The sequence below is a fragment of the Hibiscus syriacus genome, unplaced genomic scaffold, assembly GCF_006381635.1.
Source record: "Hibiscus syriacus cultivar Baekdansim isolate YM2019G1 unplaced genomic scaffold, ASM638163v2 tig00110469_pilon, whole genome shotgun sequence".
In the NCBI taxonomy this organism is placed as follows: domain Eukaryota; kingdom Viridiplantae; phylum Streptophyta; class Magnoliopsida; order Malvales; family Malvaceae; genus Hibiscus; species Hibiscus syriacus.
In genome coordinates, this window is record NW_024062751.1 from 582,549 (window position 1) to 726,727 (window position 144,179).

General features: G+C 33.5%; 4 protein-coding genes and 3 pseudogenes across 8 annotated transcripts; 3 read left to right on the plus strand and 4 right to left on the minus strand.

The window, feature by feature from the left end:
* Window positions 1–12,173: 12,173 nt before the first annotated feature.
* LOC120127579 (protein CYCLOPS-like) lies at window positions 12,174–14,832 on the minus strand. Its single transcript, XM_039145437.1, has 11 exons — window positions 14,379–14,832; window positions 14,235–14,290; window positions 13,999–14,142; window positions 13,858–13,906; window positions 13,725–13,777; window positions 12,982–13,640; window positions 12,853–12,896; window positions 12,722–12,767; window positions 12,597–12,645; window positions 12,387–12,515; window positions 12,174–12,312 (listed from the first exon to the last, which is right to left on the minus strand). Exons 1-11 carry the CDS (start codon window positions 14,667–14,669, stop codon window positions 12,189–12,191), a joined length of 1,644 nt encoding a protein of 547 aa, XP_039001368.1. The 5' UTR covers window positions 14,670–14,832; the 3' UTR covers window positions 12,174–12,188.
* A 31,453-nt stretch (window positions 14,833–46,285) lies between these two features.
* LOC120127561 lies at window positions 46,286–49,870 on the plus strand. Of its 2 annotated transcripts, XM_039145427.1 has the most exons (9): window positions 46,286–46,851; window positions 47,055–47,199; window positions 47,340–47,417; window positions 47,501–47,864; window positions 48,007–48,119; window positions 48,328–48,492; window positions 48,624–48,763; window positions 49,220–49,312; window positions 49,401–49,870. In XM_039145427.1, exons 1-9 carry the CDS (start codon window positions 46,778–46,780, stop codon window positions 49,558–49,560), a joined length of 1,332 nt encoding a protein of 443 aa, XP_039001358.1. In that variant the 5' UTR covers window positions 46,286–46,777; the 3' UTR covers window positions 49,561–49,870. The 2 variants fall into 2 exon arrangements, with proteins under 2 accessions (XP_039001358.1, XP_039001359.1); XM_039145428.1 differs by lacking the exon at window positions 47,055–47,199 and having other exon boundaries at window positions 46,289–46,851.
* An 8,339-nt stretch (window positions 49,871–58,209) lies between these two features.
* On the minus strand, window positions 58,210–62,415 carry LOC120127560 (annotated as a pseudogene).
* A 1,393-nt stretch (window positions 62,416–63,808) lies between these two features.
* LOC120127527 lies at window positions 63,809–76,914 on the plus strand (annotated as a pseudogene).
* Window positions 76,915–86,126: 9,212 nt separating this feature from the next.
* LOC120127616 (probable apyrase 7) lies at window positions 86,127–90,311 on the minus strand. Of its 4 annotated transcripts, none has more exons than XM_039145478.1 (4): window positions 90,103–90,311; window positions 89,702–89,859; window positions 87,621–89,606; window positions 86,555–86,986 (listed from the first exon to the last, which is right to left on the minus strand). In XM_039145478.1, the coding sequence occupies exons 3-4, from the start codon at window positions 89,545–89,547 to the stop codon at window positions 86,685–86,687; spliced, it is 2,229 nt and encodes a 742-aa protein (XP_039001409.1). In that variant the 5' UTR covers window positions 89,548–89,606; window positions 89,702–89,859; window positions 90,103–90,311; the 3' UTR covers window positions 86,555–86,684. The 4 variants fall into 4 exon arrangements, with proteins under 4 accessions (XP_039001408.1, XP_039001409.1, XP_039001410.1 ...); XM_039145479.1 differs by having other exon boundaries at window positions 87,621–89,614; XM_039145477.1 differs by lacking the exons at window positions 89,702–89,859; window positions 90,103–90,311 and adding an exon at window positions 86,127–86,332 and having other exon boundaries at window positions 86,663–86,986; window positions 87,621–89,628.
* Window positions 90,312–91,711: 1,400 nt separating this feature from the next.
* LOC120127617 (WAT1-related protein At4g19185-like) lies at window positions 91,712–94,514 on the minus strand. The gene is made up of 7 exons (XM_039145480.1): window positions 94,199–94,514; window positions 93,798–93,860; window positions 93,602–93,718; window positions 93,240–93,525; window positions 92,504–92,659; window positions 92,181–92,332; window positions 91,712–92,064 (listed from the first exon to the last, which is right to left on the minus strand). Exons 1-7 carry the CDS (start codon window positions 94,396–94,398, stop codon window positions 91,902–91,904), a joined length of 1,137 nt encoding a protein of 378 aa, XP_039001411.1. The 5' UTR covers window positions 94,399–94,514; the 3' UTR covers window positions 91,712–91,901.
* Window positions 94,515–96,576: 2,062 nt separating this feature from the next.
* On the plus strand, window positions 96,577–114,476 carry LOC120127528 (annotated as a pseudogene).
* The last annotated feature ends 29,703 nt before the right edge of the window (window positions 114,477–144,179 follow it).

Here is a 144,179-nt window from a genome sequence, read left to right on the forward strand (position 1 = left end):
ATTGCATAATAACATATATAATCATATCATTCATGTACAAGAGTTACCTTCTTGTACCACTTTCATTTTACTTTGTATTTCAATGGCCCATGTATATTATTGAGAATAGAGGTATGTGAGTGCATTGAGGTTGTGCACTAATGCTGTCACCACAGCTCGTATCAATTCCCTCATGGAGCACCGAACCTTAGTTCAGTATTCGTCCCGAATGACTGTCATATATACCCCGTAGGACCCCTATGTCCCGTAGGACCACTACATCCCGAAGGACTACATCCCGAATGACTATTATACCCTCGACTCTTGGCATGTCAATTACACCTATAGCTCTCATATCGTATACTATGGGCATTATTCTTATATTTCATATGTTCATGTACTCATGTCATTTCTCTTATGATCATGTAGTGCATGTCATTTCTCTTGTGATCATGTAGCTCATGTCATTTCTCTTGTGATCATGTAGCTCATGTCATGTTCTCATATCACATATCATATCACATGTGTATTTGAATCTATTCATATATATACATCATTTATCCATCACATGAACATATATATGCCTTATGCATGTATTACAATAATTATCATGTATGCATGTTCACAACTATTATACTATGAAATCATATAGAAATTAGACTTATCACAAGTCTTATTCCTTATACTATAGTATGCACTCACCTTAGCTTTGCTTTGATTCGATTTTAATCATTTGATCGTTCCGGAATAAGCTTACTTTTAGTATCTACATAATCACACATGGATCTATATCAGTATCATAGATAATATACTCTAATGGTTCACTCTTTAGATTAAGATAAATGTCAATTTTCTCTTTTAATGAAGGTATGCATCGATGCACTACTTGTGCATCGGTGCATAAAATGCATTCGATGTTTTATTATTAATAGGATGCATCGATGCATGCCTTATGCATCGATGCACTAATTGCATTCGATCTTTTTATTTTAAAAGAGTGCATCGATGCACTACCAGTGCATCGATACACTTTCAAACACTTTCTGGGTTTTAACCTTGATGCATCGATGCACTATGAATATGCATCGATGCACTCTGCCCAGAATCCTCTTTTTGAACCCGAAAATTCATTCATTTTGGATTAAATCCTTCATGTTTAATCCTCTTTTTCATTCTTAACTATAGTACACATCCTTAAACCAATTTATACTCATTTATTTCATCTTAAACCTCCAATTCTATCCTTCATATGAAATTCAAGAATTACATCAATAATTCAACATGTTTGAATTCCACTTTTAACACTTCGTATATCTTAACTAGATTGATGACAAGTAAAATTTAACTTTCAATTCTAGTTATGAACTCTATTCCAAGATTTCATTTAAGAACTTCCAATCTTAAATCTCTCCTAACTCCATCATCCTTTGATGTTAAGATAACTTAAGCTTTCTTTAAGCTTAGTTATCATCTAATAATCAAAACCCAATATTAAATTTAACAAGAAACTCAATAATCAGAAATCCTACCTTTGCTTTGGTTCACACGCACAAGGAAGAAAGGAGAAGAGAACTTTGGAAGTCTTGGGTGTTTTCTCCCCTTCCACCCACGTGTATCCTTATATACATACTTATCCCTTCTTTAATTATTTTTCCTTGCAATTACTATTGTCCTTTCATTCCTTCTTCCTTTCAATTCCATCCTACACAATAATTTACATATAAATCTTTATACTATTCATTCATTTTATTCTAACCACCAAATTCTGAGACTTTACAATTTAGTCACTAACTCGGTATTGAGAATGTTACAAAGTACATATAAATATAGTATTAAAATATAATATTATTAAAATTATATTATAATAATATTAAATATTTTAATAATTAATATTTTTATTAAAATGATATTAAAATGATATTAAAATATTAAATAAATATTAAATAAATAAAATAATATATATTTTGAGTTCTTATACTCTAAAGTGAAAAGTCAAGAAAATGTTTTACAGAAAATACAAAAAAAAACTAGGAAAATGAATTACATTAGAAAAATCAATTAAAACTATCAAACATTGGAAATTATTTTTCATAAAACCAATTACAACTATCAAACACCAAAAAATATTTCCGAAAAATATTTACTAGCTATCAAACACAGAAAAATGGGAAAAACATTTTTCAAAAAATGTTTTCTACCTATCAAACACACCCTAATTTCAAGATTTTTATACTTGTTTTTATAATTTTATATTTATTTTTAAAAATATAAATATGAAAAAAATACTGAGTTTAGTTTATAAATATAAAAATAATAAATTTAAAGAAAAATATTAAATTTAATTTAAAAATATAAAACTAATAAATATATTTTAAATTTTAAATCTTATATTAAATACGCTTTATAATAATGTTATTTACTTAATTATACAAATTTTATATTTGTTTAACTAATTTAAGTCCTCTCATATTTTATAATTGGTTTAGGTTTGAATTCTCATCTAAATGATTTTATTTCTTTTTTTTTTACCAATAACAATATTATAAGATAAATATAATTTGTTACAAATCCCCAATCTCAACTTATCTTTGATTTATATTCAGATGTGACACTCATGATCATATATTGATACATGTTACCTCCCAATTGGATGGTTAACTTATTAAATAAAATTAAATTAAAACCAAATTGATTAAACATACAAGTATTGAAGTACCGAAGATCTAATATGTAATTATTCTACCACATATTAACTGTTCAACACCACCACATTAGGCAAACTGACTTTATTTATCAAACCAAAGGTCAAAGAGACACCAAACTAGTCTCTAGATTGTAACAACACAGAAAAGTATTATGAAAACACAAACTAAAAAGCATTATTATTACATCTCAATCATCACATGCCACTTCTTTTCCTGCTGATCCAAGTATCACATGGGTCCGTATAAGAAGCATGTCATTAGGCTCCGCTGTCCACTGAGCCCCAACCTCTATAAATAGAGTGCCTTAACGGCGGAACATAGGGCCGCCCTTTCCAATTGTCATATTTCCCAACTTATCCGCTACATCAACAGCTCCAATGGCATTCCAATCCTTGTTGATGGATGCGCAGCAACTGGACAAAAGTTATATTTTCATGTCAATGCTGTCGGGATAAAAAAAAAACGCAGCGACAATTCAATATATGGTGGGCACGACCTTATGTGTCATATTCGGGATTGTACTTAAGGATACCTAGTACAGATGGTGGACACGACCTTATGTGTCATACTCGGATTGCACTACGGTGCAGGTATTGACTCGTGTACCCAAGGTCTTCAGGGTTGTATATGGTTATTGTCTATGGTATATGGTTTATGGAATAATGACAAGTGTATTGGTAAAATAAACTTACGAGCTTATGGAATAAATGGTAAGTATATGGGTAAAATAAGCTTACGAGCTTATGTGATTAAATGATAAGTATTTTGGTAAAATAAGCTTACGAGCTTATGGGATAAATGGTAAGAAATTTTATATTATTTTGATCATGGTAAAATATTGAATATGTTGGTAACATGAATTTATGTCATTTTGAATTTGACATTGAAATTCATGCATGAATTGTGTTGCACTGTTTACTGTTTTAAATTGCCTCACTAAGTATATATTTAGCGTGTGATAATTTTCTCGCATAGGTAAAAAGTCAATAGTGAAATAAAGAGTTCAAAGTGACATCAAGCATCGAGGAGTATATTTCAATATCAGTAAGACATCCTATGATGGAATTTGATTTAGATAGTGACATGTAATTTGATAATGTTAAATTTGTTTTGTTTAATTAATTTGGAAACCAATTGGTAACTTGATAGTGATGAAAGATTAATTTTTATGAGTTTTATATGTAATTTTCGACAGTTACTGTAGCAGTGAATAGTAATGAACAGTAACCATGTTTATTAAAAAAATCAGTATGTTAAAGGGAATCGATTCCCTGCTACAGGGGAATCGATATCCGACTGTTCACGGGGCACTGTTCACTGCTGCTATTCACTATTCATAATAAAAAAATCTTTTGTTTTAAATTTGTTATAACGAAACACAATTCATATGATATGTTATTTTTATAATATCATTTACTATTTTAAGAAAATAAATTTTAAATCGCTTTTGAAATTGGAAATGGTTTTCGAAAATTCGTGTGACATCTATAATTTGTATAGGTATAATTATATGGGTTATGGGTGTTACAATACTGAAGTGAGGACCGTCTTTTAGTACTTCCAACATGAATCTTTCTTGGAATTTTAGTGATCAGCTTCTAAAGAGTGATGTTTCTCTTGAAGGATATTCATACAGAATGATTTGATGCGAAGACAACGCCGATTTCATCTTCCCGAATTTCTCCATCATTGTAAACAATAGCTGAAATACGCGTCATTTTGAGAGTTTGAAAGATTAAAAGTCTTATATCTACAAAAATAATAGCTAAAATACACTTAATTAAATAAATAGTATATAAATTAAAATATAAACTAATCCAAAAAAATTTAAAAAAATTTCACAATAATTTAAATAACACAATTTCATATTGTTACCTTATCGGCAAAATATCTCGAGGTATGATTCTGCCTTCTAATTTTACAATCGCAAAAAAATACAAAATAATTAGTATAATAAAATTGGTTCAAATAATTAAATATAAAATAAATATAATATAATAAAAAATAGTTTTACCTTATAAAAACAATAACAAAATCTAATTAACTTGATAGAAGGAATTGATAGAAGTGAGAATAAGCAAATAATTTTTGTCTGGTGATGTTTACATTGAGAAGGGTTATTTATAGGGGAGGAGTGTTATTAAAAAATTAAGTTTTCAGGCTCGATTAATAATGGAATACCTAATAATTCAACGTGTATAATGGAAGTTGTAGATCATGATCTGCACCTTCTGTATATGTCAAACATTCAATGAAGGTGTGGATAACCATCTACTCCTTTCCTTACGTGACGCCAGCTCAGACATAATTTTATAAAAACTCAGTTGACGATCTACATTTTATTATCATCGTATTAAAAAATATATTAAATCAACAATAGTATGAAAGTGAATGACTGAGAGATAATTATTGGACGTAAGAGTGATTTTTTCGATAAAAATGCCGAAATTGAAGGGTTGTAGGGGTGGGGACGAAAAATCTAGGGAAAAAGATTTTGAAGCCACACTTTACTTGGCCAGTTTACTGACAGGTATAAAGGCGCCAAGTCTCGAGTTTCGGAAATTTTGGTTCCAATTCGTGGGAATTAATTTTTGAAATGACTTAAAACATAATTTTTTAAAATGCCTAACGTGTCCCTACACCCACGGTAGTGCACTGTGGAGTGTGGCGCAAGTTGTTAAGAAATGGCTTTATGCAATGATGATCCTTGAACTATACCCTAATGCTCAACTGATTCTCAATTTGAGCATATAATTTACTTTGTAAAATATCATGAAAAAGAATATAAAACTACAATTTTATGATTCAAATCTCGACATTTACCTATTAAAAATAGGCCTCAAAGTTTTCAAAATATCAATTTTTCTCATTTTTTTGTTGCAAAGGGACCGAGACATGTACCAAGATGCCCACTGTTGGCAAAATAAATAATTCTACATGTCGAGACAGACAAAACTCACGATATAATACTTTCAAAATAAATAATTCACGAGATAATGCACTCCCCATATTATTTGTTGAAATAGGGTGAAATCCACAGTTGGCCATAGGTCGCCATGCCTTCCCGGCGACCTACTACGTTGCCATGGCTTCCCAGCGACCTACTACGTCGCCATGGCTTCCCGGCGAGCTGCATAGAGATAATGGACGTCTGCATGTGCCATGCACGTCCCCAACACCCCCAACACAGGTCGCCATGCACTCCCAGCGACCTTGTAGGTCGCCATGCACGCCCGACGACCAACGTGGCGACCAACGTTGTGATTCCAGCTGCTCTGCTTTGGTGCTTTGCATGGGCCATGCGTGGCATGGGATAGGTCGCCATGCATGTCTATGGTCTGCTCTCGCTGAGCCTCTGCTCCCATCAGTGTGAATTCAGCTGCATTATTGCAGCACTTATTGCTGCATTATTGCAGCCCTTATTGCTGCATTATTGCAGTCCTTCAGCTCACGTGAATGACAATTTGAGGGTGAATAATTGAAGCAGATGAGGTGGGTGGTTGTATTATATATTGGATAGGGGGTTAATGAGTGAAACATAAAAGAAAGAAAGTGAGAAGAGAGCAAGGGAAAAGAGGAAGAAGAATAAAGGGAAAAGAGGAATAAGAAGAAAGGGATAGCACAACATCGAGGTAAGTTTTTTAATTATTTAAATTAGTTTATTATTTTAAATTATTAGTTTGTTAGTTTATGGTTTAAGGTAAAACAAAATTTTAGTTAATTAGCTAGTTAGTTTAAGGTAAAACAAAATTTTAGTTAATTAGTTTGTCAGTTTAAGTTTTATTATTGTTAGTTTAAGTTATCATATAAATATAAAATTATTTAATTAGTTTGTTTGATGGTTATATATTAAAAAATAATTAATTAGTGTGTTAGTTAGTCTAATATTTAATTAGTTTGTAGTTAGTTAAATAGTTAAGTTATATATATATTTTGGTTGTTGAATTTATATTATATAAAAAAATTAGTTAATTAGTTTATTAGTAGTTTAAGTTTTATTATAATAAAATAGTTTATTAGTTTAAGTTATATAAAGAATAATTATTTAAATTAGTTTATTGTTATAAATTATTAGTTTATTAGTTTATTATTATAAATTAGGGTAAAACAAAAAATTAGATAATGAGTTTGTTAGTTTAAATTATATTATTGTTAGTTTAAGTTATATCATATAGAAATAGAAAATTATTTAATTAGTATGTTTGATAGTTACATATTAATAAAAATAATTAGTTAGTTTGTTAGTCGTTAGTTATATATAAAAATATGTAATTAGTTTGTGTTAGTTAAATAGTTAAGTTATATTTGTTTGTTGAATTTATATTATATAAAAATTAGTTAATTTTTTTAGTAGTAAATTATAATTAAAAATCGTTTATTAGTTTAAGTTATATTAAAGAATAGTTTATTAGTTAAAGTTATATTAAAGAATAGTTAAAGTTATATTAAAGAATAGTTTATTAGTTGTTTAAGGGAAAATTTACATTTAACTTATATTTTAAAAAGTTTAGTTTGTTAGTTTATTAGTTTAATATATTATAAGTTATTATATTAAATTTTTTTTGTTGTGTTGTAAATTAGTTAGTTAGTTAGTTAGATTATATTATATTAAATTATTTTTTAAATATTGTTGTTTAATTTTTTTTACATATTCATTCCAATGGCTTACTAAATTCCACTGCTGAGACTTGACAATGAACATATTTCAAGTCATTTGGGAATAATGGTGAATAAAATATTTGTTTAATGAATTATAATTAATAAATATTTGAATATTATTTTATGATTGTGATAAATTTTTTGAAATATTTAATTGCAAGAGGACGAGCAGCGAGTCCATCGTCTTCGGCTACATAAAGTGCCCAAGCCACACCCATTGATCGAAGAAAACTTGCAAGAGGCTGAATTTTGGTATGTAACATTTGTGCGAGATTATAAGTTGGTCCCAGGTTTGATCAGTGCTTTGATTGAACGTTGGAGACCAGAAACGCACACGTTTCATTTGTCGTGTGGTGAATGTATGATAATTTTTGAGGATGTGGCAATGCAACTCGGGGTACAAACAAATGGGATGCTTGTGGTAATGTCACATGAGTTTAATAATGTGGCACAACTTTGCAGCTTGTTTCTTGGGAAAGCGTCCATACCACCAGAGTGTAGAGGGTGGCGTGTGAGGTTGTCATGGTTGAAGAATGAATTTCAGCTTCAACCAAATAGTACGGAGCACGAAATTATATATGCAACACGAGCATATATATTATAGCTGGGGATCGGCGATATTAGCGTTCTTGTACCGTGAGATGTGCAAGGTGTCATTAGTCGTGAATGATAATAATACAGTAGAAATCGATGGATGTCTGTTACTGCTACAATCATGGGCTTGTCATAGACTTCTGTTTTTGACACCGATTAGTCGGACTGCGGTTGACTTTCCACTTGTCGGAAGGTAATATGGATCCTCTTTTTTAATATAAAATATTAATTATAAAATATTTATTTTGATTAAAATCATCGTAAAATACCTTCAAATTCTCCAATCTCTTGTCAAAATTTGGTCGACGTAGTTCGTATCCTGTTTCATAATATATTGTGTTAAACAGAAATTAAAAAAACCACGTACAAAATGCACAAATATTGAAAATAAAACTTACCCATGCTGACTATCTCGCTACGAATGTGTGCGTTATGAAATTGGTCGATACTATTCTTGCCAATATGACAGATACAAAATGTCGGATATGCATATAGAGGTATCCAACGACTTCCTATTCGTTCAATTGCCGCCAAAATACCCGTTCCTCTATCGGATATCAAGTAAACTCAATCTTCACGAACGACATATTGACGTAGATTGGTCAGAAAGAAATCCCAAACCTCTGTTGTCTCTCCCTCAACAATAGCGAATGTAATTGGGAAGATATTCCGCTCATCATCTAGAGCAACTGCCATTAAAAGTACATGTCTATATTGACCATACATCCACGTACCATCTACTTGGACGTTTGCAAAATGGAAATCCTTCAATACATGCCTTGAATGCCCAAAATAGTCTATGAAATATTTTCTTCCCTGCCAGAAGTTGACCTTCTTCATCATATGCGACCATGGTTTGAGACTTCATTATGGTTCCTGGGATAAATCGCTTCATTGCTTGTAGCAAATGTGGTAGCTCATTGTATGATGTATCCCAAGCTCCATACATCAGCTTCATTGCCTTCATCTTCGCATTCCACACCTTGTCATATTTTACTTGATATCCAAATTGGCTTCGAATAGATGCAGCTAACACTGAATAAGATATCATTGGATCCTTTTCAACCATCGCCTTCACGTATTCGCATATTACATCGGAGTCCAATAGTCGATGGTCTAGTTCGATGGAGTTTCGCAAACATGTGAGCTGACCATTGTACCTTGTGATGACCCAAACATCGTGCCTTTGATTTTTCGACACTCTGATCTTCCACTTGCACTATGGGTCATATTTTACACACTTCGCGTATAGGGTTTTCTGTTTGGACTCTACAACATGGACATCAACATGGCATTTGATGCAGTACTCTTTAATCGACAGGGTAGTTTCATTTTTTCCTCTGAATTGCACCCCAACTGAAAATTCACCAGAATTATCGAATGATTCAGTCATTTGGTATGGAGGTAAATGTGGCATGTCTGGAATTCAGGTGCCCTCATCGCATCATAGTCTATATCGTACATGTGAGGAGTAGCTTCATACAATGCCAGAACTTCATCGATTGCACCTCCACCGAAAATATTTTCATCGTCGCCCAAAACGGGTTCTTCGGTTTCTTCATCTTCGCATGAATCATCATGAATTTCTCCCCATCGATTTTCAGCATCAATATCAACAACCAATTCTGGTATGTTTCTCGTCTCATACTCTGCTGCTGCAGATGTCCCTCCGACTTCATTTACACTTTCCAATAGTGCCATAAAACTGTTCGGGAACCTGTATGTCGACTCCTCAAACTGACTATATAAAGCCATTTCATATGGATTTTGAGCCACACCTCTTGATGACCCAGGAACATCACATATATTACGCACATCAACAAATAACTCAATAACTGTTATATTGGTTAACTCATGTAATCCAACTATGGTTCCAATATCATCATCTTCTTTAAGTGGAACTGCAGCATATCTGACTGGGTTGAGGCATATCATAAACCTATACCTCAAACCATCAACTACAGCTCAAATTTTTCTTTCTATCTTATGCTTCATTTCTATAAATGTGATGTCTTTTTTGAACATCATATTTATTGGTTTTTCAGACTGAAAAACTACTCCGACCTCATTTTCTATAATATGTCCATTATAATGGACAATTGTAAAAAAAGTTGTTGCTCATTTTCTCTACAAATAAAAAAATCAATAAATTTAGATTAAAAATTATATAAGATAATTTCATAAATCATTAAATAATTAAATATAATATAATATACTATTATATTAACGATCAAATAAAATTTGTTATTTAACTTAATTGTTTGATTACTAATATTACTAATAATGATTTAATAATTATTATTAATCTAATGATTTGATATTTAATGATTTAATAATAATATGATTTAGTCATGATTACTAATAATTATTTATTATAAATATTTAATGTTTTATATTTAATACTAATCATTTAATAATGATTACTAATAATAATAATATTAGTTTGATAATATTTTTTTATTTTTTAAAAATATCAAACACATTTGTTAGACAAAACTGTCGAGATAATGTTTTCAAAAAAATTATTTCACGAGATAATGCGTTGGCCGGATTATTTCATTCAATTAATTTTTATTCCTTACTAATTTACACATATAATATAAATTAAACAAAATATTTTTTTTTTAAAAACACTAAATATTTTTAAACACAATATTTTTTTAAACGGAATTTATCTCGCACAAATTATCTAATATAAACTTACTAACTAACTAATTTACACATACACAACAACTAAAAATGGACAACAAAAAATAATAAATTACCCGCGTATTTGTGCATTCTTCCTTTCCTTTCTTTTCCTTTCTTGTTCAAGTCTTCGAATCAATCTGTACGTAGGCAAATGTTGTGGAATAATGCACTGTATGTGTAAACAAAATATTTCTTTAAACAATAATAAATTAAATTAATTAATTTTATATAATCTAATATATTATAATATAACTTAAACTAATAAATTATTTATTTATTATAATATAACTTAGTTAAAATAACAAACTAACAAACTAATTAAGCACTAATTAATTTTTTCTGTAATATAACTTCAACAAACAACCTAATATACGTTTAAAGATAATAACAAATTAATTAATTTTTTTTATATTTAATAACTTAAACTAAGAAACTAATTAACTAATTTTTTATATAATATAATATATAACTTAAACTAACAAACTAATATAATATAACTTAAACTAACAAACTAATAATTTATACTAACAAACTAATTAACTAAATTTTAGTTTTACCCTAAACCCTAAGCTAACAAACTAATAATTTCATATAATAAACTAAATTAAACAATAAAAAATTATCTCAAAAAAGAATGTTTGAGCCTTTATCTTATTTTCTTCTTCTTTCTTTTCTTTCTCTCGGTAAAGTTTCTATATGTGATGCTTCTGCTTTTACCCTAAACCCCTATATCCTCTATATAAAGAAAATGTGCGTTAGAGAGCGTCATTAAATTTGACTGTTGAAGCAAATAATATTGAGCATTGAATCGTGTAACTATTGAGCGTTGAAAGGCTGCAATTCAACAGCAATATTTGTTGCATTTAGCAGCTAAATTAACGCTTATAGATGCATGAATCTCCCAGCTATGGATGCAACGCATGCATGAGGGAACAGAGGGTTAAAGCTTGGTTGTAATCTCCCAGCTATGGATGCAACGCATGCACGAGGGAGCAGGGTTAAGTTTGGTCGCCGGGACTGCTTGGCAACCTACAAGGTCGCTGGGAGTGCATGGCGACCTTGTAGGTCGCTGGGAGTGCATGGCGACCTGTGTTGGGGGTGTTGGGGACGTGCATGGCACATGCAGACGTCCATTATCTCTGTGCAGCTCGCCGGGAAGCCATGACGACGTAGTAGGTCGCCCGGAAGGCATGACGACCTATGGCCACACTGTGGATTTCACCTTATTTCAGCAAATAATATGGAGAGTGCATTATCTCGTGAATTATTTATTTTGAAAGTATTATATCGTGAGTTTTGCCTGTCGAGACCATTGTTTTTGTTTGGTAGCGACGGATCATCATCGGTTTGCTTATTATCTATATTGAGTTTAATGGTTAAAAAAAATTGTAACAAATTTGATGATTTACGCTAAAATTAAACCGAGGGTTGGAGGACGAGATAAATAATGGCCATACGGCTGTGCTTGGATTGTATGTATTCATAGTATATAGAAAGAGTAACCTTAACATTATTTTCATCAGACATTATAAATACTGATGCAACTGAAGTATATATAGTTTACATGTTGTCCGAATCCGAAACGATCCTTTCAATCTCTTCCAAGAGTCGTTCTTTCTCGTACGACAACTCCTCATTTTGCTTCTGTAGTTCTTCAATCTGCTTCGTTTGTTCCGAATCCTTTCTACAATTATACGTCTCTAATGGATTAATAATGACATTATACGTTACATGATAACATTGATCTGAATAAGTTACCTGTTCATGAAAGACAGATTAAGCTTGAGTGAACGCACTTCCTTCTCAAGAGTCTCACAACGCTTTAACACTGCTTGCATATCAGATGGGATTGGTGGGGTTGAATTCCTTTCTTTAGCCTCTGCCATCCTTAATCATCAAACGCAAACATCTAATTACACAACTACAGAGCTCACTGCCAAGAGGGCTTGTTCGGATCGTTTTACTTACTTTCTCGACCGTTCCACTCTTCGTTTCTTCGTCGGGTCCGCCTTGTCCACTGCATTATCTTTTTGGTTAGGTTAGTGTCTTGGTGAAGATAATAAACCCTTTTCTATAGGAGAAGAGATGAGTACCTGAATCTGCCGATGTTACCGATCCATATCGAACAAGGCCTCCCCTCTGCTAATGAATCCAGGGTAAGGTTCACAGTTTACACCATAGTTTGGGAAGAAAATTAAATTCATATAGAGTAAAATAATTGTACCTTCCGGTCATCTTTCAAGTTGTCAATTATAATTTCTCTGAAATCTGTTGTTGAACAGAGAAACTTCATGTCAATTATGAGTGCCAGAAAGTCTTTGTATAATGTTGAGCTGCAGTGCATGGTGCATACCTTTAGATTTAGAGCCATTCTCTGTGTTCCAATTTTTTCCTACTTGTTTCTTTGAACTTTCACATACGCTCAAGGCTTGACTTGAATTGCTTGGTCCATCACATGCATCGAAGCCGAATGAAATGACCGGTGCAGCAGCCGAGGATTCACTTTGAGAAGCTTCTCGCGAAACTGTGCTTGTCGGAATTGCATTTGTGGGATTTGCGAAACCTTCCAAGTCGAGATCCATAGGCCCCTGAACAGCTTGTAGAACCCCATTCGTTAGGGGTACATCCCCGAAAACAGCCGGGATTTCATGAAAATGATTCTCTTGCCCTTGGTTGAAGGTGCCATTAGGCACACTAGAACTATCTTGGACAGCTTCTTTGTCAATTTGGTTGCTGAGCTTTTTACGTTCTAGCGTACCCTTTAGCATGCTCACAACAGAAGAAACTTTATCTGCATTTCCGGTTTGGAGTGCATCGAATGCAGACGAGGACGAATTCGACAGCGACATGAATGTTCCCAGCTGATTAGGAATCCCAGACATGGGAATGTCATTGAAACCATTTGGATCAGATAACTCTGCTTTCATTTGACCGACACCATTTCCATAAACATTGAGTCCGGCCTCCATACCGATCGATGTTTGAGCATTTTGCATGGCGGAATATCTCTTCCTATGAAACAGAGTCATCACTGAACTTCCATGGATCGATGATGGATAAGAACTCTTATAAACATAAACTAGAAATCACTAATACCTTAATTCAGAAGATCTACTTCTGGTCATGGGCTGTGAACTATGAAACCAAGCCTGCAGTAAGAAATATGATAACATCAGAAGGTCAAATACCCTAATTGAAGTGTAAAAAATCTGCATGAAAACTAACCAACCTTGGCTAAATACAAATTACTAGCCTGAAATCCCCTTTCCGCTGCAGTTCTGGAAAGTAATGAACCCGAAGTAAATCATATTTCTAAACAACAATGTAAAAGAATGCAGATTTCTAAATGATAACATCAGTTACCGCTTACCTCAAAGAAATTTGATTGAATTCCCCTGAAGTTTCTCCCCCGATGGGATTATTCTGCAAAAGTAACACATCACTGCTCTTCTTCTTTTGAACCGAAGTGCTGGGCTGCTGCTGACCGAACAAACCGGCCATCTCGGTCGATAATCTGCAGTCCAATCCAAGTAAATTGTATGTCAAGTGTAAGTTGGCACGAGAAATCGGAATAAAGACTTGACGGAAATTCGAAGTACTATATACCTCCGGGATGTTTGTCGAGTCCGATGTGCAATATTCGAAGAATTGTGACCCTGGTTCTGTAAACACACAATCAGATCATAAAAGAATAAACTACATCAGCATGCAAAACCAAAGAATCAAGGTGACAACATGAAAGTTTCTTGCCTCTCCATTGGTGAGCCAGCTTCTGAAAAGCTCCTCACTATCGGCACGAAAATTCTGGGAAAGATTCTTGAACCCCAACATCTCCATAGTTGGTACCGGCATCCCCATTGAAGTCTCCATTAATGATTTAATAAACATCTCCTCGCTTGAGTTTCTGTAAAAATCAGAGAATTGTCTCCCTTCAGTCTCCATGGCACTCTTTCCACTTCGATGAACCGGAGGCAATTGGTATGAATCAAAACTCTGCTTACTATTCCCCGGCTTTAGCAGAGAATCACCATCATTGACCATATCCTTCAATCATTTGAGACTGCTATATTTTTTTATCTCTCGATTCAAAAAAAAAAGAAGGTTTCTTCCTCTAAAATAGCCGAATTCATCCAACTCTTGAAGCAAATGATGCTTTAGTTTCGTCAACTCTGAGCTGGAAACGAGGCCAAACTAGGAAAAGGTCTAATGGAAGTAGATTACACGGCATGGCTATGCATACAAATGTTGCAGGTTAGGGGTTAGCATAAACAAATGCTAAAAACATGGGAATCTTGGAATTTTGATTTTGTTAAGATTCTAACATGGTATGAATTGTCTTTTTCTCAACTATTTTTAATCATATAGATCTATTAAATTTTCAATACCAAATTAAATTTTAACGGACTTTTATTAAACTTAAATTAATCTAACTAAAAAATTTACAAAAGAATTCAGTTATTTGACACCGACCGTATTAATCGAACTTTATTCAATTCAAATAATAATTTTCAAACAAAATCAATCATTAATTTTGTAAAAAAAATCAATCTAAAATCTGTTAATTTAATTTTGATTAATTTAATTCGATTGATTGATGACTGAATTAACATTTTAAACAACCCTAGTTCTTACCTCAGTCGGTAGTTCGGGTACCTTTGGATGGTGAAAACAGTGAGGACATTAACATCATGAATTTTGTCAAAATTTACAGCCTACGTTGAGACAAGTTGAATATTACAGCTACATTTGCTATTAATATATTAGCCAGTATGTGGTGAAGGCTTTGCCTGTTGAGGGCTCTGCTGACAAATGAAATATTAAAAAAAAAAATCAAGTGATGACGAGTATGAAAAGGACAGCATCTAAGTTTTTTTTTTAATCTTATTAAAAAAATGTAGTTGTAGGGGAGACGTCTTCAACTCACAGTTTCATATTGTGTGTGATTTTCAACTTGAATAATGAATATGGTTAGCAATGGCGGCTTAATGAAAAACGGTGGTTTTGAAATTATAATGGTTAAGATTTGTAATTATTTATTTTAATAGTATTATTATTTTTTAATAGAAACCGCTGATATTATTAAAAATATCATAAATTACAATAAGAGTTTACAAATATCATCATAAACTAAATGCATGACTTGAACTTTTCTTATAACATTGAAACTAGCCACGTCAGATCATATAAGGATCTTACATGTAAAAAGTTAAAAACCCAATAAAAAGACTAAAATAGATACAGATAAATCTGATTACATCAGCAAACGAACCACAAAAGCTATTGAAAAACTACCGAGAACAGCAGATCAGAGTCGAGCGTCGCGATAAACTATCCACAAACGAAAAATCATGCATTCAAATTTAATCCAAATATCAATAGTAGAAAAGATCAACAAGATTTCGAATAAGCGTTATCTTGATCAGTCGTGGTGTCGTCAAATTCAACCCTGAGAAAATATAAATAAAAGAACAGACAAACAACCGAGAATAAAATCAAAAAAAATGTGTCACAAAGGTAGAGATAAACGTGACACAAAGGTATAGATAAGCGTGCAACATAGGCAGAGATAAACGTGCAACATAGGCAGAGATAAACGTGTAACACAAACAAAATTATTCTTATTAAAAAATAAAAGAAAAAATAAAGAGAAAAGAGAACCGGCGGTCGGCAACCAGCATCAAAGTCGGAATCATCGTCGGCTAAAGAAAATTAAAGAAGAAAAAATTGATATGATCTATAAAAATGATACAAACTCGAAGGAAAAAATAAAAATGAAGATAAAGGAAAAGAGAGCGGCTAAAGAAAGGGTGAGCTACTTCCTAGATTTGAAGATTAATTCAATATTATTGTTATATAATTTAACTAATGATAATGAGATGATCACATAATAAATATAACACTAAAATTATATATGAAAAAATTTAAATAATAAAATTACACGCATAGAAAGAAAATTCAATAATATCGTTAACAGTAAAAAATAAAATAAGAACATGAACTTCAGTCCGCTCTTCCTGCAGCAAATAGAGCAGCATATTCGGAGGAGAATTGAACCACAAGCAGTCCAAATCAAAGCTTCGATTTAGCTTCGCTAGAAGAACATCGGCAACACGATTGCCCTCTCTATGAATATGCCTCAACATAACCTGCCAAGTCCATTGTAACAAGAGAAGCTCCATACTCCCATGCACACGTTAACCCAAAAAGATACCCCATAACTCAACAGTAACAACAGAACAACGTTAGCAGGGCTAATGGTTCTGAGCTTCTTCCTCGTGTTTCCGGTGCTTTTCCTTCTCCGATTCGGTGCTTCAACCTTTGGCATTTCCAATACTAACAAGGAGAAAAATATTATAAAATCTAAAGGGAATGAAGTGGTGCACCAGGTCCTAACCTCTACAGAGGATACTGGTCAAGCAGAAAAAGTTGAAGTAACAGAGAAGAACCAATTAGACCATGTAACTGATCAACCTAATCACTCTGAAAGAGACCTTCAAATTTATGTTCCTAATGAAAAAACTCTAAAGAGTAAAGGAGATCCCTCTTATTCTTTACCTAAAAGGGGAAGAGGAAGACCACAAAAAGAGAGAGAAAAATCGAGCTCAATTGATTCTGCAAATAGATTCTAAGTTCTTAATGAAATTGATGAATCTTTGATCATTGGAGAACCACCAAAGAAATCTCGTACATCTTCACTAGGAGTGGTTGTCTTAGTTAAGGACTTGAAGTTAAAAAAGAAAAATAAACAAGACATGCCAAAGATAAAAGTTGATAGTGCTGGTGGGGGAACAAAAACTACCCCTTCTCAATGATTCTTGCTTTTTGGAATGTAAGAGGGATCAATTGTCCTCTTAAACAAGATAAAGTTATAAGAAGAGCTTTACAAAATAAAATATATGTCTTTTGTATGCTAGAAACAAGAGTGAAAGAAGAAAAATCTACTGCAATTCTTAGAAGTAAATTTGTTGATTGGAATGCACATTCAAACTATGATTATGCCTCTAATGGAAGGATTTGGATCCTTTGGAAAAAAATCTTTAAGCTTCTCAGTAATCCAAGTTTCTGATCAGTGTATCTCAATTCAAGGCCTCTTTCAAAATATTCCAATTGTCATAACTTTTGTTTATGGAAGTAACGATGGTAATGCTAGAAGGCTCCTTTGGCAATAGTTTCACGAACTCGAAGCTAAAATTGGCCATCTCCCTTGGATTTTAGGTGGAGACTACAATATTATCCTCCATCCACACGAAAGCTCTGATTGCGACATTCTAGGCCCTCTATTATCTTCTGACATGAAAGAATTCCAAGACGTTCTTTTTGATCTGGAACTCTTTGATCATCCATTTTTCGGTCATTTGCTCACTTGGAGTAATAAGCAGCAGAATACATTTCTTGCAAGGAAGTTAGATCGAGTCCTTATTAATTCTAAATGGGCTAGCACGTTCCATGAATCACACGTTGAGTTTCTAGCTCCATGTAGTTCAGACCACTATTTTGCTAAAGTGTGGCTCAAAAAGGAAATTGAAGTCAACCGACAAAAGCCATTTAAATTTTTAATTACTGGACCCAACATCCTAATTTTCTAGAAGTGGTTAAACAAGCCTGGAAACTACCAACTCATAGAAATCCTATGCAGTCTCTTTTCACAAAATTAAAGAGGGTGAAAGCTTGTCTGAAGGCCCTTAATCAAGCATCCTACAGTGAACTTCCTGCCAGGGTTAAATAAAAAGAGATGACCTCGAAATTCAACAATTAAAGACTCTCTGAGGTGAAGAAGACATTGAAAAAGATATATTCATCCAGAATGAACTGAAAAATATCGAGGAAACATAATCTTTATTTTTTGGGCAGAAAGCAAGAATCCAATGGCTAAAAGAGGGAGATAGATATACCAAATTATTTCATTCAACTGTTGCCCTCAAAACAAAAGAGATACAATTCGCATCCTCCTCAATGAGCAAGGAAATAGATTGGAAACCTATGATCAGATTTCAACAGAGATAACCAACTTCTTCTCAAACTTACTTGGAAAAGTTGATCTTGTTGTAAAGGATATTGATCCAAATCTGTTGAAGGAACTTTTTCATTTCAATTTGTCTGCTGATAAAGCAAATGCACTTGTGAAGGAAGTCACAAAAGAAGAAATAAAAGAGGCATTTTTTAATCAAGGTAATGAGAAAGCTCTCGGTCCTGATAGGTTCTCCCCTTTCTTTTTCAAAAAGATCTGGAACATCATTAAAATGACATTACTGCAGTAATTTCCCAATTCTTCAAAGAATCCTATCTTCTACCTGCCTTCAATGCTACAGTCCTTGCTTTAATTCCCAAGATCCCTAACCCAAGTAAGGTTACAGACTTTAGATCAATCTCTTGTTGTTCTGTAATCTACAAAGCCATTTCAAATATTCTAGTAAGACGATTGAATTGTATCATGCCTGAGATGATAACTCTAAACCAAACGGCTTTTGTAAAGGGTATAAGCATCATATAAAATACTCTCCTTGCACAGGAATTGGTAAGAGGTTACAGTAGAAAGAATCTGTCTCCAAGATGTTCTTTGAAAATCGACCTCCATAAAGTGTTTGATTTCCTTAATTAGAGATTCATTTTTGCTATCTTAAAATCAATTGGCCTCCCTAGGGCCTTTATCAAATTGATTGAAACTTGTTATACTACAGCAAGCTACTTAGTCTCTATAAATAGGAGCTTATCCGGGTACTTTAAGGGAGCTAAAGGCCTAAGACAAGGAGACCCCTTATCTCCCCTTCTTTTTGTCTTATCTATGAATGTCTTGTCTCTTCTCCTCAATATGGAAACTCTTAAAGGCATCTTCAGTTTTCACCCAAAGTGCAAAAAAATTAAATTGACGCATCTGTCATTTGCAGACGATTTACTTATATTTTGTAAGGGATCAACTGATTTTGTCATTGGTGTAACCAGTGTTTTGGATAAATTTTATGAGATGTCAGGTCTTCACCTTAATGCCTCTAAAAGCGAATTCTTTGCAGCAAGAATGTCTTTGGGAGCAATTGATAGCATTAAGCATGCTACTGGATTCAAATTCGGCTCTTTGCCAGTGAGATACCTTGGAATACCATTGCTCACAAGAAAAATCTCTGAAAAAGATTATGTGACCCTCATCGATAATATCAAAACAAGGCTGCTCCACTGGTCCAGTAAACTGCTCAGCTATGCAGAAAGGCTGGAGTTAATCCGAACAGTTCTGTCATCCATATCCAACTTCTGGTGAAGACAAATCTTCTTGCCAAATTCTGTCTTAGGGAAAATCAAACAGTTTTGTTCCTACTTCTTCTGGAAAGGGTCAGATAAAGCAGCATCAGGAGCATGAGTGAGCTGGAACAAAATCTGCTCCTTCAAATCAGAGGGAGGCCTTGGAATTAAAGAAATGAAGACTTTGGAATAAAGCTTGTATGTTCACCCTAATCAAACAAATTCTTGCTGCTGAAGGTTCCCTATGGGTTGCATGGCTCCATAAATACGTCATAAAAGACAACGATTTCTGGTCAGTGGAAGTAAAAACCAATGCAAGTTGGTGTTTTAGAAGACTCTTGAAACTGAGACCTGAGGTGCGCAATCTTCTCTCTTCGGGTGTTAACTCTGCGAGTTCCATATGAGATTCTATCCGGGGAAAAAAGGAAAGTCCCATGGCAAAAACTTGTTTGGTTTCCATTACACATACCTAAGCATAGTCTGATAACTTGGATGGCCATGCTTGACAAACTCCCTACCAAGGAACGACTTCACCGAATTAGAATTATCAATAACAGTTCATGCGTCTTATGCAACACTAAAATGGAAACTCGAGATCACATTTTCTTATTATGCCCTACTGCTTTATTTTTATGGGAGAGGATCTTTTCTCTTTCTGGTTTGGTTTTTACAGTTCACTCTTGGGATGATTTTTTGGCTTTGGCGTGCTCTAAATGGAAAGGAAAGTCAATGCTTTCCTTTGTTATGAGAATTGCTTTGAATGCACTGATTTATTTGCTTTGGGAAGAAAGGTGCAGAAGACATTTCCAAAGGCGATCCAGGACTGTTTCTGCTTTGCTAAAGATCATCAAAGAAATTGTATGTATTCGACTTAAGGGTAGGGAATTCAATAGAGTAGATAATGTGAATATTACCTCTACAAACATTGGGGTATATAAGATCACTGATTTTTGTATGTAATTGTTTGTTTTTTGAACACTGATTGTATTTTGTAGCATTTTGTTATTTGGATAAATAAAAATTTGAATTATCCAAAAAAAAACAACAGAACAAAAGGCAATCGACTTCGAAAATCCCTGAAGCCAAGTACCCTGCGAATCTCAAAGAACACCCCCGCACGAAGCGATACCAGACCCCGAATCCCTCAACCCATCAATATTGACCTTAACCCAGTTTAACGGTAGGGGACTCCGGACCATAACTCGCGCACCAGGACTACTCTGAACCCGACTTTTTGCGGCTTCCATGGCAATAGCTTCGCAAGTATAATCCTTCAAAAATATGCATTGGTCAATTAACGGACGAGTATCACTAACGGGGTTTCGAAAACAAAAGAATTCCGCCATCACCACAACTTCCAAATGATCGAACCAAAGAAAATATCTCAATCGTGACAATCGCTCACTAAGCCTTGGGGATTAGCTAAGTTCATTATCAACCAATCCCGAAAATCCATAGACAGAAATTCATGCAACTTCTCGCCTTTAACCGTGACAATCCAGACGAAGAATATGATCAATGTTCTCAACCGGATTACGACATATGCCGCAGCTAAAATCACCAGTAAAATGCCTACGATATCTCTCCAAATTAGTCATTAATCTCCCGCAACAGATCAACCATAAAAAGATTTTAATATGTTGAATACAACGATACTTCCTTATAAGCCCCCAAATAGGATCAGTTGGCGAAGTATGTAAGCCACTTCTAATTCTATACGCATACTTGACCGTAAACCGCCTGCCACTAGTGTCATTCCATACAATAGTGTCCTTTAACTGCGCCTGCAACGGTCAACCATTGTGATCAAACCATTTTATCAACGGTCACCCTTTCAGTCCCAATATCTCCTGCAGCCGATCAATGATCAATCAGTGGACCCAACTCTTTGATCCAAGGATCAAACCAAAAGTAAACAGCTCGTCCATCTCCAATATTCCAAGAAACATTTCGTATGACATCAGCCCAAACTAAGTTAAGTCCTCGCCATAACTGAGAACAATTTCGATTTTGAATTACCCCAGGAATGTCATCGCCAACCTTGTACTTTGCTCGAAGAAAACGCACCCACAGATGATTCGTATTTGCCAAAACATTGAAAGCAACCTTCATTAACAACGCATCATTTTGTTTATCAATTTTTTTAAATCTCAAACCTCCCTGATTCAACAGCTTGCAAACATCCGACCATCGAACGAGATGCACCCCTTTATCATCCGGCGAAAAACCCCAAACAAAACGCCGAATAATTTTTTTCAATCTCCAAACGAGGTTTTTTTTTTGGCAACAAGGCTGTTTGCATCGTATATATTGGGATAGAAGACAAAACCGACTTGGCCAAGGTAATACGACCTGCTAATGATAACGTACGAGCCTTCTATCCATTAAGGCGATCACACACGGATTGAATCAGGTTTTGATAACTAGCAGTAGAAACACGATTGTGCAGCAAAGGTATCCCAAGCTATTTACCCAAGTCCCCAACTTCTTTGAAACCAAGAGTAGAATTAATCAATCTCCTTAAGCTCGGCGACACATTCTTGGAATAGAATATAGTAGTTTTTGGGAGACTCACTTTTTGGCCAGAAGCTTCACAAAATTTCCTCAAAACTGAACTAAGAACTTCAACATGCTCCATCGATGCTTCAGCGAAAAGAACCATATCATCCGCGAAAAACAAGTGTGATATTCTAAGACTAGAAGCCGAAGTCTGAAAAGGTTTCTAAGAACCCTTCAAGCACTCCACTTTTATGGATTGGGCTAACCGTTCCATGCATAACACGAACAAATATGGGGAGAGAGGGTCACCTTGATGTATTAATTATAACATTTAATTATAATTTTTATTATTTATTTATAAAAATAATTATTTGATTATAAAGAAAACTTAGGTAACAATAGATACTCACACTAGAATAATCATGTATAAATTCAATGCGCGGAAGTCGAAACAGCGTCGGATTCGAAAATATTTTTTAGGGTGGACATACATATGTTAGCAACATAAAATTTTTATATGAGATGAGTACAAATAAAATTTCTGGTGAACATTGTACCGTAAAATAAGTAACTAATAGAAGAAAAATCAAATTTCAGGATAAGCACGAAAAATTTCAAGATGAGCACTATCAATAAAATAAGTAACTAATCGAAGAAAATTTGAATTTCAAGATTAAGTCGAAGTTTGTGTTCGCCACTGAGTCGGAAGAATCCATACTACAAGGGCTCCGTCCAAAAGCCTATACATTATAAACTATTTGAATAAATGAAAATAAAATTAGAATTAGAAAATCTTAATAATTATAATTTTCTTTGGGTGTGTATAAATATAAATAAAAGAAGCCGACGTACGCTCATCAACAAGCAGAATAATGTTTAAAAAAGAATTAGCAATTGGTCAATTAATACCAAATTTGACTGAAGATTTGTTTGTGACTGTGAAGGGTTTTGATTATATATAGTTATACAACATGCAATGGGTGTAAGTATAATTCCATGGAATATTTGGATATCTTATGTCATGAACATCATGGTCATCACAAGTGATCGTCCTTTGTATTTGGAAAGCCGGCTTATCACTGGGTGGTTCCTTCTCCACTTTGTTTTCCATTGTTTTTTATTTCATTAAATCAAAATTGAATTGTTGGGAAAAATACTTAAATTTAATGGAAACCATATAAAGTATTTGCAGACACCGGTGAGAGATGAATATGCTTTTCATGTAGACAGTTTAAATGTAGGTTGAAACAACAATCACCATGAAGCCACCATTTTAATGTAGAGTAGAGGAGATATGAAGTGCAAGGTATAGTTCAAACCTAGGACATTTTATTTAAGTAATATTTAAGTTTTAGTAATTAAGATTTATTGAGCAACTTCAATTATAAAAGAAATATTATTGTACTAGAGATGTCGAGTTTTAATAAGAGTAAACTATACAAATGATCACTAATGTTTGAATAAATTTTCGTTTTCACCACTGATACTTCAAAAGTCACAAATCGATGACTAACGTTATCGTTTATTACAAATTGGCCTTTCAATGTTAACAATCGTAATTAAAATCACAGTTGGATCGTTATCTGCTAACTTGGATTGCCACATCTCATTTCTCCTCCTCTCTCTCTCTCTCTCTCTCTCTCTCTCTCTCTCTCTCTCTCTCTCTCTCTCTCTCTCTCTCTCTCTCTCTCTCTCTCTCTCTCTCGTTTGTCTGTTTCTATCTGTCATCTTCTATGGCAAACATTTGTCTCTCAACTATCATTTTCACCATTGACGTCCTAAAATCATTGTAAGGATATCTAAGTTGTACGAAACAACATAATGAAGAGGAAAATCAACGTGTATTGCCCATATCCCTCATTTCTCAGAAAGCAAAATCCATGCATCATCTTCCCCATCATCAGTAGGAGGAAGAACCAAAGCATCAAGAACTTTCCCAGCATCATGATGTAAGTCAAATTGATAGAGCGGAGTAGAATTTCTGTGATAATTGGTGTCTGTTGCAGTCCCTTCACCAGAATGTATGATTATTGATCCTAAGGGTCTGCCCCTACTTAAAGTCTCATGGAGAATAAGATGTCTTCGTGTACTACCCTTGCTTTAGGAATTAACACTTGGATTGGAGCCTTTTTCTCTAAAACCCTTTCATGAAAATCTGAGGTGCTCACCTCATACATATATTGCATGGTTAAAAGAGAATATTGAGTGTAGCTTGAGCTGCTAACCCGATCCTTGCAGAAGGTAGGAAGAAGAACAGTAATAACCTTGGTGGGTCTAAGATTAAAACATATAAAAGTTAAAGAAACAGTAAATTAAAACCTTTTAGTTTTACATATATTTAAAACTATTAAATGAGTGAAAATAAATGATTGAGATTGACTTTTTGTTTCTTTTTCCAGTAAATATATTTACATTTTCTACTTTTAATTTCAGTCATCTGTTTTCACTCATTCAACGGTCTTAAATATGTGTAAAATTAAAAGAATTTTATATTGGATAAGAGTATTATATATATATATATATAGTCAATTTTTCTCTGGAAGATGACAGTGTTAATATGAAACAACATAATAGAGAAGAAAATCAAAGAAAAAAAATGAAAAATTTAGAAGTGTTTGAAGAAGAAGAAGAACAACAAGTGATTTGTGGCAATCCAAGTTAATACATAACGGTTCAGTAGTGATTTCTGTTACAACTGTTAACAACTATTAACGTCGAGTGATTAATTTGTAACAAATAATTACGTTTGTGATCGATTTATGACTTTTAAAACATCAATGATAAAAATAAAAATTCACTCAAGGATTAATGACCATTAAGATGTGTATGTCTGTATGAGTCCACATTTCATCTGTCCCAAGTCTTCACCTTTTATTTTTTAACCATTAATGATTGAAGCTCTATAAACAGTGGACTAACTTTTAATTTTAGTTAGCTCGGATCAAGGAAAAATACTTCGACTAATCCAACAATATTGCGTTTTTTGTTAAATTAGATTAAGTATATTAATATCGAATCTTTTAAATTTTGAATTTATTTTTTTTATTTCTACAAAATATTTCTACTATTTGATTGAATTTTAATGCTATCTTAAAAGAGATTTACTAACAATGTGTGGTTCCTCTTGAAATTTTGTTAAAAAAAAAAGAGTAGCCCGTGAAATCAAAACTCAATTTTTAAAATCTCAATTAGAATGAGAAATCTACGAACCAATGTTCATATATAGAGGTGTACAAAAATATCCGATTCGAAAATTCGGATAATTCAAATCGTTGTTCGTGAGTTTTTTAAATTGAATATCAAATAACTTATTTTAATTCGTTAAAAATTCGAATTGAGTTCAATCAAAAATTATTTTTTTCTATTTTAACATTAATCAGATTTTAAATCTTAAATAATGTGTGATCTGTCTCGTTTCATTTGAATGATAGAGAGACTATGGAGCAACATGGATATTGCTTAGATAGTCCCTTAGGGTGCGTTTGGTTTACGGAATGTAAGATTACCGGTAGGAATAAAAGATTATCAGGGAATGTTGTATTTTGTGTTTGGTTGGTTTAGCAGGAATGTAAGATTACCGTGTTTGGTTAAAGGAATAAAAGATTATTGGAATATATATTTGACCAAATTGTCCTTATTATATATTTGTATAATATTACAAATTGTAAAATATTTATATATTTTCTTTAAAAAATTAAATTCATAATATTTATATAATTTTTTTACAAAATTAAAAATATAAAAAAGGTTTAATGAAAGGGTAAAAAAAATTTTAACCCCTGAACTTCATATAAAATTTTAATTATAGATTTTTTTATAAATCTAAAATAATTTAAAGATAAATTTTAAATTTAACTTTCGTAGAATTTTTATTATCCAATGACAGAAGAATGATATTTTAAAAAAATAAAAATTTAAGGGCATTTTAGTCCAAAACGCCGGTAATGTTACAATACCTAATGGAATGGAGGTAATGACATTTCCAATAATATACCCAAAAAAATCTACTATCGGTAATAAAACATTATCGGGAGTGAGATTTTCGACCAACCAAACATGGGAATGTGGGATTACAATCCTTGAACCAAACACCCTTAGGGTGCGTTTGGTTCACGGAATGTAAGATTACCAGTGGGAATAAAAGATTACCAGGGAATATTATTACTGGGAATGTTGTATTTTGTGTTTGGTTGGTTTAACAGGAATGTAAGATTATCGTGTTTGGTTAAAGGAATAAAAGATTATTGGAATGTATATTTGACCAAATTATCTTTATTATATATTTGTATAATATTACAAATTGTAAAATATTTATATATTTTCTTTAAAAAATTAAATTCATAATATTTATATAATTTTTTTTACAAAATTAAAAATATAAAAAAAGTTTAATGAAAGGGTAAAAAAAAATTTTAACCCCTGAACCTCATATAAAATTTTAATTATAGATTTTTTTTGTAAATCTAAAATAATTTAAAGAAAAATTTGTAATTTAACCTTCGTAGAATTTTTATTATTCAATAACAGAAGAATGATACTTTTGGAAAAAAAACAAAAATTTAAAGGCATTTTAGTCCAAAACGCCGGTAATGTTACAATACATAAGGGAAGGAAAGTAATGACATTCCCGGTAATATACCCCAAAAAATCTACTATTTGTAATAAAACATTACCGGGAATGAGATTTCCAGTTAACCAAACATAAAAATATAGGATTCTACTATCTTTGAACCAAACACTCTTAGGTTCTACGTGAGAGGAAGGTGTCAATGAGTCAGGACATGGCCCAGTATTAAACCGCCCTGAAGACGCCACGCCAACGCTTTTCATTTTCAGGTTTCAGCGGTGTGATTATTGCCAATTGTCTTCACAGAACAAACCAAATACTATTGTTTTCTACTTTTCCATATATAACAATTAATGCCATCATGATAATGATCACGGATTAGATTGAACGGGGCAGATCTTTTACAAATTTTAAATATTTATATATTTTAGATATCATTTTATATTTTTATCAATAATTTATTTTAATTTTTTAAAATTTATTTTTAATAAAAAATCTTAAGTTTATCTCACGTCATAATATAAAAAAATAATTTATTTAGATACTTTATTATTTAATTTTTATTGAATTTATTGATTATCAAATATCTTTTCAACGAATTTTAAAGCGTCTTAATTAAACACCGAAGAATTCAGACTATATATGTTTAAAAAAACAAGGTAAACAAAAATATGGATAAAAATCTAACAGTATAACTTTTTTTAATAGAAATTACTAATTTTATTAAATTTTTTATTAAAAATAAAAAATATTCAAATTACAATTAAGATTTATAATCATAATGGTAAACTAAACACATAATAAAAATATTTTTCTAAACACAACAAAACTAGACATTTAAGATCACAAGGACCATTGAAGAGAAAAAGTTTAAAAACCTAATCAAATAAACTCAGATAAAATGTAGATACGAGATTGCATCAACAAACAAACCTCAAAAGGTGACGAGGCTATTGAACTGGCAAATTGTAAATCAGAATTAAGTGACGTGAAAATACTATCTATTAACGCAAATCGCGTATCCAAATTCAATTCAATGGTCCAAAACATGAAAGATTAGCATGAAAATAAATAAAGTTTCATCTTTATAAGTCGTGGTGGTGTTAAATCTAATATAAAAAATGATAAATAAAAATAATAGTCAAACAACTGAAAACGTGTCGTAGAGACAAAAAAATTTATCATAAAGATATAAGAATACGTGTCGTAAAAACATAATTATTAAAAAAAAGAAAAAATAATAAAAATATACTATAATAAAACGAAAATAAATAATAAATACTGACGATCGACGATTAATTATGTTACCGCCAATTACAAATAAAAGGGAGAAAAAACGAGTCTATTAACGGCTAAAAGAAAAGGAAGAAAAATAAGGAAAATCCTAAAGTAGACTTTGATCTAATTTTTTTAAAATAATATGAATTTTATTTTTTTTATTATTCATCTGTAATTAAATTTAGTGTACGAGTCATTAGTTTCGGATATGGATGGGTATGAGATCCAAACTTAATGGATTTCGATTTGATCTAATCCAATTGAGTTTGGTTTTTTTTATAAAAATTAGGTTCTGGTCGGGTCAGATTTAGATTTAGGGTAAAAAATACTCAACCCAAAAAAATATAATTTTATCTTATATATTTAAGAATAATTACAATAATACCCCTCTATATATTATTTTTTTTCAATTAAATCAATGTTTTTATTGAATAAAAATAATATTTTATTATTATTTTAGGTCGGATCGAATTCAGATTTTATCTCAAAAAATCGAGTCAAATTCGGGTCGGGTAGAAGGTATATATTTTTTAGATCAGGTGAAGTATGTAAAATTTTCAGGTCGGGTACTCGACCCATGCTCATCCCTAATTTCAGATAAGGATCACATTTATTATTTATTTTATTTATGAAGAGATTTAAATAAACTATGAATGGATTATTTATGATTTGTTTTAATAGTTTTTTATTTATTTATTAGTTTTTATCAGTTTTTGGGTTTAGTTAAAATATATTGATAATCTGAAATTTTCTGAAAAATATTTTTATATATTTTATATAAAAATATTAAAAACAAATATGATACAGACATCCGCTCTTCTTGTTTTTTCCGCCAAATGGCGAACGAGGTGTTATATCTCATTAAAAAAATTATGTTATTGTATTTTAATTTTTTAATTTTGTTCTTTTCAAGATTTGTGACAAATTGAGGGGGGTGTTTTACATCTAAACTGATGAGAATTAATTATTTTAGAGATTAGACGTACACTGCAAGTTTGTCTAAGAATGATTTATTTATTTTTATTTTATTAATTTTTAAATTTGAGTTTGAACGGATAATAAGGATCGGTCAGATCCTTATTTATTTATTTTTTTATAGACCACAACTTATAGTTCAACAGAAATTTAATATCCTATCCTATCTATGGATCACATCTGGTGGGTGGGTGGGTAGGTGAGACTAGCAAAATAGAAATAGAAAGAGAATGGAATTAGCCCAATGAGGAAGATCCATTGGCAAAAAATAATAATAATAAAGTAGGGGATGCATGCATCACCTACTCTGCTCTGCTAGTGCCGGACTGATTCTGTCTTTCCAAGAATTGGTACATCCATTATTTCATTAGAAGTTAGAACCAGGAATTTATTATTCCCTGCTGATGCTCGCGGCGTTTATACCAAAAAAAAAAAATACCCTAACAATAAATAATTATTCATCATATATTGTTTCTCCAAATATTATTAATTTAATATTTTTCTTAATAGGTGGACGAAAAGCACGGATTAAGAAACGCGTTTTTTTTTGTCTAAACTGACGTCACAGTGAAAAAGCACGGCTCATAAAATGTGCTTTTACGGGTTTTTTTGACACTTTCAGGAGGCATGGATCATGAGGATCACCTTCCATTATTACTATCAGCTATCTCGACCAACCAATCATCCCCTATAAATACCTCTCTAATACAAATATCAATACACACCAAAATTAATTTCACATTCTTCCTTCTATCAATTCTCTCTATCAAACTAAGTAAATTTTATTATTGTTTTTAGAAGGCAACATTATTTTTTATTATATTATATTATATTTATTTCATATTTAATTATTTGATCAATTTTTATTGTACTAATTATTTTTTATTATTTTTTGCGGTTGTAAAATGGAAGGCGATATCATATTTCGAGACATTTTGTCGATACTGTAACAATATTATATTGTGTTATTTAAATTATTGTGAATATTCTTTTAATTTTTTTAGTATTAGTTTATATTTTAATTCGTATATTATTTATTTAATTATGAGAATTATCGTATATTAGAAATAATTATTTGTTTTTGCAGATATAAAACTCTCAATCTTTCAAACTCTCAAAATGAGGCATATTTCAACTATTGTTTATTATCATCGAGAAATTCAGGAAGATGAAATTGGCGTTGTCTTCACATCAAATCATTCTGTCACCTTATCCTTTAATAGAACATCACTCTTAAAGAGATGATCACTAAAATTTCAAGGAAGGTTCATGTTGGGAGTACTAGAAGAATGTCCTCAATTCAGTACAGATTTCCGACTGCATTACTTATGTTAACATATACATCGTTAATACTATCCAACGATGATAATATTGCTTTGATGATTGATGTTTAGAATCAAAATTCATATACTGTCACACAAATGTATGCCACATTTGTTGAAGTGTCTGCGGTTCGTGGTATGTCATTATGCTAACATTATGGGTTGTTTCAACAAACTGGTGAAGTTGAAAGCCCAACTCAAGTAATATGCAATGATTTTACCTCGTTAATGGCAAATCAACATATTGATACCATACCATCAAGTTCAATGGGGAACATTCATCAGCAACTTGTTACAATCTGTACTGAGGCTGCTCCACGAACAATCCGTACAACAACATCACTTCCAGTTCAATGGGAAGACATTCATCTGCTAATTTCTTTGACCTGAATATAGAGATACCCTCGACACATAATCTATTCAATACCCATTTGACACGATACCTTCAAGTTCCAAAAGGATGCATTCAACTGCGAGCTTCTTCAACCTCAATGTAGAGATGTCTGCGACACAACACTCAGTTCACAACCCATATGACACGACGCCTTCAAGTTCAAGGGGAAGACATTCAACTACCAGCTTGTTCAACCTAAATGTCGGCATCGTGGAGAAACTCTCATCTCTACCAGAAAAACCTCTTCATGAGCCATGTCCAGATGATGTTGAAACTGGACTATTCGTTCAGCCAGAATTATTGCAGTTCAACTTGGACTCCGATGATAATGATGTACATGAAGTTTCCACAAATACGGTACACACCAAACCTCCAACACACATGTATGAAACTGACTTTAGTGCAATATACATGCTAGAATTTACGGATATGCCTAATATTAGTGACTACAGATTTAACTCATCAGCCAATGATGGTGAATTATATAAAGGAATGGTGTTTTCATCCAAAGAAGAAGCGATGATGACAATTAAAAATTACAACATTCATAATTTTGTTTAGTCCAGAGTCGACCGTTCCACCAACGAAAAGTATGTCTGTCAATGTGTCCAACGTAACAACGGATGCAACTGGATGGTTCGTGTATCAAAGGGGAAGAGGAAAAATAATATATGGGAACTAACAATATACAACTGTCTTCACACACACTGTGCTAGACGGATCAACCAAGATCATTCTAACTTGGACTCCGACATTATCTTCCAAGCCATCATGCCTATTGTAGACACCCGTTTTTTTCTGGGTCTTTTATATTTTAATTTATTATTATTATTGTAATTTTTTATATTTTTTATATTTATTATTATTATTATTATTTAATATGTATTTACATTTTTTTGCATGCTTAATGGGCAGCCCAGATTACAAGCCCAAGACTTAGTCTACCCAGCCCACTCAGATAAGCCTAATACATTCAAGGCCCAGTAGAATTGTAACCCATAATACTCAACCCAGACCCAGCTGGAGACCTGAATCAGATATAGATCCGACCTATCAATTTTAGGGTTTCTAAAACCCTAAACCAAAAGAGCAGCCACGCCGCCTCTTCCAATTCCCAGTCGCTGAGCCGTTCAAGCCGAGCTTTCTTCTCCGACAGCCTCTCATCGAGCTACCGTTTTATCCGCAGTGACATGCATCCATCACCAAATCCAATCAATCAGAGAAATAAAAATAAAATAGGGAAGCAAGGACAATGAAATCTCGAAGTAATCGGGGTTGTCTATCAAGTCTAAGCATAGGGAAATTATTTCCTACCAAGGAATCTGTCATTTCCTATCCTTAAAGATACATACAATATGAGATAAAGGAGGAGAAAAAACGACGGAAAAATAAGAAAATGAGTGGGGGGAGCTTATTTGGGGTTAAAAAATAAAGGGAGTGACCATTCGGGTTTTAAAAAAAAGGGAGATAAAACCTATTTGAAAAAAAAACCGAGAAGAAAAGAGAGAAGGAGAGAGGGTCTTTTATCTAGGTTTGAAACCGGGGAGCCCTAAAGTCACCGTGATAGCCGAGAGGTCACTGGAGCCATCTTTCCCGAGAGGTAAACAACCTAGATCTATAGGTTTAGGGGTGGTTTTTTAGGCAAAAACAGGTTGGGTTTCGAGTAGAGGGTGAGAGGGGAGGAGTTTTGGAGTCTTTTGGCCTCCTCCGACCGTCGTGGGAGCCTCCGGCTGCCGTGGCCTCTTTCTTTCTAGTTGAGAGAATTGAGAGAGTTTCAAAGAACTCTCTCTTCTCTCTTTCCAAGTGAGGCAAATGAGGGAATGAGAGGAGTTTAGGCCCGGTTTTGGGCTTATATCCCTCGACTGAAACTACGCCGTTTCATTAGGGACCTTTTGCATGTTTTCAGCGTGTGGGTTAACTACACTTTTGGTCCCTAATGCTTTGTAACCGTATTATTTAATCATTAAATGAAATTTTATTTTATTTCGTTTTGAGCACTTATGTTTATGTACTTATGTTTTCGTCACTGATGTTAGATGGTGTATACTTTCTTTGAAATTTGAATTTGGCAGAGATAGTTGTAAACCTTTTATTTTAGTCACGTTATTATTAGTTTTGTTATTATTATCCATGTTTAATTTTGATAATGAGATTTGCAATTATCTTATTTTGGTCATTGTTTTCAGTTGTGTATCTTTGTTGACTATTTGAATTTGGTCATGTAATTTGTGATTCTTCTATTTTGGTCATTGATTAGGCATTTAGTTTAATTGTTGTTTGATCCTTTTGTTTCTGTTTTAATTCATTTTAGCTCTTATTGTTATTTTTGGGCTATTTATATTTTTAGTACTTATATTTTTATTCATAACTTAGGCACTGGTTTATCTTGTAAGTACTGTTTAGTCCTTTTAGTTTCTGTTGTATCTATTTTGGTCTTTTAACTTCTTGTATTTTGTAGTTTAGTCCCTAATATTCTATTTTTGTCATTTTAGCCCTTTTAATTTCCATTAATTACATTTTAGTCCCTTAAATTATTTATTTTAGTGTTTTAGTTTGGTTTATAATATTTAATTGTTTTTATTTCAATCCTTATCTATTGTAAATGTTCTCATTTAATATTGTAAATATTTCATTTGTCATTTGCAATCATATTTGTTTCTATTTTAATTGCTTAGTTGTTAATTTTATTCAAATATTTTTCAAGAACGTGAATTTGTAGAACGGGCGTGGAAAGTACTACTTGATCGAAGTGGTACAATTCAATACGACATTTGAACAAATACGAACTTAAAATAAATCCATTTTCTTTTACTAATTAATTTATTTTAATGATGCAATGTGTGTGTGTGTTTAATTCACTATTTAGTTCCTTTTATTCGAATGCAAACGTCAATTTTATTTATATTCGATTCGTATACTTATCAATGAGGGAATATTCTTTTATTGACAATAAATAGTAGACCTGATGGAGGATTACTAATTTTGATACTTCTTTTTGAGTTAAAGAATTTTTTCTAATTAATTAATTCGAAGCAAACTAATAAAAGTTCAATAAATGGATCACATTTTAACTTTATATTTGATTCATAATTTTCACCATTTACGACAAAGTGTAAGCGACACAGTACCAGTTTTTGGGCGTTGTGGGGTGCTAATCCTTCCCCACACGTAAACGACTCCCGAACCCATTTTAATAGATTTTTGGTATATGCAGACCATCTCTTGTCTTAAAAACAATTTTTCCTTAAAATTGTTTTAAAAGACATTTTCAGGTATTCGACCTACCTAACCCAAAGGTCGATGGCGACTCCCTTCAATTTAATCGAAATTAATCCAAAATCACCCAATTTTTCAAAATAAAAGTCATAATCGTTTTGAAAATAATATTTAATTGTTTTACCTAAAAAATGGTTATGACACCTATGGTCAAAGCAAACTCCCATATAGCTATTACGGTGCTGATTTTAGCTATACAATCTTATTATGAGTACACCGTCTCCTACATGAAAGCATGGAAGGTAAAGCATAATGCTATTAAAAAACTTCATGGCTAGTGGGATTTATCTTACAATGAACTACCAAGTTGGTTTAACGTAGTGCATATACTGAATCTCGGGACAATAGTCTACTTCGGAAGTTATCATGCATACCACAATGATCGAGCGGTTCGCGATCCATGTCAATTCTACCGACTTTTTTGGACCTACCCACGATGCATTAATGCTATGAAATATTGCAAACCCGTGGTCCAAATTGATAGGATATTCTTGCATGGAAAATATAAGCAAGTTTTAATATTGGTCATTGTTTAAGGTGGTAATCACAATATTCTTCCATTTGCTTTTGCCCTTGTTAAAGGTGAATATAAAAATTCTTAGGCTTTTTTTCTCAGAAACTTACACTTACATGTTCTCACAAGGGGAAAAAATTTGCATTATTTCATACCGCAGAGCTGGAATCAAAGTAGCAATGGACTCCTTAAGTCCAATGTGGCAACCGCCTCATGTCGAACATCGATATTATATCTAACATATTGTAACAAACTATCATAAAAAATTTAAGAATAATGATGAACGACAATTACTTGTGTGCATGGGTATGTCATGATGCCTAATTTCATTTCTCAATCATTTTCATTTTTTATGGGAACTTAACAGTAAGTACTACATTTGACGCACATGTTGTGAACTATTACATCAAACGTTTGAGTTCATGCTTCAAGATTTATGAGGAAAAAAGAGCAAGGATACGATTACATCACTCTCATCAATAAACAAATGTGGATAAATGCATACGATGGCGAATATCGATATGAACATATGACAACCAACTTAGCTGAGGCTATCATTTCAACCTTAAAGGGATATGTCATTTACCAGTATCAACTTTGGTTAAAATGACTTATTTTCGTTTTAGAGCGTTTTTTTCCAAGATAGGGGACAAACTCTAACTTGGATGCAAAATGACCATGCTTATCACCCAAGATTAGTTGCAATTCTCGAACCCATAAATTATTTTGTGTCACATAAATGCCATGACCTCTTCAAGGGATTGAAGCTAGGTCGTTCAGAGTTAATCTACAAGACATGTGGTATGATTGTGGGTTTTTTCAAGCTTTGAAGTATTCATGCTTCCATGTCCTAGCATCTTGCTCTTATACCCGTCAAGACTATAACTGTTTTGTGGATCCCGTATACCTATTTTCAATTGTATTTAAGTTATATGAATTTGAGTTCCCCCGATAGGCAATGAGAAAGACTCAAATGAGGTTCAAATTTGGCTTATGGTTATGCCAGATCCATCCTTATTAAGGGAGGCATTCGTCCAATATCTACTCGAATTCATTGTGATAAGGATATTCGAGAGACATCTAAAGAAAATAAAAGATGTGAACATTGTAGAAACCTATACCACAATAAGAAAAAATGTCAATCTATTTTATCATCACGTAATCGTTGAGTATCACTATATAATTGTGGTTTTTGAAATATCAGTTTTTATTATTTTATTTTCATTTACTTTCAATTAATGTCATTTGAGCTTCACCAAATAAATAGAAACTGTAAATACATTAAGAAAATTAAATAAATACATTATAAACTAAATAATAAAAATAATTAAGTAGAAACATTAAATACTAAACATTAAGAAAATTAAATAATAAAAACATTAAGAATCAAAATAAATAAAAAGTCCATAATTCATTATATTTGCTGATAAAAAAATTAAAGAAAAACATTATAAACTAAACAAGTCTATCGATGTTTGCGTCTTGAATGTGTTCCACAAGGCGGTGGATCTCTATTTTGATGAGGGTTTCTTCGTACAACTTGCTCATCCTCCTTACTCTAATCATCATCATCAGCCGCAACTACATTTTGTTGATGAGAGACAGATGACTATGTAGTACCTCTAGAGAATAAGAACCATGGAGGTGTAGGACTAATCATCCCACCGTTTATAGTGAACTGTAAAAATTATGAAAACATTGACATCGATTATTGCGATCCATACTGAGCTGGAGGTGTTTCTGTCTGTGGTGAAGTAGCACCCGCCAAATAAGCATAATATGAAGCCCATATTGGATCCATAAGCATCCTAGTATAATATCCGCCAGGGGGTGTCATAAAACCCTGCGGTGGTGACATCTGAACATACTGTGGTGTAGACGATATACCAATGTATAGTGGCGGGATAGAAATGTTAACCGGTGTAGACGATGGATGCTGTGATATTTCTAATGCTGCAACTGATGATGAGCTGTAACGGGTCGTTTTTCGAATCAAAATAATTATTTCTTCCCAAATAATAAATAAAAGAAATTAAATGTAGTAAAAGAGAAGTAAGGGTCGATCCTAAAGAGACTAAGGAAACTTTCTGATTTATTTGTGCTTTGTTTAATCTTTAAGTCAAGAAGTGGGGGATTTATAGATGCCGGGAAATAAAATAGAAGAAAGAAAAATAAAAAGATTTAAAAGAAGATTAAAAACAAATTTAAAAAGAAAGCTTAAAAGAAAATTCAATATGGTAAAATTAACCTTAGGCTTTTGCTTTTACTCAATTTCCTTCAGATTATCGAATTAGATTTTCCCTTTGGAATTCATGTCGGTTACTTTGTCTACAAGGTCAATCCTCGTTACTTTTATTTGTATATTAAATACCCAAGGTAATATTTGATTTCGGCTTCGAAAATTGATTTAATCAATATCAATTGTTGTAGATCAATAACCATTTAAGTTCAAGAAGACCGAATCGAATTGTTGTTTCAATAATTGCTAATACTGATATCAATTCCCTTTTAGCAAGACAATCTTGCCAAGTGTGTTCCCAAGAAGTAGAATGTGCTTTCAATAAGTTGATCATTCATTCCAAACATTCAATCGCAACAACATATCGACCAAAGTCAATCTTTGATTTTGAAAATAGTTTTTATTTTGAAAATAAGCACACAGATTGAGAGAGATATTCCGAAGTTATTCAAGTACTTTTCAATTCTCACGTTAGAATTGAGTCATCGCTTTAGCCCTCACTTGAAAAAAATTAAAGAAAACCAAAATATAATAATTTTTTATTAAATTAAATAAAGAAATGATGAATCAATTAGGCTTACCCAAGGGGTATTTATAGCATTCTAAAAACCCTAAAAATAGGATGAAAAATAAAAGATAATTGTTTAAACTTAAATCCTAAAAGATAATTTCTAAACTTGAATTTTAAATTGCTTGAAATGCTTCAGTCGTCAATCCCCCTTTAATACTGCCCGTCCCCCTCCCCTATAAATACCCCCTCATACAACCCTCAAATCACACCAAAAATACTTTAATTATTCCTTTTATCATTCCTTCTATCAAGCTTAAGTAGGATTTGTTATTGTTTTAAGAAGGTAATTTTTTTATTATATTATAATAATTTAATAGTTTATTATTTAATTATATTTTAATGTATTGTTTTTTTACCTTTTGTAGTTATAAAATGGAAGGTGTGTTGCTGCATTTAGATGATAATCATATCTCGAGTCATTTTACCAATATGATAACAATTTTAAATTGTGTTATTTTAATTATTATGAATGTTTTATTTATTTATTTTTTAGTATTAGTTTATATTTTAATTTGTATATTATTTATTTAATTAGGTGAATGATTGTATATTATATCTATTTATTTGTAACTCTAAGTTAGAGATACCGAGTCGTATCTGGTCGTATTTAGCCGAAGCTGGATTCGGTTGCATAACAAAATATGAAGGGCACTATAACCTTGAACTCAACCTTATTTCTGCACTGATTGAGAGGTGGAGACTAGAAACACACATGTTCCATATTTTGTGTGGGGAGTGCACTATTACGTTGGAGGATGTTTCCATACATTTGGGGCTTTCGGTATACGGGGATGTTATTTCTGGTGTGGCGGATAGTGATTGACATTCCTTGTGCGATGAGTATCTTGTAAGTATCCTGCCTAATTTCAACGGTGGTCGATTACCGTTGTCATGGTTGGCTACAAATTTTCAACATTTGAGTGAAGATTGTTCCAAGAAACAGACTAAAATATTTGTCGGGCTTGCATATTACAACTCATTTGAGGGATCTTGAAGCCTGACAATTATCGTAACCAAGTTCATTGTATGTGGTTGTGTCACCTTTAAGATTTTCACATTGCCAACTCACTCAGTTGGGGCTCCACACAATTATCTGTATAGACAAATGTGTCGAGCAACTGGTTATAAAAGAAATGCTATTGGTGGATGTCTCATTCTTCTCCAGTCATGGGCTTGGTATCACATGTCTTTTTTATGTCTAGTCATGAATATCCCGTTGGTCTTCTTGTTATTGTTGATGTAATTTCAATACCGAGTTCGCATATAAGTAATTTTTTGAGTATATAATGAAATATTTTTCTACATTGAATAGGTGATCATGTACAAGAAAAATCAACGTGATATACCAGACGAATTGGAATAAATTCGACTACTCATTGATCATAAGACTGGTACAGATGTATGTATTTAAATTTTATTATTTACCTTTTATTATTGTTATATAATTAGAATATTATTTTTATAAAAATTATATATATTTGTTTTAGTTTCAATGGGCTATTTATTCTACTAAAGAAATGAGGCTTTGCATCCCACCTCATTTGAGTGACTCATTAGATGTATGGATGACGATGGTCCATCTGATATGTTATGTTATTGTTGAGTGGCATCCTACTGATCGCGTGCTCCGCCAATTTAGCTTCGTATGATATATTCCTAACGCACCTATGAATCTTGAAAATATGCATAACATCGATAAATGAGGCAAAAAGGATGTCAATTGGATGATCAAGCACAACGAGTGGACAATGATTTAGGAGGATTGACGTGGACACATTCCCCATAGGGAGCCGATTTATATAGATCATTATTCGATTGCGACTGACTATTATTAGTGGTTCAATATGAACTATAAGTCATTCCTACATTCCGAGGAAGCACACGGGGAGAGTATTCATCGGCACCGAGAAAAACGCCCATTGTTACAATATCATCGTCCCCCGATTCATAGATGGAGAGCATGCGTTTTGACTAGTGTTTATTTTGTTCTACATTTTATGAATTGAATAGTGGGCATGAATTGGGAATGAAATGTTGACATGGCAGTGAGTCAGTAACGTCCAGTCAGCAGTTCTAGAAGATGGTTGGATGATTGGAGCATTTGAAGCAATTTAAAATTCAAGTTTAGGAATTATCTTTTAGGATTTAAGTTTAAACAATTATCTTTTATTTTTCATCATATTTTTAGGGGTTTTAGGAGCTATAAATACCCCTTGGGGTAAGCCTAATTGATTCATCATTTCTTTCTTTCTTTAGTTTAATAAAAAAAAATCTTTTCATTTCATTTTCTTTAATTTTTTTTCAAGCCGAGGGCTAAAGCAGTGACTCAATTACAACGTGAGAATTGAAAAACACTTGAATAACTTTGGAATACCCCTCTCAATTTCTATGCTTATTTTCAAAATCAAAACAATTTTCAAATTTAAAGATTGACTTTGGTCAAGATGTTGTTGCAATTAAATGTGTGGGAGGAATGATCGACTTATTGAAAGCACATTCGACTTCTTGGGAACACACTTGCCAAGATTGCCTTGGTAAGAGGGAATTGGCATCATAATAGTAGTTATTGAAACAACAATCTGAGTCAATCTTCATGAACTTATATGGTTATTGATCTACGACAATTAATGTTGATCAGATCAATTTTTGAAGCCAGAATCAAATATTTCCTTTGGTATTCGGTATACAAAGAAGAGTCACGAGGATTTCCCTTGTAGACAAAGTAACCGACGTGAATTTTGAAGGGAAACTATAATTCGATGATCCGAAGGAAATTGAGTCAAAGCGAAAGCCTAAGATCAATTTTACCATATTGAATTTTCTTTTAAACTTTCTTTTTAATCTTCTTTGAAATCTTTTTGTTTTTAGTTATTCTATTTTATTTATCTTCATCTATAAATCCCCCACCATTACTCAAATTCTACTCCATCCACTTCTTGACTCAAAGATTAAACAAAGCACGAATAAATCAAGAAGTTTCCTTAGTCTCTATGGGATTGAACATTACTTCTCTTTTACTACATTTAATTTTCGTTATTTATTATTTGAGAAGAATGAATTATTTTGACGTGAAAAACGACCCGTCAAATTAGCGCCTTTACGGAGGACTAACGGTAAGTTACTAATTTCTTTATTTTTTTTTGTTTTTAATTTATGACCAGGAAATGGAGGAAACGTCTATCTCAGAACATGTAGTCTGAATTAGGTTGTCGAGCTAATAACATTAAAAATAGCGCTTTATGGGTGTCAACCCATTTTTATTTTTCATTTGTTCAATTTTTATTTTATTTTCAATTTTATTTTTCTGATTTATTTTTTTTTATTTTTCTTAGAATTTTCAGGTACTCCGTTATCCCTACTTGAATTTTAAGCAAGATAGAATCAAGAATTGTTCGAACTGAAAGCGAAAAATGGTGAAAACCCGACCCAAAGACATGAAGAGATAATGCGGCAGTGAACAAAGGAAGAATTATTCCAGAAAAAAGGAACCGTAATTTTGAAATACACTTTTTGAATAATGCAAAAAAAATTGATTTGGTTCGAACAGTGTAGAAATATACACACCATATTCTAACAGAGCAGTGCAGAAAAAACAGTACAGAAAAATAGATTTGGTTCAAACTATGTGGAAAAGTTAGAACAAAACAGTGCAGGAAAAAAAACAACGCAGATTCGAATGGCATAAAAATAGTGCAGAAAATGTGAAACTGTTCAAACAGTAAAAAACCAATATAGTTTTGGTTCGAACAATGAGAAAAAAAGGGATAAAAAGAGAGAAAATGATAAAACTTGATTGAGTTCTTTTTTTAGTCTACTTCATTTTAAATTTCTGAATAATCTATTTTTTTTTTGCAGAAAATTTTAATACATCTTCTGGTGGCTTCTCGATCGAACATTCTGCTCTACAAAAAGTTCATCACGTCAAACAAAGTCGTCATTAGTCGGGGTGTGTTCCTTTTCCCTCTCTTTTACTTTAATTTTGAATTACGTTTTGAGACAAAACGATTTAAGTGAGAGGGAGGGATTACATGTTGAATTTTGCCTCACTTGTCGAATGATTGAACTTAAGATATTTTGATCTTGATATGCTCATACCTAAACAGATATGTTAGAAAAATACTCCATAAATTGCATACGTAGGTCTAACTCGCGTCCTACGAAACGCGATGAAAGGCCTCGCTTTATACAAAACGCTAGGTATATTCAACGTGGAAACACTTTTCAGATAACACAATTTAATATTGCTATCAAATACCTCGCGTTACGCAGAACGCGAGGTTCCCGAGATATTGAACTATCATGAGAAATTTATTGCGAGTGGTATTCAACATACCTCACATTTTACAAAGAGCGAGGTATTTACTTTTCCAGCCCAAATCACAAGTCTTTTAGGTATGTTTGGGGGGCATGTTCAGGTATTTAATCTCAAATTTTTCATAATTTATAAGATTAGAGGCATAGTATTGAAATTTATCTTTTAGTTGAGACCAATATCAAGACATACAAGATATTGTAAGTGAGTTAAAAATCGCATTGAAAAATGATTCCAAGGCTTGTTTTGTGCATGAAGAAAATGCTAAAAAGATTTGGTAGGCATATTCGAGTGGTTTGTTTCAAGTAGTTAATATGAAAAAAGTACATAATTTATAAGATTAGAGGCGTAGTATTGTAACTTATCTTTCAAATGAGAATAATATCGGCACATACGATACATTGTAATCGAGGTAAAAATCACGTTCAAAATGTTCTGAAGCTTGGTTTTTTAGATGAAGAATACGATAACATGGCTTGATAGGCATGTTCGGGGCAGGGTGCAAATCATATTGTTTAAGGATAACTTAAACAAATTAATAATTAAAACTTAATTAATAATTTAAACAAATTTTAACATTATATTCGATTGGATTACATATTTAAAACATAAAAATGTGTTTGTTTAAAACAAACTAATCGATACGAGGTTGTGATCGATTAGGATATTTGTTCTTCGAGTGTACGAGATTCTTACAAATACTACATAGCTTCGGTTATTCGGTTCTTTCTCTATTTTAGACCAAATCTTCGTCACAGTATATCCTTGTTGAGGTGGGCGACCCCTTTTGTTGGCGTTGTAGTGAAAAATCTGATCGAATTATAGGTTCATCATCAACTACATTTGGATCATTTTCGTTTCTAATTGGAGGAAACTCGTACTGATATACATTGAATATGATTTCCAGTAGGTACACGAGATCAACTAATTATATGTATTCAATTCGTACAGAAGAACAAGCAGCAATGACATGTGGACAATGGTATTTGAATGTTTGGAATACTCCGCATTTGCATGTTTTGTCACGTAGATTGACGACGTATGCGTTGTGTTGTATGCCTTCGAATAGCCTCATCCTGAAACAAATAATTTATTTTGTTCGCGAGAGACACATGACACAGTCATCGCGTTTGAGTGCTACAGAAAGGTTTGCAATTTTCTGTGGAGGTCTCGGTGGATTTGGTGGCCAACCTACAATCCAATCAATTGCTTGTCTTCCCAAGGTTGAAAACAGAGTTGCCAATCGATATATATCACTTAGACAACGGAAGTGATATGCAAATGTTGCATTCTCTTCAGTGATAAATTGATTACCTCAGCCAAGTTTGTTGTCATGTGAACGTATCATTTGTCCCCATCAAATGACCAAAGTCATTTATCCATTTGGATTTTAGAAAGGTAGTGGTAGCCTTCTTGATTCATATGTCTTAATTCTTCAAACATCTCTTCAACCTCACGTACGGAATGCGAGTGGTCTACCCATTAAAAATGCAACAGTTAATTATAAATAGTGAAAGAGAATATATCTAAATAAAAAAAATGAAAGATATACCCATTCGAAGCACCATTATGTGTTCATCTTTATTCTTAAACTTCTGAAAATGATTTGCACCAATATGGCGTAAACACTATCGGTGATAAATATGGAGAGACTTCCAAGAAGGTCCCATACGCTCGATTATGTATCTGATCCATGTGTCTCTTTAGAAATAAGACATATCTCACCAAAACGCTCATGCAAAATATGTGATATAACATATATGTGCAAGTACTTAAGGAAGAATTCCCAAGAGTGTATATCTTTCTTTTCGACTATTGCGAATACAATAGGAATTGTTTTTTTTATTGTCGTCATGTGCCACTGCCAATAACATTATTTATGTGTATCTGTCGTACAACTAAATGTCATAGATATGAACCATCGGCTTGTGGTGCCAAAATATATTGACGTACTACGGAAATATCCAAAATAGCCTGTGAAGTTGGCACTTACCTTGTACGACACGCTTATTTTCGTACATCAAAACAGTTTCTAGTTTGACAATAGTTCCCGATATATGTTTCTTTATCAATTTCAGCCATGACCGTAACTCTTTATACGATTCTTCCTATTAACTCTTTATGGAAGTTAACTTTATAGTCGTATTTAGATGTGAATGCAACAATACAACTGAAAACTGATATATGTGGATTTGCTTTGACCAATTATATAAAAGCATCACAAAGCACGAGAACATCTAAGTTTGAATAATCTTGAGTGAGCCTGCTGGCGGTGTATGTATGAGGTTGATCATATTTTGTCAGCTTTCATAGGTTGTTCATCATTTTCAAGCGTGATACACGAACCCTCCACTTACATCCCTTGAACTTGTGGCACATTCAACCATGTACTTGTATATGTGTGTTTTTTTACGACCGATATAATCGAGTGACGTATATTATAATTCTTAATGGCAACCACAATGAGTTTTTTGTTCTGAATATCATTCTAATATATAGCTCACCATCACCATGTTCATTTTATTGATCAAGTTGTGGGAATTACGGAAAGTTTAAAGCGTTTAAAGGTTCCATCTCAACTGTTGTGAAGTGGGATGGTGGATGGTAATAAGAAACATGAGGCACAACATGTCGGATGTCATCATTATTTGCTCCTTCTGGCATGTCAAGGTCATCTGGTTATTCATTGAAGGGCCCTAACTCGTCACCATCTGCGTCAATCTCCCTTAATGGTTCTTTGTGAGAAATATCCCCCTCAAACTGGAATAGTTCAACTTTGTTGACTACGGGGACAATAGGAGTAGTAGTTGTACGTTGATCATGAGACCGCTCACGAGAAATAAAATGGATCTCGCGTTGTGCAAGACGCAAGTTCACCAACTTTGGCAAATATATTATAACAATCTATGTACTTGTTATGCTTATTGTTTTTGGAACCATAAAACAATTTTTTTTTGTAACATTGTGCATATAGGTAATGTTAACCATTAATATTGTCTAATTATAACAATCTAATTTTTATGTTATTTTATTAAATATTATTTTCAAATATTAAATATTAAAATTAAATATTAAATATTAATATAGGTTATGTTATTTTATTAAATATTATGTAATAAAAATAAAATGACTAAATTAAATAATAAAATTAAAGTAAAAAATTAATACCTCACTTTTTGTATAACACGAGGTATTTAATATTAATATTAAATTATATTATTTGAAAATTCGTTCACGTTGAACGTATTTCGTGTCTCGTACAAAGCGAGATATTTTCTCGTTTTTCGAAAAACGTGGGTTAATTTAACGTGTAGACTTTGAGGATATTTTTTTCTAACAATTTTACTTATAAATACTCTTAAAAAAATAAAATTTTGTGATTTTTTATATAATAACGGCCGATCCATATGACCATGACTATGCAGTCTAAAAAAAAAGTGCATCGGAAAACCTGACCTCACGTAGGGGTAATGAGTCGAACCAACTTGGATCCAATCTTATTCCCCATTTATTTTTAAGGTAAACTACAAAGCCACAAAATTTTTTGACTCAGATTTTATTTTGAACACAATACTCATTTTTGTCAATTCAACCACTAAACTTTTAGTATAGTTTCAATCAAGTCACTTTTCGCTAATTGTTAATAAGATTATTGATCATCATAATTTGACATATTCCTATAATAACATATTTGATTTTTATTATTTATATATTCTATTATTTATAGTTATTTAAATAATTCAATCCTTTAATAAAATGAAAACACATTCTACCGTTCTATTGATGAAATATCAAGAAAATAAAAGTTTTGAATTGACACCTGCCCCAAACTCATCCCAAGATTTGAATTGTTATATGTGAATCCCTAATTGATTTTATTTACTAAACAATCAATTTTTAAGAAATATTTATATAAAAGATTATTAAATAACATTTGAATATCATAATGTAATTTGTTTTATTGAAATAATCAATATTAATTGGACTTAAAAACTAATAGATTAGCTTTTTTTTAAAAAATAAATAAATAGTACAACTAAATAGATTCCCCCCCCCCCCTCTCAAAGACCATCTTTTTATTACTCCCTTTCTCAGGAGAATGGGATAGGAGTAGGACTATGAAAGCAAAGCAGTCTATTCTCTGTCACCATGGTCACCCATTCTATTGTTTTAAGTGTATTATTTTCATGCTGCAACCTTATCCAATCAAACCCTTCACCAAGATAGGGACTTGATGGATACTAATTTAAACAAGAATCAATTCCTTTGTTTTTTGTCCCATCGTTTATAAAACACCCTTCTTTTTCTTTTCAAATATTTTAACCTCATATTAATATTATTATTTAAAAAATTACAAGAAAATGGATATATAAATAGCAGATGATCAAAGATAAGTAGAAGAAGATGAGGGATAGTGAACTCAACAGTTGTACGTTTTATATTCTACATTTGTGATCCAGAAAATAATGGCCTTATTTATTTGATCAAAGATTAGTTTTTTTTCCTTTTTAATATCACAGCCAAATCTAGGGAGGTAGAAGAAAGGAGCAATCTCCTCTACCTCCTATTCCTTGGCTTATAAATTTCAAAATTTCCACCAACCCTTTTCTTTTCTCTTCCTTGTTAGGCTCAACTTGCATTTTCAGATTATTAGGAAAAGCTGGGATAATAAGATTACTAATTTGGAATTTAGCTCCAACTTATTATGGATTTTGGGAATTCTGGTTCAACTTTTTGTTCTTGCTTTAATTCATCTTCAGCACCATACATGTGTTCTGGAATTGGAAGTTGTTACTCGCAACCCCAGATCTTCAACTTTATATTGAAACCCTCTTCTGCTTCTTCCAAATTCACTGCTGCTTCGTCTCCCTTTAGAGAACTCGCTTGATCGTCTTCCATTTTCACCTTCCCTTTCTTCTTCTTCTTCTTGCTGTAGGTATATATATAATTTTTGTTAGCTCCATCATTGAAATGATGTCCATATCGTATTTGGTGCCAACGGCAGCTATGGCTCATCCAACATTTCCAGATCACTGCTTCATCAGGTAGTTCTCCGATATTTGAGCTCTTTTCGAGTTTTTTATGCTTAGTAATTGATTTTGTTAACTGGGCTCACTATAATTTGACTGTTGGGTACTTGGTTTTTTTATCATCAAAAAAGTTTGGGGATTAGGATATTTTCCTAGTAGTTTAATGAATTAGAGATGGAAGAAGGATGGAAAATCCGTTTATTCTTTACGATCATCAGGTATGATCATCACCATCGTAATGATCACAAGGACTTGAGGAGGTGGAGGATTAGGACCAGTGCTGCTACTCGTGCTTACCCTCTTTTTTCCAATCAGATTCAGCTAACTAAAGATTCTCCTTCCCGTCACAAATTGTACCAGGAGGTTGATCTATAAACAATATGTACACATACGTTGTTCTACCATTCTGGATATCCACATATCCAATCATAGGTTTTGTTATTTAGATTATCTTCCATTTCCATTTTCTGATTTTCTGTTGGGACTCTAATGAAAACCCACAGGCTCTTAAGACTGCAAGGGACAAGTTCACTCGGGAGATCTCCTTCCAGTCCAAGGATAAAGACATCTCTCTTGCTAAGGTACTAACGACAACCTTCAAGGGGTGAGATGCTTTAGATATTTAAGTTGCAGATTTTATTTTGTTCGATATCTTTTTGTTTAGGCTCTACTTTATGTTGCGGCTGAAGACGAGGCGTACATGTCTTTTAACCGAGAGATGGACACTCGGTCTCTTCTGAATGAAAGGAGAAATGTTTCTTCCCCATTGGAGATCGAAGGCTGGAATTCTTTGGAGGAAATGCCTTTGGGTGGAAAGACCATACCTGAATGGCTAAGTGAGTTGGATGCGATTGCTAAAGAAGTCGAAGCCGAGCTAGTTTCAAGGGACATAGGCTGCCATCTGGTTGAAGTTTTGGAGGCAGTCAATTTAGTTCTTTTTGAGTTAAGAGGCTTGACAAGATCCCCCGTTCTTGTAGATTCTAAGCATTCATACTTACACTCAGTACTTGATTCCAGATGTGGCAGTGGTAAAGCCTCATTCTACTTTCTTTTTTGCAGCAAGACTCGCTGCAAAGCATTTTCCGTCCAAATTTTTCCTAAAAACATATTCTTCCTGAGCAATTTATTGCCATTTTGGGCTGTCTACTAATCTGATTTTGTTAATTACAGCAATTTTGCTTAGCATAATTTACATTGAAATTTGTCGGCGACTTGGTCTAACCATAGTGGGATCTCGAGTTGGGGAAGATTTTTTGATATGGCCCCAGACAGGGTACCCAGAGGTACTTCAATCTTGAAAATTTATTTCTGCGGCTTAGTTTCACGGTACATGTTCTGTGTTCATACTCTGGCAATGTATGTTTGATGTCTTAACCAATCCATTGTAATGTTCTATGCTTAGAAAAATTGCGAGCATGCCTTTTTTCTTTTGGTTGCTCACTCGCCTAAGGTCACCTTAAATGCACTTAACTTCTACTCTTCCCTCTATAGGAACTCTTCAAAGTGACTTCAGGACACAGCTTGTTTGCTATTGTCAATGGAAAGTGTGTGGAGGACCCTAGATCAATGGCATCAGATTTAACCGGCACTTCACTTAGAGGTCTCGAGATAGCTACGAACCGTGATATTATTGGGATTGCATTAGCCAATTTAATTGTAAGTACTAATCCTCATCATCAAGTTGTATAACTAGTTCTACCTTTAATTTATTCTAAACCATTAATGCCTCGAAGCGTGCCAATTTTCTTTTCCTACGAATGAAATAAACTAAAAAAAGAAAATTGCAGAGGCTTCACTGGAAACGTGCTTCAAGATCAAATCGCGGATTGATGCTGACTTCTCCCCTTAGGCATGTTCACGATGCCAGTGAGAAACCTAACATGATCGATGAGTCCAATGTCCCTTTGTTGCGCCCCCAAGATCTTAGGTAAATCATAATTTATTTTTATGATTCGTAGCATAACTTCCCAAAATTTGCCTTTCTGCAACATTTGTTCCTTTTAACTGCCACGCATCAATTTCATCATGCATTTCAAGTCGAATGAACATCTAATAAAGGCCATGACCTGCAACTTCGATTTACCTTTCCCATTTTGCTCTCATTCTTTTCATTATGACTGTAGCCTCTGTTTCTCTTTTGTGCTGATGTTTGGTAGTGGGATTTAGGCCTTTGTTCTGCTTAATACTCGACTGGTAAATAATGCAGTGTCGGATATAACTCATCGACAAACTTTTTACCGTCAAGAACTATTAATCTTCGTGCGTTATGTAGAGCCGATCCTTCTTTATGATAGGCTGATCTGGCTTGATTGTGTGAAATTGTAACATGATTTATTTGCAAACATCATAAATGGTAAGCTAAAAAGGATGGGCTTATTTGCAGGCTAGCAATAATGGCTTCAGAAAGATTGTTGATTCTGCAGCCACATAACTGGGCACTGAGGAGAGAGCATGGCATGATGCTATATTATAATAGGTATGAAGTCTAAAAATTCTTCTTATCTTTTAAAAAGAAGGTTTGGTTGATGGATGGAACCAAGTTCGATAACTAAAAAAACTGTCAGGGAATACGGCAAGGCGGTGCAAGAGCTTAGCATTTGCATGGCCTTTGCTCCAGAAGAAGAGGCTGAGATTCTCGAACCATTCGTCGAGAAGTTGCATTTAATGCGGCTGGAATCGTCGTGGAAGTCTTTGGGACACGTAGGTCGACTTACGGTTCCTTGAGTTTTGTGCATAACCAACCTTTCTCCCTTTATGTTGGTTTAATGGATGAATTCTGCGATTGTGATTAGTTAGGCAGGCACGGGTTTTTGATCACATGAACAGACGAACTCCGAAATATATAGAACTATGTACCGGAGATGTGAGCAAATCCTGAGTTGTACTTGTCTTGAACACACTCCAAACAAGGGAATGGTCCGTCTTCCCTGTCATTTTCCAGTGGCTCATTTGTTAATGAGGAAACCGATTATTAATCGGAACGGCCATATTTTATGGTGCTCGTATATGGATGACATATAAGTTAGATAATTTATTTTTTGTGTTTTCTAATGATAATTTGTTTTCATCCTTAAAATTTTACAAGTTCGTTTCTTAACATAAAAATATTCATCTAATTCACGGCTCCAAGTAAATTGAAGATAATAATATTAGCATACTGGCAAGATCTCTAATGAGCTGCTGGGAGGACCAAAAAGCATACCTAAATCCGAATCCATGGAGATTCCAGCATTATTCTTCGAAACAGGAACTCATGCAAAACTAAAATCAATAGGGTAAACTACTTGGTCACTAAATTATAAAGGTGGTTCTGTTTTGACCATTGAAAGGAAAGTTTCTTTCCTTCGGATGCCGCATTACTTTAGTAAAGTCGGTCTTATCAGTGTATTTTTTTTTATCTTTGTTTCAGATGCCGACGTCGGTAGCTTCAAAATTGATCAAATTAATCGCGAATTTTATCTGGAACTCAAAGTCAAGTAAGAGTATTCACTGGATAAAATGAGAACATGTGTAGACCAAGAGAGATTGGTGAGTTAGAATTTTCTGATACAAGACTCGGAAATAGATTCCTGTTGAACAAATGGTTGTGAAGGTATGAAAGGGAACCTATCAGCTTATGGAGAAAAGTGGTGGACGCGAATTATGGTTTGGATCGCCACTCGCTGATGCCATGTCCTAGCAATCCGAGAATTGGTTGTTGTGTATGGAAAAATATTACCCATCATTTGCTTAAGCCCGATGATTTTTCTCTAGTAATCATTCCTGCGCGGTTGGTGATGGGAGGAATATTGATTTCTAGGAAGTTACTGGACTAAAGTATCATCTTTAAAATTAGCTTTTCCGCGAATCTTTTGGGTTGCGTTAAAAAATGCTGGTAAAGTGTGTGATTTTGGAGCATGCTCAAATGGTGTTCGGGCTTGAAATATCGAGATAGGCAGAGCCCTATTCGATTGGGAGGTATGTAATGGGCGGGTATCTTGTTTCGGATAGGTTGATTTGGATGGGTTCACAAAATGACAAGTACTCTCCCAACGCATTATGTTCGCATGTTGCCTCCTAGGGACAGAAAAAGACCACTTTTGGAGATTAGTTTGGGACAATCTCACCCCCGAAGGTTGAAGCGCTTGTTTATAAGATCGTGCTTCAAAGGATTCCTACGTTTGTGGAACTTTCCAAACGGGGTGTTCCCAACTTGGAAGCCGCTGTTTGTGTTTTGTGCCATAAAGATCCCGAGTCGACTAATCACCTTTTTTGTCACTGTGAGGTTTTGTGGAATGTGTGACAGAGATGGTGTAGGCTCTGAAATATTAACCTAGTAGTCCCAGTTAACTTTAAGTCTTTCCTCATTGTGTGGAACAACCTTCGGATTCATAATTCCTCTAAATTAGTTTGGAAAATGGCTTTTTTTTTTTATGGACCGTTTGGACTTCTAGAAATGATGTTGTTTTCAATAGTAAATTGTGAGATGGAAACAAGTTATTTGAATCGGCTCTACTGCTAATCTGTTTCTGTTGCAAAAATAAATGACCTTCCTCCATTTCGACGATCCTTGACTTTGTAAGATGCCCTAATGGTGCTGCTGTAGACTTCAGTAGAGTAGCAGCTTTGATTATTGGTTAAATCAGTGTTGGACTTTTAAGTTACTGCTGCTTTGTTTATATTGTTGATCTACTATAGTTTTCCCTCTGCTACTTGCAGCTATCGATCTTATGCCTCGAGGGCGGGTTGCATGGATTAGGGCCTTTGAGTGTAGTTTAGAATCGTCAGGCAATAGTGTTGGGTGTATTCATGGATCGTTTTTGGTTTTGTTTCGCTGTTATGATGGGTGTGCATTGCTTTCATTGTTTCATGCGCGTTTTCATGGACGTGCCTGAGGAAATACATGGCCTGGCATCAATATGTGCTGGTTCCTGGTTTGCGAATTTTAGCAGTCGGAGGGAGGGGTAGTCTTTCCATTGAGCATCCTTTTGTTATTCTGATCTGGAGGGTGTTATTTGGGGGTGCTGATTAGGTTTTTGGTGATTGTTACTGGACTTTTTTGTCCCGGGGCGGGGGGGGGGGGGTTTAGACGTCCATTTTCTATGATAGGGGATCATAGGTGTGATTTGTGGTTGTTCAATAACTCATTGCTGTATATTATCATTACAATGGTGCACTCTTTTTCCTTCACCTAATTTTATGAGGTTTTTTTTAACGAAGCCCATAACGGTGGTTGTCATTTTGTAGGTTCAATAAAACCGTGCAAAAACTTTTTCTTTTAAAAAAATATAAAATTTTGTTAATCCAGTCATTTAACTATTCAAATAATAATAACCAAGTCATTAACAATTAATAATTATCAAAATCTTGGCGTGACAGTTAAATAAATTTGTATAATTATATATTTGATTTTTATTATTTATATATTTTATTAATTTAATTTTAATTTAATTATCTAAAATTAAATATGTAATTATATAAATTAATTTAATTGATATGTGAACATTTCCGTAACTGCTACCCGTTAATGATCTGATTCATATTATTTGAACAATTAAGTGGCCCCATTATCGGAAAAAAAATAATTAGATGACATGATCGATAAAATTCATAGTTTCATGATCTAAATAGAACTTACCCTATAGTTTAATGACTACATAGGTACTCTATGGTTATTCAATTTGTCCATTACCAACTACCAGCAATTCTTGAATCATTCGTAAACTGTAGAGCGAGTTCCAATCCACGGCTCCGGTGCGTTTAGATTCTTCTTCAAAAGAGTTACTCGCCGGGAAAAAAATCCCAACCTACTTTGATGGAAAGCTCTGTGCCTCGAAAGGATTTATGGAAATTCAAGTGACCGAAGAGTCATGTTGGATTATAAGGGGCTTGATTCCATATTAGGCTTGAAAGCAAAACCCCGTATTTTGGCCCAATACCCCACGTCAATAAAAAATTTAGGGTATTGGGCCTACTCGAATTTTATTTAGTAAACTACGACATTTGCTATATTGCGCTCGTAATTCGTCACGATATTATTTTTAATGGTCCCGTGTAGTGGGTCTCACGTGGTCCATTATTAAATTGAGGTTATGATGACTTGTCACATCGGTGTGATGAGTCCATTAAAAAAAATATTTTTAATATTTTTAAAAAATAAAATTTATAAAATATAAAAAAAAAATCGATGGAACTCATCACGTCGAGGTGATGAGATTCTTCGAATTAAAAAAAAGGTAGTTGTTGTTTAACGGGCAAAGGGCAGCAACGATCAATGGAACTCATCACCTTCGACCGACCATTTTGAAAAACTAGTTGTTTATAGCAGTTGGAGGTAAGACTATAAATAGGGGTTCAGGGTTTTGGTATTTCACCAAATCCTAAATCTAAAAAAATTGAAAAAAAACAAACGTTGTGCGAAAATCTCGAAAAAATGGCAACCTAAGAATATATGTTGTGCCTGGATAATGTCTATGTTTCGTCGAATTCCAAGTGTTGGGAAAATGGCCACTATCCAAATTCATGAGAGGCTATCAGGTAATGATAACGTGGCTGGAGTTCGAATTCCAAGTCACATACTAGTCTACCGAGGAGGAGGTTGTTTTTGAGTCCCGAGCATTTCTTCTGCAAGTGATCGGAGGTACTGGACAAATCCGATAATTTGGCGCACACATAGTATCTACAATATTTGAAAGACTTCGTTGTGTGCCGAAATATCAGTTGGGGCTCAGTGATTTTGGCTTTCTTTACCGAGAGCTTTGCAAGGCTGCAATTGTCCATTGTGGTTGAAAAGCCGATGTAGCAGGTTTTATGTTACTACTAAAGTCCTAGACCTGGTATCGGTTGCCGTTTTTGACGTCGATTGCATATGCCCCGGTCGAGTTTCCACTAGCCGCAAGGTAATTTTTTAATTTCATTTATTTAACTTTTTTTTGAATTTCAAAATTTTATTTATTTTTTATTTGTTTATAATATTTTTATTTTTAGATATTTTAGATGATGTCATAAAATAACGGAGATGAAGTTGGCGGTGCCGATGCACGAGACATACGGATGAGGATCGACATCGTCGGTCGATTTGTTGTATGACATACGGTATTTTATTATTTTTTAATCTTTTTAACTTTTTATATATTAACTTTAATATTTAACATTTACAGTTCTGTTGGCTTCTGTACGTTGACGAGGAGATCAACCACATATTGCTGGCGCGATTTTAAGAGGGGTCTTACTTATGGTGTGTCATGACACTGTTATTGCACCAAGCGATTATTGAGTGACATGCGATTGATAGAGTGATGCGACAGTTTGCGGCACACCAATCGATTACTACATAAATCGCGATTAATATGGACGTGCTCCATACAATCGATAGCCTGAGAAACATGATGAAAATTGGTCGGCGCGATGCGCTTACTGCATCGACATATGGAATCAATGTGAACTATCGCTCTCCCATTGTCAGGACATTACACCGCTTGAATTAGATTTCGACCATTCCCACTATCTTCAGGTTTACGAACAAAATGACAAATCATATCTCACGACACCAGAAGATAGGGCTGAATGACAACATCATCAGGCCTCACGCGCCAAGTCTAAGTCCAATAAGAAAGCATCGTCATCGTCTTCTTCCACTTCAGCATCTGCAGTTGAAGAGTATTATTACACATCTCAGCCTAATTTCGGTTTCAATCCTCTATTTCATACTTCATTTGAGACATGATCAAATTGGGTCGGAGGTTCATGAGATACACCGCAGTACACTCAAGCATCTTCGACAGAACATGCAATTGTGGGTGAGTGAGACCATATCCTATATAGTCACCAAAGTCAATTTGAAGCAATTACGACGATGGTGACATCAAATGTCATAAATTCATCACCGTCTTTCGAAGGTGGATCACAGTGTGTTTGGTACACCTCCTCGGCAAGACAACGACAACAACACTTATCAAGGCCTACGACCTAGGCGTACTCGACGAGTCCCGTGACATTATTATTCGACCACTCTGCGACATCCTCAAGAACTTAGAAGACATAGATAAATTTATTTTTACTTTGTAATTTTCATGTAAAAATTATCTTTTAAAATTTATTTATTTACTTTGTATTTCGTAAAATTTAAATCAATTTTTTTCTTAATTTTATTTTTTTAAATTATTCCCGGTCGACGAGTTTCCTTGGTTGTTACTACTTGTTGATGCCCGTTGTACAACGACTAGCCAACGACTACTTTTTTGAATTTAAAGAAACTCATCACCTCGACATGACGAGTTCCATCGATTTTTTTTATAAATTTTATTTTTTTAAATTAAAAAATATTTTTTTAATAGACTAATCACGTTGAGGTAACGAGTCATTATAACTCTAATTTAATAATTGTCCATGTGAAACTCACTACGCAAAGACTATTAAAAAATAATATCCGAGAGAGCTCATAACCGACTAGTTCAGGGCACATTTAACAAATGCAGTAGTTTATTAAATAAAATTCGGGGAATGCCCCAAGGGTGCGTTTGGTTCACGGAATGTAAGATTACCAGTGGGAATAAAAGATTACCAGAGAATAGGATTACTGGGAATGTTACATTACTGTGTTTGGTTGGTTTGGTAGGAATGTAGGATTACAGTGTTTGGTTGAAGGAATAAAAGATTATTGGAATGTATATTTTACCAAATTGTCCTAGTTCTATATTTTTTTTAACAAGTGAAATTTTAAATATTAAAATAAAAATTATTTATATAAAAATTCTATATATTGATAATATATTACTTGGGTATTTAAATATATCATGTATTATTTTAATTTTAATTAATATTAAATTTTATATAATTTATGTAAAAATATATTAAAATTTTACATTAACATTTAACTAAATGTTTACATTGTAAAAATTCTTCATAGATATTCATAATAATAAAAAGATGTAAATTATTTTTGTTATCTAAGATATAATATTTATTATATCTTCTATATACAATAATTTATGTATTTATTTATCTTTTATATTTATACTTAATTCTGCATACTTTATCATTATTATTTATCTCATGAATTTATATTACAAAAACATAATTCAAATAAGTAAGAAAATATAACACTAAAAATCATATTGTCTATAATTTTATTTTTTACCGTTATTCATCATTATCACTACAGCAAAACTGTACATTTGCGGCGTTTTTTTACCTATAGCGGCGTTTTTAAGCGCTGCAAAAAACAACTGCGGCGCTATAACAAACGCCGCAAAAAACACCGCTGAAAATAGCGTCGCTAAAGTTCGCGGCGTTTGGTAACAAAAAAACGCCGCAATAGGTAACGATATATAGCGGCGTTTGTTGGACAAACGCCGTAATAGGTGTTGATATTTAGCGGCGTTTTTCCAACAAACGCCGCAATAGGTGTTGAGATATAGCGGAGTTTTTCCCACAAACGCCGCAATAGGTGTTGAGATTTAACGGCGTTTTTCCCACAAACGCCGCAATAGGTCTTGAGATTTAGCGGCGTTTTTCCCACAAACACCGCAAAAGATCTGGTATATAGCGGCGTTTTTTAGAACAAACGCCGCAAAAGGTCATATCTATAGCGACGTTTTAAGATACAAGCGCCGCTAATTACCTCTCTATAGCTAAAAGAAATTGATTTTGCAAATTAAAACTAATTTGTCAAATGTTGTTTTCTACTCTTTTATTACCCAAATTTAACCTTTAGCATTTTCCAATAAACTTGACATCCATAACAACAAACTTAAAATCCATAACAAGAAAAATGAAATCCATAATAATAAATCAAAGTTTACATTAACGTAAAACGCCACTAAAGTACGAGTCTATAGTGGCGTTTGTATAAAAACGCCACTAAAGTACTACTCTATCGTGACGTTTTGTATAAAAACACCGCTAAAGTCGAGTCTATAGCGGCGTTTGTATAAAAACGCTGCTAAAGTACTACTCTATCGTGGCGTTTTATATAAAAACGCCACTAAAGTACGAGTCTATAGCGGCGTCCGCTAAAGTTACCATTTTGTGGCGTTTGAAATGTAAACGCCGCTATATGTTTAAAGTTAGTGGCATTTACTCTTAAAACACCGCTAAAAACGCCGTTGTAGAACATTTTTTTTGTAGTGTATATTTGCTAATATTTTAATAAAATTATTAATACTCAGTTCTAATCTGATTTGTACTTAACTCTTGATTACGAAAAACAAGCAACCCAATAATTCATGTTTCCCAACATATAATTTCTCTCCGAACATACAAAAACCGAAATAGGCCAAACTTTGAACATACTATATCGTTAATTTCTTTCAGATCATACACAAAGGACAAGTAGAATAGCTTACATGTATTTAAAGAGAATTCTAAAACAATTTTAAGTGGTTGCTAATTCGGCCATGTCCAAATTATTCTAAGATATCGGTCATGAGATTGCTAATTCGGCTATGTCTGAATTATTGTAAGCTTGTCTGAAATTTGACTTATTTTTGAATTTTTGGACTATTTGTAGGGTAAAAATGGTGCCCTATTTAATAATAGAAGCTGTAGCGAAAACCAAAATTTTGAACTGACACTATTGAGGATTAGTTTTTGGAGTAAAAATCTAAATTTTTAAGCGTAAATAGTAAAAACGAAGATGATGCATAAAAAATTTGATACATAATTATTGGGGTAAATAAATTAAGTTTGAAAGAATAGGATTTTATTTGTATTTGTTTATTTATTTTTATAAGTATTTGGGTGTGACTTCAATTCCTAATATAAAAAAGGAATAAAAGCATATAATAACATATGGAGAATTTGAAGTTTAAACAAATACAACTGGTTTGGTTACTGGAAATGACAGGAAAACGATAATGAAACTTGGGTTTAATTTCAAAAGCTCGATCCAAACCCATTATCATAATTCAATATTCTCAAATCGTTCCTCTACAGTTTACCATAACTGAACAATGGAGAAAGGAAATCTAAAACATATAAAAATAGTAAGAGCTAAAACGTTTTATTCAAGAGCTAACCCAAGAAACAAATACAAATAAGAATTGTTTGTTAGCATTGTTCCATAAGCACAAACAAATTAAGATGAACTGACCTGGATATACAACTTAAAACTATAGGATAAAATATCATAGAAGAATCAGTTACTAAACAGTACAAACTAACCCTTGCAATGTCTTCCAAAAACAAGTGTTAATGAATAACCTAAACATTACAAGTGTAACACCATATCCAAAGTTGCGACACACATGGTAGGAGAATCATCGCAGGCAATCATAAATACAAGAATATATAAAAATATGTTACAGAAAGTCAAATTCTCGCAAAAATATATATATTTCATCATTCGTATGAGCCAACTTTTGGATAAGCTTGTGAAACTTATCAGATGTGCTTGTATTTATTTGAGATTGGAATTAATGAACATTTTAATTATTAGCTTATGTGCTTATCAGTGGAGGCATTATGAATTTATACCCGGGCTTCAGCTCAACCAACCTAGCTATACAAAATATTGTAACCTCTGTGCTTGAGAAGTAGTTCAGCTGCAGTTATATTATATGGGGTCGGTTACCATCAGCAGAAGACATTATTTTCCGCAAAAGAAGGCCTCTAGAAGAATGAAAAACTACGGACTAGTTTCTCATGGAATAAGTTCCACGAAGAAATTTATAAAAATACCGAAAAAACACACGTATTGAACAAAATATAGCACAGACTAAATCTAATATTACCACCTTGGAGATCTTCAGTTTAAGGGATGCCCGCCCATTTGATAATTTACCAGGTCGGTCAGAAGAGGGGAATTCAATTCCATCACAGCTAACTAGAAGAGGAGGTTCTTCACCATTTATCTTCTTAACGGGTAACCGATTAAAAGCATACAAGAGTGATGCCACGACCTTTCCAACAAGCAATGTGAAAAATTAGGTGCTGAAGGTAAAAACAGTACTGCGAAATTAAACTAAAAGACTAAATCGCCTCTAGTTCCTTGTTTATTGGCTGCCCAAAGATATCTAATAAAACAACATTTTCTGCTACTAAACAGACCAAATTTAAACCAGTCCATTCTGTTCATTCATTCCGAAAACTATATCGAACATTTCAAACACCATGGCAAGATATTAAAGCAACATATGAAACTACAAATAAAGGTGCAACATATGATACCTCGTATCCGACATGTATCCATTTGTTTTGGTTTTGTTCAATCTCGGCGGTTAATCGTAAATCAGTGTTTCCCAGGAGCTTCATTGAGTAGGCAAGTCAATGGTAAAAGCATCAACGTCTTTCCGTTTAGAACAAGTAAAGGGGACCTGCTGTTAGTCTCTGCATACACCTATTTTAAAAAAAGTCGAACTTAATAGAAAAATCGAAATCGAGAACTCTAATAAAGGTAAATTACTAATACAAATTTAAGAAAACGATCATCAAAATAATGAAGATTGTTGCTCTAGTAGGTGATAACAGGAGAGCTGAAGCTACAAAACAATGACGAATCATTAAAAGGAACAGAAAAATAAGAAATGGGTATTTTCCTAACATCCAAACTGAAAAGAAATGAAACCAAGAAAGATAATTTTAGGACGTCATTAACAATTTCTTCTTGTAAACTACTCATTAAATCACATAAAAAACACAAAAGCAGAACAAAAAACAACAAGGAATGAGAAATGGGTGATTTTCCTAACACAAAAAGATCAAATTTTGAGTTGCTAAACCTGTTCAAGAATGGTTTCGGGATATACAGAATAGAAGTTGAAGATAGAAACCCAGAAGCATAAAACAAAACCCTTTTCTTCATCAACTTCAGTTTTCACTTATAAATCCTTCAGCAAAATGTAATATTTTTTTTCTTATTATCGGATTGTTCTCACCGAGAGCTCGTCGGCGAGCCCAAGGGAGAGGAGGGCATGGATCAGTGGAGTTTTGACGGTTTTCTGGGGAAGGTGATGGAAAAATAGACGGGGGAGAAGATAACCGGTTTAAGATTCTAATTGTTTCAACTATGAATATAATCGGACCCTATCAAATATCCTTGTTTTACTTTACAATTTACAATCCCCTCTTTAAAACTATTCAATCTTCCATTAAAGCTCAAATACTGCACAAGATTATGAAAAAATGGCATAATGGATCCAAGCAAAACAGCAACTATAATAAAATTATCGCTCGAGGTTAACTTAAATCGATTACACTGATTTTTTTGGAAAAATTAAAAAAGTAAAACATTGTAAAGAAAGAGAGAGGAGAAGAAATCTTACTCGGAGAAAGATGAAATTTCCACAGAGGCAAACTCTCACGGGAAGAAGAAGATATCGCAAAAGTAAACGGGAAAAGAAGGGTATTTTAGCCTGCGAATAAAAGAATATCTAAAGAGTGTGCGGAATAACATTCTCAAGAATAAACACACAATATTTATTGTTGGAAAAGAAATATTACCCTCACTTGAAAAAGAATACCCAACAAAATATGAGTATCCTTAGTCAGGAAAAAAATATACCCGTCAGGAATCCTAAAATCTTTGATCTAAACAGGCCATAAGTAATATTATTTATTAACAAAATTATAATATTTTTAAATATTAAAATAATTTATTTAATATTATTTATGTCAATATCATTATTAAAATATTATATCTACAATTTTATAAATAAAAATATTAAGATTATTATATATTATTAAAATAAAATTATTATAATTATCTATTAAAATAATAATATATTATTATTAATTATATTAATTACTTATTAAAACAATAATATTATTAATATATTAAAAATTATAATATTAAAATAGGAATATTATATTATATTTTAAGGAATATTTTTTAAATATTCAACAATTTAATCATATTATTTTTATGAAATTAATAAATAATATTAATTTTATTAATAATTTATTATATATCATTAAATAAAAATATAATATTATATATTATAATAATATAATTTTCACAATAAAAATATTATATTATATTATTAAAATCATCAATAAATATAATTTAATAATTAATATTTTTATTAAAATAATATATTATTATTAAATATATAAAATAATAACATTTTGCGTATTTATGCTTTAAAATAAAAATTTTGTAAAATAACTTTGGATTCTCTGGTTCCCTAGCGACAAAGAATGGTTCCCCACCAAAGACACCCGGCCCATACATTCTGAGTTACCCACTGTATGCTCCTCCTGGCGGTCTCCGTTGGACACATCCAATTTCACCACTCCTACTATTATCGGCATTGGGTCTCCCACGGCAGCGTACAGATATTTGTTCTTATTCGCAACATAAGCTGGGTTCAATGCTGCAAAATCCAGGTTTCTTGCTGAAACGGGATCCTTGTTACTATCCCTGTTCTAAAGTCAATTCTCACCTTCTCCACTGAAGCATGATTAAGCTCCATTCTCTCCAGGGTATGTTCGACTGATAGAATGTTAGGTGCCAGAATGACAATGGCGTTGCCATCATCTTCATCCCATGCATTTACGGCGTGCATCAGGTTGAAACCAGGCGCATCGAACCACCTCATTTCTGAATCGTCTTTTGCATATCGAGGGATGACTCCAAATCTAGGTACTTTAGCCGGGTCCAAACCCACCGGACATCCACCTCCAATGATCATGTTCATGGGATTAAATCCTATCTGTATGTCGGCACATATCGTGTACTTGTTTGTAATTGCAAAGTCATGGGTCAAAGATGGTAGGGTCATGGAGAATATAGGCACGTCTGATTTCTTATTTCCCTTAGCATCAAAGTAAAAATATGTTAGATACGGGGTCACGGGCCGTATCGAAAAGCAAAGATCTCGCCGATCTCCGCGTCTATCTTAGGGTGAGCAGTCATGCTCATGACCAATTTCCCGTCAAAATCAATGCGACCCAATGTTTGTACGTCCCCTGTGGATGTCAAGCGTATGGAGTAAGGTAGATCTGACTCACCAAGGGCGAAGAGCCGCTTCCCAAAAAAGGCCAAGCTAGTGTTTGCAACACCAATGTCATTTGCAAGGTTGTATTCGCCTGATAGAATCCTCATGGCAGAGAGAGCACCGCGTGTTCCAGCGGCATTTAGGCTGCTAAATCCGCAGAAAACACTAGGAAGAATCCGAGGTGGCGTTGCACAAAGTGGCGTTGCCGTCGGAGATTCGAATGCAGTGAAGCATGCCATCACCATCAAAGAGGTGGTAAGGTTTACGAGGGAGGAATTGAGGGATGGGGCCATTACGAATGTATGCACCGTCGAGACAAGGCGGGAGTGATCCTTGAATGACTTCACTCGGCGTCGGAGGAAGCTCACCGACGGGAGCGAAGTTGTTGGATAGGACATTCCTGGGGTCGAATGAAGGTCGGAGTGGAGTGTCTATGAAGTTGTTTATGATGTCGTCAAATGTGCTGAAGATCAATGTGGACAACTTTGGCTCTACTCTTTCCTTAGCTACGACCGGAGGTGGTGTTTTGGTGGTGGAAGTTGGGGGGTTTTGTTCAAATCTTAGGGAGGAAATGTAACGGCGAGGAACATAAGATGGTGGGGCAGTAGAAGGGTTTTGTAGATGGTACTACGGTGGAGAGAAAGGAGGAAGAGAATGCGTCCATCACTCTATGTTGCTTCTTGCTGTACTTTTTGAATTGCGAACAAAACGATGCACGGTTTTGCCTTAATCCATCACGGGAAATAAATACATACAAGGATGTGCAGTCATACTCATAAATTTTTTATTTTTTTTTATGTTTTAGATATTTTTTATATTTTACATAAATTACTTAATTTCATACCCTAAGATTTTATAATCTCGCATCCCTTTTAATATAAATTTTTGTTTTCGTACCTTAATACAAATTCCTGCATCCGTCCTACAGGCAACGTAGAGGGCAAAATAGGCACCCTAAAACAAAACAGAATTAAAATATCCCCCTAAAACAAAACAGAATTGAAATATCCGTCCCGGAATCCTAGGAAATGTATTTTTTGTGGCTCCAAACTTTGCGTAAAAGACAAGTAAGCCATGGAGCTTCGCATGTTTTGCATATACAAAATTAATTTAAATTGTTTTGGATTTTCTAATGTTTATGGGTTTTCTTGAGGGAATTGCGTTTAAGTATGCTTCCATCAACCTGAGCCTTTGTATAATAACTACCTTACTTGTATAAGTTGATATTTGTTGGTCAGGTTAGTTGTTTAATTAGTATTGATTTTCAATAATTAGTATTGAGATATGTAATTGATATTTGAGTTTATTATATCATATGTCCTCACAGTATGACCCTTATTTTAATCTAGCCCCTAATTTTTTAAATATTTCAAATTCATCCCTAAACTATGACTATCATTCTAAAGTAGTCCTCAAACTTTTGAACATTTCAATTTCATCCCCAACTATATGGCATTCGGTCTAAGTTGGTCCCCAAACTTTTTAGACATTCTAATTTCATCCCAAACTCTATGTATATACTAATCACACCCATTATTAATCACTAAAATCCTTGTCAAGAGACTCACAAACCTCATACCAGATATAGTCTCTCTCAACCAAACTGCTTTCATTAAAGGAAGAAGCATTGTTGATAATACCATTCTCGCTCAAGAATTGGTCAAAGGTTATGGAAGGAAAACCATTTCACCTAGATGTTCATTAAAGATTGACCTCCAAAAGGCTTTCGATACTCTTCACTGGGACTTTATTTCTACTGTCCTAAAAGCTCTCAATCTTCCTCACATATTTATTAATTGGACTGAGGCATGTTTCTCTGAAGCTAGATTCTCAATCTCTTTTATGGAAGCTTGATAGGATTTTTTAAGGGAGTTAGAGGCATTAGACAAGGTGATCCACTTTCTTTTATCCTCTTCGTTATCTCCATGAATATCCTTTATAGTCTGCTTAATTTGGCTGCTGCTAAAGGATTGTTTAGCTACCACCCTAAATGCAAAAGAATAGGGCTCACTCACTTATCCTTTGCTGACGATTTGTTAATTTTTTGTAAAGGAAATATGGATTCTGTTGCAGGAGTTATATCAGTCATTGATCATTTTTATGAGATGTCTGGCCTTAATCTAAATGCTGGAAAATGCGTCTTCTTTACTGTTGGAATTTTGAACAACAACATTGAGCTTATTAAAAGAACAACTGGTTTCCACCATGGCAGCTTGCCTGTTAGATATCTTGGTCTTCCATTAATAACAAGAAAACTTTATAAAAACGATTGTGGACCTCTGATTGATAGTATTAAATCTAGGCTCAACCTTTGGTCTAGTAAAACCTTCATTTCAACCCCTAAACACACATTGGTCACCAACCTTTGACGTCGACAAAGCTCCGCTAAATCTCACCTCCCTCGACGACCAAAACTCATATGAAATCGTGACCAATTGACAACGAAACGACGCTTTATACCTTGCAATCCCATGTGATATCGATGACTAATTGGCGACAATTATGGTAGCGTATGACTAGGAGGATGGTAGCGACTACATCGATGACATCGGGTTAGGGTTAAGATTTTGAAAATTTTAGAGATTTTGGTTTTTTTTTTGTAATTTTAGAGAAACAAGGTTTTTTTATAAATATAATAATATTTTTAATATTTTTAAAAATAAATTTCAAAATTATCATATTGTGACACGTGTCACTTAAATGAGTAAATTAACGCTGTTCACAGTCCGAACCTAAAATGATAACGTTTGTAATGTCTAGGGATGGGCATGAGACCCAAACTCGACGTGTTTTGACCCGACCCGATTTTTTAAAAAAATGGTTTCGGGTTGGGTTTTTTAAAAGTGATGTTTGGGTCGGTTCAGATTCGGGTTTAGGGAGAAAATACATGACCCGAAAAAAATATAACTTTACATTATATATTTATAAATAATTACAATAATACCCCTCTATATATTATTTTTTTAATTAAATCATTGTTTTTTATTGAATAAAAATAATATTTTTTTATTATTTCGAGTCGGGTCGGATTCGGGTGGAGGGTATATATTTTTCAGGTCGAGTTGGATCGGGTGAAGGATGTAAAATTTTCAGATCGGGTCATTAAAAAAATAATTTAGTTATCTATTCGTAAAAAGTGTTATAATTTATACATTTATTTTATATTTAAGCCATTTATTTTAGGCACAAATTACCCTTGTCATGCATGTACATGTACATGTACATGTTCAGGTGCAGGTGTGCAGGTGAAAGTGCATGTGTAAGTTTATCTAAACAGGTCATGTCAGGGAATTCGACCAACATTCTTATTTTTATATTTTTCTTCAAGAAATTGTCATCAACCGTTATATATGGGTAAGTGTTCAATCCAATTGGGTAAAAAAAATTTAAATTAATTAAATTAATGAGTTTTATTTTATAATTTAAATTTGATTTAATTTTTTAAGTTGGGTCAAATTTATAAAATTTGAGTTGAATTGAATTGTTTAATTTTTTGTTTAAATTTAATTATAAATATTTATAATATTATAATATTAATCGATTCTAATATATATATATATATATATATATATATATATATATATATTCTTATCTTTTATATGTGATATACATATATTATGCAAAGTTGAGAGATTTAAATTTGAAAACTAATCATCTAAAAAATTAAGTAATTTAAATCATATTTTATAACTCAAATTTTATTTAAATTTTTTAAAAGTTGAATTAAGTTTATAAAATTAAATGAAAAAATGAATTAAGTTTGTGAAATTAAAATTTAAATCAAATCGAATTTTTAACAATGAATTAAATAAAAAAAATGATTTTCTTTCAATCCAGTCGGACTAATTTTATTATTTATCAATTTGGATATAAACTATATCAGTAATCATTTAACTATAACTATAACTATATTTTATCAATTTGATCATCAATTTAATCATATGAAGATATGTGTCATGACACAATTGGAAGACTATTTAATTTAAATATTTTTTTTCCAACCAAATGGTAATGAATAAACAAGAAAGAAGCAACTGTTAGGAGAATCGATCCTAAACCTGTAGGAAGGGTAACAAACGCTTCTACCACTGCCAACACCGACGTTTGTTCATAAGCTTATAACATATGGTATTTATCTTATATTATAAGTAAAGCTAGAAAAATGAAAATAAACGTAATAATAAAAGCACTCAAGCCTAAGTCTATTAGGAATATAAAAACATCTAAACTATTAAAGAAAACCTAATTTTTAAATGATAATTGAACACTTTTTTAAATATTTAAAAATGTAGTCAATATAATATTTAAAATAAAAATAAGTTTAATATTTTTAAACTGAATTTAATATATTGTTGTCTCCACTTTCTCTACGCCATACATGTACTTTCATGGCTTTATTCTTCGCTAAAACAACGAGTTTAAGGAGTGTCACCGTGATCGAGCTAAATCTTATATAGAAGAAATGATTTTTCTGAGAATAGAACTTGGCTTTTGCTAAATGAAAATTCTGGAACTATACTATATGAAATGGAAAAAGTGGAGACAAAAAAATAAAATAAAATAAATTTAAAAACGTTAAATTTATTTTTGGTTTTAAATTATATATATATAATGTATTTAATTAGAATTCAATAATTATATTTTTTAACAGTTTAGGTGATTTTATATTCCCTAATAATCTAAGTTCCCTGTAATTACTTGTAATATAAATTAGGGTTAACTACTTCAAATACCATACACCTTTAGTCTCAGGCTCGTTTATGCCACTGACGTTTTAAGTTTATCAATTTTAACTCTGACGTTTATGTTTAACTGCAATTATGCCACTCACAGTTAATCCATTAAAGACACGATGACATGACAACTGTGCGTCGTGACAGTGATGATGTGGCTCCCTCACCCAAACAACGTCGTTTTATTTGAGTCTTTTGATGAAAAATTGATTTACATGGGATTCAAACCAAAGCCCTTCATCATCAAATGCTAAACACCCAACCACAAAGCTAACTTAATAACATGTTATATTTTGAACAAAACTAACATCTATGTTTACGGGTAAACTATAAAAATAGTCCCCAAACTTTTAAGACATTTGCATTTTGGTCACTTAATTTTTAAAACTTGCAATACAATCATCGAATTTTTAGTTCATTTTTAGTTCATTTTTAGTAAATTCTTTGCCGTTACCTTCCGTTAGTTAGGGTTGACGTGGAACTAAACTCCGTTAACTTTTCTGATATGGCAACAACATCTTTTTCTTCCTTATTTTTCTTCTGCTTTTTCATCTTCCTCCTCATTCCATTCTCCAGTTTCTATATTCTTGGCTCATCACTCCTCTTCTTTCTCCCCCATCATTGTTTCGACTCCATGTGTCGCTTTGTTCCCCACCCCCACCCCGATCCTACAACCGTTCTCGACTCTATAGCCATTGTCGTTACCAATATTCTTACTCCGATGACTCCATGACCAGCAACTTCTACTCTAAGGACACGACTACCTTAAACTCTAGCTACAGTAGGCAATCCAAGTTTGATCAACTCTCTTTTGGGTGTGGGTTCCAGATCTCCGGTCCAAGCCTCTCCGGCACCAGATTCAATGGAGCTCATAGAGTGATGGGATTAGACTGTGGCATTATGTTTCAACGAAAAGTTCTCGTATTGCCTCATGGACTACACCTTATCTCCACTTCTGACGAGCTATCTCATCATCAGCAACGAACAAAACATAGTTTCAAGTAACCCAAAATGAGCTTCACCCCATTACTCACCAACCCATTGTCTCTCACATTTTACTACATTGAGATCAAAAGTGTGAAAATTAATAGCGCCAAAATGCGGATCAATCCTTCAGTTTGGTCCCTCGACGAGTTGGGAAACAACGACACCATCGTGGACTCGGGAACCACTTGGGTGAATTCACGAGATAATGTTCTCGAACTTTTTTATTCACGATATAGTGCACATCCTAGATTAATTGTTGAAATGGGGTGAATTCTACAGTGATGGCCATAAGACGCCATGCAATCCAGGCGATCTTGTAGGACGCCATGCAATCCAGGCGATCTTGTAGGACGCCATGTAATCCAGGCGACATACGGGGTGACATACGAGCCATACGGGGTGACATACGAGCCATACAAGCCATATACGAGCCATACGAGCCAATGGAGAGGTCGCCATGCAGTCTTATACGAGGAGAGGTCGCCATGCAGGCTTAGACGAGTCATACGAGCCAATGGAGAGGTCACCATGCAGCCTAGGCGACCTTGTAGGTCGCCATGTAGTCCCGGCGACCTTGTAGGTCGCCATGTAGTCCCATGTAGTCCTAGCTCACGAGACCTCATGCATGCACATGCAGGCACAACTTAGATTCCTTCACGTGCTCCCCTCCTGCTCCCCGCTGCATGCCTACAGCTCCCAATGCATGCATGCGAACCATTTGAGCCGTGAATTATTGGTACAATAATTGAACCATTGCTGCGTGAAATCAGCTGCTATCATAGCTGCAATTGCACAATTATTGGTGAAATAATTGAGGCAGCCGGTTATATATGGGGTGTGCATTATCGTGAGAACATAAAAGAAAGAAAGAAAGGGAGAAGAGATTGCAGCCAGAGCTTGGTCGCCGAGATTGCAGCCGAAGAAAGGGAGAAGAGATTGCAGCCGAGAAAGAAAGAAAGGGAGAAAGGAAAGTAAAAAGAAGAAAAGGAGATAAGGTAAATTTTTTTATATTTAAATTAGTTTATTATTATAAATGTTTAATTTGTTAGTTTAGGGTTTAGGGTAAAACAAAAAAGCAGTTAATTAGTTTGTTAGTTTAGGGTTATATGATTGTTAGTTTAAGTTATAGTATACATAAATTAAAAATTATTTAATTAGTATATGTTTGATAGTTATATAGTTAAAAAATAATTAATTAGTTTGTTTTATTAATAGTTAGTTATATAAAAAAATTATTTAATTAGTTTGTGTTAGTTAAATAGTTAAGTTATATTTGTTTGTTGAATTTATATTATATAAAAAAATTAGTTAGTAAGTTTATTAGTAGTATATTATAATGAAAAAATAGTTTATTAGTTAGTTTTAGTTATATAAAAGAATATTTTATTAGTTGTTTAAGGGTTTAGCGTTTACGTTTAACTTATATTTTAAAAGTTTAGTTTGTTAGTTTTTATTATAAGTTATTATATTAAAGTTTAGTGTTGTAAATTAGTTAGTTAGTTTATATTAGATTATATTAAATGATTTTTTAAATATTGTTGTTTAATTTTTTTTACAGATTCATTCCAATGGCTGACCAAATTCCACTGTTGAGGCTTGACAATGAACATATTTCAAGTCATTTGGGAATAATGGTGAATAAAATATTTGTTTAATGAATTATAATTAATAAATATTTGAATATTATTTTATGATTGTGATAATTTTTTTGAAATATTTAATTGTAGGAGGACAAGCAGCGAGTCCTTCGTCTTCGACTACATAAAGTGCCCAAGCCACACCCACTGATAGAAGAAAATTTGCAAGAGGCTGGATTTTGGTATATAACATTTGTGCGAGATTACAAGTTGGTCTCAGGTTTGATCAGTGCGTTGATTGAACGTTGGAGACCAGAAACGCACACGTTTCATTTGCCGTGTGGCGAATGCACGATAACTTTGGAGGATGTGGCAATGCAACTCGGGGTCCAAACTAATGGGATGCCGGTGGTAATGTCACATGAGTTTAATAAGGTGGAACAACTTTGCAACTTGTTTCTTGGGAAAGCGCCCGTACCACCAGAGTGTAAAGGGTGGCGGGTGAGGTTGTCATGGTTGAAGAATGAATTTCAACTTCAATCAAGTAGTACGGAGCACGAAATTATATATGCAACACGAGCATATATATTACAATTGATTGGGGGAATTTTGATGCCTGATAAATCCGGTAGTTATGTTCACACTCAGTATCTTTTTTTTTTAACAAATTTTGAGAATTGTAGGCAATATAGCTGGGGTTCGGCGATATTGGCGTTCTTGTATAGTGAGATGTGCAAGGCGTCATTAGTCGTGAATGATAATAATACAGTAGAAATCGGTGGATGTCTATTACTACTACAATCATGGGCTTGGCATAGACTTCCGTTTTTGACACCGATTAGTCGGACTGCGGTTGACTTTCCACTTGCCGGAAGGTAATATGAATCCTCTATTTTAATATAAAATATTAATTAAAAAATATTTATTTTGATTAAAATTATTGAAAAAAAATGTCTCTAATTTTGTTTTGATTGATATACAGATGGAGGCATAAAATTGAAGGCACAGAGTTGGTGCACAACAACATTAAAGAGTTCAGGTTGAAGATCGACATTAAGGCCAAAAAGGAGGTATGCATAATCTGTATTTTTTAATTATTATTTAAATTAACTATATTATTTGATTTAAATAAATTTTATTGTTTTTGTAATTTTACAGTTTAATTGGAGACCATACATGAATGAAGAATTATTTGCGTTGATACCGCACGATATTTTAGATGGGTTTCAATATTGGTGTGCTGTTACACCATTGATCAATTTTGCTTTTGTTGAGATCCAATTTGGGGATAGAGTGCTGAGGCAATTCCACTTCCACCAACCTATTCCGCGGAGTTTATGGGATCATGACCTCCTCCAAAACTTAGATGGTCGTCGTCCAGTGAATTGGGTTGAGACGTATGACGACCTGCACAGATTTGATGATCGTCGTAAAGAAAGCGTTAATTGGGTTGAGAAGCATGCAACCTACATTAATGCTTGGAACAATAGGGCTTCATTCATGCCAACTCTTGACGCCATTCAAGATGACGACTTTAATTTTGAGACTTCGGCTTACCTTGCTTATTTTTTGGATAATGGAAAGCCGTTCCTCACAACAATAGTAGAGAGGTGACAATTTTTGAGGTTTAAGAAAAGATTTGGTAAAGCTGAATACTCTCTACCGAGTGGGAGTGGGAGTTCATCTCTACAACCTGAAGCGGAAATGACCGATGTGGATAATAGCGCACCACAATCGTTGCATCACGCAGTTGATGATTCTACTGTCCCGGCATACATACCAGAGTTTGTGCAGCCTGAGGCACCCATCTATTCTCCTACGTTTTCGTCGACGTATGACTTTGAACACATGACAGTTCAAATACCCCCAATGAATGAGGGGGATGGGTACAATACTCCTGAGCCACAACGGCCACAACGTATCAGACGTCCGCCCCGACATTATCATTCAACAATACCCCGGCATCGACAACAATTGTAAACTCGTTTGCTATTTATTACAAATTATTTATTGAAATTAGACTAGTTTTTTTAACCTTAACAATGATTTTTAGTATCAAATCATTACTAGTATCAAATAATTAAATATTTAGTAAATCAACTATTTTAAATCATTAGTATCAAATAATTAAATATTAACAATAAATCCTTATTAATAATAATTAGTAAATCATTAGTATCAAATCATTAAATATTTAAAAATCATTAATAAATTTGAGTATGTATAAATTTAAACTCAGTAATCCACACTTGTACACTCATTTGTTAGTATTCTATAATTATTAGTAATAATTATTAATCATTAGTATTAATCATTATTATAAATAATTACTAAATAATAACTAAATAATTATTATAAAATCATTATTATAATGATTATTATCAAATCATTACTAAATCATCAAATCATTAAATATTTAAATCATTATTAAATCATTTTTATAATGATTATTACTAAATTATTATTATAATGATTATTATCAAATCATTACTATAATGATTATTATCAAATCATTACTAAATCTTCAAATCATTAAATATTTAAATCATTATTAAATCATTTTTATAATGATTATTACTAAATCATTATTATAATGATTATTATCAAATCATTACTATAATGATTATTATCAAATCATTACTAAATCATCAAATCATTAAATATTTAAATCATTATTAAATCATTTTTATAATGATTATTACTAAATCATTATTATAATGATTATTATCAAATCATTACTATAATGATTATTATCAAATCATTACTAAATCATCAAATCATTAAATATTTAAATCATTATTAAATCATTTTTATAATGATTATTACTAAATCATTATTATAATGATTATTATCAAATCATTACTATAATGATTATTATCAAATCATTACTAAATCATCAAATCATTAAATATTTAAATCATTATTAAATCATTATTATAATGATTAATAAATACATAGAAATACATATATGATTACTAATGATGAGGCCTATATCTTGGTAAATTAGGACAATTGTTTTTTGAATGGCCTTCACCCCTACATAATCCGCATCTCTTTGCTTGACCTCTCTCTATAGCATGAAAATCCATACTGGTATGAATTCGAGTGGACTCAGGTCGACCCTTTGGACTTCTGCGAAGCATTGGATTTGGTAGCCATTCATCATGATCCTTTTTGGGCCAATATGATTCATTCGGGATCTGTATGAACACATAGCTGTAGACATTTAATATCCTACGTAGGTGGAAGCATTCATCAACATAAGTGTATGCGCTTACACCAGCATACATACATGCAGCGACTGCATGAGCACATGGATATTTCCATGCCTGAAAACGACCACAATCACACCATTTGTGTCGTAAATCAACTCTAAATGTTTGGTCTTCTCCTCCGACGTTACGACGTATGCACGACACGACAAAAGTATGACCAACTCGGTCGAAATTATGAACAACCATTGATGTTGCCAATCGCTCATTTGCTTCCATTGATTCCACCACTGTAGGAGCCCAAGTTTTACCTCTATTTATGAGACTCTCAATTTCCTTGCCTTTGTCCGACCAAACTTTACCCAGTCTAAAGTACGTCTCTTTCACCACACTCGCTATTGGGAGATGGCGTATACCTTTTAGTACCGAATTAATGGCCTCAACAAGGTTTGTGGTCATATGTCCGTATCTCCGACCTTCATCGTATGCTTGCGACCATTTTTCCCGCGGTATTTTTGAAGCCCACTTCCAAACACGCTGATCATCGTAAAATACCTTCAAATTCTCCAATCTCTTGTCAAAATTTGGTCGACGTAGTTCGTATCCTGTTCCATAATATATTGTGTTAAACCGCAATTAAAAAAACCACGTAAAAAATACACAAATATTGAAAATAAAACTTACCCATGCTGACTATCTCGCTACGAATATGTGCGTTATGAAACTGGTCGATACTATTCTTGCCAATATGACGGATACAAAATGTCAGATATGCATACGGAGGTATCCAACGACTTCCTGGTCGTTCAATTGCCGCCAAAATACCCGTTCCTCTATCGGATATCAAGCAAACTCCATCTTCACGAACGACATATTGACGTAGATTGGTCAGAAAGAAATCCCAAGCCTCTGTTGTCTCTCCCTCAACAATGGCGAATGCAATTGGGAAGATATTTCGCTCACCATCTTGAGCAACTGCCATCAAAAGTACATGCCTATATTGACCATACAACCACATACCATCTACTTGGATCATACGTTTGCAAAATGGAAATCCTTCAATACATGCCTTGAATGCCCAAAATAGTCTATGAAATATTTTCTTCCCTGGCAGAAGTTGACCTTCTTCGTCATATGCGGGCATGGTTTGAGACTTCACTATAGTTCCTGGGATAAATCGCTTCATTGCTTGTAGCAAATGTGGTAGCTCATTGTACGATGTATCCCAATCTCCATACGTCAACTTCATTGCCTTCATTTTCGCATTCCACACCTTGCCATATTTTACTTAATATCCAAATTGGCTTCGAATAGATGCAGCTAACACTGAACAAGATATCCTTGGATCCTTTTCAACCATCGCCTTCACGTATTCACATATTACATCGGAGTCCAATAGTCGGTGGTCTTGTTCGATGGAGTTTCGCAAACATGTGTGCGAACCATTGTACCTCGTGATGACCCAAACATCGTGCCTTTGATTTTTCGACACTCTGATCTTCCACTTGCACTCTGGGCCATATTTTACACACTTTGCGTATAGGGTTTTCTGGTTGGACTCTGCAACATGTACATCAACATGGCATTTGATGCAGTACTCTTTAATCGCCAGCGTAGCTTCATTTTTTCCTCTGAATTGTACACCAACTGAAAATTCACCAGAATTATCGAATGATTCAGTCATTTGGTACGGAGGTAAATGTGGCATGTCTGGGAATTCAGGTGCCCTCATTGCATCATAGTCTATCTCGTACATGTGAGGAGTAGCTTCATACAGTGTCGGAACTTCATCAATTGCACCTCCACCAAAAATATTTTCGTCGCCGCCCAAAACGGGTTCTTCAGTTTCTTCATATTCGCTTGAATCATCATGAATTTCTCCCCATCGATTTTCAGCGTCAATATCAACAACCAATTCCGGTATGTTTCTCGTCTCATACTCTGCTGCTGTAGATGTCCCCCCGACTTCATTTACACTTTCCAATAGTGCCATAAAATTGTTCGGGAACATGTATGTCGGCTCCTCAAACTGACTATATAAAGCCATTTCAGATGGATTTTGAGCCACACCTCTTGATGACCCAGGAACATCACATATGTTACGCACATCAACAAATAATTCAATAACTGCTATATTGGTTGACTCATGTAATCCAACCATGGTTCCAATATCATCATCTTCTTCAAGTGGAACTGCAGCATATCTGACTGGGTTAGAGCATATCATAAACCTATACCTCAAACCATCAACTGCAGCTCGAATTTTTCTTTCTATCTTATGCTTCATTTCTATAAATGTGATGTCTTTTTTGAACATCATATTTATTGGTTTTTCAGACTGAAAAACTACTCCGACCTCATTTTCCATAATCTGTCCATTATAATGGACAATCGTGAAAAAGTTGTTGCTCATTTTCTCTACAAATAAAAAAAAATTAATTTAGATTAAAAAATTAGATAAGATAATTTCATAAATTATTAAATATAATATAATATACTATTATATTAATGATCAAATAAAATTTATTATTTAACTTGATTGATTGCTTACTAATAAACCTAATAATGATTTGATAATTACTATTAATCTAATGATTTGATATTTAATGATTTAATAATAATATGATTTAGTCATAATCACTAATAATTATTTATTATAAATATTTAATGATTTAGATTTGATACTAATCATTTAGTAATTATTACTAATAATAATGATTAGTTTGATAATATTTTTTATTTTTTAAAAATATCAAACAAATTTGTTAGGCAAAACTGTCGAGATAATATTCTCGAAATAATTATTTCGCGAGATAATGCGTTGTCCGGATTATTTCATTCAATTAATTTTTACTTCTTACTAATATACACATACAATGTAAATTAAACAAAATATTTTAAAACAACACTAAATATTTTTAAACACAATATTTTTTAAAACGGAAATTATCTCGCACAAATTAGTTTATATAATCTAATATAAACTTACTAACTAACTAATTTACACATACACAACAAAAAAAAAATGGACAACAAAAAATAATAAATTACTCACGTCTTTATGCCTTCTTCCTTTACTTTCTTTTCCTGCCTTGTTTCTTTCTTCGAATCAATCTGTACGTGGGCAAATGTTGTGAAATAATTTCCTGTATGTGTAAACAAATATTTATTTAAACAACAATAGCTCCCACAAATTAATTTTATAATCTAATATATTATAATATACCTTAAACTAATAAACTATTTCTTTATTATAATATAACTTAGTTAAAATAACAAACTAATTAAGCACTAATTAATTTTTTTATAATATAACTTCAACTTCAACGAACAACCTAATATACGTTTAAAGACACTAACAAATTAATTAATATTTTTTATATTTAATAACTTAAACTAAGAAACTAATTAACTAATTTTTTATATAATATAATATATAACTTAAACTAATAAACTAATATAATATAACTTAAACTAACAAACTAATAATTTATACTAACAAACTAATTAACTAGATTTTAGTTTTACCCTAAACCCGAAACTAACAAACTAATAATTTCATATAATAAACTAAATTAAACAATAAAAAAATTACCTCACGAACTATGTTTGAGCCTTTATCTTCTTTTCTTCTTCTTCATTTTCTTTCTCTCGGCAAAGTTTATATGTGCTTATGCTTCTGGTTCTGCTTGTGCTTCTACCCTAAACCCCATATCCTTTATATAAAGCAACTGAGCGTTGGACAGAGTCATTAAATTTGACTGTTGAAGCAAATAATATTAGCATTGCATCGTATAACTATTGAGCATTGAAAGGCTGGCAGCTAAATTAACGCTGCAATAACGCAACTATAGATGCAACACATACAGCTACAGATGCAGGAATCTCTCAGCTATGATGCAACGCATGCATGCAGCTATAGGAATCTCCCAGACCTTGGTCGCCGAGACTCCATGGCGACCTACCTACCACGCCGCCGTGACCTACACCGTTCGACGTGCATGGCCCATGCACAGTTCCCACGTCCCATGCACAGCATGCATCCCACAACTCCCCCATGCATTCCCACGTCCCATGCACATCATGCATCCCACAACTCCCCCATGCATGCTCCAATACTATTTGATTGCATGGCGACCTACACCTATTCCTTTGCAAAATACCACACAGGTCGCTCGGATGCCATGGCGACCTCCAAGGTCGCCCGGATGCCATGGCGACCTCCAAGGTTACTGTAGAATTCACCCCATTTCAGCAATTAATCTGGGATGTGCATTATATCGTGAATAAAAAAGTTCGAGAACATTATCTCGTGAATTCACCCGAACCACGGGGGTTCTTTAACATTCGTACCCGGAGCAGCCTATGTTAAGATATTAGTAGCGATTAAACGAAGAGTGAAGCTACCGAGTCTGGGAGAGGCAACATCAGGTTTCGAATTGTGTTTCAATGTAACAAGTGAGAGGCCGAAGCTGCCGAGGCTGAGTTTGGAACTGAGTGGAGGGTGTTAAAGCTGTCGCTAAGGAATTATTTCATCAACACGAGGGAATGGATCAAGTGCTTGGCGGTGCAGCCGGTTGGCAAAGAAATGGGGTTTTTAATGATAGGGAATATGATGCAATAAGGGTTTTTGTTTGAGTTCGATAGGGACTAACTAAGAAGAAGAAGAAAAAGAAAAGAAATGAAGGAGGAGGAAGAAGAAGAAGAAGGAAGAAAGAAGGGAGGAAGAAGTTGTTAATGCCATGTCAGAAAAGTTAACGGGGTTAAGTGCCACGTCAGTCCTAACTAACGAAAGGTAACGACAAAGACCTTACTGAAAATGAATTAAAAGTTCGATGACTGTATTACAAATTTTAAAAGTTGGTGACCAAAATACAAGCACCCTAAAAATTCAGAGACTATTTTTATAGTTTACCCTATGTTTAATAGTTTTTGTATACTTTCATCTTCCTAGTCGATTTAAATCCATAGGACTATAGCTTCAGTGATGCCAACCAACTGTTCGATTAAATGCCAAGCTCAGTAAAATTAAATATTTTAAGATCATGAAGTCCAAGTTTGCTAGTAAAAAAACAATCCTGCATTCCAGATTATACTTCTTGATATCCGAAAGCAAAATAATAATTGTACAACAATAAAGCAATTGTTGCTTCGACAATTTTAACTTTTCTATAACAGGAAAATTTGCTGCAGAACAACATATGGCATATGGAAAAAAATTTCCTCGTCAATTTTTCCAGTGCTCGATCCTTCAAACAATGGTAACACAAGTGCAAAAATTTGATGAGCAACATGCTGTGCCTGCCTCCTCCTCATTTGTAATTCATTATCTGCTTATTTGCCGCCTTCATCACAAGCACTTTCCTCTATTGTGTTGGAAACAGTGGAAAGCCTTGAATTCGTGATAGCATCTACCAACACCTTTATATGCCAAGCTATTAAAATGCAAAGATGCACACGTGCTTTATTAGATAGAATTTTACAGTATTAAATAGAACGATTAGTGAAAACATTGAAGCTATGGATTTTACTGAGTTTGGCATTTCGTCGAGTTGACATTACTGAAGCTATGGATTTGAATCAACAAGGAAGATGAAAGTATACATCGACTATTAAAGATATATATTATAGTTTTGTTAAAAATATTACAAGTTAATAAGTTAACTTGGTGGTTGGGTGTTTGGCGTTTGATTGTGAAGGGCTTTGGTTCAAATCCCATGGGAATCAATTTTTATCAAAAGACTTGAATAAAACGACATCGTTATGAGTTTATTGTGTGTCAAAACGATATCGTTTTGATGAGAGAGACACATCATCACTGTTACGGCGTAGAGTTACCATGTCATCGTGCGGCTGTGACATAATTGCAGTTAAACATAAACATCAGTGTTAAAATTGACAAAATTAAAACGTCAATGATATAAACGAGTCTGAGCCTAAATGTGAGTGATATTTAAAGTAGTTAACCTTATAAATTAAATAGCATACGTTTCAAATTCATAACATTATATGGAAGCTGGCGCAGTGGTAGGCTACGGGAAGCCAATGTTGTAAACATGGGTTTGATTCCAACCGTTAGGTTTACTCTTTTCAATTTATTTACGTTAACACAATCGTTAACTGCTAACGGTGGCTTGATTGCATTTATTTAAATAATTGAGTGACTTAATTGATAAAATTTTAAAAAAAAATTGTCAAAATAAAAAGAGACTATAATTAGGTGATCAAAATGAGTTCGATTCCTACCATCAGGTTTACTCTTCAATTTATTTTCCTCTAATTATATGGTGCCATGAAACATGTCGTCATATGATTGGAGGATTAATATATTGAATTAGTTTAACACTATGATCAAATTGATGAAATATATAAAAGTAAAGACTAAATGTGTAATTATACAAATTGTTTTAACTGCCATATCAACATAATCGTTAACTGTTAACGGTAAGTGGCTTGATTAAATTTATTTAAATAATTGAGTGACATGACTAACAAAAATTTAAAAATAGCTATTAAAATGAAAATGGGCTATAATTAAGTGTTTACTAGTATAATTTACCGATATTTTTATAACATCATTTGTATTACGCTAAAGAATAAAAAGAATACATAAAATATTATTAAATTGTATAAATGTTACATTATGTAAATTAGATAATATTTTTGTGTAATCATATAAAATATTTGAATTGATTAGTACTTTATGTAAATTAGATAACATTTAGTGTAATTATATAAAATTGTTATAACGTTATTGTAATTTATATAATTCGACAATATTTTAAATAATTTCACTTAAATTTACCTCATAATAACTAGGATTTTTCCCAATATTAATGGATCAGTTCTTCGTTCGAAACAATGGGTTAAGGGACCATTTGTTTTAATGGGCAGGCAAAGGTAGGTGCTGCATAGCTCTTTATCTTTAACACGATATGCAAGTCTTTATTAATTTAGGGTAATTATACATCACATTATATATTTGATTAATTGTATTCCAATAAATTAATAATTTTCATTATATATTCGATACATTCGTGTTATTTTTGTAATACACCACATTTTTACTTAATTTTTTAATTATACAAATTTTAAGCTACTTTTTAGTACCCTTATTTTTTTGTGTGAAAATGGTATGATTAAAGAAGATCATACATAGGAAGGATTGTGAATGTCTCGCTAAAAACCTCCTTAATCCTAGTTAGAGGAAAATATGACACCCGAATTTTTAAAAAATCAAATACAATTGACACAAAACAAATCAGCTAGACGATCCAGCATCGTCAATCCTCAGTAAATTCATGACTTCCTGTGGAGGTCTCTCCATATAGTGAACCCAAAGATCATCATCAATCGCCAAGCTAGTCAAGTAGTCCGCTACCCCGTTACCATGACGTGAGATATGACGGAATCGAACACCCTAATTTCGTTGTATCAGAATATGAATATGCGTTAGAATGTACGTACGTAATTTTATTTTTCATTAATAATAATTTATTGCTTAAACTATGAATATTTTAACACGTAATTTTTCAATAAACAAAACCAAAAAATCAAAATAAATAAATCGGGGCCAATGGATCACACAATCCCTCTTAGGGGATAGTTCTAATGTACAAGTAGGCATAATTAGATTACAATCAATTTTACTTTTAATATGGGTTAAATGTATCTTTGGCCCCTGAAGTTTAAAAAACAATGTGACCCCTATCATTTTTTTTAAATCAATATGACCTTCTAACTCGAAAAAAGAATTTAATGTGACCCTTTGACTAATGTTTCCGTCATTGGTTAATTTCTGCTGTTAAAAATTAGGTAATTTACACTATTCATCACTTAACTATTTTATTCTCTTGTACTTTGGTTACTAAATTCTAAAAATTTACAATTTCAGAAATCCTAGACTCAGGGACTAAGTATGTAGTTAAACCATTTTACCCCCATTTCTCTAGCTTTCCTCTCCTTTCCGCCGCCGCCGCATTATTGCTGTCAATCCAGTAAGTTGTGGTTTTTGAACCCTATGTGCCCCTCTTTTTCTTTCTCTATTTTCCACCATAATTTGTATTTCTTCTGTCGTAACCATTTTTTTATAAAACAATTATTTATAGTTTTAAAAACGGTTACGACTTTAAATTTGAAAATTTGGCGGTTTTGAATTGATTTAAATAAAAATAAAAAAGGGAGTCGCCATCTACCTTTGGGTTAGGTAGGTCGAATACCTAAAAATATCTTTAAAAATAATTTTAAGAAAAATCATTTTTAAGACAAAAATAGACTGCATCACCAAGGATTCCATTTGAATGGATTCGGGAGTCGTTTACGTGTGGGGAAGGGTTAACATCCCCACAGCGCCCAAAATTAGTACTGTGTCGCTTAAGCATCGTCGTAAATAATGAAAATCGTGAGTCGAACATAAAGTTAATATGTGATCCATTTATTGAAATTTAAGTAATTTGCTTCAAATTGAATAATTAGAGAAAATCATTTAACTCGAAAAAAATCTCGAAATTAACAATCCTCCACCGGGAAAGCTAACTCGACTATTTCTTATCAATAAAAAAAATATTCCCTCATCATTGATTTAAAAATGCAAATCGAATATAAATGAAAAAAATGAAGTTTACATTTAAAAAATAAATTGATTAAGTAAAAATGAATCGAATATAAAAATGTAGAATTAAGATCAACAATTTGCATGAAATGAAATAAATTATTATTTAGTCATTCATTGCAATATTTGGATTAAAGTGAAATAAATTAATAATGAGCGAAATATAATTAATTTATTTCAAGTTTGTATTTAATTCGAATGTCATATTGGATTACATCACTTCGACCAAGTGGTGCTTTCCATGCCCATTCTACAAATACCGTTCTCGAAACATATTCAGACAATATTTAAATAAAGAAATACAATGGAAACAAATATAAATAAAATATGCGAAACGAAACATTTATAACAAATAAAGTTAAACATATTTATTTACATATGATATAAATAAATACATAACATAAAAAATATGTACATACATAAAGAGTTGGCATACAAGCAAAGTAATATTACAAACTGAATTTAAATGACCAAAAATAAGTATTTTTAAATTACAAGGACCAATATAGCAAAAACATACACTCAAAGGACCAAAATAATACAAACAAGAATTTAAAGGACTCCAAAGGGCTAAAATAACAATAACAGAAAGTTAAAGGGCTTTAAACTGTAAAAATAGAATCTTAAGGGACTAAATAGCAGAAACAGACATTTAAGACTAAATAGTAACATACAACAAACTTAAGTACTAAACTACAATTACAAATAAACCAGAGCCTATACAGCAAATATTAAACATGCAAGTACCAAAAATAAAATAACCCACAAATAACATTTAGGACTAAAATGAAATTTTACAGAAACATGGAGGAACAAAAAGTAATTAACCCAAAGCTAAAACAGTGACTAAAATATAACAATTGCAAATATGGTGGCTAAATTCAAACATCCATAAAATATCATAACCCACGAAATTAGTGACTAACATGAAACTATTACAAACATTATGGCCAAAGTTAAATGTTAATAATAATAACATAGCATGTAATAATAGGACTAAAACATAAGAACCGAAAATAAAGTGCTCAAAAACTAATAAATAAGACTTCATTTAATGGCTGAAATATGCGATTACAAACTATAAGGGACCTAACATGTAGTTAACCCTTAAATCCCAGAACACGGGTATGAGTTTACAAGTTCACAGGGACCAAGATAACTATTATCCCTTAAATAACAGCTTGGTTTCCTCTCTTAGCCCAAAACGACGCCGTCTCCTTTGGTATATATGTTAAATTAAGGGTTTTCTCATAACCCTATTTTCATTTACCCTCATCAGCCATCTCTCTCTTTCCCCTCTCCATTTCTCTTCTCACGAGAGAGAAAGGAAAAACCTTTCTGCTGCCATAGATGGGAGTCACAACTGTGACTCCGGCCACCGCATCTCGGTGGCCAAGGGAAGGATTACGCCCAAAAACCCCTATTCTTTTCTTTACCCTTAAAAAACCCTAATACAAAACTAAACCCCTACCTCTCAAAACCTAAAATGAAAATCAACCCCCAAGGTAAAACATATACCTTCAAGGACGGAGTATTGTGGCTCCGGTAAGACACCGATGGTGGCGAATGAACCAAAGGTGAGAGCTTCCTTCTTATTTTTCTTTTTTTTTGTTTTCCTCTATTTTCATTTTCCCCCATCTCTCCTCCTCTTTCTTTCTGTTTTTTCTTTTCTCTTAAAACCCCCAATCTTTGAGAAAAAACTGAATCCTCTGTCTCGTTTTTATGTTAAGACTTTGTGATAGATTTTTGATTGTTGATTGTTGATGGATTGTCTCGGGATAATGCTTGATTTGGAGAGATTTTTTATTTCTTTTTCTTTACTGTTGATGATGTCTGCTTTTAGTGACAGCTTGAATCGGTGGTGCCAGAGGCTGTCGGAAGAAGAAGAAACAGGCAGCGGCGACATGGTCATCCCTAGGGTTAAGGTTTCAGACCCTAAAATATGTCAGGTCGAATATGGGCCTGATTTGGGTTAGGTTTGGGTCAATAGTTGGGTCTATCGGGTTTGTCACTTGTATCCTGAGTTTAAACCAGATAGGCCTGGTGGTTGTTGGGCTTTAAGGCCTGCAAAAATGTAATGTAAATTGTAAATAAAATAATAATAAAATAATAATAATAATAATAATAATAATAATTTAAATAATAAAAAGAAGACCCAGATAAAAATGAGTGTCTACATCCTCCATAAATAAAAAAGAAGAAACACAACAATGGTGAAGTTCTCAAAGGAGCTTGAAGCTCAATTAATCCCAGAATGGAAAGACGCCTTTGTAAACTCTGGCAACTCAAGAAACACGTAAAGAAGATCAAGCTCCCCAGGAACACTAAACAACCTCCCTCATCGCATGACCATGAAATCTTCGGTCGCTCCATTCTCGACCCGATTCGTTTCATCGCCATGAAAGTAGCTTCGTGTTCATCCAAAAACAAAACTAATGAGATCATCCAGGTGATTACAAAACCAGCAAAAATGGGGTTTTTCTTGGCTTTACAGTAAACTTATTCGACACGATGCTTGGTTGAATTATTACATTTTTTGTCGTTTTTATCGAACTTTTTCCCATCTTTTCATTAATGGAAACTCTTTCTTTCTACGTTCTTGGATATTTTCAGTAAAATGTTGGATTGTAATGTTGAAGATTTCTGCTAAAAGCTTGTCAATTTCTTGTTTTATTTTTGTTGGAAACTAAGTTTGATTTGAGTTTGGGGTTAAGAAAAGAATCGGAAAAGGCCAAGCTTTTTCTTCTCCGTCGCCGACGAGAGACAGCCGGCGCTGATCAGTCGGTCAGGAGGAGAGGGAAGAAGCTAGAGAAATGGGAGTAAAATGGTTTAACTACAGACTTAGTCCCTGAGTCACTAAGATTTCTGAAATTGAAAACTTTTAGAGTTTAGTGACCGAAATAAAAGAGTAGAAAATAATTGAGTGATAAATAGTATAATTTACCCAATTTTTAACAACAAAAATTAACAAAATCTTAATCAATAACGAAAAACGTTGATTAAAAGGCCACATTTGATTTTTTTCGAGTTAGAAGACTATATTGATTCAAAAAAACGATAAGAGCTACATTTTTTTTTAACTTCAAGGGCAAAAGATACATTTAAGTCTTTTAATATTAATGTCTAAAATCAGAATGGGGCCAAGGGGAATAAGAAACAATCAGCCCGTAAAAATTTTAAATTATCATAATATTCTAGATTTTTTTGTCTTTAATTAATAATTTATTTTCGTCCTTAAAATTTTATAAATTCTCACCTAACATAAAATAAAATTTTAGGTCTGCCTAAAACCTAGGTTTATATTTATGTATAAATAAAAGGCAGACGTTTGGATAAATGGGCACCAGACAAAGCAAAAGCCAGCACCATCATCCGTAGGTCTTACGCATTGGCATCATACCGAATAAATTTCCTCTTTTATGATGCCCAAAGAGAAAGCCGAAAGTTTAGCATAAGGTGGTGGTTGCACCATCCCAACCCAACAGATGGGTGTTCTTAACCCATTTGGACCTAAAAAATAGTGAAAGGAGTCGGCTTTTTCGACATTACATTCTAGTTCCGTCCTTTTAATAGATGGCGAACTGCGAAAAATATAAAGATTGGTTTTGTATGTATATCATGCTTTCAGGTAGGCCTGTAAATGAACTGAACGTTCAGCGAACCGTTCAGCGAACCGTTCAGCGAACCGTTCATGAACCGTACGGCGGAAAGTTCGTTTATGTGCGTTTATTTATTAAATGAACAAACATGAACAAGATTTTGTGTTCGTTTAATTAAATGAACGAACATGAACATAGATCTCGTTCGTTCATTTACGTTCGTGAACGTTCGGTTATGTTCGTTCGGTTATGTTCGTTTATGTTCGTTCGGTTATGTTCGTTTATGTTCATTCATTTATGTTTAACCCAATCTTCTTAAATCAATTTTGATGACTAATTTGTAAGTATCTTAAAAATATTAATTAATCTGATATTCTAATGATCAATTCCATAATTAACCTAATTTTATTTGGAAAACCCAACAATATTAACATGGTTTAGTTCTTTTTGAACGATCTATAAGCTGAATACCCAACACCGTCAACATCCACTGCGCCAGAACCCTATGTGACTGCGCCACCAATTGGTTATCCGATGAGCAAAGAGGAGTCCCATAAACTGGTTGCTTTCAAAACCAAGTCCAAAGGTGATGGATTCCAGAATAGATGTTAAGTATTAAACACTATTTCTTCTACTCAAATAATCTTCTTTTCTTTCATATATAATGGAGTATTCGAATTTACAAGTAAATAGTGATCAACCAGCAACTCAAGTTAGCTTACTATGAACTCAAGAACCCAATAATGGTAAGGCCTTATTCCATAGGTTGAGAAGTTCTTTAACGTGTTTCATCAAACAAATTTTGTGCACCATCTGGATATGGAAGTTTAGCCAATCTACTTCTTTCATCTCCCAATTTTCAACTTCTACATAGTACGAAGCTAAGGACATATTTGTTTGATCCCCAAGGATTAAGGTCGGCAATCACATGAAATACAATCTGTGTTCATCTCGACTGTTGTTGAAGGAGATAGGAAGAAAGAAAGTGGAGGAACGTTATGCAATCCGACATCAATAGCAAACAAACAGCTCGAGGTTGGTAACTTATATAAAAGAAGATGGGGGAGAATAGGTTTAAGCATCTTTGCGCTTGGGGCAATGTTGAGCTTGAATCGAGCTCAGAATCAAGCTTCAATCGAGCTCGAGTCTCGAGTTTTAATCGAGCTCTTAATTTTTTTTGAGTTCGAGCCTTTTCGAGTTCGAGTCGAGTTTCAATATTATATTTCGAGTTCGAGTCGAGCTTGATAATTTTAAGCTCGCGAGTTTTCGAGTCGAGTCGAGTTGACTTTGAAAGTTTTTGAGTTCGAGTCGAGCTCAGCAATACTTGAGCTCGACTCGGCTCATTTACACCCCTAGGTAGGGTCTCCAACGTTTATGTTCGTGTTCATTTATGTTCGTGTTCGTTTATGTTCGTGCGCGTTTATGTTCGTTTATTTATTAAATGAACGAACATGAACAAGTTATATTCCTTAATAAACGAACATGAACAAAAAAAAATTGTTCGTTTATGTTCGTGTTCGTTTATGTTCATTTATTTATTAAATGAACGAACATGAACATACCTCCGTTCGTGTGCGTTCGGTTCGTTTACAGGCCTACTTTCAGGCATAGGCTGTGCAATATTAATACTCGAAAGAGGTAGAAGAGACACTCGAATTAAACAATAACTCAGCACATCACCTGCCCTTTGTGAAATATATGAATAAATGGTAACCAATTGCTCAAAATCCCAACAGATATGCAATTTATAAACGAACTTAAGTTGAGGAGCCGTATAACAAGACCTGGAAATTCCTTCTAACCAAAATCTGGAAGAACCAATGATCAGACTAACTCAGCCTCATTTTCCTTGAGTCATCCCCCTGCGCATAAATCCGTTGTGAATTCAATGCAATTCATTAAAGATCAAGTACAGAGTACTAACAGTGATGAGCAAATATTTTTATTTTTTAGCGCATCGTATATTACTTATGCGTCCAGGCATAATTCTGAGACTCACAGTCCTGTTCTAACAAGGCTATATACTTGTATGATCATAATACATTAACTGTGTTTAACTCATTTTTCAACAGAAGTTCTGCATGTTACAGTAAAAGAACGCCTAGAATTAATAAGAGAAAGCAGATCTTATAAACTTGTCATGTCCTATTGTTATAAAGGTAAGATGCAAATAGGAGAAGATAAAATCATACCGAAACTTCTGCAATGCCTTTCCTAAACTTTCACCATTTGTATATCGGTTAGTGAGGAGTTAAGGTCTTCTCGTGATTGTGATCTCCTACTTTGCAGTCGCATCTGACTTCTGTGAGGAGACCAGAAGGAACCCATGTTACTACTGTCAAATTGCATCTGCCCCAGGCTACTGGAGGAATAACTATGTGAAACACTGCTGGTTGAGGAGTACAGGGAAGACTCAGTGAGTTGGATGCTGCTTCCCAGACCATGTCCCAAGCCAAACGGTGTTTGTTGACCACCTTCAACAGTGGGACTTAGGGGCATCTTAATTCTTCCATCCCCTGTAAAAGAGAGAGAATGAGGATCATAGAAACAATCATAACAAAGCCAAGTAAAAAGAAGTGCGCAAGGGCAACAACATTCAAGAACATCTATACCAAATAATTAGTTTCATATTAATTACTTAGGTTCATACACTGAAAAGACACTTCAAGTTCATTAATGTAAGTTAATGGATCCTGTAGTTAACCAAATAGCTGAGCGCAATATCAGATCCAAAATATTGGGTCCAAAAAATCGTTGAAACTGAGGTACTTTTTGAGTGCTCAAAGATATGTAATGCAAACTGCAAATTCTGAGAATCCAAGTAATAAGACACGGGAGATGAATAACTTCATCATTAGTCATATCCATGTCCTTAAAAATATTCTTGACGCATCTATAAAAACTGTCGGTTTGTAAGGCGTGCATTCAAAAATCTTAACAACAAATCAGCATCATTGCTTTTGTAGCCAGTTTTGGAGCATAACCATTATGCAGATGGACAGCTGTGACTAAAATTTGATTGTAGGCATCCTTGCATGGAAGGAAGGTATCCATTAACATATTTGAGAGGTTATTTCTCTCACATGGAAAACATAGCCAAGAAAAGCGGTAAATTATGACCCAAATAATACGTCATACAATAGATCTTACCTGAGCTCATAGGACTCCAGCGCTTTAACCGGAAAGGAGATGGTATATTAAGAACAGATGAAGATGCACTGTTATGCCGGAAAAGTGGAAGATATGGCCTCCGGAAAAATCTTGGCATCCAATTACAAACACATGATAATGCACAAACAAGTAAAACCAATGACATTAAAACAATGGCAATAAGGATCATTGGATCAATCTTGCTCTGCAATATTTGATATCCATGGAGCCCTAGTCTGCTTGAAAATGACTTCCCAGCTTCCAACAATGCAACACCCATTGTCCAAGTGATACTTCCAGAACCAACGACAAGTTGTTTGTCTGAGATGTGCAAGCCCTCTCTTAACAGTGATACTATATATGGTGCTCTAAAGCAATACTGTTCAATAAAGGGCTGTGGAGCAACACTGTTTCTGGCTACTTCCCAGGTTTTTTCACAAAATTCCCTACCCTTCTCCAGTACATCATCAAGTGCAGCCTCTGGGGACAAACTGAAGAACCGGTATACAACAAAAAAGCCCGATAAAGCATAGAACTGGCCATAAGGGCGAGGCAAGCTATCATAAAGCGCACAAGGTTGCAAATCACAATCAATCCCTGGGTAAAGATTCGACCATTCAGATAAATTGACAGAAGCTTTGGCAATTGCACTGCATTGCTCCCAATTTGGAACACCAATAAGCTGCACTGGAATTCCAGATTTTCCTCCCTTATCCAAAATTTTCCCTTGAACTAAAGGACTCCCACTTCCTTGGTCTTTTGCAGCACATTGCGAACAAATATATTGTTCATTATAGCCAGAGTTCAAGCAAGGATGTTTAATTTCTATCTTTCCGTTTACCGGGTTGGCAATGGAGCCATCCGGAAGCCTCCTTAATAAATGAACTACAGACTTGTCAAATGCATCATTCAAGCCATAGCCAGACAGAGAGTAGGCACTAAGATGATGATTAACCGTTCCGATTTTAAGGTTTAAATTGGTTTCATTATGTTGACGGTGCTCATTCTCAAATGTAACTTGTAATGATGATCCACCCAAATCAAGTGCACCGAATGTTGCCTTCTTAGGGGTTGTTCCCAACATGCCTGTGAGGTAGTTAAGGGCTGTCCACCCAAGGTAAGCTTCCTCTGTCCCACTGATAATCTTTACCCACTCTCTGCGGCACAAGAAAGGTGAATGCTTTAGTATTGACCAAGAATTTTCCAGAAGCCATTTTGAATCAGCATTAGGCAATCTGCGAACTCCAGCTGTAGCATAGAGGAAAAGACGGGTATTCTTATGCTCACTTTGAGGAATTTGCTTCTCTGCCCATGAAATAAGTGGTTTTATTGCAGTTGCTAAGCCAGATTTATTGTGCACCAACTTTTGAAGGCCAGGCTCAGTTTCCATCCTATCATAAGCACGTCCGCTTTGTGTGCTTGGCTTTCTAGAAAGACCTTCGGTTAATGATTTCATGACAATAGGCAGACTACCATCATTCTTGTGATCAATTGAAGCCTGATATACGTACACTCTAGTTCCAGTACTTCCACAATCAAGAACAACATAAAACTTGGAGGCTCCTGTGGGCCAATTTGAATAAATATGCATGCAAACCATGTATGCAAAAAAAATGAAGAAGAGTAGGCACAAGAAAACCATGATGAACCGCACCCGCTTTCTCATTATAAAAGGGGTTCCACCCGGAAAACCCTTCTCCTTCGAGAAACTCGCCGCAACATTTTCTCTCTGTAGAGGGTGTTTCGAATAGGTCATGCTCTTGTCAATTTCAGGAATAAGATTAGCTGCTTCTGGATCAAAACGGTGATATGATGAGAAATCTTGGAGTGATGCAGAGAGGCGCAGATTATTTTTGTTTCCAGATTTGGCAAAACCAAACCCATGGAGAACATTTTTATCCGAATGTGGTGACAAAGCAGGCGGCATGTATGAAGCTACAGAAGACCGTGTAGCAAATAAAAGATTTGATCCACCAGATATCGATTCTGCAATTCTACTAAGTACCATTAATTCTATTTGCAAAACAAATTAACAGCTTTTCACTGGGCATATTTTGCCAGTGTCGAAATTTCTAATTTACCTGCTGTGCTGTTTGAATACTATCTGAGACAGCCAACATCAAAGTCGCACTGGCAATGGAATTGTATTCGAAGATTACATTGATTTTGGCAAAAAACGCCAGTGAACGAAGGTACCGCAATTTGACAACCAAGCAGGTAAGACAAATGATCACGAATCCTAATCATAAAACCAAATCAGCTGCAAAACTAACAAATTGATGGATTTTGATATATTAATCGGTTGGTGCAAGAGACAAGAAAACAAACATGAGGATTGAAAACCGACAACAAAATGTACACATAAAATCATGTCCATTTCGCAAAATTCATTCAAGATGTTGAGGTGCGCACAAAAGAAAGATTGATCTCCAACAAATTCTAGAATTATAAGTGAATGACTGAAACCAAGTTCTAGGAATACCTCCAGACAAGGTTGATAACGGCAGTTGCTCAGATCTCCGCCTCCTTCTTCGCAATCTTTGAAAATCAAAACTCGACCAAAATTGTTCCGCAATCGAACTGTCGGTTGGGGATTCGGTATCTCATATCCAATGAAAACGTAATACTTTTTCGCCTTTGGGTCTCTCTCCTTTTCTTCTTTTCCTTCCAGTTTCTGTACAAATCCTCCGGAAACAAGACACAAAAAGGTTACGTTTTTTGTTTCATTCCTTTTTTATATTTGTTTTGGCAAAAATTTTCAGTTTCTAAAATATTTATTTCACTGGAATTCCATGAGTTACCCCCATATTTTTCCATATTTCTACATTGAACCCTTCAAGTTGTTGTTAGTCAATTTCTCCTCCACATCTATTTTTCTATTTGATGTTTTATTTGTTGAGAACATTTTCGCCCACTTATTCTATAATATTTTCCCTTTCATCCCTCAAATCAGGAAAGTTTTGTTATGGGATTTTTTTATCCTTTTATAAATAAACAAACAATTTTATTGATAAGATTATTGTCCTAACAAATTAATGACAATATATTCTTTTTCAGTTTATTAATTTTGATATATTTGATCATTTATCTACCTACTAAATCCTACTACTTGACATCTTAAATTTCTTTATTTTTCATATTAAAATCACATTGATTTGAATGCTGGTTTTTACGTAAAAATATCGTTTAATTTTTTTAAATCCAATATCTTTTTATTAACCAAATTATTTTTATGTCATAATATGAAAATACGATTAATTAGACAGTTTTTGTCATAGGTAATATAATATGTCATACGATTATTTTTTTTAATAATTTTTTAGAATACGTTTGTCTTGTCTTTAGATTTAATTCTGTATTGTTAATTTTCTCAAAAATATTATAATATGTTAGTTTGATGTATTTATTAATACTTTGGTTCGGTTGTAATATGTTAGTTTGATATATTTGTAGATTGTTACTTTGGTTGTAATATATTAATTTAGTATATTTGTGGATTGTTACTTTAGAGTTTAAATTTTGGAATTCCTTCACACACTATTTTAATACTTTTGTTAAAAATTTTAATTTACATTTATATTAAACTCTATAGTATTATTAGATTTTACATATATTTAAAAACAAGTAAAAATTCTGACGAGCTTAACGAGTCGAGTCAATTAACAAATTCTTTTAACGAGCATGAGTCCACTAAAATTTTATTGAGTTTATGAAATATCTAGTCGAACACATGTCGTACAATTTTTTGATTTGAGTCTAGCACCATTCAACTCGTGATCGACTCACTCGATAAACACCCCTACACATATGATATACTATATATATATATATATATATATTTCCACTCTATGATAAAATCCAGTAATAAATAATAAGCTTATGTCAGGGTTGTGTTGCCTGGTTATTGTAAGTAGTAAATTTGGGGATTCAGGGAGTCTGATTATTATGGTGTACAACTGCACTGCACATGCACTACACGCCATTGGGATTACTAGGAAACCAAACCATGTATTTGCCACTGGGGTTAGGCTTATTTCCCAATCCAATAACTGAATTTATTGTTCAATAACATAAAATCAAACTGTGTTTCTTACAACAGATTCAGGCAGGCATCAAAGGAGCAAACCATCCTCATCGGTTGCATTTTGAACTTGAACATTAATGAATCTCTCTTTTGCTACCCCATCAAACTAATATACAGTGGAAAAGAGGTCATGGAACTTCACACCATATCGGATTACACACTTAATCACCGGATATCGGTGACAAAACATATGGTTCCTAGAAAACGGACGGGTTCTTGTTACTTGACGCATATTTCGGGATAAGTGGTTCGGAGGGCTGAACAATCTGAGGCATCACAGCCGTGGCCGTGCGTCTTTCTCTGTAGGATGCCCAAGTGACCATATATAGACCGGCGATTATCAGGAATCCGCCAATAACACTGTTACCACACGTGAAACAAAACCAAACCAAGTGAATATATATACTTAAGAACTAATTTTGTACTAGATGAGGGGTTTAGGTTCTAGTTTTTAGGGGAATAGACAGAAATAAAACCTTCCCAAATAAATCGGACTTCCCAGGAAAATTCTCGACAGAAAGGCTGATATCGCAGGCTGAAGTGGATTATAGAGAGATACTAAAGCCGGCCCCAAGATCTTATTCGACCATGTCACGAGTCCGTAGTTAAGAGCCGATGTTGCTACTCCCTGCCAAAGCCAAAAATCCACACATATATCAGATAACTTTTCTTGTACTTCCACAGCCATGGTTGTTATGATAACACTAGCATTTTGAGTATCGAGTCCGAAGATTTAAGAACATGCGCGCGTATCAGGTTTTTAAGATTTGAGATCCTATGAAGATCATAAGAAACTTACAGCATACACAACGGCAAGAAGCTCGGACCGTTTCAGATGCCAATCTGTTGACTCATTGGTGTCAAGAAATGATGTCACTACCATCAATAAAGCACCGAAAAAGTAGGAAAGCGCGGTCACGGAAATGTTGGCGGGATACTTAACTAAAACCGGAGCCTGGAAGTGTTAGAGACAGTAAAATTTCAGATAAACAAGTAATTAATGAACAAAATACACATCATAAGTTGTACAACAAGTTAATGATGAAAAATTTATAAGAACCACTCCCTTGCTACTAGTGAAAGGCACTAAGCAAAACTACAAAAGATAGTGTTGTCCAGACAAAGACAACCGGAAAGCTCCACAAATGGTTACACCAGGAAATGATTTCAGCAGGCATCAAAAAGCATTGTAATGGACCTAAAGGCATTTGAAATGCCGAAATTGAAACCAATAATAGATTTATGATGGAAGCTAAAAAGTTAGCTTCCTAAGAGGATTGGTTACAGACAAGATGATCTAATTATATAATCTTAAAGACGGTTTAGTGGAATGGGATTGGATCACTATAATTCTATCGAGTCACGTATCGAACAGGTCAGGGAACAAGGGTGGCATATCAAACCTCAAATCATATTCAAGGCCACACAGGCCGTTCCCTCTTTAGTTTTACTCAGATTTCTTTTCGATTCGCTTCGCAGATGAGACACCTAACCTACTACAAGCAAAGAACAGAACCATCAAGCATATAGCATACCTGAATGGCCAGGAAAGCAGCCATGCAAATACAGTTCCCTATCAAGCATAGAACTCCGATATGCCAATGATCAAGTCCGAACTCAAGAAAACTAGACATAAGCCATCCAGCAATCTCCGGTTGACCACTGGCACTTATGTCACTTAGGGAAGCAAAGTCTTCATTTGGCTGTCCAAGCAAAGCCGGACCACGAAACAGAACCATTAACAATGCGCCAGAAACACAGATTATGGTACCTCCAACCTTTGTTTGACCCTCAGTTTTGAGCAAATTCACTCTTTCTGTACTGCAGGTACAATTTCAAACAAATTAAGGCAAAAAGTAACAGACAGAAATATAGAAATTGAAGGTTGTGCTATTACCCCATCATTACAGCAAAGAGAAAGGTAAAGACTGGAATTGAAGGTTGTATGGCAGAGGCATAAGCAGGATTCGTGTAGCTCAGACCAATGAGGAATAAAAGCTGGTTCCCGAATATCCTATTCCAGTTGACCAATCAGGCACAATACAACATATTCCCAGATCAACCAGGATTGGTTTAGATAAAGTGAAACTCACCCAGTTAACCCAAGAAAGAAGAATGATAGGAGGAGGCGTTTAGTCATAGGAGGTCGAATCCTTCTGCAGGAAAGTCAACAGACAAGAACAGAGCACAAGCAACCAAAATATTATGAAGCAGAGATGTTAAAATCGACTAAAAATAGTATGAATCGTTAACAAGAATAGAATACAAGCCAACAAAAGCAATTAAATTAGCTGCAGATACCATGTCGATCATCTGGGAACAGATCGATCAATCACTAAATATAAGGTCAAACAAATTAAAGCATCGAGCTATGATTCAATCAATGCATAACCAAGCCTTCGAACGAAGAGAAAATAAAGGGCCCAATTTTTTTTAACAAATTATTGATAAGGTCAACCCAGAGAAAGAGATGAAAGAAAAAAAAAAGTCATACTTTTCAGTAACATAGGCGATGGGGGCAAGAATTGAAAGAGCAAGAAGATCACGGAAGACGCAGAAAACAAGCTGGTTGATGCCAGTATTGAGGGCAACTTTGGTGATTACATGATAGCCTCCATTGATGAATTGAACCAAAGCCATGGAGGCATGAGCTTTCCATGCTTCCCTCTCGAACCCGCCATTAGCTTCCGCCATGTCCTTCCTTCCCACTCTAATCGGTGAGCAAGGAATTAGAAGAAAGGGAAAATTAAAAAAAAGAGATATTTTTGGTAATTTTGAACAGGAGAGTTGGAAAACTGAATTACAACCTCAATGAATGACTGGGTGTCTGTCTTAAAGGAGACAATTTGTGGTAGTTAGCTAACAACCAACCAGGCACATAGCAAAAAACACATTTTATATTCCAATTTTTTTCTTAAAATTTATTTATAGTACGAATGTTAATGACAAATATTGATTTTTTTAATTCGAATCAATCTACTTCTTAAGAGAAAAATGAAAAAAAAAGTCATCCTTTGAATGGCAATACTGGTTCAAGATTTTGTTGACTAATTATTAACATAGTTGGGGAAGGATAAAATCATTTTTCCTATAATTGGGGGATGGTGGAAACTTTCAACAACAATCTAATAAGGAGAATTCACATCCGCAATGGCCATGAAACCCAAATTTGCATTGTGCAAAAGCTTGCTGTTCACTTGATTTGGGGATTCAGTGAGGGTAATTATTACAATGCATAACTGTACTGCATATGCACTGCATGCCACTGGGGTTAATAGGAAACCATATATTTACCACTGGGATTACGCTTATTTCCCATTCCAATAAGCGAGTCTGTTGTTTTATGTCATCAAAAAAGGGGGGGGAAAAAAGAAGTCTGTTTCTTACAACAAATTCAGACAGCATAAAAGGAGCAAACCATCCTCGGAGCGTTCTCTGTTACATTTTGAACATGCATCTAATAAATCCCTCTTTTGCTGCCCATCAAAGTGACGCCATTTGATCTTTGTAATGTACATGTGGAAAAGAGGTCATGGATCTTATTATACACTTAACCACTATTTCATGACAAAACAGAGGTTCCGAGAAAATGCGCGTTCACCGGTGGCTCTTGTTGCTTGATGCGTATTTGGGAATAAGTGGTTCGGAGGACTGAACAATCTGAGGCATCACTGCCATGGCCGCGTGTCTTTCTCTATAGGATGCCCAAGTGACCATATATAGACCGGCGATTATTATAAATCCACCGAATAACACTGTCAACACATATGAAACAAAACCAAACCAGGTGAATATATGCATACATATATATATATATATATATATATAAGCACTATTTTTGTACTAGATGAGAGATCTAAATTATAATTTGTAGTGGAATAGACGGAAATAAAACCTTCCCAAATAAATCGGAACCCAGGAAAATTCTCGACATAAAGGCTGATACTGAAGGTAGAAGCGGATTATAAAGAGCCACTAAAGCCGGCCCGAAGATCTTGTTCGACCATGTCACAAGTCCGTTGGTAAGAGCTGATGCTGCAACCCCCTGCCAAAGCCTAACATCCACACATATCAGATAACTTTTCTTATACTTCCACAGCCTTGGTTGTTATGATAACACTAGCAGATCGAGTATTGAGGCCAAAGACTTTGAGAAACATGCCGCATATTTTTTAAGATTTGAGATTCTCTAAAATCCAGAAGAAACTTATAGCATACGGGTACTTCTGCTGTGCGGCGCCTAAAAAACGGCTAAAAAACGGCGTGACCGGTTAAAATTTAGACCGGTTATGTTATATCATTTAACTAGAAATATTATAAAACACAATAACATATTAGGTAACGCTTATATAATGTAATAGGTAGCGCTTATATAATAAAATAGACATTTAACCGAAAATATTACCAAGTACAATAACACATTAGGTAACACTTATATAATGTAATAGGTAGCGCTTATATTGACATATTTTCTCATAAAATCAGTAAATTTTGTAAACTCAAAAGACTTAAGCTTATGTTGAGGAAGTTTAATCATGAGAAATATGTTGATATTTCTAGCAAGGATATTGAGAAAAGGGGCAATTGGAGAGGTAAAAAGCCCTGATTTTGTCTAACCCTAATTTAGGTAGTGTGGCCGAGGAAAATATTTGCATTTGGAGCTTGAAGATCTGGAAAGGGCTGAGAGATTGTTTTATCTATAGAAAGATAAGATAGCTTGGTTACATGAGGGTGATAGGTGCAAAAAAAAATTCACTCTCATGTGGCAGTGAAAAAGAAGTGTAATACTATTTAAAATTTACTTGATGATGATGGAAATAGATTGGATTCTTTTGAAGCTCTTCTAAGTTAGTGAGGTATTTTACTAAGCAGATGGGGAATGCTGATGTTAATGTTGTGGGCTGTAATATGGATGTTTTGGAAGAATTGCTTGATTACTCTATGCATGCTTAGGTAGGGGAGAGTCTGGTTAGGGAAGTTTCTTTGTTTTTTCATGGGAAAGATAAGGCTCCGGGGCCTGATGGTTTTACGTCGGGGTTTTTTCAAGTTGAATGGGATATTGTGGGAAGTTATTTTGTGGCTTTTGTTAAACATTTCTTTGTTTTTTCTAGCTTACTTTCTGCTTTTAATGCTACTACCATAACTTTGGTTCCTAAAATCCCCAATTCTAGTTTGGCTAAAGACTTTAGGCCTATCTCGTATTGCTCAGTCGTTTACAAAACTATTATTAGGTCCTGGTGGGTCGACTCGCTCCTTATATCCCTAATATGGTATCTTCTAGTCAGTCTACCTTTTCTAAGGGTAGAAATATAATTGATAATACTCTTCCTGCCTAGGAAATTGTCAAAGGTTATAGTAGGAAGGGACTTTCCCCTAGGTGTGCTATTAAAGCTGACCTTCAAAAGGCTTTTGACTCTCTTAGTTGGGGTTTTATTTGTAGTGTTTTGAAGGGGCTAAGGATTTTTGATCAATTTTGTTATTGGATCAAGGCTTGTGTTTTTGGTGCTAGGTATTATATTTCTTTGAATGGTTCTTTTGTGGGATATTTCAAGGGTGAAAGGGGGTTAGACATGGGGATTCTCTTCCCCCCACATGTTTGTTCTTGTTGTGAATGTGTTGTCTAGGCTTTTGGAGGTTGCTACTGCTAGGAGAGTTTTTCTTATCACCCTAAGTGTAGGAAGGTGGGGTTAACATATTTTTCTTTTTCTAATGATGTCATTATTTTTTGCGAGGGGTCTTTGGATTCCATCTTGGGGGTTAAGGGGGTTCTGGAGAAGTTTTATGAATTTTTGGGCCTTAAGCTTAATGTTTCAAAGACTAAAATGTTTGTTTCTGGTATGTACGTTGATTTGGTGGATTGACAGGAGGTTACTTGTTTTAAAATGGGTAGCTTGCCTTTAAGTATTTGGGGGTCCCTTTGGTGACTCATAAGTTGTCTGCTAAGGATTACTCGGTTTGGTGGAAAAGAAGAAGGCTAAACTAGGGCTTTGGTCTAACAAATGGTTCTCTTATGTTTGTAGATTGCAATTGGTGAAGGTTGCGCTATTTAACATTGCCAATTTTTGGTGCAGGCAACTGATTTTACCTGTTGTTGTTATAAGGAATGTTGAGCAGTTATTGTCTAGATTTTTCTGGAAAGGTGGGGATGTGTCTGCCAAGGGTACTAGAGTGAGTTAGGGTAGTATTTGTGTTCCCAAGGCTGAGGGTGGTTTGGGTGTGAAAAGTTTAGTCTGTTGGAACAAAGTTTGTGTGTTGGTGTTGCTGAAGAATTTGCTTGCTTTTGAGTTTCTTTGTGGGTTGCTTGGGTGCAAAGTTATGTCTTTAAGGGTAAAGATTTATGGCAAGTGGAAAGCAATGTCTCTTTTAGTTGGGTGCTGAGGAAGGTGCTGAAGCTTAGAGATGAGACTCGTCTTTTAGTTTCTGATGGGGCTCAGTTCTCTGCCCGGTGGTGGTGAAATGAGATTAGGGATAGGAGACCTAAGGTTGATTGGCATAGACTCATCTGGTTTTCCTTTTATTTTCCTAAGAATTCTCTCATTGCTTGGATGGTTGTTCTTGATAGACTCCCTACTGTGGATTGTCTGAAGAGGATGGGATTTAACGTTGATGATGGTTGTAGATTGTGTGGAGAGGGTGGTTTAGATGCTTGTATTCATATTTTTTTAATATTCTTTTACTAGCAGGGTTTGAGAGGTTATCCTTGGGCTTTTTAGGATTCAAAGGTCTGTGGGGAATTGGGAAGAGGAGCTTGGATGAGCAGTGGCTTACCTAAAGGGTAAATCTCTTATTGTTCACATTTTGAAGGTTACTTGGTGTGCTTTTATTTACTGCATTTGTGAGGAATGAAATCGAAGACAATTTAGGGGGATTAGTAGGAATTTTGGGGATGTTGTTGATACCATTAAAGAGATTGTTAGGTTGAGTGTTCATAGGCAGACTATTGGTCAAGATGTGATTAATTGCAATCTTTGTACAACTTGGGGCATTCTTGCTCATTAGGGGGTTGTTTTGATTTTGATTGGTTTTGTTATTTGTAGCAGTGTATGAACTGTTTTCTTGAATAATAAAGTTCGATTTATCCACAATAAAAATTAACCAAAGAAAGAAGAATGATAGGAGGAGGCATTTAGTCATGGGAGGTTGAATCCTTCTATAGGAAAGTGAACAAACAAGACCTAGAAGTTTGATTCTAGATCCAAGCAACCAAAAACTCAAGAAACATAGACCAAAAATAGTATACATCATTTACAAGAGTCGAGTACAAGCCGACAAAAGTAGTGAATTTAGTTGCAGATACTATGTTAATCCTCTTAATGGGAACAGATCGATCAATCACTAATTATAAGGTCAAACCCAAATTAAAAAAGGAAAAAGTCATACTTTTCATTAATATAGAAGATGGGGGCAAGAATCGAGAGAGAAAAAAGATCACGAAAGACGCACAAGATAAGCCGGTTGACGCCAACAATGAGGGCTACTTTGGTAATTACATGATTGCCCCCATTGATGAGTTTAACCAATGCCATGGAGGTATGAGTTTTCCATGCTTAACTCCTGAACCCACCATTCGGTCCTGTCATTTCCTTCGTTCCCACTCAAATCGAATAATAAGAAAAAAATAAAAATGAGAAATCTTTTTAGGGATTTGGAGTACGAGAGTGGGATAACTGAAGTACCACCTCAATTAGTGAATGGGTTTTGGTTCATGTTAGGTGACTAAACAAAAAGGGCGACTAAAAGGAAACAAAATGGAAATACTGAAATTCCATGATAACTAAGCACGCAGTAGTTTTTCAGTTTTTTAAATCCAAAAAATCACTTAAATATTAAAATATTATCGATCAGACATATATTCCTCAAATTTTACCAATCCAACACCCTTTCTGATAAAGGGATAATAAGGCGCGTTATGTGAAACACACCTTGCATATGTGGAGGGAAGCCGCGTTGTAGGGGCGCGCCTTCCATGGGTTTTGTCTGAGCTGGTGCCATGGTGGATGCTACAGGATGCACCTCTGAAGGCACATTTTGGGGCATTCGCCTTTTAAACCTAGATATAGTTTAAGGTTTTCAGTTTAGGTTTTTTAGGTTAAAGTTGTTTAGGATTAGATTTTTAATGTTGAAGTGGTTTAGGGGTTTTAAGTGGTTTTAGGTTTTTTAAAGTGGTTTAAGGTTTTTTAAGTTGTTTAGGGGTTTTTAATATTTATAAGTTAGATAAAAATTAAAATCTTGATTTTGATAAATAAACATTAAACTGAAAATAATAAATTTTAAACATTAAATTGTCAAAAAAATATATATATAAGAAAATAACACCTTTTAAAATAAACAAGCTCAAATGACATTAATTGAAAGAAAAAGAAATAATACAAAATAGGATTTCAAAAACTACAATTACATGAGTTATGCTAAGTGATTACGTGATGATAAAAGAAATGGACATTTTTTTCCTATTGTGGCCTAAGTTTCTACAATGCCCACATCTTTTGTTTTCTTTTGACGTCTCTCGAATATACATATTACAATGAATTCGAGTGGATTTTGGACGACCTGCCTCCCTTAATAAGGACGTATCTGGTATAATCGTACGCTCAATATGAATCTCATTTGGATATTTCTTATTACTTATGGGGGGAACTCAAATTCGTATACCTTAAATACTTCTGAAAGTTGATATACGGGATCCAAAAAATGTTTATATTCTTGACGAGAATATGAGCAAGTTGCTATGACATGGGAGCATGAATATTTCAGAGCTTGAAAAAACCCACAGGCACACCATATTTCGTGTAGAATAACTTTGAAAGAGTTAGCTTCAATCCCTTGAAAAGGTCGTGGCATTTCTATGACACGAAATAATTCATGGGTTAGAGAAAAGTTTATTACCAACATTTCATTTGATGCAACAACTTTTTTCTATACATTTGGTACTATTCTTGTGTGATAAATATGGTCGTTTTGCATCCAAGTTAGAGCTTGTCTCCTGAGCTTGGCATAAAACACTCTCAAACGAAAATACATCATTTTAACCAATGCACTTACTGTTAAATGGCGCCCCACTTTAAGGTTGAATTGATAACCTCAACCAAATTGGTTGTCATATGTCAATAACGATATCCCCCATTGTATGCATTTGTCCATATTTATTTGTTGATGGAGCTGATGTAATTGTATCCTTGCTCTTTTTTCCTCACAAATTTTGAAGTATGGACTCAAACCTTTGAGTTAATAGTTCGTAACCTAAGCGTCATATGTAGTACTTACTGTTAAGTTCCCATAAAAAATGAAAATGATTGAGAAATAAAATTAGGAATCATGACTTACCTATGCGCATAAGTAATTGGCATTCATCATTCTTCTTAAATTTTCCATGATAGTTTGCTGTAATATGTCAGATACAATACCGATGTAGGACATGAGGTTGTTGTCACATTGGACCCAAAGAGTCTATTGCTGCTTTGATCCCAACTCTGCAGTCTGAAATGATACAAATTTTCCCCTCGTGAAAACATGTAAACGTAAGCTTTTGAGGGAAAAAACCCAAGAATCTGTATCTTTTCCTTCAACAATGGCAAAAGCAACTAGAAGATTGTTGTGATTACCATCTTGAACAACTGTCAATAATAAAACTTTATTGTATTTTCCATACAAGATGTCTCATCAATTTAGACCACGAGCTTATAGTATTTCACAGCATTGATGCACTGTGTGTAAGTCTAAAAAAGGGTAGAATTGGCTTCGATCGCGAAGCACTCGACCATTGTAGTATGCATGACAAGTTTCGAAGTCAACTATTGTCCCAGGATTCAGTTTGCGCACTACATTAAACCAACTTGATAGTTCATTGTAAGATGATCTCACTCACCGTGTAGTTTTATAATGACATTATGTTTTGTATTTTATGCTTTCCTGTAGGAGACGCTGTACCCATATTGAGATTATATAGCTGAAATTAGCATTGTAATAGCTATGTAGGAGCTTGCTTTGACCATGAGCATGATGGTTTGGCAAATAATGTTGGAGTCCAAGTTGGGATAGTCCTGGTTGATCCCTCTAGCACAATATGTATGAGGATCGTTGTATATTGTTAGTTTCCATATGTTGTTCTTCCTCATCTTCTTTGATACACGAACCATCTAGTTGCATCTATTATCATGTTGGACACAGTGGCATACATATTTTTTATGGTGGATTGATCGACTTAGAATGAACAGAATTATGAATATTGAATTATTAATTGTAATCATCGGTTCATCTTTGGATGAAAACACTATTTTGATATGTAATTCACCATAATTGACTGATGAGTTAAATCTGTAGTCACCAACAATAGGCATATCCAAAATTTTTGGCTCGTACATTGGATCATAGTCAGCTTCAGACATGTGTGCTGGAGGTTCGGTTCGTACCATATTTCATCTACATCATCACCGGAGTCCATGTTGAATTACGGTGATTTGGGCTCAACAAATTGTCCCGTCTCAGCATTATCCACACCTAGCTCATGAAGAAGTTCTTCTGGTAGAGACGAGGGTTCCTCTGTGATGTTGATATTTAGGTCGAACAAGCTGGTAGTTGAATGTCTCCCCTTGAACTTGAATGCTCGTGTCATATGAGTTTTAAACTGAGTGATGTGTCGAAGATATCTTCATATTGAGGTCGAAGAAGCTCGCAGTTGAATGTCTCCCATTGGAACTTGATGGCATCATGTCAAATGGGTATTGAAAATATTGTTGTATCGAAGGCATCTCCATATTCAGGTCAAAGAAATTGGTAGATGAATGCATTCCTTTTGAATTGGAAGGGATGTTGCCATATGAATTGTTCATGGAGCCACTTCGGTAGAGATCGTAACTAGTTATTGATAAGTCTATCCTCATTGAACTTGATAGAATGATACCAGGACATGGATTTGCCATTAACAAGGTGAAATCATTACACATTACTTGATTTGGGCTACCAACTTAATCAGTTTGTTGAGCCTTCCCACAAAGAATAATGACATGCCACGAACCGCAGTCACTTCAACAAATGTGGCATACGTTTGTATAACAACGTCTGAATTTTGATTTTGAGCATCAACCATCATAGCAATATCATCATCGTTATAGAGATCGAACGTTGTATAAATTAATGGAAATAGTTTAGTAGGAAATCTTTATTGAAGTGAAGACAGTCTTCTAGTAATTCCAACATGAACCTTCATTGAAATTTTGCTGATTAGCTCCTCAAGAGTGATGTTTCTCTTGAAGGATAAGGTGATATAATGAGTTCATACGAAGAAAATGCCGGTTTCATCTTCCTGAATTTCTTTATCATGGTAAAAAATAGCTGAAATACGCCTTATTTTGAGATTGAGAGTTTGAGAGTTTTAAAGATTGAGAGTTAAAAGGTTTTAGAAGTTTTATAGATGTAGTGGATGAAATTTTTAGTGTTGATTCTTATATATTTAAAAACGAAAAGGGAAAACGCTTCCCTTGAACGAGCTTTTCTTTTTTTGTTAGAGATTCTCTGAGAAAAGGAAAAACACTTCCCCTGGAATACTCTTTTCCTCTTTGTCGGATTTTATATGGAAGTCTCAATCTATTATATTAAGATATCTTTAGATAGTATGGGAAATATTCCCGTCAGACCAATATAATGTTTGATGGGATGAGACACTTTAACATGGCAGAGATTCTCTGACAAAAGGAAAAACGCTTCCCCTGGAACGTGTCTTTTCTTTTTTTCTGATTTTATACGGAAGTCTTAATCTATTATGTTGGGATTTCTGTAGGTAGTAGGGGAACTATTCCCATCAGAATAATAAAATGTTTGATGGGATGAGACACTATGATATGGTAGAGATTCTCTGAGAAAAGAAAAAACGCTTGCCCTGGAACGCACATTTTTTTCGTCAGATTTTATCAGGAAGTCTTAGTCCATTATGCTGAGATTTCGATAGATAGTATGGAACTATTCCCATCAGACCGATATAATGTTTGATGGGATGAGACACTATGACATGACAAAGATTCTTTGAGAAAAGGAAAGACGCTTCCCGTAGAACGCGTCTTTCCTTTCCGTCAGTCAATTATGTAGAAGTTATGATATTGGGTTTGGCAGTTGGTGAACTATATATATGAATAGAATCAAATGGTCATCACAGAAGGTTTTATTTTATCATTTTCAGTATATTATCTATCATTTTCAATTGTAGTCAAATATTCATTATCTTATCTCCAAAATGATATATTAGCTGGGATTTTACGTTACGCTATTTCTAATTCTATTGAGGATTACCTCAACCTTCGTTTAACTTGTTAGGACTTTTGCTTGGCTTCAAATTCCATATTTATATTTGTAAATATTCGACTTCATCAATATGCCCTGAAACCCTTGGATCGTTATGAATGGTTGCTTTTATGAAAGGCTTATATTTCCATAAATCTAGATGTATTGTTTAAGGAAGTTATAATTGAGTGTTTTTCAAAGTAATGTGTCAATATTAAAGTTGGTTGTCTTATCTTGAAGCAAGCCTCTAGCATGGGTATTATCGAAGGAACTTATGCATTAGGTATACAATTACTTCACATAAAAGAGAGGTTGCAAGAATGTTATCAACTGTTATACACTCTTCACCCAATGCATCTAAAGATGAAGCAAAAAGAGCTTACCCATTGTAGAAGTATCACTATATCTACTATTGCTAATTTTTTTCAGTTACATACATAAAAAAGATTCCACAAACATATTGCTCATGTGATGACATGTTTAAAGGTTGCTTCTAATGTTTCTGGAATCGTGAAAGCAATATTATAATGGATTTTGTTTGTAGTATGACTAATTAAATTCAATATGATATTATAATAGGCTTTGATTAAAAAACGAAACATAAACATTCCATTAAAGAACAAACTATAAACATGGACATACAAATTTTCTTATTGATGTTTTAATCCCAATTACGTTGGAACCAAGCTTCGGGGTCTTCATCATCTATTTCTGTTTGCCCAGACTCACTTTTCTTAGTTTGTTTGGTATTTGAAATGGAAACAACATCCTCAACAACATCAAACTCTACAAACAAATCCATATAAGATACATAATGAGAATAGTATGTCTCAATTATACCATAAATGTCGACATTATCAATTAGAGGAATCCACCTGAATGATAGTGTCAGTCTAAAATATAATGAACATATTCTCCTTTTTCCTCCTAGTTGAATATGCCTTTCTATTTTAAACTTCTACTCCTCTAGTACTTTTGAAAGACATGTGCATAAATTTGTAATCATAAAAAGCAACTGCAAAAATAGTAGCCATCTTAGCAAAAAAACTCAAGCTTTTCCTTTGAAATAGTGAAATATTTGTAGATATTTTCTGTTTCAAGTGAGATTTAAATAGATTGAGTTCACACAAATTTATAGGCCTTCAAGAATCCTTATAGAATTATTAGGTTTTATCTTTTTCCTTAAGATAAACATTAAATAGAATATAAACATTAAATACAAACATTACAATTAAATAATAAAACATTAAGAATCAAAATATATAAAAAAAACATAATTCATTTCATTTGCTGATAAATAAAAAAATTAAATAATTACAAAATATACAATTTTATCGATGTTTGCGTCTTGAATGTGTTCCACAAGGTGGTGGTTGTCTATTTCGATGAGGGTTTCCTTGTATAAGTTATTTTTTCTCCCCACTCTCATCATGATGATCATCATCATCATCATCAAGGACATCAGCTATATTTTGTTGATGAGGGATGAATGACGATGTAGCACCAACATATAATAAGGACTTTGGAGGTGTATGACTAACCATCCCACCTCTTATAGAGAACTATGAAAACTGTGAAAGTATCGACATCAATGTCTGCGATCCATACTGAGTTGAAGGTGTCTGTGTCTGTGGTGGAGCATTACCTGCAAGATAAGTAGCATATTAAGCCCATGCTAGATCTATAGGCATAGCAATATAATATCCGCCATGAGGAGTCATAAAACCCTATGGTGACTGTATGTAACCGTGTAGTAGTGGCATCTGAATCGGTTGGGGTGGCATCTAAATCGATTGTGGTGGCATCTGAACCGGAAGTGTACCCATGTATAGTAGTGGGCTAGGAATGTAAATCGATGGTGACGGTGGCTACTATGATGGTTCGGTAATATAGTTTAGGACTAGCCTGAAGCGTCTACTCTCTGTCCACGAGTCGAGAGACGATGATGCTCCCGCCTCGTGCTTTCTCGGAAAGTAGGAATGAGTTTCTGTTCATGTTGAACCACGAATAATAGTCAGCCACCACTGAATAACATATCAGAGGCACAACCGCCATCCATACATCTAATGAGACACTCAAGTAAGGTGGGATAGAAAGCCTCATTTCTTTAGTAGAACAAAGAGCCCATTGGAACTAAATATATATATATATATATATATATATATATATTCTTATCAAAATAATATTCTAATTATATAACGATAATTAAAGGTAAATATTAAAATTTAAATAAGTATCTCTATAGCAACCTTTTGATCAATGAGTAGCCGAATTTTTTCCAATTTGCCCGATATATCACGATGATTTTTCCTTGTATATGACCATCAATTCAATGTAAAAAGAATATTTCATTATATACTCAAAAAATTATTTATATACAAACTTAGTATTAAAATTACCATAACAGTAACGGGAAGACAAACGAGTCATTCATGACTAGACATAAAAAAGGCATGTGATACCACGCCTATGATTGGAGAAGAATGAGACATTTGCCAATAGCAGTTTTTTGATAATCCGTTGCCCGACACATTTCTCTATACAAAAATGTAAAAACTGCGGAGCCCCAACTGAATGTGCCGACAACTCAAAAATATCGAGGTAACGTAACAACATACAATGAACTTGGTTGCGAGATTTGCCTTGCATCAAGATCCCTCCTATGAGTTGTAATATGTATGCCCGGGCAAATTTTTTAGCGTGATCCTTGGAACAATTTTCACTCAATTGTGGAAAATTGTTTCACAACCATGATAACAGTATTCAACCACCGTTGAAATCATGTGAGATATCTCCAAGATACTCCTGGCACAACAAATGCCAATGATCATCTGTCACACCATAAATAACATCTTCATCTACCAAAAGCCCCAACTGTATATAAACATCCTTCTGCGTAATAGTGCACTCCCACACAGAAGATGAAATGTGTGTCTATAGTCTCCACCTCTCAATTGCTGCAAAAATAAGAGTAGGTTCGAGTTTATAGTGTCATTTATGTTTCACTATGCAACCAAATCCAATATCGGCTAAATACGACCAGACATGAAGCGATATCTCTAACGTAGCGTTACGAATAAATGGTTCTAATATACAATCATTCTCCTAATTAAATAAATAGTATACGAATTAAAATATAAACTAATACTAAAAAATGAATTAATAAAATATTTACAATAATTTAAATAACAAAATTTAATATTGTTACCGTATTAGAAAAATGACTCGATATATGATCCTCATCCAATTGAAACATTATGTCTTCCATTTTACAACTGCAAAAAATAATAAAAATAATTAGTACAATAAAATATTATAAAATAAAAATATTAAATAAATATAATAAAATAAAAAAAATATTTTTACTTTCTAAAAACTATGACAAAATCTACTTAAAGCTTGATAAAAGAAAGAATGAGAGAGTAATGTATGTGTTTTTGGTATGATTTGAGTGTTGGATGAGGGGATATTTATAGCGGGAGGGGGATAGGTTTGGGGGGGGATTTATGGCCGGTAGGTGAATATTAAATGGAAGGTACGCCCCGTGCAACGCTCCTTCCCATGTGGCAGCATTTTTCCCGTAAAGGCGCATCCTGGGAATGCGCCTTCCCATCGTGGTGCTAGCTCGAACAAAACCCATGGAAGGTGCCCTTGCAGTGTGTCTTCCCTTCGCGTGTGCAAGGCGCGATTCACGCAACGCGCCTTATTATCACATTGTCAGAAATGGTGCTAGATTGGTAAAATTTAGAGAATTGGTGCTTGATCGGTAATATTTTAATATTAGGATGATTTTTTATAAAAGCGCCTAGTTTTTCCGCAAGATAGCCTAATTTAAAATTAAGGAATTACAAAAATATTTTAAAATCAAAACATTTTCGGTTGGACGCAATCTAAAATATAAAGTTTTTAACATTTTTGGTCGACCAAAAATGTTAAAAATAAGGTTTTCAATCGAAAAAATATTAAGAAAAAATTAACAATTTAGGTTGCTCCCAACTAAAAATGCTATGTTTTTTTATAACATTTTCGATCGCTCATTTCCTTAATCTTAAATTAGGTTGTATTTCCTTAGAATCTCCCATTCACACCACAAAAAGAAAAAACAATCATTTTGGATTGAATTTTTCCTTAAAATCAAATTGTAGTTTTGATTCAAATAGTAGGCATTGGAAGAAGGACTATACAAAGCTGAAGGAAAAAGAAAAACACAGCAGATGCATTCGATTGTGTTCTTTCCATCTCTCTTCTGTTTGGTCTCTTTGAGTATTGTTAAAATTTGTTTGTAGTAATTATTTAAGTTTAATAAGGATTTGTCTTGCAAGTGATTTCACTTGTAGTCATAGACCTGCCTTGAGTGGTGATGAACACAAAAAGTTGTCTTCGTAGATGAATAGTTAAAAGGATAATTGATAATTATTTTTAGAACATTATCTTAAAATACAATATTTATTCATTTTAATTGGACACCTACTATTTGTAGGATCTTTAATGATTTAAACCCTATAAATTCATATGATTTATTATTAGTATTTTGTATACTTGTTTATACGTGGATCCCCATTTTTTGCAAACTACTTATTAATTTACATTTTATATTGAGACATAATAACAAAATTACTCTAAAGTATGTTTAAATGATTATATTAGTTTATATATTTTTTTAGCATGTTAGCCCTCAAAGTTTTAAATTTTGATCAAAATATTCCCTTTTGAAAAGAAATATTAGCTAACGAACTATCAACACATATTTTTGACATGTTATTTTTACACGTGTTTAATTACTGACATGACATATGTTACATCACTAAAATGATGACATGATATGTATCACGTTGCTAAAGTGATGATGTAATATATGTCAGATCACTTAAAGTGATACAATGTTATATGTCACGCCATCTAAAACAATAATATATTACGTATCACATAACTCAAAATGATGATATATCATAGGTTACACAAAAATTTTGATATTACATTTACAATCTTAAAAATTTTAATTACAAGATTTGAACTATTGTTGTGCTAATGTTGAGGTATTATCGGGTAAACTAAGCCCGCTCCATTAGAATTATGGATGGCCTAAATCAACCGCAAACCCATCATCCGTCCCAGGGAAAGAAAGAAATCTTCCATCTCAATCGGCTTTTTTGGTCCTTTAGATCAGATGGAAAGAAAGAAACTTAATTATAATAAGGTGTGACGAGATGGTAACTCATCCTGTGATTTAGAGTATGATCCTTGTTTGTAAATATATCATATTATTAGATATCAACTCAAATAGTAATTAAAAATTAAGTTGAATTTGTTATAATTTTACTGCTCGAATATTATTTAGTGATTAAGTTTATTTAATTAAATTCTTATGGAGTAAAGATCATTGTGACTGAGTATCTGATTATCTAAATAGAGAATATATCTTAGTCTTTAGAATTATGAGAGATAATTATTCTAGGGAGTTGTAATTCTTTTATAATATTCGTAACTTTCTAGGATTTACGTTGTAGAGATTAATTTTGTATGAATGTTGTGAGAGTGATTTGAGATACTTTAAGTTTTGGTGTAGATATCAAATTTTAGGATACATATTATATTATGTATTTGTGCTCTTTGTAATCTTTTCGTTTTTAGTGAATTATTCTTTTCATCCATAGAAATAAATAAGACTGAACCACGTTAAATATCGTCTCTTCAACCATTCATTCACTCGCATTCTCTGTATCAGTTAGACCATCAAAGTGGGAATGATGTGGAGGAAATTGACATCCTGATCAAGTACCTAAAAGAAGGAAAAAGGACCCCCAAAGGGCTATAATTATATAAATTTATAAGATCTGTAGCCGGAGACAGCAAAACCCACAATCAGCGCGAGTGTGCACTTATTCTTCTTCAATTGTCTTCATCTATTATCTTTAGTTTCCTTGATTCTTTACTTTCCATTCCTTTTTCCTCCGTTGGTATGGGGAATATTTTAAGGAAGGGCATGCTGGTGGATAGTTATCATTGTTGAAATAATAAATGAGGACAGATATATTTTATGGTACACGTATTGTATGACTGATAAAAAAGTATCACTACAGAAAATCCAACCATTATTAAAAAAATTATAAAGATAATAAACCCTGAACGTACATATAAACCGATAAAAGATTGATGCCTAACTGTATGTAACGGATGGTCTGACTCTGAACATATATATGTACGACTGATGGCTAGTGATGAAGATGAAGGGAATCTCATTGGCTATGGGGCCATTTTAGATGTTGGAAAAACCATCCAGTACTAAATATCATAGAATAATATATAAAATGGATGCCATATCGGAATATGTTATTCAAGCTAAAAGAAACATGGGATGAGCATCTAAGTTCCAGGATCGACCCCCCACCCTTTGAGTGAAATATATAATATAAAAGAAACATGCAATGGTTCATATCGAATTTCGGTGATACGAATGTTGAAAATTACAGTAATGTAGGGGCATCGATTGCCTTTACAAAGAAAGGAACCCTTCTTTGCTTTTCACTTTGATTCCCCTATTCATCTCCCCCAACCACAGCTTTTTGTTTGCAAAACCGACCATCTTTTTTTTATATTTATTAACATAGTCCGACGTAGAGATAAAAAGAAACACGGCCGATTGTAATTCAAACGATATGGGAAATTCAACACTTCTTTTAGGGCATGAGAATCTGAGAGATGCCGTTAATTGCTCTTGACATAAATTTCTGCGTCCATCAATGGTCGTGGCCTAATTCATCAGCAGCTAGTACGTATATAATTAGAAGAAACAAACAAACACTGCATAGAATTATGACCTCTTTTGCCTTCATATACAAAAACAAAGACTTATGGCTTTAAAGCCAAATTCCAATGAAGATTCGAGTCTAGTATGATGCACATTTAAAAGTACCAATTAACAAAGACAAAGTGAAATGAATAATTTAATATTATTACATGGATGTTTACGACAAGACTTGATGATCGAACTTGAAACACTTCAACGTGAGATTTGCATTATGCAAGAATCAGTTCACCTCTTTGCCACTTTTCCCCGTATCAATCATGTCTTAACCTATCGAACAAAGGAAGGGAATGACACACACAAAAATAAAAGAAATTTGAGTAAATGTTTTTGATTGTGTTCTTTAAATTTGAATGAATGAGATAAGAGTAAGTCTCTGTTTATAGTTGAACCTCTTTTGTCCAACGATCTTGATCATTTATAGTGGCGGTTAAGGATAAAACGTATCTTACATAATTTTTTATCTAAGAAAATTAGATCGTTCCTATTAACACATTCTATAGATAAGAGATTACATCGATTATAAAAATAAATCAAAAGCGAATGTAGTATTTTAATGAGCATAAAACCAGTAATCTTTTTTTACCATAATCAATGTCCATGGACTTTTCATCATTCTCCAAGGGAAGGGTAAGATGGGCTCCCACATAGAAAATTAAACACTAATAATGTATTATTCAATTTAATTAATCAATATATTAAATTATAGTAGTCATAAAAAAACTTTTAACACATGGGTTCTCTCTCTTTCCAAATTCCAACCATATATAATGTGTGTTTATTTATATGCTCTTTCCAAATTCCAAGTTAAAAACGAACTTGCTAACTTCTCTCCCTTCTCATTATTCCCCCAGGTCACAGTACAGCTACGTTAGCAGCAGCACCTTCAGTCCAAAAATCTGCGACAATATATCACTTAGCCATAACTCTGAACTTGATAGCACCGAAACCAGAACATGGCAGCAGTAGTGGCACACTGGGAGCTCTGTATCCCATAACTCTGAAGGTAAATCAAGGACCAATAGCAACATCACGTATTCGCCACTATTCTTAGTGCATAAACATTAGTTTATCTCTTTTGTGCGACTCTTTTCACAGTTCGAAGAGATCGTCTACAAGGTCAAGTTGGAGCAGAAAGGCTCGTGCTGGGGTGGCTGGATTACCCGAGAAAAGACCATACTCAATGGTATCACGGGCGTTGTTTGTCCAGGAGAAATACTAGCAATGTTAGGTCCATCGGGAAGTGGTAAAACCACCCTCCTTACGGCTCTCGGAGGCCGCCTCACCGGCGAACTATCTGGAAAGATAACATACAATGGCCAGCCTTTTTGTGGTGCCATAAAGCGAAGAGTGGGATTCGTGGCTCAGGATGATGTTTTATACCCTCATCTGACAGTGACCGAGACCCTTCTATTCACTGCACTGCTGAGGCTACCTGACAGCATGATCCGAGATGAGAAAGTCCGATATGTGGACGGAGTTATCGCTGAGCTGGGACTCACGAGGTGCCGGAATAGCATGATCGGGGGGGCGCTTTTTAGAGGAATATCAGGAGGGGAGAAGAAGAGAGTTAGCATAGGCCAGGAAATGTTATTCAACCCGAGCTTTCTTTTGCTAGATGAGCCCACCTCGGGTTTGGACTCGACCACGGCACAACGGATCATGAACAGGATCAAACGCCTGGCTAGTGGGGGCAGAACTGTTGTCACCATCATTCATCAGCCCTCTAGTCGACTGTATCACATGTTCGACAAGGTTGTTTTGCTCTCCGAGGGCTGCCCTATCTACTACGGTTCGGCATCGGCTGCCCTCGAATATTTTTGCTCCATTGGTTTTTCAACATCCATGATTGTCAATCCAGCTGATCTCTTACTTGACCTTGCTAATGGTAATTTTTCAGCTCTGCTTCTTCTATTGCTTGTATGTTGGAGATTAGACAATGATTTCTTACTTCCTGAACATGTCCAATGTAGGAATCGGACTGGATTTCGCTCATTCAGTGGAGCAAGTTGAGAGCACAGAACAAGAACAGAAATCTGTGAAGGATGCTCTTATTTCTGCCTACGAGAAAAACATTTCTGTAAGACTTAAAGCCGAGCTTTGCAATGCAGATGGTAATAGCTGCATGAATACAAGAGCAGCTTCTGCAAGTAATTTTCTCTGAAATCCATCAAATTTCCTTGATTACTCATTAGTTTAAAGCTGAACTGAAGTAGTAATTTTTCATGCATTAACTAATGCAGGGAATGACAAATCAGAACAGTGGTGCACAAGTTGGTGGCATCAATTCAAGGTGCTGCTCCAACGAGGGGTTAGAGAAAGGCGGTATGAAGCCTTCAACAGGCTTCGAATTTTCCAAGTCATCAGCGTCGCTGTACTCGGTGGACTCCTATGGTGGCACACCCCGGCTTCTCACATCGCAGACCGTGTAAGACCTCGTCTTTGATAACCAATGCAGTAATTAAGTAGCAATGGTGACATTGATGCTAAACAAATGCTTTTTTGCATCTTCTAAAACAGATTGCACTTCTGTTTTTCTTCTCCGTTTTCTGGGGACTCTATCCACTCTACAATGCTGTATTCACATTTCCTCAAGAAAGAAGAATGCTAATCAAGGAACGATCATCCGGGACGTACCGCCTTTCGTCTTACTTCCTCGCTAGAATATTCGGTGATCTATCGTTGGAGCTCGTTCTCCCGATAGCCTTCGTGTTCATAATCTATTGGATGGGTGGTCTTAAACCTGACCCTGTTACCTTCATCCTATCTCTGCTGGTGGTGCTTTACAATGTGCTTGTCTCTCAAAGCCTGGGACTAGCCATCGGGGCTATTCTCAAGGACGTTAAACAAGCCACTACATTTGTTGAAAATTAAACCAACTTTCGGTGGAAAATTGGATTTAATTAATCTACCGAATGACAAATGTCAAAAAGGGTGGCTTTGTGTTGAAAATTAATAATAGTAGAAATGCACTTTTAGTCATTGTAATTTAGGGTATTTACAAATTAGTCCTTAAGCTTCAACTATAAATACCTTAGCTCATTTAGCTTCAAAATCATCTCAAAGCATTCTAGCTTTCTTCCAATACTAGAGAGAATTTAGAGAGTTTCTTGAGAGTTGTTTTCTCCTTTTTATCAAGAGAGAATTATCATTGTTTTCTCCTTGGTAGATCGAGAGAAGTTGTAATTCATATTTTCTCATAGTGAAATTCTTCTACCGTTGCCCGTGGTTTTTACCCTATATTATTCAGGGGTTTTCCAGGTAAATTTTGTGTCTCTTTTATCTTCATTTTTATTTTCTTAAATTATCAGTTGCGATTTTACTCTATCCGATAGCCGTCTTCCGCAACAACATTAGCTTCAGTAACAACGCTTGTGTTCCTTATAGCCGGGGATACTATGCTCAACAAATCCCGGCCTTCATAGTGTGGCTAAAGTACCTGAGCTATAGCTACTATTGTTTCAAGCTTCTGCTTGGAGTTTAGTACAAGGAGGAGTATTACGAGTGCTCAAAGGACGTATTGTGTTGGGTCGGGGATCTTCCGGCCATCAAATCCGTGGGTCTCAATGATTTGTGGATAGATGTGTGCATTATGGCACTCATGCTGGTCGGATATCGACTCATCGCTTATATCGCTCTTCATCGCTTATATCGCTTATATCGCTCTTCATCGAGTGCGGTTGAGGTAGGTTGATATTTCGGACATGACTGTCGGAAGGAATTTTCCAAAAGTTGGTATACTAATGACTGAGAAGTTGTAATTTGAGGTTGATATTGAAGGTATTTTAAGCAGATGGAATGTTGTGAAAACTCATGCAGTCCACAATTGCAGTAAAGAAAACAGACCCAATACTATAATTTTACTAGGTTGATATTAATGAATCATATTTACTTAATTATAAAAACTTAATTTTATTCTGATTACAATTAAAATTTTAAAATAGATTAATTATAAAGTGATCATTGAGTTTTTTTAATATTTACTTAATAAAAACAATTTAGATAGTGGTGTATTTTGGTGTGTGACATTAGTGATGCATGATGTTCACTGTAAAATTTTCTTGCATTAATTATATTTAATAATTGAAAATTTAACTCATATTTATTTAATAATTAAAGTTTTATAAAATAAGTTTATATCATTAACAGATTTATAATTTAACAAAACTAAATTGTTAAACATTAATTTCTAAATATGATTAAATAGTTAGATTTAGATTTAATTTTTCATAAATATAAAACATGAAAATTTTAAATTGCTAACTATTAATTATAGATTTTCATCGAAATTCTTTTTCTTCTTTCTAAATATTTATTTTTAACCTCAAATTCATTAAGTTTTTATAATTTTCGAAACGAAAGCCCAGAAAATTTTCTTTTATTTGAAAAATTGCTGAAGAACCTCTTAAACTTTTGAAAATCTCAAATTCGATCATGCATTAGTGGGTAGCCAATTACAATTTCATTTAAAAGAAACAAAAACTTATTTTAATTTCTATTTATAACAACCTTATTTTAAAATTCTAATCTCTATTTGTAATATCCCAAATTTTGACCAGTGATTAAAATGTAAGTTTTGAAAGTTTAGTGGCTAAAGTATAAACTTTGAAAAATGTAGGGACCAAAATTTTTAATTTTTAAAAGTTATATATTTTAGATTGTAAATGAACAGTTTGGATTAAAACGGAGATTTTAGTGGGAATCAGTTTTTTGGTACGAGAATTATGTTAAAAGCTATAAAACAGTAAAGTTCGGTATTGAAATTGGATATTCGAATCAAATCAGAATTTTACGAAAATTTGAAGGAGGTTATAAAATGTTTGGAAATATTATTTTCATATTTTAGATCAGAGAAATTTGGCTCAGAACAATGCAATTTTTCAGATTTGATCGAAACAATGGAATTTTAGTGACTAAAATGCAATTTTTGAAAATTGCATGACCAATTTCGAAATTTAAAGTCAAGTTGATTCATCTTTGAATAAGGGATATTTTAATGGAAAATATGGCAATGGCAATTGGTAATTTTTAAGTTTCATTAATGGCAAAAAATGGAATTTCATATTAAATTGAATAAAAAAATTCCATTATATTATATTAAACCATGTGTTAGGATTTATTTAACATTAGAATATTCAAGAATTGTTGAGCATTTATAGCTTCTTCTTCCTCCAATGGTCGAAACCTTCAAGCTTGCAAGGTAAATATTTTAAGTTTGAATTTTGAAGCTATTTACTTGATTTTTTGATTTAGCTATTAGATATAGAATTAATCTACACGAAATTCTCTATCATTTGGTACCAATATTTCATGGTGAAGATTATTATGTGAAGTGATTTTATGATTTGGGGTTATGAAAAGTTAAGTGATTTTAAAGAATTGGTTGTATGAATTGATGAAGAACCTAAGAATGCAAATTAATGAAAATAGTTTAGATTTTGAATCTGACAGTGAGTTTGAAAATTCACCAGAAATTCTATAAAAATGATTTGGAGGTGATTTTTATATATTTGTGTTCGTATATCAATATAGTTTTGTTTAAATTAAACGAGGATCAATTCCAAGGTATATACAAAAAGATATGAATTTTTAACCGAATAAATGTTAGAAAAACGGGGCAGCAGATTCTGCACTAAACAGATTATGTCGGTCAACTTTGAAAATTCACTATAAATTTTACATAATGAATTAGAAGGAGTTATTTATATGGATAGATTCGTATTCGAATATAGTTTTCATTGGAATTAAATTCAAGTGTGTATATCAATACAAAATAATGATTCTTTAAAGGTATTGTGAGTTGTCTAAATATGGAAATTTTAGAATTTAAGTGGAAATAGATTAGAAGCTGAAGAGTAATGTTTAAATGTTTGAATATATTTTTGGATGATTGGAATTGAAGTTAAATGGCAAGAGACCATTTTGAATAAATTGGAAATGTTGAGAAGAATTCTAAAAGAATTCATTTTAATGGTTAGATGGTGGAATTCGAAAGGTCCCAAAACTTTGGGGACTTGTTTGTAAGTTATTAAATGAAGAAGTATTATTTGAGTAAATTATTGAATGTTGGAAAATTTATTAGTATGTTGAATTTCGAATTAAATATTGAGTAGAGGTTGAATTAAAAATTTATTAAGTTTGGTGGTTGAAAATCGAAAGTTAGGAAAGTTTGAGTTGAAATTAAAAATGTTTGAAATGTTGAGGTATTGATTTGATCATTTTATTAAAGTGTCAGAATTTTTATATTTAATGTGCTATGATTTTAATGGTGAAGAACCATTATGAATTAAATGGAAAGCTTGAGGTGAATTCTAAAAAGAATTCACAACTTATAGCTTATATTAGTACGATACTAATATGTAGTTCGAACACTTTGTGTTATTATTTGGTATTGCCAGACCACGATAAATCTAGCAATCGAGACAATTCAAAAGGAAAAGTAAAAAACACGTGATTAGAAATATTGCTTAAAGGAATCTATAGTAAGGCAAAGGTGAGTGCAGTTATTTATTTAATTATTTTGATCGAGGACGACTTGAGATAAGTCAACCTCATTCCAATTTACAGTATGATTTATAAAGTTTATAAATAATATTTTATAATATTTTCTATTAGTTTTATGAATGATTTAGGGTATGAACTACCCAAGCATGATATTTTTATGATGGATTTATTATGATACATTAGCCCATTGTGTGTTGTAGTGAGAACTGTTGGTACACTTGGCATGCCATTAGTTGAGTATTTATCCATTATCAGCTTTGATACATTCGTGTATCAATGTTATCATATCAGCTTTGGTACATTCGTCTATCAATGTTATCATATCAGCTTTGGTACATTCGTGTATCATTGTCCAGCACCGTTAGTGCTTATTCAGGTTATGATGGCACTGAAGTGCATTATATCTCAGTATCAGTTACGATTTGCACCGTGTTGTGCATAGTGTGCACTTTACTCACGTATCTTATGTTCTCATAAATATGCATTGGGCTATGAAAATGAATATGCAAGTTGTGAATGATTTCCAGTTGACATAAAACATGATATGTTTATTTTATCATATATGATTTATCAGAATTTGTATGAGTTCATGATTTAAAAAGAAATTTCAGGTCTCAGTGAAGAAATCGACTTGTAAAAGTTGGTTTGTCATTTTAATGTTTTAATTTGAATTATTTTATTTATGTTTATGATATTTTCAGATTTTTCTCACCTTAGATTATTACTGCCTCACTAAGTTATACTTAGCGCGTGATGATTTTCATGCGTAGGGTCTGATTGAGATACATACGTTTTATAAGGAGCCTTCCAAGCATCATGTGCTGATCATCTATAATATCAGTATCAGTAGGACATCATTGAAGTTTCTTTTGACTAGTAGTGACATGTATAATTATATCAGTAGTTTCTATTTATCATATTTATTTTAAATAATTTGTAATAGTAAACTAGAACTATTTTAGTTTATTTTACTTAATTTAGTTTTATCAGTATTTATGCATGAAAATATTATATTACATTACTATGTTTTATAAAGATTTCACGAAAAGACATGGTTTAGTAAAATTACTTATTAACAAATGAATTTATTTTCTTTTGATAAAGAAATAAATTCTAGGTTGAGATATACTTTAAATAGATTTTTAAAGTTAGAATACAATTGCTTTCAAATGAAACAATTTTTTAAGAAATTTCAGTTCAATAAATGTTTTTAAGTTGATGTGACATCTTTGACTCGTATATCGAGACATATACGGGTTAAGGGTGTTACATTTATTGGTATCAGTGTTGCATGTTTAGCTGATTCTCGGTCTAAACTGACCTATGTTATATCAGAAATATGTACATGTCACTAGGATGTCGAAATTACTGATATGGTATGGTCTGATGATTTTATTTATGATGATGCTCCTTACTAACGTAAATTTGTGATTGTATTTATATGTCGGGTTCGGAAGGCATAAGACAATCCACCGAACAAGAGGGAATAATAACGATGTAGAGTATGTACCTCAACGATAGGGAGCACAAACACATCAAAGAGTGTCGGCTCTAGATCATGAAATGTTTTACAAGCTCTAGGGGCTATCATGGCTTAATATCAGCTAGCTGCATCACTTCCCATTCCTACGCCTCCACTTCCTCATTCAGTTCCAAGAATATATGTTCCGAAAGAATAAAAAAGTTTAGGAGTTGTAGGATTTAAAGGCGAACCAAATGAATGCCCAATAGTGGCAGATATGTGGCTGAATGATGTGAAAAATAATTTTGGACAATCATCACTGTTCCGAGGATGAAAGATTGGATGGAGTAGTTTCACTATTATGAGGCCAGGCTCGTATGTAACATCCTCAATACCGGGTTAGTGATCAAATTGTAAAGTTTCAGAATTTGATGACTAAAGTAGAAGAATGAAATAGTTTAATGATTATTTGAATATATATTGAAGGTTATTTAGTAATTATTAAAGGAAATTAAGGGTTAAATGGTCATTTGACCAGAAAGATTTTTATATTTCTTTTTAAGGTAATATAAACGTGGGAATTTGGAGAAACATCCAGAGTTCTCTTCTCCTTTCTTCTTCTTCATACGTGGGAGAGCAAGGCAAAGGTGAGAGTTTTATTAGTTGATTATTATTTGAATTTTAAGTTTGGTTTTGATTCTTTGGGTATTAAATAAGCTTAAGGAAAGCTTATATGTGATTTAAACAATAAGATAAAGGAATTATGAAGGAAATTGCAATATGAGTTTTAAGATGAAATTTTGATATGGTATGGTTGTTGAAGTTTTATGGATGAATTTGACTTGTCATCAATCTAATTAAGAAGTATGAAGTGTTAGAATTGGAATTAGAACACATTGAAAATTTGGTATGATTTTTGAATCTCATATGGAAGATAGGATTTTGAGGTTTAAGATGAAATAAATGAATATAGATTGGTTTAAGTATGTGTACTAGAGTTAAGAATGAAAAGGGGATGATATAAGTGTTTGAGTGGAAATGAAGTAATTTTCGGGTTGAAAATATGATTTCTGGGCAAGGGGAATCGGTACCCATTCAAGGGGAACCGATACCCCTTCAAACGAACAACATTTCCAGAATGTCATTAGGGAATCGATACCCCCTTAGTAGGGAACCGATTCCCCCTAAAGGAAAATGTGCATATTGGTTTAATAAGTTCGTTTAAGTTGCTAGTATCCAATTACAAGGTGTAGGTATCTAATGATTGTCTTAAAATGTATAATTATGTAGATTCAGAGCCTAACCAAGTTCCGGAATCATTGACAAGTAAGATCGATCAAGGGGAAAGATAAGAGATTGGAATTGACTAGTGAGGCCAGGTGAGTGCATATTCAATAGTATATGATGTGCGATGGAAATAAGACTTGCGATGAGTCTATTTCCTGAAGTGTTACACATGAATTCATGATTAAAGGCATGAGTTGAATATGCATGTATGTATGCTTGATTATATGAATTGATCTGTTCTTTTATGTGCTCTAAGTGATATGACTTATAGGTATTTCTATTATAATGTTACATGATATGTTATGTATGTTAAATGGATTATGTGATGGTATAAGAAATGATATGAAATATATATGTGAAAACAAGTATATGTTATGAGATAAGATCTATGTGATTACATGCAACATATGATATTAGATATATGTTTACACATACATGTGGTATGTGACAGAAAAGAAGGAACATGTGATTATGAGATCAATGATTACACGTACATGTGATTGAAAAGAAAAGATATGTGTTTATAAGAGAAAGCATATGAATAAGTAATGTGAACTGTTATAAATGATAGTGCCCATGTTATATGATATGAGAGCTAGGGGTATAGTTGGCATGCCAAGGGTCGAGGGTTTACCTATGTTCTTCGGGACATATGGACTGTTTACCTATGTTCTTCGGGACATATGGACTGTTTACCTATGTCCTTCGGGACATATGGACTGATTACCTAGGTTCTTCGGAATCTATGGACTGGTCCTTCGGGACATTGATCGAGCTGTGGTGACAGCATATGTGTGCACAACCTCAATGTACTCACATACCTTAAGTTCTCACTAGTGTACATGGGCTAATAAAGTGATTAAATAAGCATACTGAATGTGATATGTATACGATGGGTTTATAAGTGGTTTGAAATGTGTTACGTGAACCATATGATGTTGTGTGTGTACAGTGTTTGATTGAAAAGGTTAACAATAAAAGTATGTGATTACATGATAAACTGTTAATGATGAATTATGTGTATGTATGTATTTACTGTAATTAATCTGATATGATTTTATATGATACGAAGAATGCATGGAATTGGTATAACATGATAGAACAGAACATGCATGTATTGATATATGTTATGAAGTGCATTATAAGTCGTTATGCCTCACTAAGTCTTCGACTTAGCGTGTGATTGTTTCACACGTAGGTTTCGAGAAGAGTAAAGAGTAATGCGGAGCAAGACAGGTCAGTTTTCCTTACCAAATGTCAGATCAGAAAATATATGTACTGTATATAGAGTGTAGTTGGCATGTAGTCTAAAGACATAAATTGTATGAACTCTGATATATATTTTGTAAACGTTTTGAATAAGTTAAATGTTATCAAAGTTTTTAAATTACTCACTATTTTATACGAATAAATGTTTGAAAAGTCAATGTGACACTTCGAACTCGTATCCGGATCGGATACGGGTTGGAGGTGTTACATTTAATGGTATCAGAGCTAAGGTTTAGCCGATTCTCGGCATAAACCGAAGTCCAAAGTGTCATAAAAGGTGTACATGCCAACATAGATTGAAAAATTTCTGATCTGATAGTGTAAGGAATATGTTGTCTTGCTAATAGAATAAGAATAGTTTAATACAGTAGAAAATCCGATCGTGATAATTTCGAAGTAAGTGAAAGGTGATATTCCTGATTGTGATAGCTATTCACCTGCCCTGGCCAGGCAGGATGAAGAGCGGACACCTCAGGAAATGCCTAGTAAGATCAAAAGTTGATTTCAGAAAGCTGAAATTATATCTGAATAATGATAGAAAGTTTTCATCGTTTGGAATCGGAAACACGATATAGAGTAGTTTTGTTATTATGTGGATAAGATAGAATATGGTGAACAGGTGTCACCATAAGAATGTTAAAAAGATCTAATGACGTGATGAGTACGTATAGAAGAACTCAAGGATAAGTGCATCAGTGACAAGTGTATAAGATGTATAAAGTCAGAGCTTATGAGTTTGAAACGAAGTGATAGTATTGCGCATGAACAAGATTATGTTTATGATAAGGGTTTGCAGTTAAGATGGAAAGAGTTAGCATTGGCTAACTAGAGTATGTGATAAAATGTACTGGAATTATAAGATTTTAAGATATTGTCAGGATATGATAACCAAATCCGCAATGGATCTGGATACAGTTGCATATTTGGATCATAGTAATGTGGTATAGTAAAGGAAAAGGAAGTAAGAATTTGTATATTTAAGTAAAACTGAGGATTGATAAGAAGAGTTTGAGAATATGTATATCGATGATCAGATTATAGGACACAGGAAGTCAGAATGTTGAGTTTGAGTAAAAGAAATTTCAGGATGTATGAGAATAGAGGTGAAATTGATAAGTTGAGTAAGCGAATGTTGAGATAATTTAGATTGGAAAGAATGTATATGATTGGTATAAGAGGGCTTGTGCCCTAGACTGAACAAAAGTTATTATCTAGCTGTCATAGTAAAGGTGCTAGAGTTATAAGATTGGAGGAAAGATATAGTGGAGTTAATTGATTATGATGTGAATTTGAATATAGTTGTATATTCTGAGCAGATAGCTATGATGTAGAAACAGAGATAAGTATTTGCATGGAACCTTCAGGAAGGAAAATACAAGTATAAGAAATGATAAAGAATGAAGTTATGTATAAGAAATGGGTTATCAGAGTAATGAGGATGCAATGAAGATTGGTACATAAAGATGAGTATAAGTGATAAGACAAGAGTATGTGAATATGAAAGGAAATATATGATTTATGTATAAGGAATAAGGAGTAAAGAAATGAAAGGGATTGATTTAAAAGAATCAGATACGATAAATATGGAAGTATAGAGGACAGTTTTGATATAGAGTGATGAGATGAATGTTACTGTCAACGTGATGAGTGACATTATATGGAATTTTAGAAAGGTCAAAGGAAAAATGCATAATCAAATGAGAGAAAAGACAACAATGGATTGGTATTACTGGTTATTGTTTATATGATAAACAACAGAAGATGAAGGTATAAACGAAAAAGATAGTCGGAAAACTAAAAGATTAAAAAGTAAGTTTCTGATGATGACAAGAAAGAATAAGTCAGGGAAGCAACATAAGAACATTATAAGATATGTTCCTATTAAGATGTGCAGTGAAAATTCGAGGATGAATTTTCTTATAAGGAGGGGAGATTTGTAACATCCTCAATACCGGGTTAGTGATCAAATTGTAAAGTTTCAGAATTTGATGACTAAAGTAGAAGAATGAAATAGTTTAATGATTATTTGAATATATATTGAAGGTTATTTAGTAATTATTAAAGGAAATTAAGGGTTAAATGGTCATTTGACCAGAAAGATTTTTATATTTCTTTTTAAGGTAATATAAACGTGGGAATTTGGAGAAACATCCAGAGTTCTCTTCTCCTTTCTTCTTCTTCATACGTGGGAGAGCAAGGCAAAGGTGAGAGTTTTATTAGTTGATTATTATTTGAATTTTAAGTTTGGTTTTGATTCTTTGGGTATTAAATAAGCTTAAGGAAAGCTTATATGTGATTTAAACAATAAGATAAAGGAATTATGAAGGAAATTGCAATATGAGTTTTAAGATGAAATTTTGATATGGTATGGTTGTTGAAGTTTTATGGATGAATTTGACTTGTCATCAATCTAATTAAGAAGTATGAAGTGTTAGAATTGGAATTAGAACACATTGAAAATTTGGTATGATTTTTGAATCTCATATGGAAGATAGGATTTTGAGGTTTAAGATGAAATAAATGAATATAGATTGGTTTAAGTATGTGTACTAGAGTTAAGAATGAAAAGGGGATGATATATGAAGTGTTTGAGTGGAAATGAAGTAATTTTCGGGTTGAAAATATGATTTCTGGGCAAGGGGAATCGGTACCCATTCAAGGGGAACCGATACCCCTTCAAACGAACAACATTTCCAGAATGTCATTAGGGAATCGATACCCCCTTAGTAGGGAACCGATTCCCCCTAAAGGAAAAATGTGCATATTGGTTTAATAAGTTCGTTTAAGTTGCTAGTATCCAATTACAAGGTGTAGGTATCTAATGATTGTCTTAAAATGTATAATTATGTAGATTCAGAGCCTAACCAAGTTCCGGAATCATTGACAAGTAAGATCGATCAAGGGGAAAGATAAGAGATTGGAATTGACTAGTGAGGCCAGGTGAGTGCATATTCAATAGTATATGATGTGCGATGGAAATAAGACTTGTGATGAGTCTATTTCCTGAAGTGTTACACATGAATTCATGATTAAAGGCATGAGTTGAATATGCATGTATGTATGCTTGATTATATGAATTGATCTGTTCTTTTATGTGCTCTAAGTGATATGACTTATAGGTATTTCTATTATAATGTTACATGATATGTTATGTATGTTAAATGGATTATGTGATGGTATAAGAAATGATATGAAATATATGTGAAAACAAGTATATGTTATGAGATAAGATCTATGTGATTACATGCAACATATGATATTAGATATATGTTTACACATACATGTGGTATGTGACAGAAAAGAAGGAACATGTGATTATGAGATCAATGATTACACGTACATGTGATACGTGACTGAAAAGAAAAGATATGTGTTTATAAGAGAAAGCATATGAATAAGTAATGTGAACTGTTATAAATGATAATGCCCATGTTATATGATATGAGAGCTAGGGGTATAGTTGGCATGCCAAGGGTCGAGGGTTTACCTATGTTCTTCGGGACATATGGACTGTTTACCTATGTTCTTCGGGACATATGGACTGTTTACCTATGTCCTTCGGGACATATGGACTGATTACCTAGGTTCTTCGGAATCTATGGACTGGTCCTTCGGGACATTGATCGAGCTGTGGTGACAGCATATGTGTGCACAACCTCAATGTACTCACATACCTTAAGTTCTCACTAGTGTACATGGGCTAATAAAGTGATTAAACAAGCATACTGAATGTGATATGTATACGATGGGTTTATAAGTGGTTTGAAATGTGTTACGTGAACCACATGATATTGTGTGTGTACAGTGTTTGATTGAAAATGTTAACAATAAAAGTATGTGATTACATGATAAACTGTTAATGATGAATTATGTGTATGTATGTATTTACTGTAATTAATCTGATATGATTTTATATGATACGAAGAATGCATGGAATTGGTATAACATGATAGAACAGAACATGCATGTATTGATATATGTTATGAAGTGCATTATAAGTCGTTATGCCTCACTAAGTCTTCGACTTAGCGTGTGATTGTTTCACACGTAGGTTTCGAGAAGAGTAAAGAGTAATGCGGAGCAAGACATGTCAGTTTTCCTTACCAAATGTCAGATCAGAAAATATATGTACTGTATATAGAGTGTAGTTGGCATGTAGTCTAAAGACATAAATTGTATGAACTCTGATATATATTTTGTAAACGTTTTGAATAAGTTAAATGTTATCAAAGTTTTTAAATTACTCACTATTTTATACGAATAAATGTTTGAAAAGTCAATGTGACACTTCGGACTCGTATCCGGATCGGATACGGGTTGGGGGTGTTACATCGTATATGGTGGACGAACATGATGACACATGTTCCTCTATATCAGATCACTTGGTGGTTTTTTCTATAAGTATTTTAGAAGAAATATATCAGTGAGTTGTTTATTACCCATATGAAGCAGGATTTCTTTAATTTGATTCAGGGTGGTAAATCTGTATACGAGTATAAATGTGAGTATAATAAACTTGTTCGATATGACTCGGAGATGGTTCTCACTGAAAGAGATATATGCCATAAATTTATTTGAGGCCTCCACCCTAGACTCAGGAAACTACTATTAAATGCAAATTTGACCATTTTTCAGGAAGTGGTGAATAAAGTAAAAGATTTGAAAATGGTGCAAAATGAGAGTTATATTATAGAACATAGATGACAAGCTAAAAGATCAGGAGCGTCATCCTTATTTTAGTCGAAAAGAGGTCGAGGTATTCAGTTATCGGTACCAAAATAAATCTGAAAGTGGTATTTTCTATTTTTATGATGAGCCTGTATTTGTTTTGATTGATCCAGGTTCTACGCATTCTTATGTTAGTTCAGAATCAGTTAAAAATAAAAACATTCCGTTAGAACCCATCAATAGCAATATGATAGCTGTAAATCAACTGAGTCATGGTGCTAAAGTTACATGGATTAGTATAGATTGTCTGATAAAGATTTAAGGGGTTGTATTCCCGGTGAAACTTTTGGAGTTACCGTTTGAAGAGTTTGAGATTATATTGGGCATGGATTGGTTATCTCGGCATTATTGTTGGGTTGATTGTCGCATGAAGCGATTATTTATAAAGGATGCAAAGGGTACCGAGATAATAGTAATTAGAGAAAAAATATTTTCCGATGTGATATTATCAGTGATAATAACGAAAATGATGGAAAAAGGTTGTATAGTTTTCTTAGCAAATTTGATTGATACCCGAACATATGAAATTTAATTGGAGGATATTCCGATAGTTCGAGAATTTCTAGATGTATTTCCTGATGAATTACCCGGATTATCTATTGATCGAGAAATAGAGTTTAAAATTGATATTTTTCTGGGCATTACACCTATTTCAATGGCTCCATACAATATGGCTCCAACAGAATTCAGAGAATTAAAGCCCAATTACAGGAGCTACTTGATCGAGGTTTTATTAGACCGAGTGTATCTCAGTGGGGTACACCGGTACTTTTTGTTAAAAAGAAATATGGATCGATGTGATTATGTATTGATTATCATAAACTGAATAAAGTGACAGTAAAGAACAAATACCCTCTCCCGAGGATCGATGATCTGTTTGATCAGCTTAAAGGTGCTTTAGTATTTTTGAAAATTGATGTTCGATCAGGGTATCATCAGCTAAAGATAAAGAAGGAAGATATTCCAAAGACAACTTTCAGAAACCGATATGTCATTATGAGTTTGTTGTGATGACGTTTGGATTGACCAATGCTCCAGCAACATTTATGGGTTTAATAAATCGGGTGTTTTAGCTATATTTGGATCAATTTGTGGTTGTGTTCATTGATGATATTTTGGTGTATTCTAAGACTAAGGAGAAGCATAACACACATCTTTGTATCGTACTATAGATGTTGCGAGATAAAAAGTTATATGCTAAATTATCAAAATGTGAATTTTGGATGTCAAAGGTCACCTTTTTGGGCCATGTGATTTCAGCAGAAGGAATTGTAGTAGATTTCAAAAGAAGGAATTGTAGTAGATTTCAAGAAATTGCAAACGATATTAAAGTAGAAACCTTCGCAAAATGTTTCGAAAGTCTGAAGTTTCTTGGGTTAGCTGGATATTATCAGAGATTTGTGAAGAATTTTTCAATAATTGCATCTCCACCTACTAAATTACTATGAAAGGATATACCATTTGTCTGGACCAAAAAATGTCAAGAAAACTTTGATATGCTTAAAAAGATTCTGACAGAGGCCTCAATATTAGTGCAACCAGATTCAAGAAAGAATTATGTGATCTATAGTAATGCATCCCATAATGGTTTGGGATGTGTTCTAATGCAAGAAGGTAAAGTGGTAGCCTATGCTTCAAGGTAGTTAAAGGCACAAGAATGGAATTATCTGACACATGATTTGGAGCTAGCAACTGTAGTGTTTGCTTTAAAGATATGACGTCCTCACTTGTATGGTGAGTGATGCTACATTTATACAGATCATAAGAATTTAAAATATTTGCTCACTCAGAAAGAATTAAATCTAAGGCAAAGAAGATTGATTGAGTTTCTCAAAGATTATGATGTGATTATTGATTATCATTTAGGGAAGGCTAATGTGGTAGCTGGTGCACTTAGCCGAAAAACTTTTCTACTATGAAAGCATTAGATGCATGACTATCAATGGAAGAAGATGGTGCATTAATTGCAGAATTAAGATTGAGACCTTCCCTATTAGATTTAATCAATGATCTTCAGAATAAAGATAAGAAGTGTCTAGATAGAATGGAGCACACAAAGAAATGAGAAATGATAGCTTTTAAAATTAAGTCTAATGGATGTCTGTATTATCATAATCGGATTTTGCATACCAGATGACGAAGAACTAAAGAAATATCTTCTTTATGAAGTTCATTCTAGTCTTTTGACTAAGCATTCAGGAGGAATAAAATGTATCAAGATTTGAAGAATCGATATTGGTGGGTAGGAATGAAAAGATCTATCAATGAGTTTGTTTCTAAATGTCTAACCTATCAACAAGAAAAAGCAGAACATCAAGTACCTCCGGGGTTGTTGCAACCTATCTCCATTCCTTAGTGGAAATGGAAACGAGTTACCATAGATTTCGTAACAGATTTATATTTGACATTTAGTAATAAGGATTCAATTTGGGTGATTGTGGATAGATTGAAGAAAATAACACACTTTTTCCCAGTTTGAGAGGATTATTCTATGGACAATTATGTTGAGTTATATATATATATATAATAGTACGACTTCATGGAGTACCTATTTCGATAGTTTTAGATAGAGACCTGAGATTTACTTCGAGAATTTGGAAGTCTTTGCATAAAGCATTAGGAACAAGACTAAATTTCAGAACAACTTATCATCCTCAGACAGATAGTCAATCTTAGCGAACTATTCAGATACTTGAAAACATGCTAAGGGTGTGTGCTATTAATTTCAAAAGGATTATGGGAAAAGTATTTGCCTTTATCAGAGTCTGATTATAACAACAACTATCAATCAAGTATTAAAATGGCTCCTTTTGAAGCACTGTATGGAAGAAAATATTGAAGGCCACTGAATTGGTATGAACTAAAAGATCGAGATATAATTGGTCCAGACTTGATTAAAGAGGTGGAAGACAAAGTGAAAGTAATTCAACATAATCTCAAGATAGTTGCTGATATACAAAAATATTATGTTGATTTAAATAGAAAAGAGATTGAATATCAAGAAGGTGATAAAGTATTTCTTAAAGTGTCACATTGGAAAAAGATTCTGAGATTTGGACGGAAAGGGAAATTGAGTTCAAGGTTTATCGGGCCATACGAGATTATAAAGAGAGTTGGACCAGTAGCTTATCATCTGGCGTTACCTCCAGAGATGGACAAAATTCATAATGTATTTCATGTATCGATGCTTCAAATATATTGATAAGATCCTTCACATGTGATTACACTGGAAGAAATTGAGATTTAACATGATTTATAATATTAAGAGGAGCCAATAAAGATTTTAGCACATGGAGTCAAAGAACTAAGAAATAAGATGATACCACTAGTAAAAGTTTTATGGCAGAACCATAAAGTTGAGGAAACAACTTGGGAACAAGAAGAAGACATGAAGAAAAAGTTTCCTCATCTATTTAATTCAGGTATGTATATACGTAGAGAAAAATCGAGGATGAATTTTCTTTAAGGGGGAGGAATTGTAATATCCCAAATTTTGACTAGTGATTAAAATGTAAGTTTTGAAAGTTTAGTGGCTAAAGTATAAACTTTGAAAAATGTAGGGACCAAAATTTTTAATTTTTAAAAGTTATTTTAGCATGTGAATGAACAGTTTGGATTAAAACAGAGATTTTAGTGGGAATCATATTTTTGGTACGAGAATTGTGTTAAAAGCTATAAAGCAGTAAAGTTCGGTATTGAAATTGGATATTCGAATCGAATCAGAATTTTATGAAAATTTGAAGGAGGTTATAAAATGGTTGGAAATATTTCAGATTTGATCGAAACAGTGGAATTTTAGTGACTAAAATGCAATTTTTGAAAATTACATGGCCAATTTTGAAAGTCAAAGTCAAGTTGATTCATAATTGACCAAGAAACATTTTAATGAAAAATATGACAATGACAATTGGTAATTTTTAAGTTTCATTAATGGCAAAAAATAGAATTTCCTATTAAATTTAATAAAAAATTTCATTATATTATATTAAGCCATGTGTTAGGATTTATTTAACATTAGAATATTCAAGAATTGTTGAGCATTTCCAGCTTCTTCCTCCAAGAGCCGAAACCTTCAAGCTTGCAAGGTAAATATTTTTAGTTTGAATTTTGAAGCTATTTACTTGATTTTTTTAATTAGCTATTAGATAGAGAATTAATCTACATGAAATTCTCTATCATTTGGTACCAATATTTCATGGTGAAGATTATTATGTGATGATATTTTATGATTTGGGGTTATGAAGAGTTAAGTGATTGTAAAGAATTGGTTGTAAATATTGATGAAGAACCTAAGGATACAAATTAATGAAAACAATTTAGATTTTGAATCTGACAGTGAGTTTGAAAATTCACCAGAAATTCTATAAAAATGATTTGGAGGTGATTTTTTATATATTTGTATTTGTATATCAATCTAGTTTTGTTTAAAACAACCGGTGATCAAATTCAAGGTATATACAAAAATATATGAATTTTTAACCGAGAAAATATCAGAAAAACGGGGTAGCAGATTCTGCACAAAACATATTTTATCGGTCAATTTTAAAATTTCATCATAAATTGTACATAATGAAATAGAAAGAGTTCTTTATATGCATATATTCTTATTTGAGTCTAGTTTTCATTGGAAGAAACAGAATTAAATTACAGTGTGTATATCAATACAAAATATTGATTCTTTAAAGGTAGTGTGAGTTATATGAATATGGAAATTTTAGAATTTAAGTGGAAATAAATTAGAAGTTGAAGAGTAATGTTTAAATGTTTGAGTATATTTTTGCATGCTTGGAATTGAAGTTAAATGGCAAGAGACTATTTTGAATAAATTGGAAATGTTGAGAAGAATTCTAAAAGAATTCATTTTAATGGTTAGATGGTGGAATTCGAAAGGTCCCAAAACTTTGGGGACTTGTTTTTAAGTTCTTAAATGAAGAAGTATTGTTTGAGTAAATTATTGAATGCTGGAAAATTTATTAGTATGCTGAATTTTGAATTAAATATTGAGTTGAGGTTGAATTACAAATTTATTAAGTTTGGCGGTTGAAAATAGAAAGTTAGGAAAGTTTGAGTTGAAATTATAAATGTTTGAAATGTTGAGGTATTGATTTGTTCATTTTATTAAAGTGCTGGAATTTTTATATTTAATGTGTTATGATTTTAATGGTGAAGGAACATTATGAATTAAATGGAAAAGTTGAGGTGAATTCTAAAAAGAATTCACAACTTATAGCTTATATTAATACGATACTAATATGTAGTTCGAACACCTTGTGTTATTATTTGGTATTGCCAGACCACCACAAATCTAGCAATCAAGACGATTCGAAAGGAAAAGAAAAAGCAAGTGATTAGAAATATTGCTTAAAGGAATCTATAGTGAGGCAAAGGTGAGTGCATTTATTTATTTAATTATTTTGATCGAGGACGACTTGCGATAAGTCAACCTCATTCCAATTTACAGTATGATTTATTAAAGTTTATAAATAATATTTTTATAATATTCTATATAAGTTTTATGAATGATTTAGGCTATGAATTATCCAAACATTATATTTTTATGATAGATTTATTATGATACATCAGCCCATTGTGTGTTATAGTGAGAACTGTTGGTACACTTGGCATGCCATTAGTTTAGTATTTATCCATTATCAACTTTGATACATTCGTGTATCAATGTTATCATATCAGCTTTGCTATATTCGTGTATCAATGTTATCAGATCAGCTTTGATACATTCGTGTATCAATGTTATCATATCATCTTTGATACATTCATGTATCAATGTTATCATATCAGCTTTGGTACATTCATGTATCATTGTCCAGCACCGTTGGTGCTTATTTAGGTTATGATGGCACTGAAGTGCATCATATCTTAGTATCAATTACGATTTGCATCGTGTTGTGCATACCTTACTCACGTATCTTATGTTCTCATAAATATGCATTGGGCTATTAAAATGAATATGCAAGTTGTGAATGATTTCTAGTTGACAGAAAGCATGATATGCTTATTTTATCATATATGATTTATCAGAATTTTTATGAGTTCATGATTTAAAAAGAAATTTCAAGTCTCTGTGAAGAAATCGACTTGTAAAAGTTGGTTTGTCATTTTAATGTTTTAATTCGAATTATTTTATTTATGTTTATGATATTTTCAGATTTTTCTCACCTTAGATTATTACTGTCTCACTAAGTTATACTTAGCGCGTGATGATTTTCATGCGTAGGGTCTGATTGAGATACAAACGTTTTATAAGGAGCCTTCCAAGCATCATGTGCTGATCATCTATAATACCAGTATCAGTAGGACATCATTGAAGTTTCTTTTGACTAGTATTGATATGTATAATTATGTCAGTAGTTTCTATTTATCGTATTTATTATAAATAATTTGTAATAGTAAACTAGAACTATTTTAGTTTATTTTACTTAGTTTAGTTTTATCAGTATCTATGTATGAAAATACTATATTACATTACTATGTTTTTAAAAGATTTCACGAAAAGATATGATTTAATAAAATTACTTATTAACAAATGAATTTATTTTCCTGTGATAAAGAAATATATTATAGGTTGAGATATACTTTAAATATATTTTTAAAGTTTGAATACAATTGTTTTCAAATAAAACAAATTTTTAAGAAATTTTAATTCAATAAATGTTTTTAAGTTGATGTGACATTTTTTATTCGTATATCGAGATATATACGGGTTACACTATTTCTTTTGCATTACAAAATAATGATAACTTGGTTTCTTTATACTTTTCTTCCATCGAGTGACAGGCAATAGGAACGGATAAGAGTTTAGGATCATATTAAAAGTTTTTATATGTTTTGTTGGAGAAGACATGATTCTAAATTTAAGTTTAATTTTGATATGCATTAATGAAGAAATTTATTTGGAAAATAGAATCTATGTAAATGACATGAAAAAAGGATGATATAATTTTTATTAATTAGTTAGGACGATGTGGTGGTGGAAAGAGTTCATGAAATAATTTCTCGATGAAAAAATATATATTTTTTTATGTATTAACAAAAAATTAATTTTGATATGTGTAGATACTCATTTTCGTCTCATTTTTTATTTTATATATATATATATATATACATTATATAGTTTGAAAACATTTTAATATATATATATATATATATATATATAATATAGTTTTGACAAGCATGTTTTAAAAACATTTATATATTATATAGTTTTTAAAACATTTTTTGAATATATATATATATTATATAGTTTTTAAAACATTGTGAAAACTAATATAATATATAGTTTTTAAAACATTTTTTGAAAATATATATATTATATAGTTTTTAAAACATTTTGAAAACTAATGTAATATATAGGTTTTAAAACATTTTTTGAAAATATATATGTTATATACTTTTTAAAACATTTTGAAAATAAATATAATATATAATTTTTAAAAATATTTTTGAAAATATATATTATATAGTTTTTAAAACATTTTGGAAATATATATAATATTATATAGTTTTTGAAAAATCATTTTTGAAAATGCTTATAATATATAGTTTTTAAAATAACATTTTAGAAATTAATATATTTTATATTTTTGAAATTGTTTTATTTATTTATTTATTTATTTATTTATTTATTATTATTTATTATTATTTTATTTTTTTGTTCAGGATTCAAAATGAGGTCTGAATAGTCCAAGAGCTGGGCCTGAACTAGCCCAGCAGCATCTAGGGTTTTTCACTCAGTCCCAATGCCGCACAGCTTACGGCCGTTAGATCAAGCAGTGATCAACGGCTCAAAATCGCGTGATAACTAGGGTTCTGAAGCCCCAAATATCTCATCAAATGCGCAGCCAGATCCAGACAGTTGGATCTGACCCAATCCAACGATCGAGATCAAAGGTCCCAGAAGATTTGAAGTCACCAGTTAGCCAAGGATTTCGGTGACGTGCAGCACCAGAATCGGAGCTACTCGGACTGAACCATCCGAGATCATCGAGGACAACCCCGCAATATCCGGGATCAACTCCAACCGCAACCGGAAATGGCCCCCAACGGGAGCCTATAAATATCAAACCATCAACGAAGAAAAGGAGAATGATTACAGTACCACATCAAACCACCACACAAACCCACAGCAAACAAAAAAAAACACCATCAACAACACGCGAAACATCATCCTAACTAAAGAACCTTCAATACGATACAAAAAAGAAACACGGTAAATACAAGAGGCCAACGAGACCCCTTCAGAAACAAATAAGGCAACCACATAAACACAAAAGAAACCAAAAACAAGCATCTGAACCGAGGAAGCCACCTGAGAAGCGAGAGGTCGTCGAAAAAGGTAAAACCCGAAAGGGTTATCGTTAGATCTACGCCGATTAAAAGGTGTTTTTTGGATTCGGTTTGTAGGGTTGCGTTATTGGTAGAAAGGGCTTTCGAGGGGTAGGTTTGGTTATTATCTGGCCACCGTGGGTGGTGGCCGGTGGTAGAGTCAGTGGTGGCCGGGAATCGCCTGGAGAGAGGCGAGAAGAGAGGTTTTTTTCTCTCATTTTAAGAGAGAGAAAGCAAAGTGATTTAAATGAGAGAATAGCCATTTTTTGCTAAAGGAAAAACACATATATAAGCTTGGCAAAATGACGTAGTTTCGATGGGGGGTGGCTCGTAATTTTGGTTAGGGATTTATCATAGCACGAGTCCCTCGTCCTTTGTAATATTGCTTCCTAGCCATGGATTGAACTTTTAATTTATTTAATTTTGAGCATCAATGTTTCAATTATATTATTTTAGTGTGACTTTTATTTGCTTTGTTATTTTCGTTAGAATTTGACTTTGGATATTACATTTGCTAGTACTTCATTTTAGTCACTGTCTCATTTTGGTTTAATTATCATTTAGTCCCCATTATTTTATTATTGTTAAACCTTTTAATTCATTTATGTTTTTCCTAGTTTTTTCTATTTTAACATTTTTCTATTGTTTTTTTGTTTTATTTCACATTTATTTATTTATTCTACTTTATTTTTTATCTTATTTCCTTTAAATTTATTTTATATATTTTTTTGTTTTATTTATTTAATATTTTTTATTCATTTTTTCCTTTGATTTATATTTTTTCCTCCCTCTTTTGATTTGTTATTTTGGTTAGTATTTTTTTTATGTTTTTATTTACTTATTTTTATCTAACCTTTTTTACTTTTCTTTTAGAAGAACTCCAACCAATCAAAGGTAAGCAATTCGAATCGAAGTTTTAAATTTAAATTTAATTTCCTAATTTTTGCAATTAAAGACAATCGACAAATTAATTGGTACCGAAAGGGCGGTTCAAGGGTGCTAATCCTTCTTTGGCCGTAACCGACTCCCGAACCCGACACATTTCTGGTACAACACAGATCAGGTAAGATGGTGTCCGACCCACCTAATTTCATTTTAAAGTGGTCGGTGGCGACTCCTAAGCATTTAATCCAAGTCGAAACCCAATTTCGGGCCCAACCGAAAGACGGTTTCGACAGCTTGGCGACTCCGCTGGGGACAGGTAAGTGAGTCAGGCCGAAATTAATTTTGGTTGTCTTTTTTTGTGAAAGTTATAAATTTAAATTTAAATTTATTTATTCGATTCTAATTATTCACCTTTGATTATTTTTCAAGTAAATAGTTATACTGACGTTTTTTTTATGATTTCAGATTTTTCAAAATTGTCATCTCTAGCTCTATACCCGAGCTCTGAACCCTTTTAAGTGGGGGTGAAAGCGACGCCTTCGTGTGAATTTATTCACCGTATGGGCCTAGCAAGTAACCTTCGGGATTCATATACGTTATGCATTCGTGTGAATTTATTCTCCGTATGGGCATAAGGGAATGTTTTCTCTCGAGTTTAACTTTGTCCACATAAGCTTGTAATAGGCTTAGGACTAAGGGTCTGGCAAGCCAATGGGGGCACCGGCAAGGAGAACTCGAGTACATTTTTTAGAACCTAAACCGGGAGAGTACATGTAATTAGAGCCCACCCCAAAACTTCATTCCAAACCCTAGGCTGCTTTGTTTTCTGCCTTTATTTTCTGTTCAAAGCATGCAAATTAGACAAATATGCTGTTAGGATTTGTTTTAAATTAGCATGCGTGATAGAAATTATGTCCAGGTAGGAATATTAAGCATGTTCGGGTAGATATCATGTGGGGTAGGACTTTTATTTTTCATGATTATTTTTTATCTTCATCTCACTAACTCTTTTCATTTTTTATTTTATTTTTATTTTCATCACTTGCATCATTTAAAAGAGGTGTTGATCCACCAAAAATGTGTTTGCTAAACATGAATAATCTGCATTAATGGACAAAGGGGTTGTAATACAAGAGATAAAATACAGAGGATAGTCTACAAGGAGACTATGTGTCACATTTAATACATAAGACGTGGTGCCCGCAATTGAAGAGTACATCACTATACTGCATTATAAAGGACTCAATGAACCGGGTCTACATCAAGCACAATGAAAGTCTATCTTTGAAGAAATGACTGACAGAAGTTGCATGGGAAAGATGAAGACCACTGATCTTAGGAGTCACTTTAAAGACGACAATGGCAAAATGATAACTGAAATTGGAGACCATTGCTGACGAATTCAAGAAACAGACAAATGGACTTCACATAGTTCCTATCAATTAAGGGCTCCAATGATGTACCCGTTGGGAACATACTCAACAAAAGATAAATGCCGAAGGTGCAGTCATTCGGGATTTTTTTGGGGCAAACAACTCGTCATTTGCACGGTTCATCCAGAGAAGCCAGATCGGTTCGACAGGTTATTCAACCGGTGACGGATGAAGGCGAAAAACTAGTCAACATGTCAGAAGCTGTCATAATATTTTTTTGTCTCTTAAAAGATAAAACACTTTTGTCCCCAATAAGGGTTATTCAGAATAACATACACATTTTTTGGATCAATGCCTCGGACATTTCATGCATTATGCATTTAGACATTTGGCATGTTGTTATTCTCTTTGCATTCACATTAACTAACATATACATGTCTCATCAAAAGGAGTAAATACTGGATACATCTTCTCAAGCGTTGGACACACCCTATTCGCATAACACCCGTTTCAAGAAGAAGAGGATTAAAGCCAGAATTACACAAATCGAGAAGAATATGTTGAAATTACAGAAAGAGCTAGAAGATAGGATAAACCATAATAGTCGAAATACTCTGGAAACAATCACAAAGAACCAAGAGTCCTTGGTTGATCAGATCGTCTCCAAGTTAGTTGGCCTACAACAGACCAGTGCGCCTGGGGTAGGTTCACCGGAAGGGGTAACTATACAACCTACCCCGCAAGTGGTTATCTCACCTGAAATCTTACCAGAACTTCAAGGGGACTCATCTGCTGCAAAAGCGAAGCCCTCGTCCTCTGTATTTAACCCTAAGAATAATCCGGATTATTATCATGTACCAGATTTGGACGAAGATGACAAAGCGAAGAAGATGGAGGAAAAAATCAAACAATTGGAGGACCAAATGAATGTAGTCAAAGGAGACCATGACTACCATGAAATCGATGCAGCGGAACTTAGTCTAGTCCCAAACTTGGTTCTTCCTTCGAAATTTAAGTCCCCGGAGTTCGAGAAGTCTGACGGGAACAGTTGTCTATCTGCTCACATCACCATGTTCTGCCGAAAGATGACAAGATATGGAGGAAACGACCAACTCCTGATCCACTGCTTCCAGGATAGTCTGTCGGGCTCAGCCACTCGGTGGTACAACCAATTGAGCCGATCAAATATCAAGACCTGGAAGGACCTGGCCAAGTCATTTCTGGAACAATACAAGCATGTCAATGATATAAGGCCAGATCGAGTTATGCTACAAAGCAAGGAAAAGAAGCATAACGAAAGTTTTAGGCAATACGCACAAAAATGGAGGGACTTGGCTGTGCAAGTTCATCCACCGTTGGATGAAAAGGAAACCCAAAAGCTTTTCGTACAGACCCTGAAGGCTCCATACTTTGGGCACTTGGTTGCGATCACATCAGGAAGTTTTTCAGACTTGGTTATGGTCGGAGAAATGATCGAGTCAGCCATAAAACAAGGCAAAATTAAGGATGTGGAGGCCAGTAGGAAACCTCCTATACGAGAGCGAGATGGAGAGGTTAACAACATCAACCATGCCAGTAAAGGTGTTACAATCTCCAAACTAAAATCAACTGTAGTTGTACCGTCAAGTACTTCTAAACAAGATTTCAGAGAACCAATGAGGGAAAGGGAACATTTCGACCCTATTCCTATGACCTAAAAAGAGCTTTACCATCAACTTCTTGACACCCATGTAGTGTCACCATACCCGGTGGAGCCCATGAAGCCCCCATACCCCAAGTGGTATAATGAGAATGCGCATTGTGAATATCATGGCGGTGTCCCAGGGCACACAATTGAGAACTGTTACGTATTCAAAAGAGTCGTACAGAAGATGTGTAACTAGAACTGGATCGACTTCAATAACTTGGGGGCATCCAAGTGAGGAAGATCATTTCATCATTTGAGGCATTCTATTTAAACTTGTTTTTTCCCATTTTTTCAAGTTTTTGTAAAAATATTTGAATAAATTTATGTTACTTTAATGATGACGAGCAATGAATCACATTTGCAAACTTGCAATTCTTTGAATATCATTTGAATTAAGAAACTCTGTGAATGGTTCAAAGTTACGGATCTTTGACAAAATAACATGTTTTAAAACAAGGATCTTGACCTTACCCAGAAGATATCCTCAAACACCATACCCTGCTCTTACAATTAACCAATACTGCCTTTTCCTTTCATAAGGTGCGGACAACATAGGGCATCATTTGCATATGACAATTACTATATGTTGAAAACATTTTGATATTTCGATATAACAAATTAAGTTAAATGGATTTTAAGATTTTACAAATGATTTTCTAAAGTATATTCTATTCAATTAATCGAATATCAAATTATTACTCCAAGTCTTTTAAGATCAATTTCAAACCTTACTAAATGTGTAAAATTGTGTTTTATACTTAAACTATTTTTAAACAAATTTTCACAAAGTATTTTGAACCAAAATCAAGCCTAAAATTAATTTTTCAGAGTGATGCACCGATGCACCAATCCATGCATCGATGCACCATGAATTATTTTGAAACATCGAATGCATTTGATGCATCGATGCACCAGCCATGCATCGATGCACTCTGGCTATTTTAAAACATCGAATGTACTTGATGCATCAATGCACTCTTAGTGCACCGATGCACTAAGGGTCCAACGGTCAAAATATTTGAATTTTACACTGATGCACCGATGCACCATGGGTATGCATCGATGCACTGACGCTCCCAACTGAATTTATTAATTGTTTTCACACTTAAACGACTATATTGACTCCACTAATCATCCCTAACGTTCAGAAGTGATTCAAGGTGTATTTAAACAAGCTTAGAAGCCACTGATCAATAACAAGAAACATCAAGCAACTAGAATCAAGAGAGAATCAAGGAGAAAGCATCAAACCTCAAGTTTGAGCATTTCAAGCCTATTTTTCATTCAATATTCATTTTTCTTTCAATAACACTTATTGTGCTCAATCGTATTTATTCTTGAGTGTTCTTTCTTTGTTCTAGAATTGTGCAAACATATTTGTCTTGTGAGGTTTTTCTTGTAAGTTTGCAAATTTGTAATCTTCTCTTTGAGAAAAGAGTGTTATCAAGAATTGGGGTATATTCTTGAGGGAGTTGTAAGGTTATCTCTTTGGCCTCAAAAGAAATAACAAATTAGTGAATTTGTTGGAAAATCCTTAGTGTGGATAGCTAAGGTAGTGGACGTAGACTTTGGTTGATAAAGTCGAACCACTCTAAATCGCTGTGCAATTACTTTCAATTTTCTGCAAAAGCTTCCATAAAATTTTAGTTGCCAATTCACCCCCCTCTTGGCCTATTCCGTCAATCGATTAACTCAATAATTGGTATCAGAGCCTAAATCATTTGAAGGCTTAATCGCCTCTTGAGTTGATTCGGGAAGAGTTACGTCGATAATTAAAGTCATCAATGGCCTTCGCTTCAAACTTCGACTCCGGTCTCGATTTGATGCCCGTCAACAAGCCTTCTTTCTTCAATGGGGCTAAATATGCCTATTGGAAAAATAGGATGATGTACTTCATTCAAGCAAGTGACATGGGAGCATGGAATGTCGTAGAAGAATGATACTTCAAGCCTCTCACTCATCCAAGATTATGGAGTGATGGAGAGACAAAAATGTTCCAGCTTAACTCCAAAGCCATCCATATCATATTTTGTGCTCTTGGACCAGATGAATACGGAAGAGTTTCATCATGTACAACCGCCAAAAAAATATGGGACAAACTTCAAGTCACTCATGAAGGTACCGATGAGGTAAAGAAATCTAAAATTAGTATTCTAACGCATAGCTATGAAAATTTCAGGATGAAACCAAATAAAGATATCAAAGCTATGACGGATAGATTCTCAACGATTGTCAATGGTCTCAAATCATATGGAGAGATCATTTCAAATGAAAAGCTTGTGAGGAAGTTAGTTTACTCCCTTCCAAAATCATGGCAATCAAAGAAGACTACAATCATTGAGTCTAAGGATCTAACGCCCTTAACTCTTGAAGAGCTAATCGGTTCACTCCTCACTCATGAAATGATGCTTGAAGATGAGGTGGACCTCGATAAGATTGAAGAGACACCAAAGGAGAAGGAGAAGAAGAAAAACATTGGAGTTGCTCTCAAATCCACAAAAGATGAGAGTGATTCGGATGAAGATGAAAATGACGAGGAAATGGCATTGTTTGCCAAACGGTTTAGAAAAATGATGAGACCTTACCGAGGAAGAAAATTCAAACGAAATGAAGGCCTCAAAAATGAACCAAAATAGAAGGACCCAATCATTTGCTATGAATGCAAAAGGCCGGGGCATGTCAAATATGATTGCCCACAATTGAAGAGAAAGGGTTAATCAAAGAATAAGCACAAGGCTCATGTGGTTACATGGAGCGATGAAGAAGGTTCCGATGAAGAGGAACAAGAAGTAGCAAACTTGTGCTTAATGGCATTCGGGGAAGATTATAAGGTAACTTCTAACTCATCTGATTTTGATGATTTATCCTATGATGAGCTATTAGAGGAATATAATGGGTTGGCTTTGGATTATGAGAAATTATTTTTAAAATATAAAAATGATGTTTCAAAATTGGAAAATGAAAATAAACTCATATCCAAAACCAACAACAATCTTGAAAGTAAAATCAAAAATTTGCAAATCAAACTAGAAGAGTTTGAAAAGAAAATTTTGGATTTACAAAATTTACTTTCAAAGGTCAATGATGATCATCAAAAGAAAATTGATGATCTTAAAGCTTCTTTTGATAAATTTGGAATAAAACGTTTTGAAAATGGAGAAAATTCAAAATCCAACTTTGTTAGAAAAAGTTTTAAAAACTACAATCATAGAGGTCCCCAAAGAACCTCTAATGGAAAAATCGTTAGAATTATATGGGTTCCTAAAGAGCTCATTACTACTAAAGATAAGGATATCCTACACAAATGTATACCTAAGGGGACTAGGATTTTGTAAACTAATGAATATGGACCCAAAAGAATTTGGGTACCAAAAATTAGAAATTAATCTATGTTTGTAGGAAAAAGAGCATTGCTACAAGGCACGGGAAACAAATCCAAATTCATGGTACCTTGATAGTGGATGCTCAAGACACATGACCGGATACAAAAGCCGATTCATTGAGCTTAACGCCAAAAATGGAGGAGAAGTGACTTTTGGTGATGATTCAAAAGGTCACATTGAAGGTATTGGTACTATTAGTAATACCTCTTCCATACAAATTAAGAATGTTTTATATGTGAATGGATTAAATCATAATCTATTGAGTATTAGTCAATTTTATGATAAGGGATTCAATGTCATATTTGATATTAATGGTTGTAAAGTCATTGACATCGCATCTAATCGAGTTATGCTTGTTGGTCATAGAATAGGAAACATATACATGGTGCATTTAGATTCTATTAATATGACTAATTTGTGCCTAGTTGCTAAGGATGAGCATGATAGTTGGTTATGACATAGGAGACTAGGACATGCTAGTATGAGTGTTTTGCAACAGTTAGTTCAAGGAGAATTGGTTCGAGGGCTGCCTAAACTAAAATTTGATAATGATAAAATCTGTGATGCTTGTGCTAAAGGAAAACAAAAGCGAGTTTCTTTTAAATCCATTAATGACGTATCAACTAGTAGAGTATTACAATTGATCCATATAGATCTTTTTGGGCCAACTAGAACTACTAGCTTGGGTGGAAAACAATATGCATTTGTCTTGGTAGATGACTATTCTAGATATACTTGGGTTCTATTCTTAAGTACTAAAGATGAAGCATTAGAAAATTTCATCACATTTTCAAAAGTAATCCAAAACGAAAAGGTTACTCTATCACTAGTGTTAGAAGTGATCATGGCACTGAATTTGAAAATCTTGGATTTATTGAGTTTTGTAATTCTAATGGTATTAGCCATAATTTTTCAGCACCTAGAACCCCTCAACAAAATGGAGTTGTTGAGAGGAAAAATCGAACTTTAGAAGAAATGGCTAGAACCATGCTTTGTGAAAATAATTTACCAAAATATTTTTGGGTAGAAGCCACAAACACCGCTTGTTATTTTATAAATCGAGTAATGATTAGGCCAATTTTAAGGAAAACTACATATGAAATTTTCAAAAATAAAAAGCCTAACATTAGCTATTTTCATCCTTTTGGATGTAAATGTTTTGTTTTGAACAATGGTAAAGAAAACCTTGGCAAATTTGATGCTAAAAGTGATGAATGAATTTTTCTGGGTTATTCCTTAAATTCTAAAGCTTATCGAGTATTTAATAAAAGAACTTTAGTTGTAGAAGAGTCTATACATGTTGTTTTTGATGATAATCCCCTTCCGAGGAAGGATTCTTGTGTGAATAATGATGTAGGTATTATAGATACAAATGAAGTTAGACATGACGTTGAGGAACCATCATCAAAGGAAGAAACAAAAGATGAGGTAACTCATGATCCTCTTGAGAATCCAATCATTGAAGAAAGGGAAGTATCTTATCCAAGAGAGTATAACTATGTCAAGGATGGTGAGATTATAGGTGATCCATCCAAAGGGGTAACAACTCGATCTTCTCTTAAAAATATTTGTAATTATGTTGCATTTATTTCATGCATAGAGCCTAAGAATATTAAAGAAGCATTAAAAGATGAACATTGGATTATAGCTATGCAAGAAGAATTAAATCAATTTGAGAGAAGTAAAGTATGGACATTAGTTGAAATGCCTAGTAATAAATCTACTGTAGGTACTAGATGGGTATTTAGGAACAAGCTTGATGTGAGTGGTAATATAGTGAGAAACAAGGCTAGACTTGTTGCTCAAGGGTATACTCAAGAAGAGGGCATAGACTATGATGAAACATATGCTCACGTAGCTAGGATGGAAGCAATTAGAATGTTATTAGCATTTGCATGTGTTCATGAATTTAAACTATATCAAATGGATGTTAAAAGTGCATTTTTAAATGGTTTTATAAAAGAAGAAGTGTATGTGGAACAACCTCCAGGTTTTGAAGATTCAAAATTTTCGGATCATGTTCTTAAATTGACAAAAACACTTTATGGTTTAAAACAAGCTCCTAGAGCTTGGTATGAAAGATTGTCAAATTTTTTAATTGAAAAAGGTTTTTCAAAAGGGAAGGTTGACACTACATTGTTTTTAAAGCATAAAGGTAAAGATTTATTAGTAGTTCAAATTTATGTTGATGATATAATATTTGGTTCTACTAATGATGTTATTTGCCAAGAATTTTCTAAGCTAATGCAAAGCGAATTCGAAATGAGCATGATGGGGGAGCTCTCATTTTTCTTGGGACTCCAAATCAAGCAAAGAAAAGATGGCATCTTTATCAATCAAACTAAGTACGTCAAAGATATGCTCAAGAAGTTTGGACTGGAAAATGGGAAACCTCATGACACTCCAATGAGCTCTTCTACAAAGCTTGAATTAGATGAAGGATGTAAATGTATGGATGTTAAATTATATAGGTCAA

Coding starts and splice junctions, on each gene's coding strand:
- LOC120127616 (XM_039145477.1), bottom strand. CDS start 89,628: ATGGTACTTAGTAGAATTGCAGAATCGATATCTGGTGGATCAAATCTT. Junction 86,987..87,620: donor CTGGAGTCCTATGAGCTCAG/GTAAGATCTATT, acceptor TCTCTTTTACAG/GGGATGGAAGAATTAAGATG.
- LOC120127617 (XM_039145480.1), bottom strand. CDS start 94,398: ATGGCGGAAGCTAATGGCGGGTTCGAGAGGGAAGCATGGAAAGCTCAT. Junction 93,526..93,601: donor CTCTTTGCTGTAATGATGGG/GTAATAGCACAA, acceptor TTGTACCTGCAG/TACAGAAAGAGTGAATTTGC. Junction 92,333..92,503: donor TTCTTGCCGTTGTGTATGCT/GTAAGTTTCTTA, acceptor TGGCTTTGGCAG/GGAGTAGCAACATCGGCTCT.
- LOC120127579 (XM_039145437.1), bottom strand. CDS start 14,669: ATGGTCAATGATGGTGATTCTCTGCTAAAGCCGGGGAATAGTAAGCAG. Junction 13,907..13,998: donor TTCAATCAAATTTCTTTGAG/GTAAGCGGTAAC, acceptor ATTACTTTCCAG/AACTGCAGCGGAAAGGGGAT. Junction 12,897..12,981: donor GAATGGCTCTAAATCTAAAG/GTATGCACCATG, acceptor GTTCAACAACAG/ATTTCAGAGAAATTATAATT.
- LOC120127561 (XM_039145427.1), top strand. CDS start 46,778: ATGATGTCCATATCGTATTTGGTGCCAACGGCAGCTATGGCTCATCCA. Junction 47,200..47,339: donor GTCACAAATTGTACCAGGAG/GTTGATCTATAA, acceptor GAAAACCCACAG/GCTCTTAAGACTGCAAGGGA. Junction 48,120..48,327: donor CCCAGACAGGGTACCCAGAG/GTACTTCAATCT, acceptor TTCCCTCTATAG/GAACTCTTCAAAGTGACTTC.